Source organism: Amblyraja radiata, chromosome 19, assembly GCF_010909765.2.
Source record: "Amblyraja radiata isolate CabotCenter1 chromosome 19, sAmbRad1.1.pri, whole genome shotgun sequence".
Lineage (NCBI taxonomy): Eukaryota > Metazoa > Chordata > Chondrichthyes > Rajiformes > Rajidae > Amblyraja > Amblyraja radiata.
Window position 1 is genome coordinate 17221957 of NC_045974.1, and position 121896 is coordinate 17343852.

A 121896-nucleotide genomic window follows, 5' to 3' on the forward strand; every position below is an offset into this window, starting at 1 on the left:
CCTGACACCATCAGGCCTCCTTTTCGAGACCAGGATTGAGTCACCGGGATAAGCCCAAGATAGCCGGTGCCTCCTTCAAGGCCACGGCTAAGCTGTCAGGGGCAAGCCCGAGACCACCAGGTCCTCCTCATCGAGGTCAAGACTAAGCTGCCGGGATATGCCCAAGATCTCCAGTGCCCATCATGTCCACACTGCCGACAAGAGAGGGCGCACCAATGCCGACCCGGACCTTCTCATCACTCATGTCATTCATTATCAATAAACCATATCATCGAGTTCACCCCACTGCTAGTGTCAGTGCGGTCATTGTCAGCCCGACATCATTCCCCGATGCCACACCATCTATTGCTTGTCAGGCTTGCCCTGACCCGAAGTGTCATTTGTCAATTCACTCCTCAGATGCTGCCAGACCTGCTGAGTTCCTTCAGTGCGTTGTCAAGTTAAAGGTGTAGTCATGGGCAATTGCACAACCTCCCGCTATGCCTGCCTTTTCATTGGTTACATTGAGCAATTCTTGTTCACCGGCAGCATCCCCCAACTCTTTGTCCACTACATCGGGGCTGCCTCCTGCACCCTTGCAGAACTCGTGGATTTCATCAACTTCCTCACTAACTTCCACCCTGCCCTCAAATTTACTTAGATTATCTATAACACCTCTCTCTCCTTTCTCGATCTCTCTCCATCACAGAGGATAAACTATTGACTAACGCCTACCATAAACCCACTGACTTCCACAGTTATCTTGACAACACCTCCTTAATAATAATAATAATAATGGATGGGATTTATATAGCGCCTTTCTAATACTCAAGGCGCTTTACATCGCATTATTCATTCACTCCTCAGTCACAGTCGGTGGTGGTAAGCTACTTCTGTAGCCACAGCTGCCCTGGGGCAGACTGACGGAAGCGTGGCTGCCAATCTGCGCCTACGGCCCCTCCGACCACCACCAATCACTCACACACATTCACACACAGGCAATGGTACTTTATTGTTACATGTACCAAGGTCCAGTGACATTCCTTTTCTGCATTTAGTTCAGTAAAAGAGACAAGGAGCCAATTGGGTGTTGATCAGGCGAGGAGGTTTGAAAGATAAGTGAAATGCAAAACCAGGAGGAGGGATGTAAATGGAAGGGGATGGGAGCGGGGAAAGGGGGATGGGATAATGGGAGATACACTGGGTCAGGAAAGGGGGGCACGTTCTGTAGAGACCACTCCCTCTGCAACTCCTTTGTCCGCTCATCCCTTCTCAACCAAACCACCTCCTTCCCAGATAATTTCTCCAGCAACTGCAGGAAATGTAACACCTGCCGCAACATTCACCTCCTCTGATCTTATCTACTGCATTTGGTGCTCCTGATGTGGCCTCCTTTACATCAGTGAGACCAAGTGTAGACAAGCTGACCATTTTAGCAAACACCTACGCTCGCTCCGCCTTGGTCTGCTGGATTTCCTAGTCACTAACTGTTTTAACTCCCCTTTCCATTCCCATACTGACTTATCTGTCCTGCATTGCCACTGCGAGGCTACTCAGGAACTAGAGCAAAAGCACCTCATATTTCACTTGCATTGCTTAAAACATAATGGTATGAACATTAACCTTTTAGGTAACCAATTTTAGGTAACAACCTGCACCATTGTTTTTCTTCTTTCCCACACCCCTTGCCTGATGCCAGTGCACATAATCTCCCATTATCCCACCCTCTCCATCCCTTCCCCTACTTCTGTCCCCTTCCATCTATATTCCTCCTCCTGCTTTTGCATTTCACTTCTCTTTCAAACCTCCTCACCTTATCAACACCCAATTACATAGATACATTGACAATAGGTGCAGGAGTAGGCCATTCAGCCCTTCAAGCTAGCACCACCATTCAATGTGATCATGGCTGATCATCCACAATCAGAACTCCGTCCCTGCCTCCCCCCCATACCCCTTGATTCCGCAAGTCCTAAGAGCTCTATCTAACTCTCTTTTGAAAGCATCCAGTGAATCGGCCTCCACTGCCTTCTGAGGCTGAGAATTCCACAAATTCACAATTCTGTGTGAAAAGGTTTTTCCTCATCTCAGTTCTAAATGGCCTACCACTTATTCTTAAACTGTGGCCCCTGGTTCTGGACTCCCCGAACAGTAGGAACATGTTTCCTGCATCTGGCGTATCCAATCCCTTAATAATTGTATATGTTTCTATAAGATACCCTCTCATCCTTCTAAATTCCAATGAATACAAGCCCAGTCTCTCCATTCTTTCATCATATGACAGTCCCACCATCCCAGGAATTAACCTCCTGAACCTATGCTGCATTCCCTCAATAGCAAGAATGTCTCCTTGTCTCTTTTTTGTCTCTATCACTACCTTTTTGTCACCTTTTTGTATCCTTCTCATTTTTAGCCTACATCCACCCATATGCCAATAACCCCCTTCTCCCCCTCACCAGTATCCTACTATCACTTGCCAGGTTTTGTCCTGCCCCCACCTCTTTTCCAGCTTTTTCTCCCTTCTACAATCAGACTGAAAAAAGGATCCCAACCTGAAACGTTGCCTATCCATGTTCTCCAGAGATGCTGCCTGACCCGTTGAGTTACACCAGCACTTTGTGTCTTTGTTTGTAGCCCTCCAGGAATTCAGTAATGGAGTTGTCATTGAATGTCAAGGGGTGATAGTTGGATATTGTCTTGCTGTATTATATTGTAATTAATTTATTAGCCTAGTGTGTAAAAACATACAAGGATTTTGATTTGCCATACAGTCATACCAAAAAACCACCAAGACACACAACTACATATAAGTTAACATAAACATCCACCACAGCCCTTGCATGACTATTAATATTTGCAGTCTACCCATTGTGAAGGATAAATATTACATTTTCATCTCATTCAACCATTTAAGAGTTTTTTGTCCAGACCTTTGTGCAGGTTGAAGCAATCTTTCCCTGATATTATTGTGCTGACTCAATCGCCACACTCTCTGGTGGTTAAACATCAAGGTCATTGAAGTTTCTTTATTTGCAGAGTGTTAATGTTTTATTTCCAGTCCTATTTCTGAAGGTTGTTAGATTGTTAATAATACCTGTAGGCTTCCAGACAATGTAGAAGATCCTGCTGAAATGAAGAAGGGAACTTGCTGGGGGGAAAAAAATTGAAGCACAACTGTCAATCCTTGATTCCTGCAGTATTCCTCACTTTGCAAAATCTCTGCAACGTTCTAATGCTGCTGTCTATGTTATTGCACAATTACAATGTTTAAAAGACAAATGAATAGATTCATTCTAAGGAAAGGTTTAGAGGCAAATGATACTAGCTCAGGAAGGCACCTTGGTCAACATGAACAAGTTGTGCCAAAGGCCCATTTTCTGTTTTGTTTCACTCTGTGACAAATTGCTTTCCTCTTCTCTGCATTCCTCTTCTCGATATTATTCGTCTCCATACTGTCCAATCCCTTCTTAATCCTCTATTTGCTCTGTAAATCTGTGTTATTTGGCTATATCTATATTAATAAAAGTCTGATCTTGACCACTTCCTGTTGTTCTGTATATTGATTTTAGAAAAAAATGCTGCCACTACTTACTCCCGGTCATTACCCCTTCTCCCGATGGCCAGAAGATACAGAAGCATGAAAGCACGGACCACCAGATTCAGTAACAACTTCTTCCCCACTGTTAGTTACTCTTGAACAGACCTCTCACATGCTGCGGATGAATTCCTGATGAATTTATTGCATTGCAGCCCTTGCACTTTAAAAAAAATAATCTGCACAATCTCTGCAGTTGTAAGACTATATTCTGCTCTTTGTTTATCTTCTCATTTTCACTCCCTCATATACTCACTCGTGGAATTTGCCTGGATCGCAGACAAAGAAAAGGTTTTCATTAAATCTCGATAAACATGATACCAGGGCTGTCAACATAGGGTGAGATTTGAGAGTGAGAAATTAGTGTGTGTGTCTGTCTCTCCCACCTCCCCCCCCCCCCCCCCCCCCCCCCCCACCACAGTAGGGAGTTTTCGCATTTTGAATGCAACATTTATGCTTTAAATTGGATTAGGTATGAATAAGGTTAGGCTAAATTCCTTCCTACTTGCATTCCACAGCAGAGCCAGGCTCTGATCAACAGGTGCATCACATGAATGACTAAATTCATGTATGGAATTCAGATTATAATTTATGCTGTTATGCATATATATTTAAAAAAAACAGAGAAACAAGGCAAGAGTCGGACTTCCATCACTGTTCTGCACAAATAAATCAATCAACATTACCCTTTGACTGTAGAAACAAGATGAAAATAATGCCACATATTCAATCGTTTATGGTTCAATGAAATTAAGATATACAGGTGCACAACCTTTTATCCGAAAGCCTTGGGACCAGACACTTCTCGGATTTCGGAATTTTTCGGATTTCCGAATGGAAGATTTTTAGCGTAGATGAGGTAGGTAGCGCGGGCGGCTTGAAAAGTCTGGAGCGGCTGCCTCCTCCCCGGAGACCGGGGAATCATTGCTTAAATGTTAGTCAGTTAGTTTGGAGGGATTTTATGTGGGGGGGGGGGGTGAAGGGGGAAACTTTAATTCTTAGTCCCCTACCTGGTCGGAGAGGCGGGGAGCGGGCAATGCCTTACCGGGTCGCCGTGCAGTAAGCTCCGGAGCGCTGTGGCTCCGGAGCGCTGTGGTTGTAGCTCCGACCCCGGCAACACTACACCTGGCTGCGCGGCGCTCCAAATCCAGCGCGGCCCGCGGCCGGATGCCCGCAGCCCCAGCTCCACGATGTTGGGAGTCGGCGGCGTCGCAGCGCTGGGATACCAGCGGGGAGCGGGCAATGCCTTACCGGGTCGCCGTGTGGAGCGCTGGATGCTCCGGAGCGCTGTGGCCGCCGACTCCCAACATCGGGCCGCGCTGGATTTGGAGCGCCGCGCAGCCACGGGTAGAGTTACCGGGGTCGGAGCTACAACGCTCCGGAGCTTACTGCACGGCGACCCGGTAAGGCATTGCCCGCTCCCCGCCTCTCCGACCAGAAATCCGAAAAATTCCGAAATCCGAGAAGTGTCTGGTCCCAAGGCTTTCTGGTCCCAATGATTCCCCAGTCATTGTGTTTTATGGCTGGTTTTCAACCCCTTTCAGTCTGCGTTTTTCTAGTTTTTAGTGTCTATCTTCAGTTTAAACCACCATCCGCAGTTCCTTCCAACACTCTTTGTTAAGCGAAACAGGTCCTATTCTCATAATATTATTCACCTCAACTAAGTATTTTCTTCACCTCAGTTGCTGCAGAGAATACAATCCCAGTTATCAAATCTTTCTTCAAAGTGAAAAAAATATTCCAGCCCTGGCAACATCTTCATAAAACATACCTGGATGCTCTCCAGAGCAGATGCTCTACTGTGTGTCATATTCTTACATCACGGATCCCAACTTGTCCATGCAGATCAAGATGCCCCCATCTAAACGAGTCCCATTTATCCGCATTTGGCCCATATCCCTTTAAACCTTGGGTGTGCCAGTGTGTGTTCTCACGGTGCGACCTGAAGCAAGATGTCACCCGAGTGAAGTGGTCGTGGTCCAGCACGAGTTCCGCACGATATAACAGGGGGTAGATAGAGTTCCCACGGTACTCGGCATTTCTGTTATTTGTGCGAGTGACTTGTCCGTCTCCCGATCTTTCCCGTTAATCTTGAATGAACACCGTGGACTGTAGTGTTGTTAATCACGTGGTACAAATGATGTTACTTTTTTTCACACACTATATTGGTTTTTTTCACCCGAGCTCTTTAATGAGCTGAAGAATAACCTGTTTTTTTTTAGACAAATGTTGTTTGGTGTGATGCACCTTCTCTCAATATGTGCAAGAAGTCGTCTTTTTATTTTGTCAAATAGGAATAAAGACTGTGTCTCACATTGACCGTGATGATTGTCTTATTTTATTATCTACTGAGAGGTGAAACTTTCAGTCTGAAGAAGGCTCTCGACCCGAAACGCCACCCGTTCCTTCTCTCCAGAGATGCTGCCTGTCCCGCTGAGTTGCTCCAAGCAACTGGTGTCTATCTTCAAAGGACTGACCACCGGGCTGGATGTCGGGGCTGGCGTGTTGCGTTTCACAGACCGAACTGTCCAATTAATAGTAACAGATGGGCACTCCCTCTCAACCACATTCTCTTGCCTTCTCCCCATAACCTCCTGACAGCCGCACTAATCAGGAATGTATCTATCTCTGCCCCTATTCTTCACCCTTTTGACAGCAGTTTTGTTTTATTGGAGACGCGGGAGACAGCGGATGCTGGAATACTGAGCAAAACACGAAGTGCTGGAGGAACTCGGTGCATTTGTGTTTAAGAAGGAACTGCAGATGCTGGAAAATCTAAGGTACACAATAATGCTGGAGAAACTCAGCGGGTGCAGCAGCATCTATGGAACGAAGGAAATAGGCAACGTTTCGGGCCGAAACGTTGCCTATTTCCTTCGTTCCATAGATGCTGCTGCACCCGCTGAGTTTCTACAGCATTCGTGTGTGGGGGTGGGAGTTGGGGGGAGGGGGGGGGGGGAGAGAGAGATAAGGCAGCCTAAAGAAAGGGTCGCCTGTCCATTTCCCTCCGTAGATGCTGCCTGGCCCGCGGAGTTCCTCCAGTCATGTCTGTGTGAGAGGGAGGGATAGAGAGAGAGAGAGAGAGAGAGAGAGAGAGAGAGAGAGAGAGAGAGGGAGAGAGAGAGAGAGAGAGAGAGAGAGAGAGAGAGAGAGAGAGAGAGAGAGAGAGAGAGAGAGAGAGAGAGAGAGAGAGAGAGAGAGATGAGAGAGAGAGAGAGAGGAGAGAGAGAGAGAGAGAGAGAGAGAGAGAGAGAGAGGAGAGAGAGAGAGAGAGAGAGAGAGAGAGAGGCACACACAAGGTGGATGTGAAATCTCACCTGCCTGTTTCAGTGACAGACACCCACCGCCAGTAAATGAAGACACCCCCATCTGTCTCCCCCTCCTCTCCCTCGACTCCCCCACCTTTCCCTCCCAACTCCAGTCCCGTCCCGACCCCCTGGGAAACTGAAGGGAGTTGCCTGCCCGCTGTAATTAAAGAGTTCCCACGGTAGACTGTAAAACTGGGACCCTGGTTCTGGACTCCCCCAACATCGGGAACATTCTTCCTGCATCTAGCCTGTCCAATCCCGTAGATACGGATTAGACCGGTATCTAGTTATTTACTTTATTAATGATTTCAATTAAATATTGATAACATCAGGCCGCAAACATTATTTCTTGAGTGTTAGTGCTGGACTTTGACTCGACCTTCCTAGTTAGCCGGCGCCTGAGACTGAGCCAAGCAATGTCCAGACCTGACTTCAACACAAAGTGATGGAGGAACTCAAAGGGTCAGGCTCGTCCAACGCTCTGTGTTTTGCTCGTGATTCCTCCATCTGCATTTCCTCGTGTCTACAGACCAGAGTTGCCACTTGACTCCGAGATGACCATCACAGAGCATACGGAAGATAGACACTTAATGCTGGAGTAACACAGCGGGACGGGCAGCATCTCTGGAGAGAAGGAATGTGTAACGTTTCGGTTAGAGACCCTTCTTCAGAGTCTCGTCCCGAAACGTCACCCATTCCTTTTATCCAGATGCTGCCCGTCCATGATGTTATGTCTGTCTCCAGTATTACTGTGTCTATCATCGGCGCAAACCAACATCTACAGTTCTTTCCGACATATTATGATTAGAGGATACCGTCTCGCTATCACTCGGATTACCCGCTACATTTCCAAAACGTTGCCACCTCTCTTTACTTTGCTTACTGAAGCCTGATCCTTGTCAGACCCAGTGCTCTATCGCCCAGCCTCTCATCTTTCAATCGGGTTCGGCCAGGAAGGAACTGCAGATGCTGGATTAAAACGAAGATAGACACAACATGTAGCTCAGCGGGACAAGCAGCATATCAGAAGGGTCTCGACCCGAAATGTCACCCATTCCTTCTCCCCAGAGATGCTGTCTGCCGTCGATTTACTCCAGCATTCTCTTTAAACCGGCATCTGCTGTTCCTTCCGACACATGCACAAGAAATAGGCAACTTTTCGGGCCGAAACGTTGCCTATTTCCTTCGTTCCATAGATGCTGCTGCACCCGCTGAGTTTCTCCAGCATTTGTGTGTGGGGGTGGGAGTTGGGGGGAGGGGGGGGGGGGGGGGGGGAGAGAGATAAGGCAGCCTGAAGAAAGGGTCGCATGTCCATTTCCCTCCGTAGATGCTGCCTGGCCCGCGAAGTTCCTCCAGTCTTAGAAACTGCTTTAGACAAAAAGAGACACAAACTGCTGGAGTAAAATAGCTCAGCAAGTGAGGTACCTGAACACTCAAAAATGAAAAAGAATGAAAATGTGATTATTTCACCTCCCTTCAACTATTTTGTGTTTCAGCATGAGAGGGATTATAACATTAGAGACATTCATCTTGTAGTGATGTGTTAATGAAGAATTGCAGACATCAATCTGATAGTAAAAAATATATTTATTTAACAATGAGGTAAAACAAGCACTGACAATCAAGCTGCTCAGTTACTCACCGTTCGCAGGAGTTCCCACGGTACCCGCAAGAGTTATTACGGATATCGCACTGGCCACTATGTTCATACAATGTTGCAATGCTGCTCAAGTCACTCTTGGAGAAATTCAAAAATGTTTGAATTTTCTCCCGACCTTACCAAGTCACACGACTACCTGCCGTTAGCGCCACGGAGGTCCTCGGTGGTCCACGAATGCCGTACTGCTATCGCAGAAGGTTCCCACGATGTTAAAATCTTGTTAAGTCTTGCTTCAGGTCGCACAGTGAGAAAGCCCTTTTAGGTTGTGTGTGAGAGTGTGTGTCAGTGAAGCAGCGACAACACCCGGAGTGAGCAGAGACTTGGCGATGGCCGGGGAGCATTTCCCTCTCCCCCCGTCTCTTCCACCCCCGGGCCGGGGTTAAAACCAAAAATCATAGAAGTATCTTTGGTTAAAACTCCATGGGGTGTGGACAGAGCAGCTGACGGACACAGAGCCGCCGGAAGTGAGGGGTCCTAGGAATCAAAGATCTTGCTAGGAATAATGAAAAAAACAAGGCCACTGGCATTTCCGCATTGCCAGAACTGGCAGCCTTTTATTGTTGCAAACAATGCAGAAAATACGTGATAAGTTTCAAGCAAAGACTTGCTGCTGTTGCGAAAAGCACCAAATAAAAATCAGAGGCTTGCCTATCTTTGGTGCGGATTGGACAACAGAGCGACAGCCGTGTTGAGGAGTGGTCTCTCCACGTCTCGTCTCGTCACGTCCCCATCCCCACCCCCACCCACCGACCCTCCCCACACCGTCGTCAGCCCGGCTCCCTCAAACTGCTCGCCCGGTATTTAAGGCAGGTCCCGAGCCACGGTTTCCTGCAGCCGGCGACACCATGAGCTCGATTCGAGATCAGCACAGTGTGCCGCTCAACGATGGCAACTGCATCCCGATCCTGGGCTTGGGAACATGCGCCCTGGACAAGGTAAGGTTGGGCCTAGCCTGCGAAGGGGGAGGAGGAGGAGGGGGATATATACAGGGAGGAATGGGACATTGAGGGAAGAAAAGGGAGAATGGGAACATAGAGGAGAAGAAGGAATAGACGAGGGAGGGGAGAATCAAGGGACGGATGAGGGAAAAGGAGGAGAGAGGAGGTCTAAGAGTTAAAAGGTCAACAAAGGGACGACGACGGGAGATTGTCAAGATGAGGTTTCCTGAAGATGTATGAGGGGAAAGTATAAACACCCCTTGCTCCAGTGCTGTTTCTTGGTTGCTCTTTACTGAACTGGCGCCTGCATCTTTGTAAAGCAATTGAAAAATCAAATGGCTTCATCTCTCTGTAGATGGTGTTAGTTTGAACCAAGTACTTCATTCTATTTCCCCACTCTGCCATAAAGGAACTTCTTCTTCTTTCGTATGGCGTGCACAGCCTAAAGTTGTTGGATAACTTGTTCTATTTGATCTTCCGTTTGTGCACGTCGAGTTTATTGCATTAGTTGAAACAGGGCGGACCACGTGAAGTTTGCTTTCTTCCACCCCATAAAGGAGCTGATAGTCCCTTTGTTCTTTCCATCGCTCCACCAGCACTAACTTAAAACATCTTTCATTTATAATGTTTTCAGTTGTGAAGAAAGGTTATTGACCAAATCGGTCTCTGCCTGACCTGCTAAGCATTTTTGGCATTCTACTTATTTTTTTTTCTCCTGTTCAACATTTGAACCAATTTTGATTGTGGGGTCATGTCACTGATAATATATTTCCCTTGACTGATGTCACAAATAATCGATTATTTGTTCATGCTGCTGTTTGGGAGAGTGTTGTATGTAGATTGACATGCCTCAATTCCCACACCATAGCAAAGACGATACAATTAACTACTCTATTAATTGTAAAATACATTGTGAAAATTGTGAAAGGTTGCTCTTTTGTCTTTGTCACGAGGTTAATTCCCGGGACTGTCATATGTTGATAAAATGGAGCGACTCTGCTTGTATACACTGGAATTTGGAAAGGATGAGAGGGAATCATATTGAAACATATAAGATTATTAAAGGATTGGACACACTTGAGGCAGGAAACATGTTCCCAATGATGGAGGAGTTCAGAACTAGGGGTGACAGTTTAAGAATAAGGGGTAGGCCATTTCGAACGGAGATGAGGAAAAACGTTTTCACCCAGAGAGTTGTGAATCTGGAATTCTCTGGATGCTTTCAAGAGAGATATGAGGAGGAGGCAGAAACGGGGAACTGATTGTGGATGATCACAGTGAACGGCGTTGCTGGCTTGAAGGGCCGAATGGCCTTACTCCTGCACCTATTGTCTATTGAGTGGTCCTACACTTTCTGGATCTGGTAGAGCATCACTCAGCCCTATGATGACAGGGCTGCAAACTCGCGCATTGAGCATGAAACTCGCTCATTTGACAAAATTCTCACGCTCTCTGATGACAGAAGTTCTCACGCTCAAAACACGCAAAAACTCGCTAGCCATTTCACATTTCACTGGCCATTTCACTTTTACATTCACTCATCCACTCCTACGCCTGGTCCGCGGGGTCACTCGCCATCACGCCCTCCCGCCTGCCCACTCACCCCCCCCCCCCCCCCCCGTACTCGGAGTCTGAAGCACGTTCGGGGACCAGGCCCAACGGGTCTGCACTTGGTCTAGTATATCTATTAAACCACACTCACCAATGAGAATAGTTTTCTGTCGGCGAGTTTCCCGTAAAGAACGAGCAATTTAATTGGCTTAAGTCCATCGCACCCTATATAAAATGGCAATGTAGACAAAAATGCTGGAGAAACGTAGCGGGTGAGGCAACATCCATGTCTGAGTTTGACTCTTGTTCAGTCTCAAGCATTTCTCCTGCATTTTTGTCTACCGCTCTTTAGATGCTGCCTCACCCGCATTCACATTCTTGTGCAGATGGTGTGATAGGTGAGACACGGCGGTGGTCCTAGCATGATTGTTGTAGGGAAGAAGCTGTTCTTGAAACTGAACCCTACCTTCTTCCTGGTGGCAGTAGAAATGAGAGCATGGCCAGGATGGTGTGGGTCACTGGTGATGCTGGCTGCCTTTTTGAGGCAGTGACTCTTATCGATCCCTTTGATAGTAATGAGGTCAGTATCTGTGATGGACTGGGCAGTATTCATCACTTTTTGCCATTTTCTCCCTGGCGGGAGAATGACAGCCAGAGCAGTGTACTGTTCTGGATGTCAGATGTGGGAGGTCATGGTGTCGGATGGCCCTCCAGACGTCCACATCTGCACCAGGTGCAGCGAGATGGGGCTCCTAAGGGACCGTATTAGGATCCTGGAGCAGCAGCTCGATGACCTCTGTCTGGTCAGGGAGAGTGAGGAGGTCATAGAGGGGAGTTATAGGGAGGTGGTCACTCCAAAACCACGGGAGAGAGACATGTGGGTCACGCTAAGGAAGGGCAAGGGGCAGAGGCAGGGACGAGTGAGTACTCCAATGTCGGTACACCTTGGAAATAAGTGCTCCTGTTTGAGTACGGATGGGGGTGACAGCCTGCCCGGGGGTAGCGAGAGCGGACGGGCCTCCAGCACAGAGACCGGCCCTGTTGCTCCTGAAGGTAGGGGCAAAAAGAAGAGGGCAATAGTAATTGGGGACTCTATTGTTAGGGGGTCGGATAGGCGATTCTGTGGATGCAGTCGGGAGACCAGGATGGTGGTCTGCCTCCCTGGTGCCAAGGTCTCGGACGTGTCTCAACGCGTCCAAGATATCCTGAAATCAGAGGGAGAGGAGCCTGAGGTCGTGGTACATATAGGTACCAATGACATAGGTAAAAAAAGGGAAGAGGTCCTGAAGGGAGGATTTAGGGAGTTGGGAGGAGAGTTAAGGAAAAGGACCAAAAAGGTAACAATCTCAGGATTACTGCCTGTACCACGCGACAGTGAGAGTAGGAATGGAGCCAGGTGGAGGATAAATGCGTGGCTGAAAGACTGGTGCAGAGGGCAGGGATTCAAGTTTCTGGATCATTGGGACTTCTTTTGGGGAAGGTGGGACCTGTACAGAAAGGATGGGTTGCACTTGAACCCGAGGGGGACCAATATCCTGGCGGGGAAATTTGCAAAGGCTACTGGGGAGATTTTAAACTAGAATGGTTGGGGCGAGGGACTCAAATAGAGAAAGCTAGTAGACAGAATGGGAGGCAGGAAGCAGAAAAGGGAAGCACTCGGGTACAAGAGGAGAAAGAAAAAAAAGGAAATAAACAGAGAATAAGAGGCGGGGGGTTTCTTAAATGTGCATATTTTAATGCTAGGAGCATTGTAAGAAAGGTGGATGAGCTTAGAGTCTGGATAGACACCTGGAAGTATGATGTTGTGGCGATCAGTGAAACATGGTTGCAGGAGGGCTGTGATTGGAAACTAAATATTCCAGGATTTCGTTGCTTCAGGTGTGATAGAATTGGAGGGGCAAGAGGTGGAGGTGTTGCATTACTAGTCAGGGAAGATATTACAGCAGTGCTTTGGCAGGATAGATTGGAGGGCTCATCTAGGGAGGCTATTTGGGTGGAACTGAGAAGTGGGAAAGGGGTAGCAACACTTATAGGGGTGTATTATAGACCGCCAAATGGGGATCGAGAATTGGAAGAGCAAATATGTAAGGAGATAGCAGATATTAGTAGTAAGCACAAAGTAGTGATTGTGGGAGATTTCAACTTTCCACACATAGACTGGGAAACACATTCGGTAAATGGGCTGGATGGTTTGGAGTTTGTAAAATGTGTGCAGGATAGTTTTTTGCAGCAATACATAAAGGTACCTACTAGAGGAGGGGCAGTATTGGACCTCCTGTTAGGAAATGAGACGGGACAGGTGGCGGAGGTATGCGTTGGGGAGCACTTCGGGTCCAGTGATCACAATACCATTAGTTTCAATATAATTATGGAGAGGGTCAGAACTGGACCTAGGGTTGAGATTTTTGATTGGAGAAAGGCTAACTTTGATGCGATGCGAAATGATTTAAAAGGAGTGAACTGGGACATTTTGTTTTATGGGAAGGATGTAGAAGAGAAATGGAGGACATTTAAAGGGGAAATTTTAAGAGTACAGAATCTTTGTTCCTGTTCGGTTGAAAGGAAACAGTAAAAATTGGAAAGAGCCCTGGTTTTCAAGGGAAATTGGACATCTTGTTCGGAAAAAGAGGGAGATCTACAATAATTATAGGCAGCATGAAGTAAATGAGGTGCTTGAGGAGTATAAGGAATGTAAAAAGAATCTTAAGAAAGAAATTAGAAAAGCTAAAAGAAGACATGAGGTTGCTTTGGCAAGTAAGGTGAAAGTAAATCCAAAGGGTTTCTACAGCTATATTAATAGCAAAAGGATAACGAGGGATAAAATTGGTCCATTGGAGAGACAGTGGACAGCTATCTGCAGAGCCAAAAGAGATGGGGGAGATATTGAACAATTTCTTTTCTTCGGTATTCACCAAGGAGAAGGATATTGAATTATGTGAGGTAAGGGAAACTAGTAGAGTAGCTATGGATACTATGAGTTTCAAAGTAAAAGAAGTACTGACACTTTTGAAAAATATAAAAGTGGATAAGTCTCCAGGTCCTGACAGGATATTCCCTAGGACATTGAGGGAAGTTAGTGTAGAAATAGCCGGGGCTATGACAGAAATATTTCAAATGTCATTAGAAACGGGAATAGTCCCCGAGGATTGGCGTACTGCGCATGTTGTTCCATTGTTTAAAAAGGGTCTAATAGTAAACCTAGCAATTATAGGCCTGTTAGTTTGACTTCAGTGGTGGGCAAATTAATGGAAAAGATACTTCGAGATAATATATATAAGCATCTGGATAAACAGGGTCTGATTAGGAACAGTCAGCATGGATTTGTGCCTGGAAGGTCATGTTTGACTAATCTTCTTGAATTTTTTGAAGAGGTTACTAGGGAAATTGACGAGGGTAAAGCAGTGGATGTTGTCTATATGGACTTTAGTAAGGCCTTTGACAAGGTTCCTCATGGAAGGTTGGTTAAGAAGGTTCAACTGTTGGGTATAAATGCAGGAGTAGCAAGATGGATTTAACAGTGGCTGAATGGGAGAAGCCAGAGGGTAATGGTGGATGGTTGGAGGCAGGTGACTAGTGGGTTGCCTCAGGGATCGGTGTTGGGTCCTTTGTTGTTTGTCATGTACATCAATGATCTGGATGAAGGTGTGGTAAATTGGATTAGTAAGTATGCAGATGATACCAAGATAGGGGGTGTTGTGGATAATGAAGAGGATTTCCAAAGTCTACAGAGTGATTTAGGCCATTTGGAAGAATGGGCTGAAAGATGGCAGATGGAGTTTAATGCTGATAAATGTGAGGTGCTACACCTTGGTACATGGTAAATGGTAGGGAATTGAAGAATACAGTTGAACAGAGGGATCTGGGAATAACCGTGCATAGTTCCTTGAAGGTGGAATCTCATATAGATAGGGTGGTAAAGAAAGCTTTTGGTATGCTAGCCTTTATAAATCAGAGCATTGAGTATAGAAGCTGGGATGTAATGTTAAAATTGTACAAGGCATTGGTGAGACCAAATCTGGAGTATGGTGTACAATTTTGGTCGCCCAAATATAGGAAGGATGTCAACAAAATAGAGAGAGTACAGAGGAGATTTACTAGAATGTTGCCTGGGTTTCAACAACTAAGTTACAGAGAAAGGTTGAATAAGTTAGGTCTTTATTCTCTGGAGCACAGAAGGTTAAGGGGGGACTTGATAGAGGTCTTTAAAATGATGAGAGGGATAGACAGAGTTGATGTGGATCAGCTTTTCCCTTTGAGAATAGGGAAGATTCAAACAAGAGGACATGACTTCAGAATTAAGGGACAGAAGTTTAGGGGTAACATGAGGGGGAACTTCATTACTCAGAGAGTGGTAGTGGTGTGGAATGAGCTTACAGTGGAAGTGGTGGAGGCAGGTTCGTTGGTATCATTTAAAAATAAATTGGATAGGCATATGGATGAGAAGGGAATGGAGGGTTATGGTATGAGTGCAGGCAGGTGGGACTAAGGGAAAAAAGTTGTTCGGCACGGACTTGTAGGGCCGAGATGGCCTGTTTCCGTGCTGTAATTGTTATATGGTTATATATGTTGACATACTGATTCTCCTCCATCTTCTAAGGAATTGATGGGGTTTCTTTATTCATTGTGCTTGGTGCAGGACAGATCATCAGAGATATGACCGCCTAGGAATTTGATGCTTTTAACTCTCTCCACCACTGTCCTGTCGATGAAGACAGGATTGTCAGCCTTTGGTCTTCCTCTTCTAAAGTACACAATCTCTTCCTTGGTCTGGCTGATGTCAAGAGGAGGGTTGTTGTTCTGGCACCATTTAGTCAGTCGATTGATCTCCCTCCTATACTCTGATTCATTGGCATTTGTAATTTGTCCAACAACATAGAAACATAGAAAATAGGTGCAGGAGTAGGCCATTCAGCCCTTTGAGCCTGCACTGCCATTCAATATGATCATGGCTGATCATCCAACTCCGTATCCTGTACCTGCCTTCTCTCCATACCCCCTGATCCCTTTAGCCACAAGGGCCACATCTAACTCCCTCTTAAATATAGCCAATGAACTGGCCTCAACTACCTTCTGTGGCAGAGAATTCCAGAGATTCACCACTCTCTGTGTGAAAAATGTTTTTTTCATCTCGGTCCTAAAAGATTTCCCCCTTATCCTTAAACTGTGACCCCTTGTTCTGGACACGGTGGTGTCGGCTTCAAACTTGAAGATGGACGTCGCACTTTATCCGGATGCACAGTCGTGAGTATAGCGTGAGTCGAGCAGGGAGCTGAGCAGGCAGTCATGAGGTGCTCCCTTGCTGATAGTTATTGAGAAGGAAGTATTGTTGCCAATTCGTACAGATTATGGTCTGTTGATGACAAAGTCGAGGATTTATTCGCAGAGGGATGTGTAGATGCCCAGTTCCGTGAGCTTGGCAACCAGCTTGGTGGGGATGATGGTGGTAAACGGCGAGCTGTAGTCCATGAACAACCACCTGACTATAACAGTATTTAAAAGAACTCTGGCACTAAAGGAGAAATACAGATTGCTGGAAAAGCTCAGCACATCAGGCAGTATCTGTGGAGGGAATGGACAGATGCTGTTTGGGATTCTAACCTTATTCAGACTGGGTGCAGTGGGGAACATTATGTGGTGGGCTCTGCCGTGAGGAGCAAAATTGTGGTGGGGCTCGAAGGGGGGTACATTATGGTGAGAGAGGGGATGAGGCCAGATATGCTGACACTTTCTGAGTAAAATGCTGTTCTGTGGCTTATTTTGACAGCCTGTCAAAGGTGAGACTACAGAGGCTGTGAAGACTGCAATTGAAGTTGGGTACCGCCATTTTGATGGAGCTTTCGCGTATGGCAATGAAGATGAAGTTGGTGAAGCTATTCGTGCAAAGATAGCTGATGGAACAGTAAAACGGGAAGATATATTTTACACCAGCAAGGTATGTACATTTCTTTATAAGCATAATTATACTCTGATTACTAATATCTCCATTTCTTTCTGCAAGTATAGAATAATTGCTGTCGACCTGCAAGACCAGTTTTATCAGAGAGATGCAAGAGATTGCAAATGCTGGAGCCTTGAGCAAAAAACAAAGTGCTGGAGGTATTGGATGAGAATGAACAAGGCATGAGTAGTAAGTTTGCAGATGACACTAAAGTGGGTGGTGTGAGATTCAAAAATCACAAATGCTCTTGAGACAAATTTAGACAAAGAAGTGTTTTTAATTCATCTACCCCGACCGCCTCCTGTCTCTTTATTCCCTTTTCTTTCCCACTCCTGGGGTCCGGTAGGTCACTATCGGTATCATTACTGTCAGTAACATCATCATTAAATTCTTGTTTTACCCTGACCTTTCTCTTTACCACCAGAGCGGACTCGGGTGTCACCTCTTCCACTCCCATCGCCACGAGTGGGGGCGGGGGTTGAATTGACGGCGCTACTTCGGGTAATTGATGTACATAGGGAGGAGCTAGGTTCTCCAGTAAATTCCATGAGGGTGCAGAGGGATTTAACTGTTCAACCTCTTCTTTTAATTTCAACAAATTACATCCTGTTTCCCATACCGCGGCATACATGGTTTCTTCTATCATTGGATTGGGTTTATTTTTCACATATACATTCAATGCCTGCTGTACCCAATCCTCATCTGACCCATCCTCTGGCCACCAGACCGAAGCTCCTTTTATCGGGTGTTTTGGCCATTCAATATAACAATACCTTATCATTGTTGTCTTTTCCAACCCCTGGGTATTTCCTTCCCCCCCCCAGCGGTTCAGCATTCGCCCCAATGGACTATTGGGCAGAATGCGGGGATTTGGCTTACGGCCTTTCCCCTCCCTTTCAGGTTTTTCATTTACATTTCCCATTCTCTCGATCGGAATTCCTCTCCGATCTCTTATCAAATTGCCCAGGTAATACTATAATAGTAAAAGTTTCTTACCGGGGTCTATGCACAGAATCACTCGATTTTCGCAATCTCCTATCACTCTCACTTCTTTGCCGAGTCTCTGTTTCGTCCGGATACTACTGCTTAAACAGCTGACAGCAAGCAAGGAGTCTGAGACCGCTGAACTCAACAGGGTGCACCTTCCCTTCATCCGTCTACTCCCGTCAGCTGTCTAGAGTATCGGATCTCGGAAATGAGCCCCCAAGTTGTGAGATTCAAAAATCACAAATGCTCTTGAGACAAATTCAGACAAAGAAGTGTTTTTATTAATTTCATATTCTGCAGAATAGGTGCCTCTCCACTGATGTCCCCTAGAGGCACACCGAGGATCGGGATGTCTTCTATCTTTATACATTTCTTTTCATTATTATCACATTCTCATCTCTCCCCATTGAGCTTCTTCCAATCATAACATAAAGCCCAGATTCCCACGAGAATGTCGTGGAACGCCCACCCAACGTCAAAGGCACCTCCCCTATCATGCATCGCATGTGCATTTAAATTAGGCATCTTGTCATAGTGGGTGTGAGTACATTTTCAAGCAAGTGCAGTACAGAGTAGTTCATGCCCCTTCCCCCAGTTCCCGTTATGTTCTTGTCTGACTGTGGTTATCTTCTGACTCTCATCCTTGAAATGTCACCATCTGTACTTGCTGCTATTATCTAGAATTCTCTCTGTTCTTTATATTGGTACTTTCTATTCTACCAGCAGTCTGGCTTCTGCTGACATCTTATTTCTTTCTAAGTTATATTTCTATCCCTAGTCTAAATCAACCATGTCTGTTAACTCTTTCCTCACAATCCATTCTTTTCTTTTTGCTACGCACCCTTGATTTATACTATCTCCTCCTTTTCTAATGCTAGCAGAAGATTCTTCACCTCCCTATCCTCCTCTCGTTGGTCATACTGTGTTCTGAAGGCCATTATGGTGGCAGCACTGTTCTTCGTCAGGGCTGTTTCTATCAATCGCTGAGCCAATCCCCGTATGCAAGGAATGATACAACATCCGAACAAACACAATAACCCTGCCATGACTATTACCGATGTTAGGGCTGATGTAAAGATGTGCTTCCATTTCCCAAACCAGGAGTCTAGAAACCCGGTCCAGGAGGTGTCTACTCCAGAGTTCTCAGCCAATTCGATAGACAGAGAGGTGAGACCTGCTAGGGCTCTTGACACTGACCCATCCGGAGCAGTGTTGTTGGGGATGTATGTGCAACATTGTTCGCCAAACATTACACACACCCCTCCCTTCTCAGCCAGTAGCATGTCCAAGGCCATGCGATTTTGCCAGGCCATTTGGCTGGTAGCTGTCAGTTGTTCCGCTAATCCTTCAACTGCATCTCGAGTGTAATTTATAAAGCGTTGTTGATTGTAGTATAAGTAGTTGATCCAGTCCACATTTTTATTAATTGTGGACCACCCGAAGAGTATGGACTCAAAGCCCGCAGCTATCTGATTTCTGGCTTTAAATTCATCGGGTACCCCTCTTGGCACCCCTATCGCATCTATATAGATGTGTGTGTCGAATGATCCTCTCACCTTTCTCTTTTGTCGTTGGCTTCCTTTATCGAGTTCTACAGCATGTTCTACTGCTATGGTGAAGGGCATCATCAGTTGTATGAGGGTACAGGTTCCCGTCCATGACCCTGGTAACCGGGGCCACAGGGTATTCTCCCCGCACCACCACCAGACATCGGCTCTACTGACTATCTGCTTTTTCAGCCAGGAGCTATTGAACAGCGGCCCCTGTTCCTCAGCCGTTATATTATACGTCTTATTGCAGTTGAGCACCTCCCCCATGTCCTGTCCCTCTGGGTTATTTCTTGTATAGCACTCAAACCCCTCCTCCCCAAAAGGAATGGTAAATGGAGGAGGTCAAGGGTCTTCCCATCGGCCCTTTGTATTGTTGTTGCTGGCCGGAAATAGGTAATGATAACTCTGGCATATCACATTCTTTGGTAAGAGGGGATTCGTGAATAGCTGTAGTATACATGTCATAGCCCTAGGTGTTCTATCCCAATTCAGGGGAAATGGTACTGGGACCAGCTGAGGCCTAGCTCCAGCGCAGGCGTAACAATTGGTTTGTTGCATACTTCTGGCTGTGTACATCATCCAGGCAAGCCAGGTGTTGGCTCCTTTTCCCCCTGTTGGTATTCCTTTCTTATATAACTGCCTTAATCCTGTTTCTCCTGCTACTATCATTATCTTCAGATCCTTAGACTCATCTTCCCTGGTGACATTGCTGACTACTGGTGGTGCTGGTGTTGCCCCGGGATCCCTATTCTGACTGTCATCTATCTTGAACACCTCTCCCCTATCCTCGTATCTTCCCATCTTCCCATCTCACTTTACTTCTATCTCAAACTTCAGACATGCGTCTTTCCCTGTTTTATCTGCACATATCCAATACCTACCACTTTCCTGTATTTGGACACTCTGTATGCTCACATATACGCGTCCTGGCAATTTCTCGTTCGGGTTTTGATATACTCTCCACCTATCAGTTTGATAGGTGATCCGATGCCACCCATATTTTGATGAAGTAAACACCGCGTGCCAATCTTTACAGGGATGGGTGCATAAATACATTCTATAGCCGCACCACCATTTCCCTTTACATACATTAAATGGGATGGTGGTGGACCTTCTATTCTGTGGTATTGTGATTTTTATGCATGTTACATTACTTACAAGTTGGGTAACCACCCAACACACGACCCACCAACACGAAATCTTCATTTTTCCTGCGGGTTCTTGGTAAATATTAAAGTCAATGGTTCTTTTCCTTTGCGCACAGTCCACGGGCTGATATCGTCTGGTGGGGCCTCCACAGGACCCTTAACTCGACTTGCGTGTGTCCACCCTTTCTCTTTTGTTCGTACTGCTGTCTCCGTGATTAGTAACACCAGGTAGGGTCCAGTCCACTTAGGTTGCAGCTTTTCTTCTTTCCACGTTTTTATTAATACCCAGTCTCCAGCCTTGATTGAGTGAATCGGAAAGTCCAGTGGTGGGCTCTGGGCCAGCAATCCTTTAATTTTTAGTTCTGCAAGAGATTGGGACACTGCCAGTAAATAGTTCCTCAGGAACACATCGTTCCCTTGTATTGTTGGGACTCCTTCTATCTTCCCTAAGTATGGGAGCCCGAATAACATTTCATATGGTGATATCCCTATGTCTTTTCGAGGTGCTGTTCGGATTCTCAACAGGGCTATCGGGAGGCACTTAGTCCAGGGGAGTCCCGTTTCCTATATCAACTTGGTGATTTGGGTCTTTAAGGTGCCATTCATTCTTTCCACCTTTCCTGAGCTCTGGGGATGCCATGGTGTATGCAATTTCCATTCTATTCCCAGTGCTTCACATATCATTCCATGTGTTTTGGAGGCAAAATGAGTCCCTCTATCTGAGTCTATTGTTTCCACAATCCCATATCTGGGTATAATTTGTTCTAATAATATCTTGGCTACCGCCTGTGAGGTGGCAGTTGCCGTGGGGAATGCCTCTACCCATCTGGTGAAATGGTCCACTACCACTAACAGGTACTTCCATGTTTGTACCCGGGGCAGCTCGGTAAAATCTATCTGTATTCTTTGGAAGGGCCTAACTGCTAATGGTTGTCCTCCTCCTGGGACTGCTCTCATGATTTTCTTATTAATTCGCTGACATATTACACAGCCCTATTTCCTCTGGCCTCCAGGGTGTTACCCTTCTGATGCCCTGCCACATATGCTATGGCTATTCGTTCTGGTTTTTTTGCAAGGCTTCCAGTGTCTGTCCTACCAATTGCTCATGCGCTAATTCTTTACCTCGAGTTGTTATCATTCCTCGCTCTCTCCAGATCTTCCCAAAGGTGTGTACTACTCCAAAAGCGTATTTTGAATCGGTATATACTGTCCCTTCCTTCCCCTCCAATAATTCTAAAGCTCTCATTAATGCATATAATTCACAAGATTGAGCTGACCAACTACCAGGCAGCCTGCCGCTTTCAATTTCCTCCATAGTTTCCCCGTTCACTATACCGTACCCACTATGTCTTTTTCCATCTATGCACCTGGAGGATCCATCTATCCACAGTCGACAGTATCCTATCAATCCCAGGAATTTTCGGTTCTCTTTCTTATTCTTTGGTAGTGGTACTCCCGTGATCCCAGCTATCCTTTCAGGGTTGATTCGTCTCTTTCCTCCACTTATCAGATGTCCCAGATATTTTACCTTTTGTTTCACAAATTGAAGCTTGTTACGGGACACTCTTAACCCCTTCCTTCCCAAGAAGTTTAACAGGCTTATTGTGGGGTCCCTTACTTCATCTTCTCTCTCTCCTGACAAAAGGAGGTCATCCACATACTGTAATAGTTGCGTTTCCCCGTGTCCTGGGAAATCCTCCAATACCTGCTCTAAAATTTGGCCGAATAAATTTGGTGATTCTGTAAAACCTTGAGGGAGCACCGCCCACCGGAATTGTTGCTTTCGCCCGGTTTTTAGGTTTTCCCACTCAAAGGCGAATAAGTCTCTACTCTCTGTTGCCAGCAGACAGCTCCAGAAGGCATCCTTTAAATCTACCACACTAAACCATTTGTGGCTTGAGGGTATCCGTCCCATGATGGTGTAAGGGTTAGGCACTACCGGGTGTCGGGCTTGGACCACCTTGTTCAGTTCCCTCAAGTCATGTACGAGTCTAAACGTCCTGTCGGTCTTTCTGACTGGTAGGATCGGAGTATTGTAGGTGGACATACATGGTTCCAATAACCCGTCCTCTAATAAATTCTCAATGATTGATTGTAAGCCTTTTCGTTACTCGGTTGAAATGGGGTACTGTCTTATTCGTACTGTGTCTGTGTCTCTCTCTCGCTCTCTGTCTGTGTTTCTTAACTTGTATGTCTACCATAAAACAGCATAAAAGCTGGTCATGTTTCATCAATTAACTTATTTCCAGTTAACTTTACGGACAAGAAATCTAAAAGAACATCAAGAAACGATTTTTACAACTTCTCTTTTTCAGGTTACCAGGATACAAAGAGTTAATTTTTGCAGCTTGTTCGCAATCCCCCATGGCCCAAACACAGTGGGAATTCCCACCTCCGCCATGGGGGCGTCTGTGTTCAATTTTACAACTTGCTCATTTCAACCATTTGTTCCAAACCGGTTTTCAAACAAATCACTTCGTTTCATTCTTACTTCAAATAGATTATTCAATTTATATTTTCTCCCTGCCTGCACTGTTGTCCCCGGCCTTTGCCGTCTTCTATCACATCCCCCTTTCGCGGCCTCTGCCATCTTCTTATCTGCTACTTTCGGGTTAACTCCCTTATCATCCTGTCACAGGAACTTTCCTGTCTCTATCTGTTCCTTATTTCTTCCTTACATCAGGCCAGGATTTGGTCACAAAATTGGCCCTAAGCAATTGTTGTCCTGCCCCTGAGTCCGGGTCTATTCCGGAATACTGTTGCATGTTCTTCCTGAGTCTCTGAAGGAACACTGTCGGGGCCTCATCTTTCTGCTGTCCATTCTCAAATGCTCGTTCGAAATTCTGTCCTTTGGGCACTGCCTCTCTTATCCCTTTTATAATTATATCCCGCAGGTCCTTCATATTCCTTCGTCCTGCTTCTGTTCCCTTGTCCCAATCTGGCTCTTGTACTGGGAATTTATCTGCTGCCGCTGCATTCTGCTGCCCTGGAGTGTTCTCCTGTTCCCACTTTTTCATTGCTGCTGCCCTAATCATTTGCCTCTCCTCTGGTGTGAAGAGATTCCCCATAATGGCCATCAACTCCTCCCATGTATAAGTGTTTGGCCCAAGGAATTGATCTAACTGCTCTGCCAGACCTAAAGGATCATCTAGTAGGCTTTTCATTTCTCTCTTGAAATTCCTCACTTCAGTACTAGTTAAGGGGACATTAACAAACCCCATTCCCCCTTGGGGTCCTCCCATGGGTACCTCTCTTAGAGGTCTAATTTTTACCGATCTTTTTACTCTGTCTGACCTTCTGACTCCCTCTCCTGGTGACGGGGGATTTAATTCATCTACCCCGACCGCCTCCTGTCTCTTTATTCCCTTTTCTTTCCCACTCCTGGGGTCCGGTAGGTCACTATCGGTATCATTACTGTCAGTAACATCATCATTAAATTCTTGTTTTACCCTGACCTTTCTCTTTACCACCAGAGCGGACTCGGGTGTCACCTCTTCCACTCCCATCGCCACGAGTGGGGGCGGGGGTTGAATTGACGGCGCTACTTCGGGTAATTGATGTACATAGGGAGGAGCTAGGTTCTCAAGTAAATTCCATGAGGGTGCAGAGGGATTTAACTGTTCAACCTCTTCTTTTAATTTCAACAAATTACATCCTGTTTCCCATACCGCGGCATACATGGTTTCTTCTATCATTTGATTAGGTTTATTTTTCACATATACATTCAATGCCTGCTGTACCCAATCCTCATCTGACCCATCCTCTGGCCACCAGACCGAAGCTCCTTTTATCGGGTGTTTTGGCCATTCAATATAACAATACCTTATCATTGTTGTCTTCTCCAACCCCTGGGTATTTCCTTCCCCCCCAGCCGTTCAGCATTCGCCCCAATGGACTATTGGGCAGAATGCGGGGATTTGGCTTATGGCCTTTCCCCTCCCTTTCAGGTTTTTCATTTACATTTCCCATTCTCTCGATCGGAATTCCTCTCCGATCTCTTATCAAATTGCCCAGGTAATACTATAATAGTAAAAGTTTCTTACCGGGGTCTATGCACAGAATCACTCGATTTTCGCGATCTCCTATCACTCTCACTTCTTTGCCGAGTCTCTGTTTCGTCCGGATACTACTGCTTAAACAGCTGACAGCAAGCAAGGAGTCTGAGACCGCAGAACTCAACAGGGTGCAGCTTCCCTTCGTCCGTCTACTCCCGTCAGCTGTCTAGAGTATTGGATCTCGGAAACGAGCCCCCAAGTTGTGAGATTCAAAAATCACAAATGCTCTTGAGACAAATTCAGACAAAGAAGTGTTTTTATTAATTTCATATTCTGCAGAATAGGTGCCTCTCCACTGATGTCCCCTAGAGGCACACCGAGGATCGAGATGTCTTCTATCTTTATACATTTCTTTTCATTATTATCACATTCTCATCTCTCCCCATTGAGCTTCTTCCAATCATAACATAAAGCCCAGATTCCCACGAGAATGTCGTGGAACGCCCACCCAACGTCAAAGGCACCTCCCCTATCATGCATCGCATGTGCATTTAAATTAGGCATCTTGTCATAGTGGGTGTGAGTACATTTTCAAGCAAGTGCAGTACAGAGTAGTTCATGCCCCTTCCCCCAGTTCCCGTTATGTTCTTGTCTGACTGTGGTTATCTTCTGACTCTCATCCTTGAAATGTCACCATCTGTACTTGCTGCTATTATCTAGAATTTCTCTCTGTTCTTTATATTGGCACTTTCTATTCTACCAGCAGTCTGGCTTCTGCTGACATCTTATTTCTTTCTAAGTTATATTTCTATCCCTAGTCTAAATCAACCATGTCTGTTAACTCTTTCCTCACAGTGGTATTGTAGATAGTGTGATGGTTGTCAAAAATTGCAGCAGGATCTTGGTCGGGTGGGCTGAGGATTGGTTGATTGAGTTTTATTCAGAGAAGTATGAAGTGTTGCATTTTGGGAAGTCTAACCAGGGCAGGACCGGCACAAGTGCAGGTACCTAGTTCCTTAAGTGGCATCACGGGTGGATAACGTGTCGAAAAGGCTTTTGGCACATTAGCCTTCATCAGTCAGTTCATTGAGTACAGAAGTGGGTAGGTCATGGTGTAGTTATACAAGCCAATGGTAAGGCCAATCTTACAGTGGTAATGTGAGGAATAGATCGGATTTAGGCATCAGTTTATGATTGATGAAAGAAGACGTGCCAAAATACTTACCATTTTATCTACCTGTGATTCCACTTTCAGGGAACTATGTACTTGTATTCATTCCCCAGGGCCATACCATTCACTATAAAGGTCTTGTCCCGGTTTGACTTTGGCGGCAAAAACAAGGGGGCAGATTATTATCTCAATGGGGTTAGGTTAGGCAAGGGGGAGGTGCAGCGAAACCTGGGTGTCCTTGTACACCAGTCACTGAAAGTTGGCGTGCAGGTACAGCAGGTAGTGAAGAAAACTAATGGAATGTGGCCTTCATAACAAGAGGATTTCAGTATAGGAGTAAAGAGGTTCTTCTGCAGTTGTATGGTGAGACCACATCTGGAGTATTGTGTCCAATTTTGGTTTCCTAATTTGAGGAAGGACATCCTTGTGATTGAGGCAGTGCAGTGTAGGTTCGCGAGATTGATCCCTGGGATGGCGGGACTGTCATATGAGGAAAGATTGAAAAGACTAGGCTTGTATTCACTGGAGTTTAGAAGGATGAGGGGGTATCTTATAGAAACATATAAAATTATAAAAGGACTGGACAAGCTAGATGCAGGAAGAATGTTCTCAATGTTGGACGAGACAAGAACCAGGGGCACAGTCTTAGAACAAAGGGGAAACCATTTAAGACTGAGGTGAGAAAAACCTTTTTCACCCAGAGAGTTGTGAATTTGTGGAATTCCCTGCCACAGAGGGCAGTGGAGGCCAAGTCACTGGATGGATTTAAGAGAGAGTTAGATAGAGCTCTAGGGGCTAGTGGAATCGAGGGATATGGGGAGAAGGCAGGCACAGGTTATTGATTGGGGCTGATCAGCCGTGATCACAATGAATGGCGGTGCTGGCTCGAAGGGCCGAATGGCCTCCCCTGCACCTATTTTCTATGTTTCTATGACTTCCCAACATGCAATACCTTACACTTATCTAGATTAAACCCCATTCGTCCTTCCTAGCCTCATTTGCCTAGCTGATCAAAATTTCACTGTAATTCTTAATAATAAATAATAATAATAAATTTTATTTAATGGGCGCCTTTCAGACATCTCAAGGACACCTTACATAGTAATCGGAATAACATATAATCGGAATATAACAAGTAATAAAGACATCACAGAGACACAAATTAAAAACAGAATTCAATCCAAAAACAGAAAATCAAAAACACAGTGTGAAGAGGGAGCAGCGGCAGCCAAAGCGCGCCAACGTCCACTCTCTCTTCACGGCAGCCATCTTGGACACAGACCTACAGGACTACAATTAGACAAAAAAATCATCCCCCCACAGTGGATAGCACTGTGGAGGAAGGCACAATGTCCAGTCCCCACCCCATGTTCACCCCAAAGTCAGGCCTATTGAGGCCACCGCAATTGCCTCTACGGAGGCCCGATGTCCCTGGCCGTTCTCACCGGGTGGTCTTGCCCCGGCGTCGGGAGAGTCCTTTCGGCGGCTGGGCCACCTGGAACGGCCGCTTCCTGGTTGGAGCCCGCGGCTGCCGAAGCCGACAAGGCCGCGCCGGTTTGGAGCTCCCAGGCTCCCGATGAAAAAGTCGGCGGCGCCTCTCCGCACTGCTGCCTCTCCGCACTGCCGCCTCTCCGCTCCGCAGACCCGCAGCCCAGAGATGTTGCTCTCGGCGGTCCAGCTCGCCAGAGCTCCAGCGCGTCGCTCCAGCGCGGCGACCCAGGCAAGGCGTCGCCCGCTCCACTCCGCTCCGCTCCAGCGCTCCAATGCTGTGCCGCCGCCGAGGCGGAGGTGCTGGGCGGTCCCCGCCAGGAAACGGCACTCCAAGCCCGCAGGTAGGCCACGAGGACAGGTCGACGGGCAGCCCGGAGAAAAGGTTGCCACACCGACCAGGTAGGGACCTAGAAATAAAGTTTACACCTACCCCCCACATTAAAAAGACCATATCCCCTACAAACAAAAAACAGGACTCACTTAAAACTATTAAAAAAACGGATTTAAAACGGACGGCTGCTGGCTAGCAGCCGTTCACCAAGATGGCTCCTCCTCCTCTTGATAACTATATGCACTGTCTACAATACCACATATTTTAGTGGGTATCTTTAGTGTACAGGTAGTCATCTAGGAACACGCTAGCATCAGCATGAAATCAGTACGAAGCTGTAAAATACTGGGCCTCATTTTATGACCAAGTGGAACCGTTGGGTCCCTGTCACATGTGAGGCCTGGTTCCCCAACACAACCCATTCCCCAACGCAATATTCCACCACTCACCCATAACCCCCAAGGGAGGCCTCATCCCCCAACGCAACCCGTCCCCCTTTCTCCAACACAACCCGTTCCCCCAACACAATATTCCAGCACTCACCCATAGCCGACAACTGCACAGGAACTGCTCATTTCGCCTTATTTAACCTCCCTCATTTTTAAACTTAAAAATAATACATTTCCACTTGCTAGCTAGCAGAACTCGGTGTACTTGGATAGCAACAATGTTGCGAGCAGGGCTCAGCACAGGGAATAAGCGAAAGACAGTTGTTTTTTTCCAGGTTTTTAGAGATTTTTGAACATTTTCATCAATAACCCGAGAAATATTGCATGAAATTTTTACATAAGATGATTTTTGACTTCACGACGTAAATCTCCATTGTAATACGCACATTTTTTACCATTATCGCATCGTGTTTTCTAGGAGATGTGAAACGCACACGAACATCACACACACAAATACATACACATCCAAGATCAGAGTAAGTGGGACCCGTTGGGCCCCGTCCCTGGAGGAGGGGGGGGGGAGTCCTGCGGCATCACACACAAACTAACCACCCCCCACACACAGGTGGGGGGGAGAGAGGGAGAGGTGAAAGGGGAAGGGAGGGGGAGGGTGGAGGCGGGTTAGGGGGGAGAGAGGTGAGGGGGAGGTGAGGGGGAGAGAGAATGTAGGGGGGGAGGGGGAGAGAGTAGAGGGGAGAGAGGTAGGGGGAGAGAGGAGGGGCGGATGGAGGGGGAGAGGTAGAAGGAGGGGGGGAGAGGAGGAGGGGGACAGATGGGGGAGAGAAGGGAGGGGGGTAGAGGGTGGGAGGGGGAGAGAGTGGAGGGGGAGGGAGGTGGAACGGAGAGGGGAACGGGAGACAGAGGGGGGAGGGGGATAGAGTAAAGGAGAGAGGAGGGGGTAGAAAGGGTGATGGGGGGGGGGGAACGAGGAGGAGGGAAGCCGAGCGGGCTGCGGGGCCCACAGCGAGCAAGCTGCGAGGCCCACGGCTTTGGTCGCCGCCCGCCTGCAGCCGGCTGCGACCAAATGGCTGCGAGTCGGGAGGGTGACGCAACTCGCAGCACGTGCAAAACAGTGAGCAGCAGGTTGTGCGTGGAAAACAGCGCGCACATGCCGCGCGAGCAGACCCTTTGTGACGTCATCATCTTGTTTATTTTCGAAGTTATTTGACATTTTTGAACATTTTCATAAATAACTCAAGAAATAAAGTTCGAAATTTTCAGATACGGAGATTTTTGACTTCTCAACGTAAATCTCTATCGAATATGTAAAAATGTCTCCGTTAGCGCATCGTGTTTTCGAGGAGATGTGAAACACACACGAACATCACACACACAAATAAATGCACATCCAAGATCAGGCAGACAGACAGACTAGCAGCCCATTAGCAAGCAAGGCCTGTTTCTTGATCGATCCCTGCATTTTAACCTTTCTGTTGAAAATGCATTTCATTTCTGTGCAGATTGTTCAATTAAATCGTTTATAATTGCATGCTTTTTGTAACTATGCAAAGTGTAATCATTGTGAGCAATGATTAAATCTGCATCCACTGTCTTGCTTCTTTTTTGTCTCCAAAGAGACTTGCCTCTAGACCAAGCGGAGGTTGGGCGATCGCTTCGCAGAACTCCTCCGCTCGGTCCGCAATAACCAACCTGACCTCCCGGTGGCTCAGCACTTCAACTCCCCCTCCCATACCCCATCCGACCTCTCTGTCCTGGGTCTCCTCCATGGCCAGAGCGAGCAACACCGGAATTTGGAGGAACAGCACCTCATATTCCGCTTGGAGTCTGCATCCTGCGGGCATGAACATTGAATTCTCCCAATTTTGTTAGCCCTTGCTGTCTCCTCCCCTTCCTCAGCCCTCGGGCTGTCTCCTCTCAGCCCTCGGGCTCCTCCTCCTTTTTCCTTTCTTCTCCCCGCCACCCCCCATCAGTCTGAAGAAGGGTTTCGGCCCGAAACGTTGCCTATTTCCTTCACTGCATAGATGCTGCTGCACCCGCTGAGTTTCTCCAGCATTTTTGTGTACCTGCCTCTAAATAATGTTGGTTTCCAATATTCACCGACAAAAATTGAGTATAGAACATGTGAAAGCATGTCTTCTCATGTTGGACTCGTGTATCCAGCAAGATCTATGGCTGTCTTGTTTATTGGTGTATCAAAATAATGTTTTATCTGTATGGGAAGTTATGCCCCTGTCCCACTTGGGAAACCTGAATGGAAACCTCTGGAGACTATGCGCCCCGCCGAAGGTTTCCGTGCGGTTCCCGGAGGTTTTTGTCAGTCTCCCTACCTGCTTCCACTACCTGCAACCTTTGGCAACTACCTGCAGCCTCCGGGAACCGCACGGAAACCTTGGGTGGGGCACAAAGTCTCCAGAGGTTTCTGTTCAGGTTTCCTAAGTGGGACAGGGGCTTTAGGTCTTCCAAATCGCTCTGAGTAGTTCTCCAGATTCCAAGGCACTGAGCTGCAAGTATTTTATAATTTGAATTAACAAAAAAAAATCACCAGAACCTCAATCTGTGAACATGCTAAGATCATGAGACTTGGACCAAGTGTGTCGGGTCAAATGGACGACTTCCGATTGGAACTGAATTTTCTCCAGAGGTGGTACTTGTGACATTCTCATTTAAAATGGAAGTTTAGCTCTGAATGAGGAAATGACTTCTGTGTTTTACCTCTAGGTCTGGATGACTTATCTTTCTCCCCCCTTGGTCCAGAAAGCCCTGGCGAAGACTCTGAAGAGCCTACAGCTGGACTATGTTGATTTATACATTGTGCACTGGCCAATGGCTTTGAAGGTAAGCTATAGTACGAGATGAACCTGTAAGGTGATCTCGAGCGATCCCTGCACATTAGCACTATCAAACACACACTAGGGACAATTTACAATTATACCAAGCCAACTAACCTACAAAGCTCTACGTGTGGGAGGAAACCAGAGATCCCAGTGTGAGATTCAAAATCAATCACAAACTCTTCAGAGACAAAATCAAAGAAACAAGTTTTCCTTTATTACATTTCTGCGCAGAAAAGGGTGTCCCTCCTCTATCATCCTCTAGAGACACACAAAAATGGAGGTTGTATCTATCTTTTTATACCTTTCTTCACTATGGTCACTACCTCATGTCTCCCCATCGAGCTTCGTCCAATCATAACATAAAGCCCACATTCCCACGAGAACGTCCAGAAACGTCAACGAACATCTCCTGACGTCAAAGGCTTCTGCTGGAGTTTTTATCTGTTACTTCTTTATCTAGAAGTTCCCTCTGTCCTGCATATTGTTACTTTCTTCGACCAGCAGTCTGGCTTCTGCTGACACCTTATTTCTTTCTGTTATAATTTTCAGAGTTCTAGTATAAATCAACCATCCCTATTAACCCTTCTCTCACAATCCACCATTTTTCTTTTTGCTACGCAACTCTTGATTTATACTATATCTTCCTTTTCTAGTGCTAGCAGCAGATTCTTCGCCTCCCTATCCTCCTCTCGCTAGTCATACTGTGTTCTGAAGGCCATCATGACGGTGCTGTTCTTTGTCAGGGCTGTCTCTATAAATCGCTGAGCCAGACCCCGTGCGCAGGGAATGATACAACATCCGAATAGGCACAAAGTCAATGGTTCCTTCCCTTCACGCACAGTCCATGGGCTGATATTGTCCGGTGGGGCCTCCACAGGACCCTTAAATCGGCTTGCGTGTGTCCACCCTTTTTCTTTTTGTTCGTACTGCTGTCTCGGTGATTAATAACACAAGGTAGGGTCCAGTCCACCTAGGTTACAGCTTTTCTTCCTTCCATGGTTTTACAAGATCCCAGTTCTCTGCTTTCACAGAATGGAGTGGCAAGTCGAGATCGGGACTCTGTGCCAGCAGCCCCTTGGTTTTTAATTCTGTAATAGAACGAAATACTGCCAGTAAATAGTTCCTTAAGAAAACATCACTACCCTCTATGGTGGGTATTCCTTCTCTCTTTCGCCAAATATCTAACTCGTTCAATTTCTCTTATAAATATGCCTACCAAAATTATACACCATACTCCACAATTGACCTCACCAATACCTTGTACAATTTAACATTACAACCCAACTTCTATAAACAATGCTCTGATTTCAACTTCATTCCTCAATTCACAATCTTTTACCATGTACGTCTAATTTGAATTGTCCTGCCAAGATGTATCACACTTATCAACATTAAATCCATCTGTCATGTTTCAACCCACTCTTCCAAATGACCTAAATCTCTCTGTACACTTTTAAAATCTACTTCATTATTCACAACACCACCTCTTAGTATCATCTACATACTTCTTAATCTATCTTACCACACCAACATCCATATTATTGATTCACATGACAAACAACAGTGGACCCAGCACACATCCCCGAGGTACCGCTCTAGTCATTGACCTCCAACCTGACAAACATCCATCCACCATTACTCTCCCTCATTTCCCATACAGCCACTTTTTAATCCATCTTGCTATTCCTTACTAACCTCTTCTTAACCAACCTTATTTCCTTATTGAACCTTGTCAAAGGCCTTACTGAAGTTCACCACTTTAACCTCATCAATTTCCCTAATAACCTCTTTTTTTAAGGTAAAAAAAAGAAGATTAGTCAAATATCACAATCACAAATCCATGCTAATTCTTCCTAATCCTACCCTATTTATCCAAATCCCTATAATATTGCCTTTAGTATCCTTTCCATTATTTCCCACCACTGATATCAAACAACGTTCTTGTTAAAACTCTACTCTTCTTTGTCCTCTTGTTCACTTACCTCAGGGCTATTATCTATTCGTACCTGCAGGACAGCCCTCATGTAATTATTGAAATTGTACTAGGTATCTCAACCTTCTAAACGAACATCGGTCGGTGATTTAGAAAACTCATACATACACCTTGACTTCAGGTTTAAAGGGTCCTTCCTCCTGGTCCATTTCCGACAGCTTTTACTTTACCTGTTCATAAATAGACTTGTATATCATTATTAACTGTTTCATATACTTTTTTTTTTTTATTATTCGATCTGTAACTGTTCCAAACTCGGTCCCCTGCAGGGACTTCTCTATTGTGCCACCCACGGCTGGTTAGTTTGCATGCAACATTTCTTCAGTGCCAATGGAAGAGCATTACACAAATGTTCCATTTATTCTTTTCATCAAATGAAAACAATCCGTTGTCAAAGCTGATTTCTGTAGGTTTACCAAACCTCTTAATTACCTTATTCATCATAAACGACATTCTAGTGTTTATACCTAAATTGATTCAGACTTACCCTGGACATCTCTTCCAGATGCTGTTTCAGCTGCTTTGTCTTCATTTTAATTTAACTTCTTTGACATGTACTTTTTCCGTTTCACCATACAATTTCAACATATTTTCCGACCTAGTCTGAACTATATCCTGCCTTTCCCAAGGTCATCATCTGCTGTCTTTTATTCTGAAGTATTTCTCTCTCTCTCTCTCTTTCTCGACGCTGAATAGATTCAGGACGACATGGCCCCTGCTTGGCCAGCCTTCACAAATGGGGCAGCAGCCCAACCCCACGGTGTGGTTGTGGCACTCCCTTACAACACATCATTGAAGCATGCCTGCAACAAAGACTCAAAGGAGGACTTGTCACCCTTCACACAGCAGATCAAGAGGCAACTGCTTGGCTAAAGGATTTTGCATTCGCTAAATAAATAAAATCTCTCTCTGTCTGGCTGTCTCTCTGTCTGTGTTTCTCAACTTGAATGTCTACCATAAAACAACATAAAAGCTGGTCATGTTTCATCAATTAACTTATTTCCAGTTAACTTTACTGACAAGAAATCTAAAAGAACATCAAGAAACGATTTTTACAACTTCTCTTTTTCAGGTTACCAGGATACAAAGAGTTAATTTTTGCAGCTTGTTCGCAATCCCCCACGGCCCAAACACAGTGGGAATTCCCACCTCCGCCACGGGGCGTCTGTGTTCAATTTTACAACTTGCTCATTTTAACCATTTGTTCCAAACCGGTTTTCAAACAAATCACTTTGTTTCATTCTTACTTCAAATAGATTATTCAATTTATATTTTCTCCCTGCCTGCACTGTTGTCCCCAGCCTTTGCCGTCTTCTATCACATCCCCCTTTCGCGGCCTCTGCCGTCTTCTTATCTGCTACTTTCGGGAGTAACTCCCTTATCATCCTGTCTCAGGAATTTTCCTGTCTCTCAGGAATTGATCTAACTGTTCTCGTCAGACCTAATGAATCTTCAAGGAGGCAAACTCCCTATTGATCTAACTGTTCTCGTCAGACCTAATGAATCTTCAAGGAGGCAAACTCCCTTCCCCCTCAGGGTCCTCTCCTAGGTACCTCCCTCGGGTCTAATTTCTACCGAACTTCTTATCTTCCCCTTCTGCCCTTTGACTCCCCGTCTTGTTGGCCGGGTGATTTTCGTCCACCCCGGCCCCTGTCTTCTCTTTCCCTTGGGTATTTTGGCCCCCTCCGGCTCTGCATTTTCCGTGGACATCTCCTGCCCATATGCAGCTCTGCATTTTCCGTGGACATCTCCTGCCCATATGCAGCTCTGCATTTTCCCCAACTGACTATACCTTATCATTGTTGGCTTCTCCAACCCCTGGGTATTTCCTGCCCTCCAGGGTCCAGCATTTGCCCCAACGGACTATTGGGCAGAATGCGGGGATTTGGCCCACAGCCTTTTCCCCTCCCTTCTGGGTTTGCCTTGCAGCCCCCTGAATCCTTCAGGGCGTCAACCACAAGGTCTTTACAATCGTCCAGGAAGTACTTTATTAGTCATTGTTCCTACCTGGGTTCTGTGCACAGAAATTGCTCGATTGACTTTTCGCGATTTCCAACCACTCTCACACTATCACTTGTTTCTCGTGTCTCTCTGTGTGGTCCTGGATACTACTGCTCAAACAGCTGGCGGCAAGCAAGGAGTCTGAGACTGCTGAACTCAGCAGGGTGCACCTTCCCTTCGTCCGTCTACTCCCGTCAGCTGGCTGGAGTAATTGATCCCGGAACCGAGCCCCCATCTGTGAGATTCAAAATCAATCACAAACTCTTCAGAGACAAAATCAAAGAAACAAGTTTTCCTTTATTACATTTCTGCGCAGAAAAGGGTGTCCCTCCTCTATCATACTCTAGAGACACACAAAAATGGAGGTTGTATCTATCTTTTTATACCTTTCTTCACTATGGTCACTACCTCATGTCTCGCCATCGAGCTTCGTCCAATCATAACATAAAGCCCACATTCCCACGAGAACGTCCAGAAACGTCTCGGAACATCTCCTGACGTCAAAGGCTTCTGCTGGAGTTTTTATCTGTTACTTCTTTATCTAGAAGTTTCCTCTGTCCTGTATATTGTTACTTTCTTCGACCAGCAGTCTGGCTTCTGCTGACACCTTATTTCTTTCTAAGTTATAATTTTCAGAGTTCTAGTATAAATCAACCATCCCTATTAACCCTTCTCTCACACCAGTGAAAACTCAAGCAGGTCATTGGGCGAACGTACAAACTCCATATAGATTGCATCCATAGTCATGATCGATCCCGACTCTCTGGCGCTATAAGGCAGCAACTCTACAGCTGCGCCACTCCCGCCCTGTGATTTACAATAGCTCCAGTTTCTTATTGATTTTGATATTTTCATTTACTTATTTGTTATCACAGCAGAAGGCACAATAAACACTGAAGAAATGCAGAGAAAACAAATGAGTACATCAGAATAGGAAGTGTAAAAAAAATAATTGAGTAAATTCTCTGGACCAAACAGCTTGCGTCCCATGATCTAAACGGACACATGTAGTGTTTAGCTTGCAATGGGCCTTTATAAAAACTTCCTGAACCTCAGAACTGTGCCGGTAGATTGAGAGGGAGAAAATGTAATATGATTACTTTAGTTGAGGGGTGAGAGACCTGTTGTCAGCAAAATGGTGGAATCTATCTTAAGATTCCAGGGAACCTAAAAATCATTCATATTATTCAGCAGAGTTTGGCATAGTTTAATGAAAAGAAAATAGTGTTTGAAAAATCTAATAATTTTTTTAAGAATTTGAATAGCAGAATATTTAAGTAGAAACTAGTGGATGTTGTACAATGCCCTCCATAATGTTTGGGATAGAGACCCATCATTTATTCTGTACTCCACAATTTGAGATTGTAATTGAAAAAAATAACATGTGGTTAAAGTGTCAGATTTTAATAAAGGCCATTTTTATACATTTTGGTTTCACCATGTAGAAATTACAGCTGTGTTTATACATAGTCCCCCCCCCCCCCCCATTACACGGTAGTGGAAGCACAGAGTGTTCCTGTATTGTAACTTTGTATCATAGTTTGTTGGAAGCTGGTTGGAAGAATGGCCTACTCCTGTCTATTGAAAGTAATCAGCACAGTTTTGGCACAAGGGTCCCAACACAAAATGTCATCTGACCATTCCCTTAACAGATGCTGCCTGACATGCCGACACGTTGTCTTTTACTACATTTGAGTATAAATGTAACTTGCACCATGTAATCAGTGCTTCCACACCTCAAAAAAAAAAAATCCTGAAATAGAATTCCAAATTACCTGGAATTTGATGGTATTTCCCAGCCCAGTAAGCCTTCCGCAACTGCACATGTGCAATTGACGCCCCAACTGCGCATGCGCGGGGAGATGGCGTCCCGACCACGTCACTGGCGCCATTTTTAATTGTGATGCGGATGACGGGCCTCCCCCAACTGAGCAGGCGCGGATGATTGTAAATATACAGGTACATTCTTTATTCCGCAAATCATCCCTCGGGCCTGATTGGACCCCTTCGCGTCTCCCCGCGTGTGCGCAGTGAGCCTGGTATCCGCACGTGCGTAGTTGGGAAAGGCTTACCGGGCTGGGAAATTTCCTGAAATTATTTTATTTCCCTAAAATTACCCGAAGACAACCAGAATTTCCCGAATTTCGGGTAATTTCCTTCAAAGTGGAAACACTGCATGTAATAGGCCTTAACTGATGACAATTCCCAGGCTGCCTGGACTGTTCTCATAAACTCGTGTATTATCTCATTTCCATAACTATGCAAATTGAAGTCCTTTTGGTTGTATTAATAGTGACTTGATTTTCGTGCAATTGTATTCCTTCAGTTCTATATGTGATTCACCTCCACATCCCTGAACTGGTCAAATGAACATCTTGTCTTATCTGAGCATTTCCTACCTTCTCAGTAGCAGTCGCGCCAGTGGTACCATGTGTCACAACATTTGCCAGATAATGAAAATGAGGATTTGCTGGTCCTTGGGCCTAAATGGCAGTGTGTTGCATCATCCATGAGGGACAAAGGGAGCCTAGGATAATTGGAAAATTTCTCACAGAATCTCTTTATTGCAGCCCAGTGATGAGGAGCTGGTCCCCAAGGACGCAGATGGAAAGGTTCTTAAAGATGACGTGGATCTCCGTGAAACGTGGTTGGTGGGTACTTGATATGGTTATTTTCAATGTGAAATAATTTGAGTGAAATTGAAACTGGAATTCTGATAATTATTGATTTCTATTTGTTAGTTCAGAGATACAGTGCGGAAACTGGCCCTTCGGCCCACCTCCTGCACAGATCAGCGATTGCCCCATACGCTAACACTATCCTACACACATTAGGGATGTTTACAATTTTACCAAACTAATTAACCTACAAACTTGTACATCTTTAGAGTGTGGGAGGAAAATAGAGCTCCCGGAGAAAACCCACGCAGGTCATGGGGAGAATGTTTAAACTCCATACAGACAGCACCCGAAGTCAGGATCGAATCTAGGTCTCTGGCGCTGTGAAGCGGCGACTCTACCCATGGCCATAGGAGATGTATCTTTCAAGAAATTGCTTCGAACATCTATACTTTCACTCCTTGATAGAGCAAAATGGAGAGGGAGAAATCTTCTTCCTCGTGTCCGGCCATCTTCCATATCACGTCTTTCCGGTCGGTCAGTGACGATTGACGACTGGTGGTTGCAGAATTGGCTAATTCAGTCAGTCACTGTGGGACAGTTTCTGTCGACACGTGGAGGCTTCTGCTTGCATCCCGAGGGAGAAATAGAACTAAACTAAAGTTAAAATGCCCTGTAGAGGAGCTTGCATGGAACTCTTGTGGTTAAACTACTAGACAAGCAACCTAGTAGCAAGGAGCAATAACTCCCCACCATGCTAACCATTCAATATTGGGAGTTGGATGCACACTGTAGCAGCTGGATGATGCGTTTGTGTTGTGCAGAAGCGGTGTTGTACTACTGGTTATGTTAGGCGGTCTAAAGGTTAAATCTAGATGTGTTTGCCTTTTCAGGTAAATGTGTGCTATTCCATGAAACGTGGATTGCTCCTGTTCAGGGCTATGCTCCCTTGATCAACTTGCGCAAACAAAATACTAAACTACCAAGCACTTTGATCGCTACTGAACCCAGTTATTAAAAGGGAATGGAAATGGACTTCTGTTCTTTAAATCCAACTTTCTGCCTGACCCAGACATTGAACTGGAAGAAGGTTTTCGGCCTGAAACGTTGCCTACTTTCTTCGTGCCATAGATGCTTCACCCGCTGAGTTTCTCCAGCATTTTTGTCTACCTTAAAGTAGTGTGCATTTGTTCGAGAAATCTCATAAAGGCATGCAAACTTTGTTAGATAGGAAGTAATGAACCACATCACTTTCCCCAGGTGCCTCAGATGAAGTCCACTGATCATGCAGATTCGATTTTTCACCCAGTGGTAAATATTTAGTTTCAATTTCCCTGGTTTAAGGAAAAATAATAGGAGTGGCTGGCCTAATCCTTTTGCTGGGCTGTTGTTGAGAAATGCATCTAGATTGGTCTTCTGAGTGGATACAATCTGTTGCCCAGTTTAGATGAAGAACATGCCAGCATGCACAATCACTGTTAATAAAGCTGAGAAAGATATTGGAGAAATTACTGGGAATTGGAAAGGGAGGGGAATGTAAATGATGTGAAATTAAGTTGCTTTTTTATTGAATATAGGCCATGGAATGCTGCAAGGATGCTGGCCTAGTGCATTCTATCGGAGTGTCTAACTTCAACCGCAGACAGCTGGAGATGATTGTAAAGATGCCCAATCTGAAATACAAGCCGGTGTGTAATCAGGTAAGAATCGACGAACAATCCAATATACAATTGATGAACCAGACCCAGTATTTCACTTTCTCCTCCAAGGAGTGATGAATGGTCAGCATGAACTCAGTGGACCAAAGGGCCTGTTTCCATGCTGTATCTCTAAACCCTAAATTAAACAAAGTTGTTTTCCCTGGTGATGAGGGAATTTGCTTCAACTGCGGAAGAGATCTTTTGAGTTACTCGAGTTGCTGGAAATGCCTACAGAATTTCAAATTTTCAGCCCCCTGCTGCCTTGTGCAAGTGCCCCTGTGACACAGAGAAGGTAGGGAGAGCGTGGTACAAATTGATCAACCTTGGAGGCTCCCAATAAGACGTGTTCTGATGCAAGCGCAACAAGGGTCAGTCAGCAGCAGGACCTCTTGTATATTAGTAATACTGAGATCTCCAAGTCTGCACCAACAATACTGTCATAGGACGTAAATTTATTCACCTTTTCGAAGGAGCTAGTTTTCTAGGCAACTGACGTTATCAGAGGTTGTGACCCTGATATTTGCTGAAGTGCGATCTTCCCAGAGTTTTATCTCTAGTGCCCCTATGATGTAGTCGAGGGGCAGGTTGACCTGGCTATGGTGGTGGAAGAAGAGGGATTTATGCAGACTTATTTACAAGGTTGTGTAGATACAAGGAACTGCTCTTGGGCCTGGAGAAATTGACCTGGTTCCTTTGCTCATGGACATGTAGAACATAGAACAGTAAAGTACTGTTGGCCCACAACAACTGTGCCGAACATGATGCCAAGACCAACTTTCAAACGCCTGCATATTATCCATATCCCTGCATATGCCTGCATATCTATGTGTTTCTCCAGAAGCCTTTTAAATGCCACTAACGTCTCTCCCTCTACCACAACCCCCAGCAGAGCGTTGTGGGCACTCACCCCTGTTTTAAAAAAAAAAAAAAAAAAAAAAAAAAAATCTTGCATTGCACATTTTCTTTAAACGTTATCCATTACACTTTAAAGTTATGCCCTGTATGTAATGTTTTGGGTCGAGACCCTTCTTCAGACAATGAAAGCTGCTGCTTTTAGCATACTGCTGCTGTGCTTTGCAAAGGTACCAATTTATTTTTTGTGCGAGACATTTCCACCGAATGTGTGGATAGCCTAGAATATTTGTTTTTTTGCAGGTGGAGTGCCATCCTTATTTAACCCAGAATAAACTACTGAAATACTGTCAGTGCAACAATATTGTTCTAGTGGGCTACAGTCCCTTGGGAACATCACAACATCCTGAGTGGTAAGTATTTCAGAACCACCAAGCTGAATTCAGAGCATACTGTATTTTGATAGTCCTCTAAGTATTAACTATACTGTTGAATGCCTTCTGTAAACATTAAAGTTTGATTATAAAATTCTCAGGTTCACCCATATAATGTATATAGATGTTGTTGTATATGGTATAGGCATCTGGTTCACCATGAGTAAGGTGAATGGGGAATGACATTTATTTGGGTGCTCAGAGAATTAATGGCATGGGGAAGGTTGTCCAGTACCCAAAAAAGACATAAAGTGCCAGAGTAACTCAACCGGTCAGCAGCATACTTGGAGAACATGAATAGGTGACACTTCGTACTGATTAGTCTGAAGAAGGGTCCAGACCCGAAATGTCATCTCATCATGTTCTCCAGGGATGCTGCCTAACGTACTGAGTTACTTCAGTACTTTATCTTTTTTTTTTTTTTTTTTGAAAAGCAGCATCTGCAGTTCCTTGTTTTTTTCCCAGTACCATCTTTGATCAACTGTGGAAAGGGCTCTTTGAAGATTAATAGCGCTTTCTCACGGGGCGACTTGACGCAAGATGTAACCAGAGTGAAGTGGTCGTGGTCTAGCACGATATCACACGATATAACGGGGGGTAGATAAAGAGTTCCCACGGTACTCGGCATTTCTGTTATTTGTGCGAGTGACTTGTCCGTCTCCCGAGCTTTCCCGTTAAATCTTGAATGAACATTGTGAACTCTGAAGTGTAGTTAAATCATCACGTGGCACAAATGATGTCACTTTTTTTTCACACACTATAAATATCCTCCCTTGGTTGAATGAGGGGAGACGTGTATACACACACAAAGCAGAGTTTTACTGTGTATGTGGGAGACACAGATGGACTGAGCACAGTACCTCGGTCTTACTGTGTGTGGGAGAGGGGGAGAAAGAGACGTACACTCACAGAGGCAGAGTCTCTCAGCCTGTGTGAGAGGGAGGGAGGGAGAGAGAGAGAGAGGCACACACAAGGTGGATGTGAAATCTCACCTGCCTGTTTCAGTGACAGACACCCGCCGCCAGTAAATGAAGACACCCCCATCTGTCTCCCCCTCCTCACCCTCGACTCCCCCACCTTTCCCTCCCAACTCCAGTCCTGTCCCGACCCCCTGCGAAACTGAAGGGAGCAACAATCAACTGCTGCCTGCCCGCTGAGTTAAAGAGTTCCCACGGTAGTAAGACGATGTTAGTTGCGCCCAAGTTTAAATTTCCAACGTGTGTTTCAGAGTAAAGAGTCAGCGCAGAATCCTTGATAATCAAAAACTGTCTGAATCAGCAAGTTAGACACAAAATGCTGGAGTAACTCAGCGGGCCAAGCATCATCTCTGGAGAACAGGAATAGATTCCATTTTTGGTCGGGACACTTCTTCGGGATGATTGTAGGGGGGAACTGGAAGCAAGAAAAGACCGGGACAAATCAGGGCCAACAACAGATGACCTCAGCAGGGTATTTTGAAGAGGGGTCCCGACCCGAAATGTCGCCTAACCCTTTCCTCCAGAGATGCTGCCTGACCCACTGAGTCACTCCAGCACTTTATGTCTATATTTGGTTCCCTGATAGGCCAGTTGTTGACTAGGGATAGTGTGATCCCAAGAGGGAACCATCATTGCAAACCTTGGACTGGTTAACCAACATTTACTGCATGGGGGAGGGGTGGGGGGTGGGGGGGGGGGGGGGGGGGGGGGGGGGGGAGAGAGAGAGAGTGAAGTTACCTAAAATTAAATAATTCAATGTTCATAGTGAACACAGACACAAAATGTTGGAGTAACTCAATGGGTCAGGCAACATATCTGGAGAAAATGAACAGGTGGCATTTGTGTCTATCTTCGGTAAAAACCAGCATCCGCAGTTCCTTCCTGCACAATGGGTCTCAGTGTCAAGTCTCCGACTCCTGTTGGCAGGCCATTCGGCCCACAGCCCGCCCAACGATGACTAACCCATGTCACAGGGGGATGGTGTGAAGGCGGAGTTAGACAGCTTGATTAATGTTACGGTTGGGGAATGGGCCATAATATGGCCAGGGAAACGCTGTTATTCGTGACGCCCCCTCCGCCCTTTCCCAGCTGTTCTCAATCGCACCCCTGGCCACACAAAAATTTATACTTTAAGAAGGAATACACGGAACATTTAAACTCAGAACGCTTCTAACAGAGTGAGCCATGTGAGCACTTTGATCATTCTCCCTGTATTTGCATTTGACAAAATAGTCGGAAAAAAATGTTTAAAAGTGTTCATACCTTTTGCAATGCCTAATTGGCCCTTACCTCTGCGAAAATAGTCTGATATTCGTAGGTGAAATGTCACCAACAATAATTGATTCTATTGTTAATTGACTAATAATTGACTATTAGCGGAAAGATGCAATTCTGATCTAATATTATTAATGCCTCTGTCTTTGGAAGCAACACCAGCAATTTATTAAATCTGACTACATGCGGCACAGTGGTAGAGTTGCTGCCTCACAGCCCCAGAGACCGGGGTTCGATCCTGACCATGGGTGCAGTCTGTATGGAGTTTATATGTTCTCCCTGTGACCGCGTGGGTTTTCTCCGAGTGCACCGGTTTCCTCTCACACTCCAGAGTTTACAGGTTTGTAAGTTAATCGGCTTCGGTAACATTGTAAAATTGTCCCTGGAGTGTATAAGAATAGGTGGTCGGCGCGGACTCGGTGGGCCGAAGGGCCTGTTTCCGCTCTATATCTCTAAAATCTGAAGTTAGGTAATGTCTAAAGGAACTGCAGATGCTGGTTAATACGCACAAAAGGACACAAAATGTTGGTGTAACTCAGCAGGTAAGTCAGATCTGGGAATAAAAACATAAAAAGCTGGAGTAAGTCAGCGGGTCAGGCAGCATCTCTGGAGAAAAAGAATAGGTGGCGATTCGAATCTGAACCCTTCTTCAGACATCCTAATCGGAATTGAGTCTGAAGATGTGTCTCGTCCCGAAACATCACCTATTTTTCTCCAGAGATGCTGCTTGACTCGCTGAGTTACTCCAGCTTTTTGTGTCTGTCTTCGGTTTAAACCAGCATGTGCAGTTCACTCCTTTACACGGGTCTCTGGAGAACATTGATTGGTAGCGTTCCGGACCCTGCTTCGGAAAGGCATCGATCGCTAGTCGGCGAGGACTCCGAGCTGTATCTCTCAAAGAAGTACATGTGAAAAATTTCTCACGGACCATAAAAATGCGGGACCTTTCAGTAAAGTCCCTTTTAAAGATTATAGCTATTTTCTTGAATCTCATTAACATAACTCATGAATAAGTTGATGTCCATATGCGGATGCAAATCTTTATTTTTTAAATTCAATCCCACAGAAGACAATTTTTACTCACCTTCTGTCCCCTCTGTCCAGCTTCCGGGTTCACCGTTCGCAGGAGTTCCCACGGTAACCGCAAGAGTTATTACGGATATCGCACTGTCCACTACGTCCATATAATGTTGCAATGTTCAACCACAAGTGTACAAGTCACTCTTGGAGAAATTCAAGCTTGCTTGAATTTTCTCCCGAGTCACCAAGTTACACGAGTACCTGCCGTTAGCGCCACGGTGGTCCACGAATGCCGTACGGTTATCGCAAGCGGTTCCCACGATGTTCAACTCTGGTTAACTCTTGCGTCAAGTCGCCCCGTGAGAAAGCGCTTTAAGACTTCAGACCTGGCACAAACTCATATCAAGCAGACAGCAATGAATCCTGCTCTCTCACATATATCTGAGACCGGGTTTACCTGCAGAGACACTTTGATGATTGAAGGTATACAATAATCTCTAACTCCACCGAATCCTATGAATCCAGGTGAAGGGTAAGGGAACAAGCGGCAGAATTGTCCACTCTCATGCCGAACACCACACTCCTAAACAGACTGTCTATTTCTCGTGTTTGTCATGGGAAATGATTTCTGGATGGACTGAGCAACAATATTCACGGATGTGCTCAAAGTTTCTTTGAAGAAATGCGACCACTATCGATCCCTCTGGATCTTTGGCCCGTGACAGCACAAAAGGGAGAAGGAGCATTGGAGGATTAATGAGAAGGTTGAGATCCTATGTGGAAAATATACTGAAGTCCAGTGTATTTGCAATGCAAGCATTACATAAAGTGAAAACACTTTGGCTTGATGTTACCAGTGCCATAAGTGGTTGTGGCAGGATTTACTTACTTTGTACTCTATCCGCTAGTCTGTTGTAGAGTCCAACATTCTGCTTGCTTTCCTAATTATAGTGAATCTCAGATAATCTGCTGTACAACCATTTGGAAATCTGGAAGATTCCTCTTTGGTCCTGTCCAATCCTTGCATTCTCCCTGTGTATTGAAACAAAGGTATTCTCTGTGTTCACAAATGCCTCTTGACCAGTGCCATTTATGCAGCAATCCCTGTTTTGTTGAATTAAAGGAGGAATCTGTAGTCCTTAGCTTAATTTCCCTTTAATGCTTGCCTGCAGCATGCCAACCCGTAGCACTCTTGGTCAGTTCCATTTGGTCAGCTCCATTTTCTTCAGGGCCTTTTATTAATCAAACTTATTTCCACATTCAAGTATGTAACATACATTATTTCCACACTGTCATTTACAGCGTGCTGGAGGGAGAATGGGTGAAATGTTGACAAACTCGGTGATCTTTCTAATCTCAATTCCTAATACAGGTCCAGTAAAAAAAACCCCGTCCTTCTAAATGATCCAGTGCTGATAATGATTGGTGAGAAACATAGTAAAACAGCAGCTCAAGTAATCCTACGTTACCAAGTGCAACGTGGCGTGGTTGTTATTCCAAAGAGCTTCAATCCTGGTCGCATGAAGCAGAACAAAGAGGTAATCTTCTTTTCATAGTTGTCGGCCATTAGCCTTTAGCAGGCCTGACCATTCACCAAGGAAGACTTATAACCATATAACCATATAACAATTACAGCACGGAAACAGGCCATCTCGACCCTTCTAGTCCGTGCCGAACACATAATCTCCCCTAGTCCCATATACCTGCGCTCAGACCATAACCCTCCATTCCTTTCCCATCCATATAACTATCCAATTTATTTTTAAATGATAAAAACGAACCTGCCTCCACCACCTTCACTGGAAGCTCATTCGACACAGCTACCACTCTCTGAGTAAAGAAGTTCCCCCTCATGTTACCCCTAAACTTCAGTCCCTTAATTCTCAAGTCATGTCCCCTTGTTTGAATCTTCCCTACTCTCAGTGGGAAAAGCTTTTCCACGTCAACTCTGTCTATCCCTCTCATCATTTTAAAAACCTCTATCAAGTCCCCCCTTAACCTTCTGCGCTCCAAAGAATAAAGCCCTAACTTGTTCAACCTTTCTCTGTAACTTAGTTGCTGAAACCCAGGCAACATTCTAGTAAATCTCCTCTGTACTCTCTCTATTTTGTTGACATCCTTCCTATAATTAGGCGACCAAAATTGTACACCATACTCCAGAATTGGCCTCACCAATGCCTTGTACAATTTTAACATTACATCCCAACTTCTATACTCAATGCTCTGATTTATAAAGGCCAGCACACCAAAAGCTTTCTTTACCACCCTATCTACATGAGATTCCACTTTCAGGGAACTGTGCACAGTTATTCCCAGATCCCTCTGTTCACCTACGTTCTTCAATTCCCTACCATTTACCATGTACGTCCTATTTTGATTTGTCCTGCCAAGATGTAGCACCTCACACTTATCAGCATTAAACTCCATCTGCCATCTTTCAGCCCACTCTTCCAACTGGCATAAATCTCTCTGTAGACTTTGAAACTCTACTTCATTACCCGCAACCCCACCTATCTTAGTATCATCTGCATACTTACTAATCCAATTTACCACACCATCGTCCCGATCATTGATGTACATGACAAACAACAGTGGACCCAACACAGATCCCTGTGGCACCCCACTCGTCACTGGCCTCCAACTTGACAAACAACCATCCACCATTACTCTCTGGCATCTCCCATTCAGCCACTGTTGAATCCATCTTGCTACTCCACCATTAATACCCAACCATTGAACCTTCTTAACCAACCTTCCATGAGGAACCTTGTCAAAGGCCTTACTGAAGTCCATATACACAACATCCACTGCTTTACCCTCATCAATTTCCCGAGTAACATCTTCAAAAAATTCAAGAAGATTAGTTAAACATGACCTTCCAGGCACAAATCCATGTTGACTGTTCCTAATCAGACCCTGTTTATCCAGATGCATATATATATTATCTCTAAGTATTCTTTCCATTAATTTGCCCACCACTGACGTCAAACTAACAGGTCTATAATTGCTAGGTTTACTCTTAGACCCCTTTTTAAACAATGGAACAACATGCGCAGTACGCCAATCCTCCGGCACAATCCAAATGCAAAATACTGCAACTGCTCGAGATTTAAAACTAAAATGGATTGCTAGAAACACTCGATAGATCAGGTAGTACCTTTGGTGAAAGAAACAAAGTTAACAATTCACATCTGATGAAGGGCCTTTCTCTTGCTAGGTTAACTTAGTTTCTCTTTTCATTAATACACTTTGCCTGTCTCCAACATGTTATTTTTATTTCAGATTTCTAGCACTTGCAATAATTTTTGATAGCATTTCTCATCAATGGTCTTCCGTCAGAACTTGTATTGATATATTTCAGAGTTCAGCTGCTGGTAAAATCTTGCTATACCCCAGCACGATCATTTTTTGATGGTCACTCAATGTACTTTCTTTTTGTACTATGTACTTGACTTTATGTACTTTGGCTTTTAGTCTATCACAGTCTCGTTTATGTTTTACTCGTTGATTTACTGTATTTATTGTTGTTGCATCTAATATGACTAACACTGCAAAGGATAAGAATTTAATTGAGCAAGACACAACATGCTGGAGGAACTCAGCATCTTTGGAAGGAATGGGTAGATGCCATTTTGGGAGTCAGATGGGAGTACAGAGAAGGTTCACCAGTGATTCCTGGGATGTCAGGACTTTCATATGAAGAAAGACTGGATAGACTCGGCTTGTACTCACTAGAATTTAGAAGATTGAGGGGGGAATCTTATAGAAACTTACAAAATTCTTAAAGGGTTGGACAGGCTAGATGCAAGAAGACTGTTCCCGATATTGGGGAAGTCCAGAACAAGGGATCACAGTTTAAGGATAAGGGGGAAATCTTTTAGGACCGAGATAAGGAAAGCATTTTTCACACAGAGTGGTGAATCTCTGGAATTCTCTGCCACAGAAGGTAGTTGAGGCCAGTTCATTGGCTATATTTAAGAGGGAGTTAGATGTGGCCCTTGTGGCTAAAGGGATCAGGGGGTATGGAGAGAAGGCAGGTACAGGATACTGAGTTGGATGATCAGCCATGATCATATCGAATGGCAGTGCAGGCTCGAAGGGCCGAATGGCCTACTCCTGCACCTATTTTCTATGTTTCTTTTTTGGGGCAGGACTCTTCATGTTCCAGTTCATATCCAATGCATATGACAAATACACATTCTTGACTATGTAGCCCCTTCAGCAAAGATATGTAATGAATGATGAGCAAAGTGACCATCTCTACTGCATAAGTTACCAAAAGAATTCTGAGAGAGGTGATGTATTATGAGTGAAGATAATTCTATCATCAAACTCCTTGTGTGTAAACTTATGATGTATCCGACATTTGGTGTGTTTAGTAAAGGAAATGTAGCATTTCACAAATCTGGCTGTGACAGGATGTTCCTATATTGTTATAGATTTTTGACTTCCAGCTGACTGATGAAGAGATGGGAAGTATCAATGGATTAAACAAGGATGGCCGATACATAATTCTTGAAGAGTGAGTAAATATATAATTGACATGATTTATTCTGTCAGTTAAAAGAAATCTAAACACGGTGTGTGATTTATTTCATCACCAGTGGTAATCATAATATTGAAAATACATCACTGCGTATTTTTTTGCACATATAGATTTCCCCATTACGCAATCTCTGAATATTTGTCATTTGTTCCATTTCTTAACATTGGCACGTTTGAACCATTCTAATGCTGTCATGTGCCACTGCTGAAGTCTCAGTAGTTTCTTCCAATGCCCTGGATGCTAAATTCTATATTCAAATTGTTGGTGATCCATAGTGTTGGCTGTTCAAATTGTTTGAATATATTCAAATTGTTGGCTGTCTTACAAGATTGGGAGCTTTGCCTGGCAAGTAAAATTCAAGTTCAAGTGAGTTTATTGTCATGTGTCCCTGTATAGGACAATGAAATTCTTGCTTTGCTTAAGCACACAGAAAATAGTAGGCATTTACTACAAAACAGATAAATGTGTCCATATACCATGATATAAATATATACACACATGAATAAATAAACTGGTAAAGTGCAAATAACAGAAAGTGGTTATTAATAATCAGAGTTTTGTCCGAGCCAGGTTTAATAGCCTGATGGCTGAGGGGAAGTAGCTATTCCTGAACCTGGTTGTTGCAGTCTTCAGGCAATTAACCTGAAGGTAGCAGGGAGATGAGTGTGTGGCCAGGATGGTGTGGGTCTTTGATGATACTGCCAGCCTTTTTGGGGCAGCGACTGCGATAAATCCTCTCGATGGAAGGAAGGTCAGAGCCGATGATGGACTGGGCAGTGTTTACTACTTTTTGTAGTCTTTTCCTCTCCAGGGCGCTCAAATTGCCAAACCAAGCCACGATGCAACCGGTCAGTATGCTCTCGACTGTGCACCTGTAGAAGTTAGAGAGAGTCTTCCTTGACAAACCGACTCTCCGTAATATTCTCAGGAAGTAGAGGCACTGATGAGCTTTTTTGATAATTGCGTTAGTGTTCTCGGACCAGGAAAGATCTTCAGAGATGTGCACACCCAGGAATTTGAAGTTCTTGACCCTTTCAATCATCGACCCGTTGATATAAATGGGGCTGTGGGTCCCCCTCCTACGCCTTCCAAAGTCCACAATCAGTTCCTTGGTTTTGCTGGTGTTGAGGGCCAGGTTATTGCGCTGGCACCATATGGACAGTTGCTCGATCTCTCTTCTATATTCTGACATCCCCATCAGTGATACGCCCCACAATAGTGGTGTCGTCAGCGAACTTGATGGAGTTCGCACTGTGGTTCGCTACGCAGTCATGGGTATAGAGTGAGTACAGCAGGGGGCTGAGGTTTTTTTGAGGTTAACTCTATTCCGAACACAAAAGACACACTGACCAATTTTGCCCTAAGCCTTGTTGCTCTTGAAAAACTATGACGAGGCACTCTGTCCTGTATCCAAGTGTACCCATTCCTCAAACTATGCGACGTTACTTCAGTATTCATTTGAAAATACTCAGATGCTAATATTCTCAACCTGAGCACACCTTGTTCTTTGTTCCGATATTTGACATATTAAGGGCTTAAATGGGAGAGCATTGAGCTGAGGGTAAGCCTTATTGGATACTATCCAGTGTTTGTTGTTTGTATGACCTGGAGCTTTTACTAATTATTAATTCAGCTTGATGAAAATCTCAAGATTTGTGGGTTGAAGGCTATTGCTCTGATAGTATAGCAGGTTGTCCCTGGTGCTCCCTTAGTTTCTGAACTCTGCTGGGACAAAACAGAAATAGTGATGCCCTAAATTTGTTTACTCCTATTTGGGAACTCCTGCACGCTAAAGAAACTATGGGAGCCTTTGCTTAGTTTTGGACTCTGGGTGACAGATTTACAAGCATTTCAGGACACAACACAACTTGTGATTTGAAGACTTTATTGTCCATAGCTCTTGTCCCACCCACGCTCTGCTAAACATGCACTTAAGATGCTTTGCTCTACTAGATTCTTCCCTTTCTGATTGGACTGAGTTGAACATGCAGTAGGTCAGGGCGATGGGATTGCTTTTAGCGCTGGAGAAAGAAAGGCTTTTCCTTGCAGCCTCTGAGTGCCGAATAAACATTTAGTATTATGTCCCACCTCTTGTGAACAAAACTAAATTCAGTACTAAATAATGAATGTTTAATAATTGCATCAAGCAACAACTTGTAGCTTTTCTTGCCGGGGGACATGATACCAAATCCTCAGTCAACATTGAATAAGTTTATTGGCCTAGGGGTCAAGGGGTATCCCCTGTCTTAAGGGGTTGGACAGGCTAGATGCAGGAAGATTATTCCCGATGTTGGGGAAGTCCAGAACCAGGGGTCACAGTTTAAGGATAAGAGGGAAGTCTTTTAGGACCGAGATGAAAAAATCTTTTGATGAATCTGTGGAATTCTCTGCCACAGAAGGTAGTTGAGGCCAGTTCATTGGCTATATTTAAGAGGGAGTTAGATGTGGCCCTTGTGGCTAAAGGGATCGGGGGGTATGCAGAGAAGGCAGGTATGGGATACTGAGTTGGATGATCAGCCATGATCATATTGAATGGCGGTGCAGGCTCGAAAGGCCAAATGGCCTACTCCTGCACCTATTTTCTATGTTTCTATGTACACATACAAGGAATTTGCCTTGGTTCTCCGCTCGCAAGTAACAGCACGACATACAGTAAACAATTAAGAATAAAACATTATAGTTTAAGCATGTGAATGAAATAAAATACCAGAGCTTGAGAGTAGAAGGGGAAACATTGTTCAGTCCTGGAGATTTCCGGCTTTTCTGTCTTCTGAATATCCTCTCCACCTCCTCAATTTATATTGTTGGTAATGGAGAAGTGGCCAGACTGATGTTGGGCATCAAGGAGGGGGTGGGTATTGGACGAGGGCCCAGTCTTTGCAGACTGGAGTCAGGCTGTGAGTAGGTTTAGAGTTTAAAGATACAGTGCAGAAACAGGCCCTTCGGCCCACCGGGTCCGCGCCGACCTGCGATCCCCGCACATTAACACTATCCTACACCCACTAGAGACAATTTTTACAAATACCAAGCCAATTAACTTACAAACCTGTATCTCTTTGGAATGTGGGAGGAAACCGAAGATCTCGGAGAAAACCCATGCAGATCACGGGGAGAATGTACAAACTCCGTACAGACAGCACCCATAGTCGGGATCAAACCCGGGTCTCTGGCGCTGCATTCACTGTAAGGTAGCTACTCTACCGCTGCGCCACTGTAACCGTATGAAGTGGTGACTGGGGAGGGGGGGTACCAGGGTTATGTTTCTGAATGTTAACTATTCCTCAACTACATTTAATTTAATTTCCACTATCATTTGCTATTTCCTTCTGCTTTTTATTTGTAATTTTACCAAAATGCCAGCTCAAGGCTCTGGCCCTGTTGGAATTGCAGTAAAGTTAAAATATGAGAGTTACACACTGAAATAAAGGTTGCCACACCGTATTTACCAGTTCCTTTTTTAAGAATAAATTTTTTGTAGATTTCCTGCCCTTCTGCCTGACCACCCCCCCTCCCCCCAATTCCACCTGCAAAGTCTACCACACTGTAGGTATGTTGCAAAGCCTACCTGAAGCGTCGCTGAAAATCTGTCGCTGCGGGTGTGCGCGATTTTGGCGCCGTTTAGAGGGGGGCGGGTTTAAAACGCGATTTTCTCTAGGCTGTTCAAATCGAAGATGTTCAGCCTTGTTAATTATTAACGAAAAATCGCTGGAAGACCCCGTCGCAAAAGCTATTATTAGTTTTAAAGGCCTTGGATAATAGTTATAGTAGTTTAAAAATCAATCTCTAAACCCGCGACCACCGACAGCCGTCAGGGTCTCATAGAGCAAACCACAGAAGGTATGTAGCTTATTTTTACATTAAAAAGGGCTTCTTAAGATCCCTTTATACAAAGTTTAATATTGCGAGTAGCTCATTTTGGCTCCATTATATCCCGCAGTATTTTTCTGGGCATTTGAGGGCACAAATCTACCGCAATGTGAACGTTCTAAACCAGCGCGTTCACAGGATCCCACTAGAAAGCTGATTTAAAATGGACTTTAATTTACAGCAATTGAACACTAAATTCCTTCCATTTGGCCTATAAATTAATGTAAATGAGATTTAAAAATCATGTTTTATTGTGAATTATTTATGAATATTATCCTCCCACACTTAGGCTATTTAAAAATGTTAATAATTTATTAAGAAATGGATAGATGTTTAAATCTAGTAATTGAAGTTTGAAATTAGCTACACTTGGGTAACTAACTAATTATATGCTTTAATTTCAGGTCATCCAAGTAAGATTATTTTATATTTGTTTCAGAATGGTTCAATCTATGATAACTGAAAATTTCATTCAGTTCTCTTAATTTTTAAGAAAGTTATGGGCTTTTGACTGTCCACGATCACAGCTATTTTGTTACGTCCATAGAAAATCAATAGGGAACAAGATGCTAATTTCCGAGTATGAAAATGGCCATAACTTTTTAAATACATGAGATATGAAAGTGTATTAGGTGTCAAATTAAATTTCTTTTTATGCTTTATCTGATGGGATAAATTACAGATTTGATTTTTTACATCTCAAAATTTTGTAACATTGCTACACACTGCTCTTACCATTTTGGTCACCTATTTAAAATAAAACTGTACAGCTGTTAGAACACTTACCTATTGCTAACTTGTAACCCTCCTGCAATAAAAGCCAAGACACCATCTTAACTACTTACTGTAACAACCTGCCAACTATTTGTGTCTCGTGCACAAGAACACACTAGATCCCTCATTCATAAACCTACATTGTTCACAGAATGACTCTTGCTATAAACAAGTGTGACTATCAAGTGTGATCGGTGGTGGTGTGGGGTCGGGGAAGAAATCTCAACCTTCATCTTATTTTTAATTTAAATTTTTACTTTTCTATTTCATTTAAGGTTAATAGACCATCCCATGTATCCATTCCATGATGAATATTAATAAGATCTGCATGTGATGGAGTGTCTCAGTAATTATGCAACTGTATGAACAACATCACAGGCCAGCAAGGAATCCAAGATCCCTTGGAGAAGATGGTTTTCTTAGACAAAAATAAATAAAATCTGAGCAGCATTTGGCATTTCACGCACAGTGTAATTTGTTTTACTGAACAGACTATTTTTCGCCACCCTGTCCCCTGCCACCCGTCAGACTTGCTCCACCATTCTGCTCCATCATCGTGACTATTGATTGTAAACTCAGCTCTGCCAGGGACCTTTCACCCCTGGCCGTTCTACCTCTGCAATAAAAATGCTCAAAGACATCGCTGCCGCCACATTGTGAAGAAGGGAGTTCTAGACATTTGCAGCCTGCTAATAAATTTGCCCTCATCTGTGTTATCTGCTGACTTCCTCCAGCATGTCCCCATGTTATCTAGCCCTGCTGACTCTCTTTGGCACTGACATGTTTTTGACTTGCTGACTTCCTCCAGCACCTTGATTTTTTTTGCAGTTAAACAGACAATCCCTTGTTATTAAACAGTGATCCCATCCCAACCAAATTTGAGATAGAAAATGCGGAGGAGATTCACCAGGATGTTGCTGGGACTAGAGGACTTAGTTATGAGAAAATATTGGATAGAGTGAGCTTATTATACCTGGAGTAAAGAAAACTGAGGAGTGACTTGATATAATTAAATACAATTATTGGAAGCATAAGCAGGCCATATCATCAAAATCTTTTTCCCATTATATGGTATCAAAACACTGGGCGCATAGATTTTAAGGTGAGAGGAAGGAGTTTTAAAGGGTATCTAAGGCTTAAGCTGTTTTACACAGAGAGTGGTTGATATCCGGAATGAATGGGGGAGGTGGTGACATTATAAACAATCACTGTTTAAAAGGCATTACGAGAGGCAGCTAAATAGCAAGGTGGGTAGGATCCGGACCTAATACAGGCAAATGGGATTGATGTAGATATGTGGGTGGGGGGCGGGGCGGGGAAAGGTCAGCAAGGAAGTGTGGGCTGAAGGGCCTATTTCTATGGTAGGATTCTGACATTCTCCCACGAGGAAACATTTACAGAAGCCGGTTACCTGCACGTCTTTTGGATGTGAGAGGAAATTCCCACGAGGAAGTGGCTGCCTCGCCAACATTCTGTCTGTCCTTTCTACTGTTTTTGTTATTTTAGTATGTGTTAAAGAGTATGTTTATGTGTTCCTTGGTTTGTTTTATGTGGGGGTGCTGGGGGAAACTTTTCAATCTCTTACCTCGACGGAGGATTTTTTTTTTTTTGGTATCGCATCTCCGTCCCCACTGCGGCCGAACATCGTGGAGTGGTGCGGCCTTTCCTGGAGACCAACCCGGTGGTTCAACCTTGGGCGTGGCGCGGACTCACCATCGTGGAGCTTGCGATCCCTTTGCCGGGGATCGACTGTGGAGAGCTCCAACCGCAGGCCTGTGGACTTTAACATCGTGGAGCTCGCGGTCCCTGGTTGGAGACCGATTCGGGAGCTCCAAGCCGCGGAGCGTTTCAACCGTCCCGAAAAGGGAGTTTCGATCACCCCGACATGAGGGCTTCGGATCGCAGGCTGCCGGAGCCTTGATGTCCCGATTGCGGATGGTTCGACAGGCCCGACTGCGGGAGAATAAAGATTGGACTTTATTACCTCTCATCACAGTGAGGAATGTGGGGAGCCACTGTGGTGGATGTTTATGTTAACTTTTATTTTATGTGGCTATGTGTCTTGTTGATTATCACTTGGTATGAGTGTATGGTAACACAAATTGTACCTTAATTGGTACACGTGACAATAAACTGACCTTGAAATTGGAACAGCCGGGGAAAACACACGTTCACAGGGACAACGTGCAAACTCCACACTCAAGGTCAGGATCAAACCCAGGTCACTAGCCGTGCCACTAATACTGTAGCAATGAGGCCATTCGATGATCTGGCCAAGTTCCTCCCTCTGTTAGAAATGCACTTACAATTTCTATGCCTGGAATTACAGTCAAACAGTTGTCACACAAAAATGGCAAGATGTCAACAACAAATCCACAGGGCAGCTGATACTATTAGGACAGATCTTGCACTGCTATGCTCTTTTGTTGTGATCATGCTGTCTGTACAAGGTTCTGCTGAAAGTCTGACCTTCGGCACTTCACCCTGGCCCAGTGCAGCATGGGGACTGTCTCCTTGACAACAGCCAGCTCCCTCCATAGCTTTGTCAAGCCCTGGTGTCCAAGGTCACAGACTGTCAAAGTTGTCAGTTCCCGGGCCATTGACTGTACCTTCTTTGGCATCTGCAAACATTCGGTCATGTTAGGGACATAAAAAAATCAAGGTTTTTATAATGCCAAAATACATCCATTAATTAAAAATCAATACAAACAAAATGACGTAAATATTTTTTAAAAAACAGTTTACATAAGTAAAGAGGATCAGAAGTAGGTCTTTAGATATCGTAAATAGTCCGGCCATTCAATCTGATCGTGGCTGATTTACCCCAGGCTTCATCTGTGCCAGGTCTCCCAAGCCCTCAATTTCTTGATCTTTCAAAAATATAACTACTACCACTCTAAATACCCCCAATGTTCTTATCTCCGCAATCCACCAGGAATAGAGAATACTAGAGATACCACAACCTCTGGAGAAGAAATATCTTTACACCTCAGTTTTAAATGACTGGCCCCTAATCATATTATAAGTTTCCTCATTCAAGATCCCCCCACTCGTGGAAACATCTCCGCGTCTATCCTTCCATGACCCCTAAGGATCATATACGTTTCCATAAAATCATCCCTCATTAATGTAGATCCAATTTCATTAGCCACTCATAGTGGGACAACCCTCTCATCCCAGGAATTAGTCAAGTGATTCTCTTCTTCCAAAGTCAGTAAATTATTTAAACAAATACACCAAAACTGTGTGTGGTACTCCAGCCATGGTCTCATTAGTACCCTGTACAATTGTAACCATACTTCACTGTTTCTAAACTGCGACACTCTTGCAATGAAGGCCACTCACCATCCTGACTATTGCTGCAGATGCCTGCTAACTTCCTGCAATTTGTGCAAAAGGACACCTTGGTCCCTCTGAACATGTCTTATCTGCAACCCTTCTCTAAGCATAATCGTAATAGTGCTTTATTGGTCAAGTATGTTTTGCAGCATACGAGGAATTTGAGTTGCCATACAGTCATACCAATGGAGAGCAACAAGACACCCAAATAATGTTTAACATGAACATCCACCATAGCAACTCCCCCACATTTCTCACAGTGATGTACGGCAAAAAAAGTTAAATCTTCTTCCCTTCTTTGTTCTCCCGCGGTTGGGGCATTCGAACCCTCCGTTGTCGGGGCGATCTTGGCTCCAGCAGCCGTTGGTCGAGCCCTCCGCATCGGGGCGATCAAGCTCCCGCATCGAGGAGATCTCAGTTCCCCGTGCCTTTTGTTCCTTAGATGTTGCGATAATACCTGCATCAACTACCTCCTCCGGCATTTCATTCCATGCACACACCACCCTTTGTGTTATCATTCAAGTTCCTATTAAATCTTTCCCTCCTCACCTTAGACCTATGTCCTCCGGTATCGATTCTTCTACTCTGGGCAACAGATTCTCTGCATCTACCAAGAAATAGAATCCTAGGCTGCTCAAGCTCTCCCTATAGCTCAGGGCATTCAAGTCCTGCCAACATTCTCGTAAATCTTCTCTGCACCCTTTACAGTTTGTCAACATTCTTTCTGTAACATGGTGCCCCGAACTGAACACAAAACTCTAAATGAGGCCTCACCAATGTCTTGTATAACTGCAACATGACCTCCCAATGTTTATACTAAATACTCCTCTGACTGAGGAAGGCTAATTTGGCTTTTGACCACCCTATCTACCTTTGACACCACTTTCAACAAACTCTGTACCTGTACTTCTAGATCCCTCTACTGTACAACACTCCCTTGACCCCTCCCATTCCCTGTGTAGGTCCTGCCCATATTAGACTTTCCAAAATGCAACACCTCACATTTCTCTGTATTAATTTCCATCAACCCACCTGTTCCTCAGCCCACCTGCCCAAACTGATCAAGGTCCTGCTGCAATTTTTGTCCTGTGGTGCATGCTTCATAGTCTGTCAAGCAGAAGGCAGCAGTGGAGGCAGGTTCGATTTTATCATTTAAAAATAAATTGGATAGGTATATGGACGGGAAAGGAATGGAGGGTTATGGTCTGAGTGCAGGTAGATGGGACTAGGGAGAATAAGTGTTCGGCATGGACTTGAAGGGCCGAGATGGCCTGTTTCCGTGCTGTAATTGTTATATGGTTATATGGAATAGCAGAACGATACCCAGCATCTAAGAGGCATGAGGTTGAGTCTGAAGAGCAGCAGGAACAAGAATGCTAGGAGAATGAACAATGTTGCCAGGTGGATATCTTTGCTCAACATCAACAGATTAACTGTTCATTGAGCTAAGGAAGTACATATTGTCAATACATCGAAAGGAAGTCCTTGGGAAAGCTTCTCTGAAGGAGCCAGCAACATGGTAACAAGGCATGCCAACTGACCGTTTTCACACTCAAATTATTGCGGCCAACTTAGCGTCTCAACAACAAGACAGGAGCGTATAACTCTCACGTTCTACTTTGCAATCTGCTGAGGAAAATGAATAAATACTTGATCCAATAGCTTAAGTCGTCTTTTGCAACCTAACAGTGTTTCCTGAGTGCACCATCACCTTGGAACAATGGACACGGGGAGCAGTTTATTACTCCACTGAGCCATTTGGACGTGGGCTGTAATTTCTCCACAGAGAAACCAGGACATGGGAGTCATTTCTCCACTGAAACACGTAGACATGGACCATACTCTGAGACTATGGTCCATGTCCCCATTGTATCTCCATTGAAATACATGTACATGGAGGACTCACTCTCACCAACACATGGACATGAAGTGCATACTTTGTCCATTGGATGCTCATTGTTGTTCTTCTCCACTAGAACACTTGATGATGGATTATCTTCTCTCTCGTTTGCAAAACACAGATATGAGTTGCATTCTCATTACATTAGCAGACATCAAAATGGGGATTACTCTTCACTGTGATAAATTCTCACCTCCACTTAGATAAATAGTTGGTGTTGTATTTGATTTCCATTGGCTCACATGGACACAGCATGCACATTCTCAGCATGAACATATATGGCCATGAACTGGACATCTGGAACTGGGTTAAGTTCTCCCTGCTTTGATATATATACAGTATAGGGTTATTTTATGTTCTCACTCAACTGGAATGCATGCATGAGGTTTCTCTGGAAACATATACACATCAATTGCATTCTTTCTTGATGCTCTTTATGGACTCAGCCATAAGTGGGAAACACTGTCCAATTTGAAATGATTTATGCATACAAGCCCTTCAGCCACAAACATAGCCTATCTTACGCTACACTCTCTGCCAAGCAGGGTGCGGCCTTGTGTTCCTAGCATGTCCTTCTTCAGTCCTCAATGATAAAAATTCAGCCTCCTGATAATTGGTCATTATTGTAGAGAGTTTGATTTGCATACGCCATCAAAGTTATAAGACGAAAAGCTGTGACTGGAAGGCAGGGGGTTAACAGTTGCATGTTTGAATAGTTCTCGTCATTTGGTAACTCCCAGTTTTGTATTGACAATTATTGTGAATCATGAACAAACTTCAGTTTCAGAAATGTCATTTGAGCGGAGCCCAACAGCAGAAAACCATCGAATCCCTTTAAATGATGGAAACAACATTCCTCTTATGGGACTGGGAACATTCTCCATGCCCAAAATAGTAAGTATACCTTTACTATTCAACTTTTCTCCCACTTTTAACCACCTTTAGCTCAGCAGTGCCATATCCCTACCTTGTGGCTTGGGGCTTCAGTACTGCGCCTCTTCCAATGTAAAAAGAGGATAAACCATGGCATGTTGCAGAAATAGCGGATATAGGAATGAGTCCTTTTGGCCCATTAAATTTGCTCTATATGGTTGATATCAGTCTAAGATTTTTCAGTCACCCCCATTATTCCTTGATGGCTTCTGCATCTAGAGATCTCTCGACTGCTGTTAATATATTTAGTGACGATCGCTGTGGCTCTCTGTGGTAACCAATTCCATGGGTTCATCCCTTCCCGAGAGAAACACCTCATCTGAATCCTAAACCTCTTGTCCCTCTAACCTGGACTGACCACCCGCTCGACGCGCTCAGTCATAGGAAACATCCTTCCCATCTCCAGTCTGTCTAACCCAGTCAGAATTTAGCGAGCTTCAATTAGTTCTCCCCACATTCTTCTGCACTCTAGTGAAAACACAAGCTGGTGGACTTCATCTTTCCTCATTCAGTAGTCTTGTCATTACCCGGACTCACTTTGATGAAACTTTGCTGTGCACTCTCTCTGCAAGTATATCCTTTCTTACCTCCCATCTAGTTTTGTATCACCAGCAAGCCTGCACCTTCGGCACTAAATCACTCGTTGGGACTGTAAATAATAATAATAATAATACATTTTATTTATGGGCGCCTTTCAAGAGTCTCAAGGACACCTTACAAAAATTGAGCATGCATAGGAAAAACATGTAAGGGGAATGAAATAAATAGTAGAGACATGACTAGTACACAAAGTAAAGACAGAATTCAATACAAAACACAGCATGAGGCAATTAATGCACAGATGAAAAGGGACGGGGACGTGGGGCTAAGGATAGGCAGAGGTGAAGAGATGGGTCTTGAGGCGGGACTGGAAGATGGGGAGGGACACGGAATTGCGGATCAGTTGGGGGAGGGAGTTCCAGAACCTGGGAGCTGCCCTGGAGAAGGCTCTGTCCCCAAAACTGCGGAGGTTGGACTTGTGGATGGAGAGGAGACCGGCTGATGTGGATCTGAGGGACCGTGAGGGTTGGTAGGGGGAGAGGAGGTCAATGAGATATGTGGGGGCCAGATGGTGGAGGGCTTTGTAGGTGAGGACCAGGATTTTGTAGGTGATCCGGTGGGAGATGGGAAGCCAGTGAAGTTTTTTGAGGACTGGAGTGATGTGATGCCAGGATTTGGTGTGGGTGATGAGTCGGGCGGCTGCGTTCTGGACCAGTTGGAGTCGGTTGATGTAGGTGGAGCTGATGCCAAGGAGAAGTGAGTTGCAATAGTCCAGTCGGGAGGAGATGAAGGCATGGATGAGTCTTTCAGCAGCAGGCGGAGTGAGAGAGGGTCTGAGTTTGGCGATGTTGCGGAGATGAAAGAAGGAGGTTTTAATGACATGGCGGATGTGAGGCTCAAGGGAGAGGGTGGAATCAAAGATCACGCCAAGGTTGCGGGCCTGGGGAGATGGGGAGACAGTGGTGCCGTCGATGGTGAGAGTGGGGTTATTGATTTTGCTGAGTGTGGCTTTGGAGCCTATGAGGAGGAATTCTGTCTTATCGCTGTTGAGTTTGAGGAAATTATGTTGCATCCAGGTTTTTATAGCTGACAAACAGGAGTTGATATGGGAGAGGGGGGGGTTGTGGGGGGATTTGGTGCCAAGGTAAATCTGGGTGTCATCAGCGTAACAGTGGAAGTCCAGATTGAAGTGGCGGAGTATCTGACCAAGGGGGAGGATGTAGATGATGAAGAGGAGGGGGCCGAGTACGGAGCCTTGGGGAACGCCTTGAGTGACTGCGGCTGTAGCAGAGGTGTGGTTGTGGAGAGAGATGAAGTGGGATCTGTTGGAAAGGTAGGAACGGAGCCAGCTGAGTGCAGAGCCTTCAATGCCGAGGTCCTTGAGTCTGGTGAGCAGGATGTTATGGTTCACTGTATCGAAGGCTGCGCTCAGGTCGAGGAGGATGAGGATGTTGAGGGAACCAGTGTCAGCAGAGGTGAGGAGGTCGTTGAGGACTTTGAGGAGAGCAGTTTCTGTGCTATGGAGGGGGCGAAAGCCAGATTGGAGGGGTTCAAGTAGGTTATACGCAAGGAGGTGGGAATGAAGTTGCGACGCAACGATACGCTCCAGGGTTTTTGAAAGGAAGGGGAGGTTTGAGATTGGGCGGTAGTTAATGAGAGATATAGATATGGTCTAGTATCCTTGAGGTTCCCACTAGGAATAGCACTGAAAGCCGAGACCTCAGTCATTGTAGATACATTAGTCAATGTTGAAACAGAGCTAGTCATCAAGCTGGAATGGAATGGAATCTAGGAACCTCATTCTAGCTTTTGGACGGGGCCGCATTGTTCTAGGCAGCTTTTTGGTAAATCCATCGGTCTTCTTCTGAGGCATCTGTCGAATGTCCCAATAGAAGTGGAGTTGTATTTGTGTGTAGCCATAATGTCCAGGGAAGTTTGCCCTTTGCCGGTAGTTGCAGGCCACTCAAGTCCTCCAGAAACTGCACATGTTATGCCCCTGTCCCACTTAGGAAACCTGAAAGGAAACCTCTGGAGACTTTGCGCCCCACCCAAGGCTTCCGTGCGGTTCCCGGAGGTTTTTGTCAGTCCCTACCTGCTTCCACTACCTGCAACCTCCGGCAACCACCTGCAACCTCCGGGAACCGCACGGAAACCTTGGGCGGGGCGCAAAGTCCCCAGAAATTTCCGTTCAGGTTTCCCAAGTGGGACAGGGGCATTACTCTCTCTATTGTGCTGAGTGCTAGCATCTGACCACTTGGAAGCTCTTAATTGGGGTCATGGAGAGAGTTGGTAGGGTCAAGTCTGAAGTATACACTACCACAGTTTGCAGCTTGTAAATGAGTAGAGTTTGTGGGATGATGGAGAATTATGATCTGAGAAAGACACATAAGACTCGTGTAGACACCAAGGAACTGCAGTGGCTGGTTTGCAAAAAAATGACACAAAGTGCTGGAGTAACTCAGTGGGTTAGGCGGCATCTCTGAAAAACATAGACGTGATATTTCCGGTCGGGACCCTTCTTCAAACTGATTGAAGAAGGGTCCCATCCGTAAAGCTACATGGCCATGTTCTCCGGAGATGCTGCCTGACCAGCTGAGTTAATCCAGTACTTTGTGCCTGCTTCTCCATATAAGACTCCTGTTATTTTCAATGATCTGTGCTTCACCACTGACTATGGACTTGTGGGTGGCCACTCCAATAATGGCCAGCCTTCTCTCCCATTAAATGATGGAAAAGGCATTCCTCTCCCGGGAATGGGAAAATTCACCACACCCAGAACAGTAAGTATACCTTTACTATATCACATTTAACCACTTTTACCTAAGCAGGGCCATACCTCCCCCTTGTGACTGCAAGCTGCTGTTCAGTGCCACACCTCTAATAATGGAGAGAGACGATACACCAAGAGACATTGGGCAGTGGAGCAAGAGTAGGCCATTCAGCCCCTTAAATCTGCTCCACCATTTTCAACAATCTCATTGTAAATTGTAAAGGTTGAGCCAATGGCCAAGAGTTTGTATCAAGGGCTGTCTGCTATTACTGATGCCAATTATAAAACCAGCTTCGAGCATAGAACGGTACAGCACAAGAACAGGCCCTTTGGCCCACAATGTCTGTGCCGTTAATCATCTGAAAGAGGAGGAAAATGTGTTAGTGTTTGTGGAAAAACGTGGATTGTTTTCTTTGGAGCATTTGAGATTGCGAGGTGACCTGGTAGAAGTTTATTAAACGATGAGGGGCCTAGATAGGGTAGCTGAGAGTGGAGAAAGTTTAAAGGGGATGTACGGGGATAATTTTTTTACACAGAGTGGTGGGCGCCTGGAATATGCTGGCTGAGGTGATGCTGGAAGCAGATAAGATAGTGGTGTCCGCCTTCTCACTGTAACATGCCATTTCTGAACTTAAATGAACTGTTCTTTAAACATTCCCACGTCAGATGTTGACATACCCGATAACAATTGCTCCCTGTGTACCCTCCTGAGCTCCTGACTAGCAATGTTGTAGTTTACCTTACTCTAGTTTTGTACTTTCCCTGCAAGGTCCAGTCTTCTCCCTGTTCAAAACAAACTTAAAACCTACGGAGTTATGATCACTATTTGCAAAACGCTCTTCCACTGAAACACCAGTAACTTGGCCAGGCTCATTCCACAACATAGTGTCCCTTCTTCCCTTCTTGGGTAGGACTATCCACATGCAGCTTCAAGGAACCCTTTTGGTTAGACTTCGCAAATTCTGCACCGTCTAAGCCTTTGGCACCAAGCAAGTCTCAGTCAATATTGGGGAAGTTAGTCGCCCACTAAAACAACCCTGTTGCTTTGGCATCTTTCGGAAATCAGTCTACATATCTGTTCCTCTATCTCCCATTTGCTATTGGGGGGCTTATAGTATAATCGGATTAGAGTGCTTGCACATTTCTTATTTCTAAGCACTAACCAAACCGCCTCAGCGGCCGAACCCTCCAGTATGTCCTCTCTGAGTGTCGCCATGACAGACTCCATGATTAGCAATGCAACTCCTCCACCTCTTTAGCCTCACTCGCTATCCTTTCTGAAACATCAAAACCGTGCATCATTCACGAGCCAGCCATGTCCCGCTCACAACCATTTGCTTGCATGCCAATACTTGCATTGAAATAAATACACCTCAGTCCATCAGCACTATAATCGAAGATAGACACAAGATGCTGGTGTAACTCAGGGGGCTGGCAGCTTCTCTGGAGAGAAGGAATGGGTGATGTTTTGGGTCGAAACCCTTCTTCAGAGTCAGAAGAAAGTTGACTATTTTAGCGGAGTCAAGACGGTAGGTTGATTTTCTACAAACTTTATTGTGAAAGTTAAACAAAAACACCGAGAGTCTATAGACGGCTAAATAACAATGACGCTACCACAAGGGTGGTGATCAGAATGAATGGGCTTGCCAAAAGCACGCAAAAAAACCCTCCCCGCGCCCACGTGACTGAGGTAGTCAATCTGAGGGTTCAACTACCCCAAGACACCAGCAGGTGCCGCTACACTATAATCCTTCACCTCTCCCTGCATGTCCTTCCTTTGAGTCTGCCTTCCTTCTTTCCTTCCGTTATCCCTTCCTCTATGTCTATAAAGCCCTCAATGGGCTTGCCCCTTCCTACATTAAAAGTCTTCTCACCCACCACTCCACCTCTAGGTCCCTCAGATCGGCCGACTTGGGGCTGCTGAATATCCCGCGGTCTAGGCATAAGCTTACGGGCGACCGCGCCTTTGCGGTTGCAGCTCCTAGACTGTTGAACAGCATCCCCCTTCCCATCAGAACTGCCCCCTCCATCGACTCCTTTAAGTCACGACTGAAAACTTATCTATTCTCCCAAACCTTTCATGACGTCCACTGAGCGAGGGCTATATGTATATATGTATGTAGTTTGTTTGTTTATACTATTCTTATAACAAATGTAAAGCACTTTGGCCAACGAGAGTTGTTTTTTAAATGTGCTATATAAATAAATGTGACTTGACTTGACGACTCACAATTCATGCCTCTTTTCTCATTATCACACAGCCTTTTGTTTCCTTTTCTTTGCTTGCCTTTGTTCATCCATCTGCTAAACAAACCCCCACTAGTATCCACTTATCACTTGCCCAACATGTTGGCATCTCGCTGCCAGCTTTCTCCCCCCCCCCCAACCCCACCACAATTGTCAGCAAAAGGGTCCCACACAGAACCATCAACATGTGTTCCAGAAATGCTGTCTGACACACTGATTTACTTCAACACTTTGTCTCCCTTTATGACATTACATCCGCCACCAAAAGTTGCATGAAAGAGTGAGGGACTGCAGAAGTAATTCTGATCCAAAAATCTGACAAGTGCCAACGGTCAGATTCCAACGATCAGAAAGGGAGATGGAGCAAACTAGTGACAGAATATGTACTAAACTCCTTGATAATATGAAGTCACAAAACATCATGAAGGCAAGTATAGTGAACACACAGGAAGTTTATGAAAAGTAGGTCATGTTGAAGCTGCCTTCATAACTTTGAGGAAGAAAATAAAACAGAGAAGGGTTTTAAATCAGATAAAATTTATGTGGATTATCAAACCCTTTGATAAGGTATCAGACAAGAGACAGGTCAAAATTCAGTTTATATCACGTCAGATACAATAATAGAAAAGTGTTGACATTAAATTGTTAAAAAGACAATTGGTGACATTCTTAACAGGTCAGGTAGCATCTGTGTGAGAGAAAAGAGAGTTTATGTTTTAGTCAATGTCTATGTGCAGTATTTCCATCTGTACAAATGGAATCTGTGGGAGAGGGAGAGGGGCAAGGGTACAAGAGCAAGTACTAGCATGGATTGCAAGTTTGTTACAAAACCTGAAAATGATTTAGGAGTTAAAGCAACAGGGTTCGATCCTGGTATAACTTTACCCATCATACGTGGAACTGTTGTGTACCCGGGAAACGGAGGTATCCTCAATATTTTCATATGATTCTAAGGTGGGAGGCTGTGATTATCTAGGCGGAGAACTGGACCAAAATACAGGAAGATTTATAAACAGAGGCTTTGGATGATTTGTGTGGAGAGTGAGTGGGAATTACATGTCTTGAAAGATAAAACTAAACTAAATGTTTAATGTGGAGAGAGGGGTCAGAGGGAAGTCCAAAATTACCTGGGCTGGGACAACTGAAGGCCCGGCTGTTAAGGAGCAAAGAGATCTTGGAACATAGATAGCTAAATCATTAATAAATTGCTGTTATGGTCACAAATGCTGCAAAGTGCTGTGGTTGAACGTGTTATTGCTCACTGCACTCTGAGAAGAAAGAATGGAATGTCTAATCACTGAACTCTGTAAGTCTGAATCAGTTTCTTAATTCTGTTCTCTTTGCTAATATATTGCCTATTTAACAGACTCCCAAAAATGCCTGTTACAATGCAGTTAAAATAGCCATCGATGTGGGTTACCGGCACTTTGATGGTGCGTGGGTCTATGGTAATGAAGACGAGGTGGGAAGAGCCTTTCAGGAAAAGATCGCTGATGGGACTGTGAGTCGTGACGACATCTATTACTGTGGCAAGGTACCTGCATTTCAGGAATTTCTCCCTATCCCAGAACAGCTGACTCCCAATTAGCTTGTTTTATGCATGTATACAAAGCTTGCTCCCTCTCCAAATCCATATGCAACGATATGATGAATACAATCACGTGTTCAACTGTACTGTCACCCTGACCCCAAGCGGTGGCTGCATACACATGAAAACATATGCAAAGACATTCATACCACAGACATGCACACGTATTTACAGACAAACCCACATGCTCTTGCAAAATGTGCATGCTGACATGGGCACATATGCACAAAAGCACAGCCTCAAACAATATACATGTACACACATGCATACATATATATGCACGACTGTTTAAGAAAGAACTGCAGATGCTGGTAAAATCGAAGGTAGACACAAAATGCCGGAGAAACGCAGTGGGTGAGGCAGCATCTATGGAGAGAAGGAATTGGTGACGTTTTGGGTCGAGACCTTTCTTCAGAAGAAGGCTCGACCCGAAACGTTGCCAATTCCTTCTCTCCATAGATGCTGCCTCACCCGCTGAATATATATATGCACTGTCGCTTGCACATATAACTGCACATGTGTAACAGACACACATCTGTGAAAAATAATATTGCCAACCCACAAATATGCCATAGGTTTAGAGTAAGACACTAATTTGCAGCCTGGCCTTCGGTTGTCCCAGCGCAGGTAATTTTGGACTTTCCTCTGACCCTTGCCTCCACATTAAATCCCACCTCTTTGACCGTAGTTGGTCGCCTGTGACTCGGTGCCAGTTTTGCCTGGTACACGAGCAGGCTCTTCGACCCACAATGTCTGTGCTGATCATCATCACATCACTAACCCTTTCTGCTTTCTATAGAGACCACCCTCTCCACAACTGCTTGATTTGGTCAATCCTTCCCACACAACCTGCCTCCACTTGCAGGCACTGTCCCTTGCATCCGCAGGAGATGTGTCACTTATCTCTACACCTCCTCTCTCACTTCCACCCTGGAGACCGCAGCAGCCCCTCCTGATGAGACAGAGGTTCACGTGCACCAGTTTCAACTTTGCCCACTACATTCAGAGCTCCTAATTTGGCCATCTTGGAGCTCCCATTTGGTGACCATTTCAACTGCCTTTCCTTTTCCATTACTGACTTTTCTGTCCTTGGCCTCTTTCACTAAAAAGAGTGAGTCCACACACAAACTGGAGAAGCAGCACCACATACTCAGCCGGGGCAGCGCTCAACCCAATAGTATGTCTTTGAATTCTCCAATTTCAAGTAATACTTACCCACCTCTCTTCCCCTTGCCTTTCCCACCATCTCATGTGCGCATATTTTTCACACGATCTCCCACACCCTAGTCACCCTGCTCCTTTCCCCCCTCCCTCATGCTCATCTCCATTGCACTTTTATCCCCTCTCTTTCCCCTCTCACTGTCCTTTTCCACCCATATCCCTTCCTCCAGATTTACATTTCACTTACTCTTCTTTCCTTATCTGACACCCACTTGTCTCTTGTTCACCTATAGCTTTTGCCGCCTACTCCATCCAATCCCCAATCACCCCCCCCCCACACACACACACCTCACCTCTATCCACCTTGAAAGGCTTTGCCCTATCACCACCTCTCTGTCCCAGTTTTCTTCCCTACTCCAAAGAGGGGTTCTGACCCAAAATGTCCCATTCCCTCCACAGATGCCTTCTGATTTTTCACACAGAGAGTGGTGAGTCTCTGGAACTCTCTGCCACAGAAGGTAGTTGAGGCCAGTTGATTGGCTATATTTAAGAGGTAGTTAGATGTGGCCCTTGTGGCTAAAGGTATCAGGGGGTATGGAGAGAAGGCAGGTACGGGATACTGAGTTGGATAATCAGCCATGATCATATTGAATGGCGGTGCAGGCTCGAAGGGCCGAATGGCCTACTCCTGCACCTATTTTCTATGTTTCTATGATCCACTCTCTAGCACTTCAGACATTGTGCAATAACACCTGGCATGTTTTCCCTTGCATCTCAGGCCATCATGAAGTCTGCATTTTGAGATTAAACCCTGAGCAGAACTGCAGTGTACACACATAGCACTGATTAGTAAAGACTGAGCGTTGTGATATTGTGCCAGCTTGCTATTTTCATGTTAAATCTGTCTAACCTTCAGCTTTGGAACACATACCACCCCCCGGAGATGGTGCGCCCCACCCTGGAGAAATCTCTGAAACTCATGAAGTTTGATTACATTGATCTGTACATCATTGAACTGCCGATGGCCTTTAAGGTGAAGTACAATATATAAGAGACTCCCTCTTCATCTCCTCTTCTCGTGTCGCTGCTGTTTTTTTAATCAACTTCACGCAACTCTCCATCCTTCAAGGTAAAAGTGCATGTCATGCACATCACAGTTGAACCAAACCTCACCTGAAATCTCCATCTGACTTTGCAGTGCTGCCCTCTGGTGCTTGCACCTGGTCATTCCTGGTCTACAGGTCTGCACGTGCTGTCTAGGGGTTCAGGCTTTTTTAAATAATGAACGGCATATTCAATATTCCATATCTGATTTTGTCACTAATCCTACACGATTCATGTCAATGAGTGCTTGGTGCTCAGCACTCACAACTATGTTTTGAACTGAGGAATAACCTTAAGGAATAACCCTATCCTATTTATGTGGGGCAAGCAGCTCTGGCCCTCATTCCATATTAATACCATGTGAGTGTACTACTAACTGATTACATGCCTCTTGTTTTCCTGCCTACCATCTTTCCTAAATAGGTGATTTGATGTCTGAAGAGCGAGCAAGTTAAGACCTTCCCAATTCATGCCCTCACCTGGGGATTCCTTCCACCAGGCTGGGCACAGCCCTCAAACCTCTCCTTGGCCATTGGCCTCTGTGGGGAACTCCCATTGGCTTCATGAAAGTGGCACCATGGGATCTTTGCATTCTCCCAGGAAAGTTCAAGAGTTCTTGTTTTACCGTCTTGACCAAATGACACTGTGAGCACCCGTTCCCTCATTCATATTCCAATGAAACACAATTCTCTCTCTCTTTCCACCAATGCTGATTGATCTGCGGAGTGTTTCCAATATTAGTTGTTCTTATTCCAGAGTTACAGCATATGTACTTTTTTTTGCTTTAGGCATCGTCTGTCCCCCTGCATCAATCACCACTTCCAATGAGCGTGACCGTCTCTTAAAAAGATTCAAGTAGCTTAGCGGGAGGGTTAGCAAAGTACATTGACATTACTCTGTTTATTACTTGGAACTTTTCCTTTCATCATACAGGAGGCTACAATGCTTTTCTTCATTGTCAGGCATGAAGGTTCCTGATTTCCGCTGATCACTGCACGGGAAATGAGCCTGGCCAGGTTCCACAAATTCACAACTCTGGGTGTAAAGGATTTTCCTCAACTTATTCTAAATGGCCTACCCCTTATTCTTAAACTGTGGCCTCCCCTAACATCGGGAACATGTTACCTGCATCTAGCGTGTCCAATCCCAATTTTATGTGTTTCTGTAAGATCGCCTCTCATCCTTCTAAATTCCAATGAATACAAGCCCAGTCTCTCCATTCTGTCATCATATGACAGTCCCGCCATCTGAGGAATTAACCTTGTGAAACTCTGCATTTCCTCAAAACGCTGCACTCCCTCAATAGCAAGAATGTCCTTCCTCAAATAGTCAGCTGTGTGTTGTGAAATTCATGTTAGAAACATAGAAACATAGAAAATAGGTGCAGGAGTAGGCCATTCGGCCCTTCGAGCCTGCACCGCCATTCAATATGATCATGGCTGATCATTCAACTCAGTATCCTGTACCTGCCTTCTCTCCATACCCCCTGATCCCTTTAGCCACGGGCCACATCTAACTCCCTCTTAAATATAGCCAATGAACTGGCCTCAACTACCTTCTGCGGCAGAGAATTCCAGAGATTCACCACTTTCTGTGTGAAAAAAGTTTTCCTCATCTCGGTCCTAAAAGATTTCCCCCTTATCCTTAAACTGTGACCTCCCCTAACATCGGGAACATGTTTTCTGCATCTAGTGTGTCCAATCCCAATTTTATGTGTTTCTGTAAGATCGCCTCTCATCCTTCTAAATTCCAATGTTCCAGTCAAATACTTCTGTTTTTTTAATCTGTCTGTAGTCAACATTGGGGAGTAGAACGTAATTCCAAATTCCAAACAGTTTCAGACTGTAAAATATATCAATAACCTTAAATTATATTTTAATAATCTTAACTACAGAGACTTTTAAAGACTTCTAAAGACGCTCCTGTCACATCTCTGTTGGTTTGAATGAACTTATTTAAATTATTGGAGCCACAAGAGACTGCGGATGCTGGTTTCTTGAGCAAAAAAACAAAGTTCACACCAAAGTTCTATAGCTTGTAAATCTTCACATTTATCTCTTTCAGCCAGGTGATGTGATTTATCCAAAAGATGAAAATGGGAAGTTTGTGTACCACCTGACTGATCTGTGTGCCACCTGGGAGGTAAGGTCAGAGAGCGCTGGAGAATGCACAGGACAGGCAATCGGAAGTGCCAGTGTGATCGAATGGAAGTGTTCAACAAAGCACTCATCCAATCTGCTTCTGATGTCTCGAGTGTGGACGGGGCATAAAATTGGAAGAAGTGCAGGCGAATCACTGATTTTGCCTGGAAGGAGAGTTTGGGTCCTTAGATGGAGGGAAGCGAAGTTAATTAAGAGGTGTTGCAGTCCCCGTGGTTCATGGGAAGGTGTCATGAGCATGAGGAGAGGGTGCTGGTGGATTAGGAAGAGTAAACCAGAGGCTTGTGCAAGGTGTGGTCCCTTCATAGTGCTGAAAAGGGAGGGGTGGACGGAGTCCCATGTGGTATGGTTTATTATCGCGAGATGCAAAGGACAGGAAACTTGAATGTCTAGCACCTAATGTAATAAATTACTTAAAGGGCACCATCAATTGGAGGCGCTCTGAAATAGCTTCACACAGAGATAGGATTTAATCTTTCCAGTGATATTAATGCTAAAATGGACGTGAACAAGATTCTTATTGACCATAATAGCAGGTCAGGAATTTTCAGAAGTGTCAACATTTAAGTTCCGATTTCAGATATGGAACATCCACAGTGCTTTTGCTTTTGTGCAAGGATTTTTATTTGGAGACACAAGAGACTGCAGATGCTGGAATGTTAATTGTTTATTCACTAGGCTCTGGAAGCGTGCAAAGATGCCGGCCTGGTCAAGTCAATAGGTGTGTCAAACTTCAATCGCAGACAGCTGGAGCAAATCCTGAACAAACCAGGGTTGAAATATAAACCAGCAGTTAATCAGGTAACTTATTGCAGAACTGTCACAGCATGCATGGTCTTGCAATCACACCTTGTCCCCCCAAATGATGAAAGCGTTATAATATAACAGTCGTACCATTGAACCTTTCACAGTCTGTATTGACCAAACCTCTGTATTGACCAAAAAGGCGCCGACCTGTAGGGGGTATGGCTGCCTAGCCTGCAGCTGTCTGTTTTTCATTTCTTTTTTCTTATTTTTAGTTACTTTAGTGTTTTGTTTTTAAGGAGTTCTAGATTTTTTATGTGTGGGGAGGGGGGGGGAAGGGGGAAACTAATTTTCAGGGTCCCTACCTGGTCAGAGATGCAGCTTTTCTCCGGGCTGCACTTTCGACCCGTCCTCGCGGCCTACCAGCGGGCCTGGAGCGGTATTTCCTGAGGGGACCGCCCGGAGCATCGGCGGCGGCGGCGGCTGCGGAGCTGCGGGTCCGAGGAGCGAGGGGACCGCCCGGAGCCTCGGCATCGGCATCGGCGGCACCGGCATCGGCGGCGGCGGCACCGGCATCGGTGGCGGCGGCGCCGGGTGAGGACGGCGGTGCAGCGCTGGAGCGCCATTGCGGGTCGGGCGGTGCCTTGCCTGGGTCGCCGCGCTGGAACTCCGGTGAGCTGGGACCGGCGTTAAAAACATCGCGGAGCTGCGGGCGGCGACGCCGAACTTTACATCGGGAGCCTGGGATCTCGCGACGAGATCGCCAGTTGAGCTCCATTCGGCGCGGCCTTGTCGGCTCCGGAAGCCACGGTCTCGAGTAGGGAGGCGGCCGTTCCAGGGTTCCCATGCCGCTGAGAGGACTCTCCCGACGCCGGAACATCATCACCCGGCGAGGACCTGGAACATCGGGCCTCCGTAGAGGCAACTGGGGAGGCTTCAATAGGCCCGACTATGGGTGGACATTGGGGATGGGACTGGACTTTGTGCCTTCCCCCATAATGGGAACCATTGTGGGGGGATGTTTTTATGTTAATGCTATTTATTATTGTTATGTTTGTATTCTTTTTTATGTGCTGCATTGGCAAAAGGAATTTCACTTCATCTAGGTGTATGTGACAATAAATCAACCTTTGAACCTTTGAACCTTTGAGATGATGGTCATCATAGAAACATAGAAATTAGGTGCAGGAGTAGGCCATTTGGCCCTTCGAGCCTGCACCGCCATTCAATATGATCATGGCTGATCATCCAACTCAGTATCCCGTACCTGCCTTCTCTCCATACCCTCTGATCCCCTTAGCCACAAGGGCCACATCTAACTCCCTCTTAAATATAGCCAATGAACTGGCCTCGACTACCCTCTGTGGCAGAGAGTTCCAGAGATGCACCACTCTCTGTGTGAAAAAAGTTCTTCTCATCTCGGTTTTAAAGGATTTCCCCCTTATTCTTAAGCTGTGACCCCTTGTCCTGGACTTCCCCAACATCGGGAGCAATCTTCCTGCATCTAGCCTGTCCAACCCCTTAAGAATTTTGTAAGTTTCTATAAGATCCCCTCTCAATCTCCTAAATTCTAGAGAGTATAAACCAAGTCTATCCAGTCTTTCTTCATAAGACAGTCCTGACATCCCAGGAATCAGTTTGGTGAACCTTCTCTGCACTCCCTCTATGGCAATAATGTCCTTCCTCAGATTTGGAGACCAAAACTGTACGCAATACTCCAGGTGTGGTCTCACCAAGACCCTGTACAACTGCAGTAGAACCTCCCTGCTCCTATATTCAAATCCTTTTGCTTATTCTTGCAATTAGGAGGTGTTCTAATGAATTAGAGGAGGTGTTCTAATGAATGAATTAGGAGGTCATCTGGTCATCCAGTCACAGGTTGTTCTGTCACTTTTTGCACTGGCATTTTTCCTTTCAATGAGCAGTACATTGTTCCACTTTTCTCAGATCTCATACAATGCCCTTAAGTTTTATCACTTATTCAAGCATTACAGAATTTTTTCCTGGACATTTTTCCTGGACATTTCCTGCGCTGCACTTCTCTCATTCAACAACTTCACTACCTTGGTGATACCAATCTCCACTTCGATACATAATGCTTTTGTTCCTGAATTTCCTGCTTCTTCAATTATTCTTCAATGTTGCTTTAGTGTCATAAAGTCCCATTAGTGTCATTAGTACCTAAGTACAGTGAAATTCTATTTTTGCATGCACTTCAATGACAAACCTACAGTACAATCAAACAAAGTACAAGAACATAAGACAGGAGACCACACTGAGTTAGTACACAAGAGTTGCAACATTTTAGGCATCATCTTGTTCCCTTCAAGTTCAAAATTAGAAAAAAATATTAAAGTCTTAACTTGACCATAAAGGCCCGTTGTCCTGGGTGGTGGCATTGGGTCCGAGTTGCAGTTGCCATCGTGACCATGCGACGTGGCGATGTCCTCCACCGCTGCTCCGCCACTTCAGTCTGCGTCTGTTCCATGTACTCGGCTATGGGGCAGCTCTTGATCAAATCAAGCCCCAGGCTGCTTCAGGGCCTCCAGCACCCACTCTATTGACTAGACCACTCCAACGCTTCCTCCACGCCAGCTTGTGAACAGGCCATCCCTCGCCTCCGACAACCATTGCTTAGCCTCCATGCTTTGAGGCCCCTCTCACATCGACCCAGAGCGCCTCCAAGGGCATGGGAGGTTACCCCCAGCCTGCTCACTGACTTCGATCTTTCCCTCCATCCGCCATCACTGCCACCATCTTGAAGATCAGCTTATCCATCTTTGTATCTCTTGATCCATATTAAATCTCAGACCAATAATCAAGGAATCCTCTGCTCTTAATTTCTACGTCTCTGCTGCATCACCTCCTGAGATGAGGCTTTCCACTCAGACCTCTTTCTTTTATAAATGTGGCTTCCCTCTGCTGTTGGAGATGGATCCCTCGTCTGTGTTTCCTATGTCCCGTGGTTCTGCTCTCACTCCCCCTCCCCACAGACAGAACGGTAGAGTTTCTTTGGTCCTTACTTTCACCCCTCAAGTTTCCATATCCAACACATCATTCTCCAACATTTCCATCGCTTCCAACATGATCCCACCACCAATCACATCTTCCCATTCCTACCTCTTTCCGCTTTCTGTGGAGTCCACTCCCTTCACTACTTCAGGTTCACTCATCCCTTCCCACCCAAACCACTGCCTCCCCAGGTTTTTTTCCCCTGCAACTGCAGAAGATGTAACAGCTGTCCCAACACCTCCTCCCTCACCTCCATTCAGAGCCCCCAGCAGGTGAGACAGAACTTCAAGTGCACTTCATCTAATCTAATTTGGTGATCCTGCTGTGGCCTCCTTTGCATTGGCATGAACCAGCATAGATTAGATGATGTTCTGCTGATCATTTGCGATCGGTCCACTAAGGATTACTGGATCTCTTGGTAACTAAACATTTAACACCCTTCCCATACTAACCTTTCTGCCCTGGGTCTCCTCCATTGCCAGACTGAGGCCACATGTAAACTGGAGGAACAGCACTTCATATTCCACTTGCGTAGCTTACAACCTAATGATATGAACATTGAATTCTCCAACTAACAACCCCCTTGCTACTTTTACTCCATCCTCTCTTCCTTTTCACACCTGGATGCACACCCGTTTCTCCCATTATTTTGACTCTCAATCCCTCCCCCCCCCCCCCCCCCCCCCCCATCCCCTTCCACCTACATCCTTCCATCTGCCTCCATAATTCACGCATCTTCTCTTTACCGTGCACCATTTTGCCTCCTATTCAACCCTGGCTCTTGTCCACCCATCTGATTATCAATCCCCTCTCACTTGTATCCACCTATCACTTGCCTGGATGTATTCCACCTTCACCTCTCTTCCAGCTTTCTTCCTCCCCCTCATTACAATCCGTCTGAAGAAGGGTTCTGTCCCAATTATCAACCGTGCATGTTCTACGGAGATGCTGCCTGATCTGCTGAGTTACTCAGCACTTTGTGTTTTTAAATCAAGACTATCCTTGTCATTCACACCTAGCCTTGCAATCCATCTATTTATAATATACATCAATGATTTAGATTGAGGGGAGTCAAAGTAACATTAGCAAATTTGCAGATGCACAAAGCTGGGTGGCAGCGTGAACTGTGAGGAGGATGCTATGAGAATGCAGGATGACTTGGACAGGTTGGGTGAGTGGGCAGATGCATGGCAGATGCAGTTTAATGTGGATAAATGTGAGGTTATCCACTTTGGTAGCAAAAACAGGAATTATCTAAATTGTGTCAAGTTGGGAAAATAGGAAGTACAAAAATGTTTGGGGATCCTTGTTCATCAGTCAATGAAAGTAAGCATGCAGCTACAGCAGGCAGTGAAGAAAGCGAATGGCATGTTGGCCTTCATAACAAGAGAAGTTTAGTATAGGAGCAAAGAGGCCCTTCTGCAGTTGTATAGGGCCCCTGTGAGACCACCTGGAGTATTGTGTGCAGTTTTGGTCCCCTAATTTGAGGAAGGACATTCTTGCTATTGAGGGATTCCAGCATAGGCTTACAAGGTTAATTCCCGGGATGGCGGGACTGTCATTTGCTGAGAGAATGGAGTGGCTGGGCTTGTATACTATGGAGCTGAGAAGAATGAGAGGGGATCTTATTGAAACATATAAGTTTATTATGGGTTTATACACGCTAGAGGCAAGAAATATGTACCCGATATTGGGGGAGTCCAGAACCAGGAGCCACAGTTTAAGAATAAGGGGTAAGCCAATTAGAATGGAGACGAGGAAACACTTTTTCACACAGAGAGTTGTGAGTGTGGAATTATCTGCCTCAGAGGGCGGTGGAGGCCAGTTCTCTGGATACTTTCAAGAGAGAGCTAGATAGGGCTCTTAAAGATAGTGGAGTCGGGGGATATGGGGAGAAGGCAGGAACGGGGTGCTGATTGGGGATGATCAGCCATGATCACATTGAATGGCAGTGCTGGCTCGAAGGGCCGAATGGCCTACTCCTGCACCTATTGTCTATTGTCACCTGTCCCACCAACCTAATTATAAATAATGTTGTCTATAATCTCAGCAGTCTCTCAGGATCAAGGAGGACTTGTTTCCACTCTGGTCTTGTGGGTTGAGAAATGGCTAATGCTGCTAGTGTGGGATCTGTTGACTGTTCCACAGATAAGGCCAATGCTGACGGGTAGCCAGGTGGGTGGTTTGTTTCCTGGGTATTCACTGATTCCCAGTTCTCAGTATCACCTGGAGTATTGTGTGCAATTCTGTTCTCCTAATTTGAGGAAGAACATTATTGCTATTGAGGGAGTGCAGTGTAGGTTCACCAGGTTAATTCCTGGGATGGCAGGACTGACATATGATGAAAGAATGGGTCGGTTGGGCTTGTATTCACTGGAATTTAGAAGGATGAGAGGGAATCTTACAGAAACATATAACATTCTTATGGGATTGGACAGGGTGATGCATTAAATTTTTTCCCGATGTTGGGGGAGTCCAGAATCAGAGGTCACAGTTTAAGAATAAGGACTAGGCCATTTAATAATAATAATAATAATGGATGGGATTTATATAGCGCCTTTCTAATACTCAAGGCGCTTTACATCGCATTATTCATTCACTCCTCAGTCACACTCGGTGGTGGTAAGCTACTTCTGTAGCCACAGCTGCCCTGGGGCAGACTGACAGAAGCGTGGCTGCCAATCTGCGCCTACGGCCCCTCCGACCACCACCAATCACTCACACACATTCACACACAGGCAAAGGTGATGTGATGAGGACTGTGATGAGGAAATTTAGGACTGTGATGAGGAAAAACTCACCCAAAGAGTTGTAAATCTGTGGAATTCTCTGCCACAGAAGGCAGTGGAGCCCAATTCATTGTTTTTTTTCAAGAGAGAGTTAGATTTATCTCTTAGGGATAAGGGAATCAAGGGATATGGGGAAAAAGCTGGAACGGGGTACTGATTTTGGATGATCAGCCATGATCATATTGAATGGCGGTGCTGGCTCGAAGGGCCGAATGGCCTACTCCTTCACCTATTGTCTGTTTCTATGAGTGTTCTTCTTCTAAACTACCATTCAGGAACAGCTTCTTCCCCGCTGAGTGGTAAGTGCTAAAGGTGCAGGCGTTTTCATGTTCACAGTGATGATGTTATCAAACTACTGAACGCTCCTCCCATAAACCAGGGTGTAGTCACAATCTTCAAACCACCTCATTGTGGACCTGCACTGTTGTCATGTGTACTGAGGTTCAGTAGAAACCTTTGTTTTGCATGCTATCCAATCAAATCTGATAACACTACAATTAAGCCTAATGCAAACCCTGATAAATCCAGAATTAGCTCAAACTGGTGATTCTGGAAGAAGAGTGTTATGTAGTAAATCAGATTATGAGGCCTTTTATTAATTCCAGCTGCTTCAGATTAAGTAAACCAGCCACGTTACAACTTTTTCATTTTTGTCTCTTTCTGCTCAGATCGAATGCCACCCATACTTTACTCAGATCAAGTTAAAGGAATTTTGTGACCTCCATGGCATAGTCATTGTGGGATACAGCCCCCTGGGAACCTGCCGTGACTCTACCTGGTAAGCAGAAGCATTGACTCTCTTCTCAACTTCTGTTGGAGCTACTGACACCTTATCGAGGCAGTTCCATTGTACTTAACCCAGATTGTGTATGAAGCAGGACACAGAGTGTGCAGTCTGCCATTAGCTGCAATCTTGGTTAAGTTTGGATATCTTTACACAGTTCTGTATCCTACGATAGTTTGCTGTGATTCTGTGCTGTGATAGTCAGGTTATTGGTCCTTCCCCATACGGTTGAACAGCAGCCAGTGGTGTTCAACCATAAGCCTCTCTCCAACCCAACCACTTTACTGATCTCAGTGGCTAGGTGACTTTTCAGATCAGGACTCTTCTTCAGACTGATCATAGGGTGGGTGGAGGAAGGAGGAAGGACCAGTCTGTCAGTCTGTCTACAATCAGTCTGAAGGGTCACAAATCGAAACATCACCAATCCATTTTCTCCAGAGATGCTGCCTGTCCCACTAAGTTACTTTGTCCGTCTTTGGTATAAACCAGCATCTGCAGTTTATTTTTCTTACAGTCAGAAATACCCAGGTCCAGTTCCTGACCTGTGCTGAGTAGACCACAATCAAAGGTCTCTCACAAACATCCACAGGAGTTGAGGATACTTTCAAGAGAGAGCTAGATAGGACTTAAAGATAGCGGAGTCAGGGGATACGGGGAGAAGGCAGGAATGGGATACTGATTGGGGATGATCAGCCATGATCACATTGAATGGCAGTGCTGGCTCGAAGGGCCGAATGGCCTACTGCTGCATCTATTGTCTTTCGTCCATTGAAAGCAAGAGGAGTAGACAACAATGGGTGATCACAGTCCTTTTTCCATTGTAGGGGAGTTTAAAACGGAAAGGAATAGATTTAAGGTGTGAGGGGAAAGATTTAAAAGGAACCTCAGGTCAAATTTTCACACAGAGGTTGGTGGATGGATAGAACGAGCTGACAGAGGAAACTTGGAGGGGCACAATTATGATGTTAGAAGACATTCCCAGCTCCCAATCTACATTTACACTTTCTCTGTGGCTGTAACACTGTAGTCTGTGCTCTGTTTCCTTTCTCCTTTTGCACAACCTATTATACTAATGCATGTTTAGATTCTACTCATGTATAGTATTTGCCTGGATAGTAGGCAAAACAAAGTTTTTCATTTATCTTCATACACATGACGATAATAAACCAATAGCAATAGATATTTAATCTTCTACTTGTATAGTGAAGGTTTAGACAAATATGGGCCAAACAGGCATGTGAGATGTCGAGTCAAGAGTTCTTAATTGTCACACAATGGGACGAGAACAATGACATTTTTACTTACTACAGCTTAACAAGCACAAGAACACAACAAATAAATATACAATAAAAAATAATTCAATAAATTATCAGTTACACTAGGCACCCAGACCAAAATAATTAAAGCTGAAGAATTTATGAAAAGTCCATAGTAGTATTTGCTGAGATGGGGCAGTGATCAGGGCTGGGCAGTGTGGTTCAAGAGCCTGAAGGTTGATAGGAAAAAAGATGTTCTTGAACCTGGGGATAACAGGTTCTACCGGAAGCAGCGCTGGGAACGGCTGCGGCTCGCCAACAGTCCGTTTGTCTTCTACTTTTTTGTGTTGTTTTTTTTCGTTTTGTCTAGTTACGTTTTTGGTTTTTAGGTTGTGTTTATGTGTGGGGGGTGAAACGGGGTTTGCTGTCTCTCCCTTCGGGGGAATACGACCTTTTTGTCATATCCCCCTTCTCTGCCTCCGTCTACGCTGAGGCCTAATGGTGGAGCCGGCGACCTCGGGACTCTGGAGGCAGCTGACAGGACTTGCCCTGGGCTCGCTCCCGTGAGGGTGGCCCAGCCCGGGGCTGGAACTGCGCTCTCGTGAGAGCGGCCTGGCGAGGGGCTGAGAGACTCTCCCGTGAGGGGCTGTGGCACTCCCGTCGGAGCGGCCCAGCCCGAGGGAGGAACGGAGCTCCCGTCGGAGTGGCTCAGCCCGAGGGAGGAACGGCACTCACATGAGGGCGATCCGGCTCGGGGCAGTAACGGTGCTCCGGTGGCTGGGACGGCGTTCTGGCGGTGGTGACCTGAGTCCGGGGTTGAGCCGCGGGCCAGCGGCTGCGTACACTGGACTGGAGGGCGGCAGCTTCGACCACCCCGGGCCGCGGTGTTTGAGCCGGCCCGTTTGCGGGGTTCGGTGAGCCGTGGGACTGTTGTGCCATCGCCCGGTGGGGAATCGCCTCAGCGCAGAGGGAGAAGAGGAGGGAAGAGACAGTAACCCTAAGATTTTTGCCTCCACCAGTGAGGAGGTGCTTGGAGGATACACTGTGGTGGATGTTAATTTGTGTTTATTGTTGTTTTTTATGTATGATTGTATGTATGACTGCAGGCACGAAATTTCGTTCAGACAGTAAGGTCTGAATGACAATAAAGGTATTCAATTCAACAGTTCTCCAGACTGTACCTTCTTCCTGATGGTAGCATCCCCAATGACAACTTGGTTGGCATGGACGAGTTGGGCCATGAGATAACGCGATGACTCATCGAGCCCTATCATTCCTCCCAGCACCAAGTCCCTGCTATTTTGGCTGTATCTACCTTTGTTCCCCTACTGCCCACTCACTGTTCAATGATCCCTCTTGGCAATTGCAAAAGTGGGTGTTCTCAGAATGGGGACCAGTTGGCTTGGTCAGCTGTTCAGTAGGTGTCCAGTCATTGCTCACTGAAACTGAATGGCAGTGAACTGAGATTGTAGACTCCGTCAAGTGCCCAGGAAAAGGGGTATCTTTTGGGAAGGACTTAATAACATGATGCTTTTCTGTGTCGGCAGGGTGAACGTTAAGATTCCCTCTTTGTTGGATGATCCAATCATAAACACCATGGCAGCAAAGTACAAGAAAACAAGTGCTCAGGTGGCCCTGCGTTACCAGATTCAACGCAATATTGTTGTCATTCCAAAAAGTTTTAATCCTGGGCGCATCAAAGAGAATTTTGAGGTGAAGCTTTAATATTGAGATACAAATTAGTTTCAACAAGTTTCCTTGTCCACCCAATCTTCTATTCCTATCTCCCTCCCCCACCTCGTGCCTTCTTAAAGTCTTTATTCTCCCTAACTACTCCATGTTGCAATAAGCTTCATATTCTTGGTGTATAAGAACTTTGTCCAAAATGCCGAGTTGAATTAATTTCTGGCCCCTAGTTTTGGTCTGGATAGATACAAATGCTTCTGGCAGAACTATCTCCATGTTCACACTATCATTTGAGATTCAGGATCGTTTATTTGTCAAATCCACTGGATACGAACAGGAACAATGAAATTCTAATTTGCTGCAGCTTCATAGGGACATTTACATAGTTGTGCTGCAGCAAGCACAAATTTCATTGTTCTATCTGGGACATATGACAATAAAACACTCTTGACTAGATGCAACAGCAACAATAAATATATGATAAATTACTCGTTATTCAAAGTAAACTCTACCATGATAGTCCAAAAAACAAAGTGTGTAGAACAACTATTGTAGTGCAAAATCTGTAATGGTTCGGTGCTGAGGGCATGTTGAAGAGCCTGATAATTGATGGGAAGGAGGTATTCCTAAATATGGAGGTTTCTTTTCCTTCTTCCTGAAGGTAACAAAAAGATAATGTAGATCCCTTTTAAGGTGGGGAGGTCGGTATCTGTGAAGGGCCAGGCAACATCAACCACTTTCTTCAATCTCCTTCAATTCTGAGTCTTCAAGTTACCACTCTACGCCATGACTGAACCAGCGGGCATGCTCTCCTCTGTACACTATAGTTCTATTCATTAAGTGAGACTGGGCTTTAAATGGACGAGAAGCGAGATCCACAGAAAAGTCGGCGTGAATACTATTCAGGCGAGAAATAATTTAACCTTAAATTAAAAAAAGTAAATTCATTTAATTTTCATCTTACTACTTTAAATTCTCTGCTCATATTTTAGATTTTTGACTTTTGCTTGACGGATGAAGAAATGAAAAGAATTTATGCACTCAACAAAAATGAACGATATGTGGAACTTTTAATGTAAGCCTCCTGTCTATTTTCAGCTTGAAACATCCAGCAGTTTGAGACTGGATAGGCTTTGTTTGTTTCTACTGGACCCCAATGGACTTGGGGGCTAACTTAATAGAGGCAGGTAAAATTACAAGACGACATTGGCATTTAAAATCTTTTGCTCATGGAGGGGGATGAGTAGCAAAAGAGGGTAAAGGTTTAAGGTGAGTGGCCAGAGGTTTAAGGGAAGCTGAGAAGTATTCACTTAGAGTGGTTGGAGTCTACAATGCACTGCCCGAGTGGTGGTGAAGACAGAGACTCTCACAACATTTAAGAAACATTGAGACAGGTACCTGATTGCCAAGGCATCAAAGGCCTAATGCAGTAAACAGAATGAATGTACAATGGACATGATGGGCTGCAGGGCTTGTTTCTGTGCAGTACTGAGTAACTGAATATGACTGAATAACTATTAATTATTTCACTGATATGGCCCTTGTGCATACAGACCTCTCTGGTCTCATTTGATCCCAGTTCACGACTCATTCCTAACAATGTTTTCTGCTGACACAAGAGACTGTGATGCTGGAATATTGAGCAAAACACAACTCAATGGGTCAGGCACCATCTGCGGAGGGAATAGAGATAGTATTTTGTGTGGAGACCATTCTTCAGAAAAGAGAGAGGGAGAGGGAGAGGCAGAGGCAGAGGGAGAGGAAATTTGAGATATGAATGTTGACTTCTCTAATTTCTAATTCCCTGGCCCTAAACGCCTTATCCTCACCATGGATGTCCAGTCTTTAGACACCTCCATCCCCCACTGGGAATGTTTTGGGGTCCTCTGCTTCTTTAGGGAACAATTTCCCTCCAAAAATATTCTGGCAAAACCTGCTCTGACCCTCAACAATTTCTCTTTCAATTCCTCTGAAAATTAAAGATGCAGCCATTGGAACTTGCATGGGCCACAGCTTTGCCTGGTCTTTACAATGGCTAAGTGGCACAATCCTTGTTTCAATCCTACTTTCCCCAATTCTTTCTCTGCAACATCAATATCTGTACTCGTGTGGATCTCAATTCTATCACCTTTCTTATCAACTTTCATCCTGCCCTCAAATTTACAGACCATTTATTTCCCATTTCTTCACCTATTTGTCTCAATCTGAAGGGACAAACCATCTAATATGTACAGTACGATTAACTCTCTAACTCCCATAGCTATCTCCACTACACCTCCTTCCACCGTGTCTCCTGCAAGGACCATCCCATTTCTCTCAGTCCATCTCCAGTGTACATGTAATTTAGATGAGGCCCTTTCATTCCAGGACATCTGAAATGTCTTCCTTTTTCAGGAACTGTGGTCGCCCCTCTACTGTAGTTAATGACGCCATCACTCAAATTTTCTCCACATCTGCTCTCACCCTTCACCCTCTCCCCTCCTCAGACGGAGTAGAGAAGGAGTTCCCCTGGTCCTCACCTTTGACCTGACTAGTCCAGTTCCATCACACCATCCTTTGCCATTTCCACCAGAAACAACAAGATCCCCCCACATGTCACATCTTCCCCTCTCCCCTGCTTTCTGTTATCTGTAGGGAACTATCTTCCGCGGCTCCCTTATCTACTCATTCCTTCCTACCTAACCTTCTCTATCTACTTACATTTCCCCCTGCAACCGTAGGACGTGCAACACTTGTCCCTGCACCTCATCCCTCACTTCCATCCAGAAATCTAAACAACCCTTTTACATGTAGCAGATTCACCCACATCACCATCAAATTGGTCTATTGCATTTGGTGATGGCGATATGACCTCCTCAAATGGCGAGGCTAAGTGTAGGCCGATTGACTGCAGAGATTCTGTGCTTTGTTTACAATAACTATCTCAAGCATGAGGTTGCACATAATTTCAATTCTCCTTCCCATTCTCACACCAATTTGTCTGGCATTGGCCTTCCCCACTGCCACAGTAAAGTCAAAAGCAAACGGAAGAATAGTGCCTCATATTCCACACGGGTAGCCTGTAGCCCAATAGAATGAACATTGAATTTCCCGTTTCAGATAACCCATTGCCCCTATGTTCTTTTGGCCACTTCCACCAATCCATCCAGTCTATCCCTCTCTCTTTGATCACATCTATCCCAACACCTCAGCCCCCCCCCCCCCCCCCAGATCACTCTCTCCCACCTGGTTCCAACTGCCCATCATCCGGACACCTGTCTATCTGGGCTCATTCTCCCATGATACAGCTTTCCTACCCCTTTACCCCACTTGATTCTATCTACCCATTGTGGAACCAGATAAGGTAGGGATATGACCTTTTCCCTCTCTCCCCCACATGGTTCCATCTGCCCACCATTCCTCTCCTCATCTGAATCCATCCATCACCAGCAGCTCTCACTCTCTTTGTACCGGCCATCATCATCCCTCTGCCCTCTTGGTCCTGAAGCAGTCTCGACCCAAAACGTCGACCACCCTTTTGCTTCCAATTTTGCCCAACTAGCTGAATTGATACAGCAACTTATTTCTCGATCCAGATTCCAGTGTTTGTTGTCTCTTGTGCCACCAACTGAAACAGAAAATGTGGAAATAATCACCAGCATCTGTAGAGAGAAACCAGTTGGTCAGCATTTTGTTGCCTTGCCTTATGCTTCTACCCTTTGCTCTCTTGTAGGTGGAGAGACCACCCAGAATATCCCTTCGATGATGAATACTAGACCAGAGTCCAGTGTCCAGCGAGGGAGGTGCATGAATGCACAATTAAAGCTGGTCCTGAATGGAGGAATGTGGACTTAATCTGTCTATGCAAACCGAAACATACTTTCAAGTCCAATACATGCAAATAAAAAAGGAAATGTTACACGTTTGTCGTGCTTGATCACATCTCCCAGAGTGCTTGACAGACTCAGAAATAATTTGAGGCCACAATCATTTAGTCCTTTCACATCAGAATTAACTGAATTAAAACTTAATAATAAGTGTTAGCTGGTGCCAAAAGATGCAAATTATTATTTTTTTTAATGCAGTTTTTTTAACTAAATTTGCAGATGATTTCAAGATAAACTCCGTCAGAAGTTTCTTCCAATTTGCAATGCATCAAAAAACTGGACTCTTTCTGCAGTTTAGTGACCACAGTTTAGGGCTGCTCACTACCTTACCATTTGTAAACTCACTGATACTAGAGGAAGGGAACGGTTCTTATGTTACCACTGCTCAACATCCTTGTCAAAGCAACTTGAGACAAAACCTCAGCATTTCCACCTCAGACACAAGACTGTAGCTAAGCTCTTTTTAAATCTTCCCTTCAAGCTCTTTTTAAATACAAATCCTAAAGTCAAGAGTAAGCAGGAGGCGATGATGGAAATCTGAAATTGCTGTAAGATGAGAGAGAAAATTAAGTGCTAGAAATGGGAGATATTAAATATGAGCAGGAATGATTCTGATATCCAACTCGGATCACAAGAATATCAGAACTCTAAATCGTCCCAATGTATTATTAGCTATGCAACACAGCAATATATTTAAATACAACACCTTTACAAAAGTATTGCCATTGCACTTGAGAGTACATCACAGGCAGATGCAAAATTCATATTATTCATAAGCAGCAGAGCCTGAACCAAGTCCTGAGTGTTCCAAGTGTTTACTGAAGCATAAGAATACAAAACAATTGTTTAGAAACGAAAGGTCTGACCTGAGGCTTAGTAAAATTGAAGAAGTTGCTCTGCTGTATCAAACCTCTACATTTTTCTCAGGCATTCAGTTCTCCACCTTGAGTCAACTGCAATAGAGCATTTTTTTGGCTGATGGACACCACAGTTTAAATCTCCCCAATCAATGGCAATTAACACAAAGACTTGTTTGAACATTCTTGGGCTGGACAGTCTACAATGTACTAAACCCTTGCATTTTGGAACATTTCAAACCCATCTACCCATGTGAAGCTATGGAGTAAGTGCAGGCAGATGTGGCCGCAGCCATCGCTGCCTCTCCAGGCTACTCTCAACCACCACTCACAAAAGCTTGAGCTATCAATCTGTCAATCCTTTTCGTGTGTGGGCCGGGTGAGAATTCCCGTGTTAAGTCAAATTAGGCCAGCAATTGGCACTGGACAGCAAAGGAGCGAGCTATGTTTAACTTTTACCCTTCCAGGGGCAAGGCAAATAACCGCAACACCTAACATTTATAATGGTCGTTCAATGGCCATAATTTGGGATTCTGGATGGCTCATTGATCACACCCCCCACACCCACTTCAGAGCTGCTGCAGAATTTTCAGGCAGAAGTTTTGTTTTAAGTTCCAAATGTGAGCAAAGTCTCAAATGTAGAATACTGTTTAGGCATTTGGCATTTTACATTGCTCAAACAAGGCAAAATGCTCTTTATTGTTAGGATACCAGTTTCTACTATGATTTTTAAAGTGAGTTTAAGGACAATATATTGATCGTGAGACATGAAGCAATAGCAGGAATGACTTTTCATAAAAATTAGTTGTTAAAACACAGCACAATCAATATAATTAGAGAGAGTTCAACAACACACTTGGAACTATTTGGTTAGTGGAACCTTCAAATATAAATACAGATGGAAGGTCAGAATTGTAACTTCCACAGGTTTTGAATCAAACACTCTTGGGGACCCATGCCAGCGTTTCAGTTCTGATGGGCCATAGTTTTACGGTTTGTGTGCCAGTAGCGTAGTCAACTTTATTCTTCCGTCCATTGATGCTGTCAGGCATGTTCCACAATCCATTGCAGTACACCAGTCAACAGTGACTACAGGAGCTCGATGACCTCCCAGCGATAGGCAGGGCTCCATGGCTCGTTCTGTGTTGGTCAGCTGGAAGGTAGAAAGTTCATCGGAATCAATAAGTACAAACCAGAATGGCACCTGCTCTTCACTTCTTCTGCCCCTTTACTCTATGCCTTTTTTTTTTTTTTTAATATCCTCAGGTCCAGCATGCTTTCACAAACCCACTTAGTCAAACTGCCCTGCTGGTTTCAGTGAACCTTGTGTACAAAGAGAATGGTGAAGTAGATTGGGTTGAATTCCTACAGGATGTGCAGGAACAACCACCATTTTGGCTTTGGTCCTAAATATTTGTTGTTTTGGACAGTGATATAATTGTAAATTAAAATCCGACTCCCTGCCTCTCAAGCTATTTGGAGACACAAAAAGCTGGAGTAACTCAACGGGACAGGTTGCATCTCTGGAGAAAAGGAATAGATGACGTTTCGGGTCGAGACGCTTCTTTAGACTGAGTGTCAGGGAAGAGGGAAACTAGCGGTATGGAAAGGTACAGAACTTTTGTACCTTTCTGGTCTGTACTTTTTCATACGCCGAGTTGAACTGTCTAATAAGTTGAACTGATTTCTGAGAGTGCCACTTCTTTTTGAAGAGTTCTAACTTCCACTCTTTATCTGAGGAACCACTTCGCCCTGAAGAGTCAAGCTCCGATTTTAAGGCACAACCTGCTTGTTCCGGCCTCACTTACTGGAAGAAATACTTCCTTTTAACATGCTCTATCAAATTATCCTGGCACTTTAGCTGCCCAAATTGATCTGCCACTGATGAGAATATAGTTTCCACATTCATAATTCCCATACTTTAACCCTTTCAGATTTACAGCAATTCGGGCGAATCTGCACCTCCCAAATCTTCCCGAGGCCAGCTGCTCAGAAATAAACGCACAGCTCTGAAGTGTTCACCAAACATGTTAATTTAAACATTTAATTAGGGATGATAATGAAATAAATTTGAATTAAAGTCCAGAGTAGCCAAACTCACTAGTAACAACCATGGCAGAGGGATGCCAGAATTTGAGTTTGTGTGCCCAAGAATTCTTTGCTGAAATTGTGCATGTAAGTAGAATGTACTGGGCAATGCTCAGACGGTAACGCTCCACTGGTGAATAGTCCGTGACTCTCATCACCTGATGTACACAAGGTGAAGTGCCAGTGGTACTTTATTTTAGGATAAACAATTTTAATCACGAGGAAGGAAATAGAAGGTGAGAGAAAACAAAGGTCTCATTATTAATAAGCAAGGTACACGTCTTACCTTGTGAATGATTCCACCAGTGGATGAGCAAGTGAGCACACAGTGTCCCTCAGAGTCAAAGGCAAACAGTCTTCCATGTGGCACCTGTACTTGCTTGTATCCACTGTATCCAGACAGCACAAATGGACCGATTGCATCCGACTGCACCGCACACTCAGAAACCTTCACTCCGCTCTTATGAATATTCCACTGAATGAACTGTGTTGGCCAGAGAATCAACATAAAATAAATCAGACAGAACCATTAAATAATTGCAAACATCCTTTACTTGTTCTAGTGGAGATGAGGAGTCACACAAACATGTTGGCACACAGACTCACTAAGACAGGTGTCCGGATGATGGAAGAACATTAACATAGAATGGCACACTATTACTGTTTTAGAAGCCACCAGGCTGGTTGAAATGCCCTCAATGCATCTATCATTAAAAAAGCACATTGGAAAGCACGGATGAGCTGTGCATGGTTAATAAACTTAAGTATGTGCTACTTAAATATCTTATAGCCATAGTGTATCGCAGCAAACTCAGAAGCTGTTCAGCAAGGCACCAGGGTTGTATTATTGTTTAAAGAAACAATCACAAATGTTGAAGAGATGATATAATGGATGGGCATCATTTGCATAGACCAAAGTAAAGAATCAAAACGGGGGCAATAACACATTTGGGTGTATGAAAGACCAATGGAGGAGGAAAAATGAGGGCAGTGACAGGTAATTTATTTTATCCAAATATATATTTAATACAAAGGCACACATCCAAAATTCCTTTCAGGAAAAATATTTTAAGTGCATGTGTAGCACGCCCAACAAGTGGGGTTGCAAGACTCGATTGAGCTTTTGGCAATGAAACTGATTATCAGTGGAACACTACTTTTATAGTAGTGATCATAATTTAGTTAAATTTAGGAATGTTATGGAAAAGGACAAGATTAAAAATTAATTGTTCTAAATTGGGATAGTCTACTTTACTAGTTTCAGGAATAATTTTAATAAATTAGCCTCAAAGCAATTGAAGCATTTAATATATTCCCATAGAGCCACTGTAAAAATGTCAATCTACAGCTCCTTGATAACTGTGTACAGCAAGATAAGATAAGGCAAATAGGAGAGCTTATGTTAAACGCTAATAGCTTAATATAGCAGGCAGCCGAGAAGAGTACAGACTGTGCAGAACAGAAATTAAAAGCGCAATTAGGAGAGGAAAAAGACAACATATAAAAACAGGCACGTAAAATCTAAAGATATATTATGCACACTAATCGTCCGACTTATTATTCACGGATACACATAACAGCCATGTAATGCTCGGATCATTGGTAAAAACAGCACGTTCCCCGAGAGTCCACTCCTTTGGCATCTGGGGGTGAATCACGTTTACCATGACAAGGATCACATTTATCACCTTGTGTGGGTAAGCAGTCAAGTTAGAAGAGTCCCAACCTGAAATGTTGCCTATCCATGTTCTCCAGAGATGCCGCCTGACACACTGAGTTACTCAAGCACTTTGTGACTGTATTCTTGGAGGCTGACCGCCTCATTTCTGTCTTTATATCATTGCCCGCAGTTGGTTGGATTGTTTAAAAAGTAAAGATTAACTGCATAACTGAAGACCAGGTTAACTTCAATGGTAGACATATCAATGAAACTAATTATATGTGGACACCATAAACCTTCACTTAAAAAGGGACAAATTAATCAGACAGTTATTATGAATTTGTAAAGGGAGAGTGATGTTGCATCACCGTGACTGAATTTTTAGAAGAGATTACAAAGAAGAGAGCAATGAGAGAAGTGTGTTTAATGTAGTACATGTTGATTTTTAGCAAGGGTTTTGGCAAGGTCCCATATCACAGAATAGTTAAAACAGTAAAATTCAAGGGATCAAATGATAAGGGAGAGTAAACAATTGGTTCCGTGGCAAGAAGCAAAGTGCAAGTATTTTTGCAACTATAAGGCTATTACCAGTGGAACTCCACAAGGCTAAATACTCAGCATTAAACTAAATGAGAAGGCATATAATATTGCACGGTTTAGCGAAAAGATAGAGGATTGGGTAGGCAACTAAAAAAGCAATAAGGGAAGAAAAGATGACCAATAATATAAAAGAGGATACCAACATTTTCTTCAGATATATAAAGAGTAAAAGAAAGGCAAGAGTGGACATTGTATTGCTGGAAAATGATATTGGAGAAGTAGTAATGGGGAAGAAAGAAATGGCGGAAAATTGAACACTTTTTTGCGTCAGTCCTTACTGCGAAAGACATCAGCAACATGCCAGAAATTCAAGAGAGTTGGGGCAGAAGTTAGTGGAGTTGCCATTACTAAGGAGAAGGTGCTTGGGAAGCTGAAAGGTCTGAAGGTGGATAAGTCACCCGGACCAGACAGACTGCACCCCAGGGTTCTGAAAGAGGTAGCTTTAGAGATTGAGGAGGCATTAGTAGTGATCTTTCTAAAATCACGTCAGAAGTAGTCCCCGAGGACTGGAAATTTTCAAATATTACTCCACTGTTCAAAAAGGGAGCGAGGTAAAGGAGGAGAAACTATAGCCTGACTCCAGTGGTTGGTAAGATTTTAGATACCATTATTAAGGATAAGGTTTCTGAGTGCTTAGAAGCACATGATAAAATAGGCTGAAGTTTGCATGGTTTTGTGAGCGGGAGATCTTGCCTGACAAATTAGTTGGAATTCTTTGAGCAGGTAAATAGCAGTAAATAGAGTCAGTGGATGTTGTTTACTTGGATTTTCAGAATGCCTTTGATAAAGTGCTGCACATGAGGCTGCCAGATAAGATGAAAGCCCATGGTATCAGAGGGAAGATACTAGCATGGATAGAAGATTATTGCCATTGGTTGAATGGCAGAAGGCAAAGAGGGGGAATAAAGAGGACTTTCTCTGGTTGGCTGCCAGTGACTAGTGGTGTTCCACAGGGGTCGGTGTTAGTTACGCTTCTTTTCATATTGTATATTAATAATTTGGATAATGGAATTGATGGCTGGTGGCTAAGTCTTCCCTTGATACGAAGATAAGTAGAGTGGAAGGTAGTGTAGAGGAATCAGAAAGTCTGCAGAAGGACTTGAACAGGTATGGAGAGTGGGCAAAGAAGTGGATGATGAAATACAACTTAGCAAGCAGGTTCAGAAATTGTAGGTGCAAAGGGATTTGGGAGTGCTGGTGTAGGATTTGATTAATTTGCAGATCCAATTGGTAGTAAGGAAGGCAAAATAATGTTAGCATTCATTTTGCGAAGACTAGAATATAAAAGCAGGGATGTAATAAGGCACAAGGTCAGACTGCATTTGGAGTACTGTGAGCAGTTTTGAGCCCCATATCTGAGCAGGGATGGGTTGACATTGGAAGGGATCCAGAGGAGGTTTTTGACAATGATTCCAGGAATGATTGGGTTAACATATTATGAGCGTTTAACAACTCTGGGTCTCTACTCACTGGAATTTAGAAGGGTGAGGAAGATCTCATTGAAACATTCCGAATAACAAAGGGCCTGCATAGAGTGGATGTAGAGGATGTTTCCACTAGTGGGAGTGTCAAAGACAACAAGGCACAGCCTCAGAATAAAAGAACGTACCTTTAGAAAGGAGATGAGGTAGAATTTTTGTAGCCAGAGGGTGGTGAATCTGTGGAATTCTGCCGCAGACAGATGTGGAGGCAGTCTTTGGATATTTTTAAAGCAGAGATTGTCAGGTTGGTAAGGGTATTAAAGATTTCGGGGAGAAGGCAGGAAAATTGGGTTGAGAAAGATAGATCTGCCGTGATTGAATGACAGAGTAGATTTGATGGGCCAAATGGCCTAATTCTGTTATGACTCATGACCAACAAGTTAAATTCCTCTCATGTCTCCTATGATGCATTGTCTGAGGGCCTTCATTATGGGGAGTCCATAATGCCAACATAACTTTATGCTCAGCCAGCCTCATCCACAGAGCTGAAGGAAAAACAGATGAGTATTCTCTCCACCTCAGAGGTTAGACAATCTCCACAACACAGTAAAGAGGTACAAGATGCGATACTGGTCAGATGCAGCTGCATGGTTATTAGGAACTTAAGATAGCTGTTGACTTTAACTTCAGCTGAGACTACAATCCATGCAGAGCCTGCATTTGATTACAGATCTAAATAAGCACCATCATGGTGAAGCACACCCTGAAAATATCAAGTGTTTAACATCCTGGCTGTTGAGCATCTTCGTAGCATTGCTGTAAATTAATCTCACTGGCTACCTGTGACTTCTCTGACACCCATTTTCTATTTCCCACTTACCTGTAAGGGGAATGTTAGATATCGTGAAATACCCATCGGAACTTTCAGTCCAGAAAAAGTAGATGAAGGTGCAAGGACAATATTTATGAGAATGCCTGGTTGAGATTGTGCAGAATTATGTGGCAATATGGGAAATATCAATGATAGTGCAATTTTCCCTTTAAATAGTGAGATGCCAGGAAAACAGCATGAGTTAGAGATGGTTACTTTCTGAATAAACAACTACAGTGCCCTCTATAATGTTCGGGACAACATTTTTGGCTCTGTACTCCACAATTTGAGGTTTGTAATAGCAAAAAGTCACATGTGGTTAAAGTGCAGATTGTCAGATTTTAATAAATGCCATTTTATATACATTTTGGGTTCACCATGTAGAAATTACAGTAGTGTTTATACATAGTCCCCCTATTTCAGGGCACCATAATGTTTGGGACACAGCCATGTCATGTAAATGAAAGTAGTCATGTTTAGTATTTTGTTGCATATCCTTTGCATGCAATGACTGCTTGAAGTCTGCGATTCATGGACATCACCAGTTGCTGGGTGTCTTCTCTGGTGATGCTCTGACAGGCCTGTATTGCAGCCATCTTTAGCTTATGCTTGTTTTGGGGGCTAGTCCCCTTCAGTTTTTTCTTCAGCATATAAAAGGCATGCTCAATTGGGTTCAGATCAGGTGATTGACTGGGCCACTCAAGAATTTACCATTTTTTAGCTTTGAAAAACTCCTTTGTTGCTTTAGCAGTATGCTTGGGATCATTGGCTTGCTGTAGAATGAACCGCCGGCCAATTAGTTTTGACGCATTTGTTTGAACTTGAGCAGATAGGACGTGTCTATACACATCAGAATTTATTATGCTATTACCATCAGGAGTTGTCTCATTAATAAAGATAAGTGAGCAGTACCTTCAGCAGCCATACATGCCCAGGCCATAACACCCCCACCACCGTGTTTCACAGATAAAGTGGTAAGCTTTGGATCTTGGGCAGTTACTTCTCTCCTCCATCCTTTGCTCTTGCCGTCACTGTGATATCCTCGTCTCAGCTGTCCACAAGACCTTTTTCCTGAACTGTGGTTGCTCTTTTACGTACTTCTAGGCAAACTGTAACCTGGTCATCATATTTTTGCAGCTAACCAGTGCTTTGCATCTTGCAGTGTAGCCTCTATATTTCTGTTCATGAAGTCTTCTGCGGACAGTGGTCATTGACAAATCCACGCCTGACTCCTGAAGAGTATTTCTGATCTGTCGGGCAGGTGTTTGAGGATTTTTTTAAATTATAGAGAGAATTCTTCTGTGGAAGTCTTGGCCTGCCAGTCCCTTTGCGATTAGTAAGCTCACCTGTGCTCTTTCTTCTTAATGATGTTTCAAACAGTTAAGTATGGTACGCCTAAGGTTTGGCTGATGTCTCTAACAGTTTTATTCTTGTTTCTCAGTCTCATAATGGCTTTCTTGACTTTCATTGGCACAACTTTGGTCCTCATGTTGATTAACAGCTATAAAAGTTTCCAAAGGTGATGGAAAGACTGGAGGAAAGACTAGCTGCTGAGAGCCCCCTTATACCTGCATCAAGGAGGCAATTAAACACACCTGAGCAATTACAAATACCTGTGAGGCCATATGTCCCAAACATTACAGTGCCATGAAATGGGGGGAGGGGGGCTATGTATAAACACAACTGTAATTTCTACATGGTGAAACCAGAATGTATAAAAAGTACCCTTTAATAAAATCTGACAATGTGCACGTTAACCACATGTGATTTTTTTCTATTACAAATCTCAAATTGTGGAGTACAGAGGAATAAATAAATGATGGGTTCATTCTCTGAAACATTATGGAGGGCACTGTATTTCCATGTGCAAAAATCAAATTGCTTGAGGAACTCTGCACGCCAGGCAGCATTTGTGGAGGGGAATGGACAAACAACATTACGGGTCGGGATCAATCTTCAAACTCATGTATCTGTGTTGAGTTTGAAGACGTGAAACATAATTTGTCCATTTTCTTCCAAAGATGCAGCCTGACCCACGGAGGTTTGTCGCTCAAGAATCCAGCATCTACAGTCTCTGTTGATGCTGAGGAATGTTCAATTCCTTCAGACCAATCACATTTTTCATCAAGCACTGTCTAAGGCAAGAGCAATGGAGAACAGCAGTTTAACAGGTTTTCTGTGTCACAGCACTTTTTGAGAAAACATATTTCCAGACCATACTTTCAACTACCTCTGAAAGTAAGTTACTTGCACTACCATCTCTCCAACAGAACCATTTGTTCAAATGGCCTAAGTTCTGTGTTTAACAATAGTTCCATTACCTTCCCATCTTCACCAATGCTGTAAACAGAGTTTTCATCATAGCTGAATTCCACGGAATAAACCTCACCAGAATGTGCTTGCCAGCTCATAGCACAGTCGTACCGCTGCATGTCTGAAACATACAAACAGACACATTCACAATTCTCATGAGCAGCCATTTACTGGAAACGGTGAATCCAATTCTCTCTTCATAAATGCTGCTTAACCCAATTTTCTATTTAGATCAGATGGAGGCAACACAAAATTTAAAACATGTCAGTTTTTCAAAAGCCTGACTCCCTCCCCTAAACTTCAGGAATGAGAAGCTTTTGAATTACAAAGCCCAGTTTGATTCTGGTCTGCACTGAATGAATTCCAGGTTGTGTTGCTGCAACTGGTTTTAGGAGAAATGCATCTGGTGCAAGCAGGCTCTGTACTGAATTGAATTGAATTTCCTTTATTGTCATTCAGACCTTTCAGTCTGAACAAAATTTCATGCCTGCAGTCATACATACAATAATACAATAATAGACAACAGAACAGACAGTAAACACAAATTAACATCCACCACAGTGAGTCCACCAAGCACCTCCTCACAGTGATGGAGGCAAAAATCTTAGGGCTGCAGTCTCTTCCCTCCTCTTCTCCCTCTGCGCTGAGGCGATACCCCACCGGGCGATGGTAAATCAGTCCCGCGGCTCACCGAGCTCCGCGAACGGGCCGGTTCAAACACCGCGGCCCGGGGTGGTCGAAGCTGCCGCCCTCCAGTCCAGCGGACGCAGCTGTTGACGACACCGTTCCAGGCCCGAGCCGGGTCGCCCTCACGGGAGCGTCTCAGCCCCGCGCCAGGCCGCCCTCACGGGAGCGCCGTTACCCTCGAGCTGGGCCACCCCGACGGGAGCGCCGTTACCCTCGAGCTGGGCCGCCCTCACGGGAGCGCCGTTCCACCCTCGAGCTGGGCCGCCCCGATGGGAGCGCCGTTCCACCCTCGGGCTGGGCCGCCCACACGGGAGCGTCTCAGCCCCTCACCAGGCCGCCCTCACGGGAGCGTCACAGCCCCTCACGGGATCGCCGTTCCAGCCCCGAGCTGGTCCGCCCTCACGGGAGCGAGCCCAGGGCGAGCCCTGACAGGCTGCCTCCGGATGTCGCCAGCTCCGCCATTAGGCCTCAGCGCAGACGGAGGCAGAGAAGGGGGATACGACAAAAAAGTCGCATTCCCCCGAAGGGAGAGACAGCAAGCCCTGTTTCAACCCCCCACCCCCCCACATAAACACAACCTAAAAAACCAAAAACTTAGCTAGACAAAACGAAAAAAACACAAAAAAGTAAAAACAAACGGACTGCAGGCGAGCCGCAGCCGTTCACCAGCGCCGCCACTTCCGGACTGATCATCATCATTTAGTGCTGACTGAAACACAGATCGGTAACCAGTTCACAAGAGGTCAAACAATGTTCACAAAACTGAACCCTGGCAGCCCATCATATAGTGAAGGGCAGAGGGCTAGGTATGCAGATATTTTATCTTCCGTAGTATTATCAAATCTAACCAACAGTAGAATCAAGTAACAGAAACAAAACATATGCAAAGCAAAACATAACGAAGCATTCAAACAACCTCTGTTGTTTGTGATAAAAAAGACTCGGAAATGTAGATGGGTTGGTGAGTCAGTTTGCAGACAACAGCAAAATTGGTGAAGTTGCAGACAGCAAGGAAGGCTGTCAAATGATACAGCAGAATTTGATAATTATAGATATGGGCAGTAGAAATGGCAGATGGTAAGAGCAAAGTGTTGGTAAGTGGTAAGTATGCAGTTAATGGCAAAACCCTTGACAGTATTGATGTACAACGCGATCTTGGAATCCAAGTCCATTGAAAGTGGCAACATAGGTAGATAGCGTGGTAAAGGAAGTGTATGGAATGCTTGCCCTCATCAATTAGGATATTGAGTGCAAGAGTCAGGAGGTCGTGTTGCAGCTTTATAAAACTTTGATTTGGCCACATTTGGAGTATTGGGTGGAGTTCTGGTCGTCCCATTGCAGGAAGGATGTTGAGGCTTTGGAGAGGATGCAAAAAGGTTTATCAGAATGCTGTTTGGATCTTACGATATTAACTAGAAGAGAGGTTGGGCAAACTGAGATTGTTTCGATTGGAAAACTTGGAAGCATCAGATGTTGAGGGGGGAACTGAGAGGTATATTAAATTATGAGGCATAGACGGGTTAGAGTCAGAACAATTATTGACTGGGTTGCATTATCAAAGATTAGAGTATAGCTTTAAGGTCAAAGGGGAAGGTTTAAAGGAAATGTGCAGGGCAAGTTTCTTTTTACTCAAAACGCGGTGAGTGCCTGGAACATACCACGAGGGATGATAGGAGAAACAGATATAACCATGGCATTTAAAACGCTTTTGGATAAGCACATGGAAATGCAGAGAATGGAGGGGTATGCAGACAGTAACTTGGCATTATATTTGGTATGACATTGTGGGCTGAAGCGCATGTCCCGATGCTGTACTGTTCTATGTTTTATGAAAGGAGCATTCAAAGTCTCATCCTGCAGCAAGGTCAACCTTACCAAAGAGTCGGATGATGCCATCAGCAGCTCCAGACACCAGCAGATTTCCGTTATGACTGAAAGCTGTACAGTTAATGGCAATTGGCTCAGGATCTAAGGAAAACTGGTGCTGCAGGAAACAAGATAATCTGTTTGAAACATTAAGTCCTCAGTTGTCTGAAGATACAAACTGGCATCTTTCATTATAAGACAGCAATACTACTGATCATAATTTAATTCCCAATACTACTCATACTTAAGCTGGACCCAAAAGTTATTCCTCTGATCAAGTGGAATAACTGACAACATAACCTCCCAATTAGGATAAGAGTTTCATGGAGGTTTTGGTTGCAAAGGGAAAGATGGAAAAGTGTGGAAATAAACCAAAGTATTCTGGGTGAGAAGGCTAATTTGAACAAGCATTATTCAGAACTAGAACCCATTCAATATCAGTCATATATTTGTACAAATACATCTATTTTCCAAACGTAGGCCAAGTTCAACCTGGCTATAAACAAAGTAACAGGATTAGGTTCTAAGTATTCCGGAATACAAGGTTTACAGGAAAAATGGGAAGGTGGGGAAATGGCAGCATTGCCAATATTGATTCACAGTAGTGCTGGAGAGAAGAGATATCCTGGAATGATCAAGGACAAAATCTGTTTCCAATTAAGAAACAATGCTTTCACACTCTAGGTTGCTGACTGGTGGAATGGATGGTTAAGAGCAGATTTACAGGGAAATTGCAGATGTGTAAGAATTGCAGATACATGCATTAAGTTATCCACGTTGATAGTAATGACATAAGAGGCAACGAAGAGGAGAGTTTCTGAAGTCTGCTCCTGATCTGTACATTTCTGTCCAAGGAAGGTGACTTTAATTCTGGGGAATAATCTAGGCCAGGCGGAGCTAGCATCAGAGGGAGAATGCTTAGGAAATATCAATCATAATATCACAAGGTTTAGAATAGCTATAAAAAGGCAGTAGATCACTGCAAGATGTAATGATATAAAGTGATGAGTGGGTTGATGACAGAAATAAAGCTGATATTGTATATTTGGACTTCCAAAAGGCATTTAAAGCCATAGATGTTATGGAGACCGAAAGGATATTTTACAGATTGGAAGAAATGATACCCTCAAGTTAACCTGATGCATGTACCGGTACCATTCCCTCCGTTAGTATATATTAATGATTTGGACTTGAATGTATTGGGCACAAATTTTCAGCGATTGTTTAGTTGCATGCTTACACTCAATCCGCCTTGGCCGACACGATCTCCCGGCTTCCAAACATTTTAACTCCCCTTCCCACTCCCATACTGACTTTTCTATCCTGGGCATCCTCCACTGCCAGAATGAGGCCACACACAAATTAGAGGAACAGCACCTCACATTTCCCTTGGGCAGCTTACAACCCAGCAGTATGAACGGCGATTTCTCTAATTTTAAATAACCCTTGCCGTCCTACTAGTTCCACTGTTCGCATCCTTGTATCCCTCTGTTATCACCTCTTCCCCAGCCAACAATGGGCCATTATGCGCTCATCTTTTCCTTGGTCGTCTGTTACCAGTCCTGCTTTGTTCTGGCCTTTTCCTGCCTCCAGTTCCCTCCCCCAACTTTCAGTCTGAAGTAGGGTCCTGACCCGAAACGTCACCCATCGTTTATCTCCAGAGACCAGCTGGGATACTCCAGCACTTTGCGTTTATCATCGCACTTAGTGCCGCCATCTCTGCTGGCAGATTACCTGTTGCTTCATGGTCTTTGTGTCCCACAGCAGAAGATTGCCTGGAACTAGGTTCACACCCTTCTCTCCAATATCAGGTACAGTTGATAGTTTGATGCTTGGAGCAGCAGAGGAACAAACAAATGAGGTGCCATCTGGACTGCAAGCTAGAGACAAGATTCTGTTGACAAAAACAATATTAAACAACATTAATAATATTCAAAGTTAAAGGTAGAACATCCCATACCAACTTTACACAGGTTGGAATACCATCTACTATAAATTCTGCTTTGCAGTAAGTATAGATTAACAACTGAACCATCAACTCCCTCTGCTCTTCCATGTGTCCTCAACTCTTGTTGGATACAGAACAACAAAGTTTGATTACTATCTTGTTCCTAATCTTGTGGTCAGACTATTGAACCTTGTGTTATTCTTGCCTCAGTAGTAGCACGCTTGGGCTCAGAAGGCCATTGATTCAAGCTACAAGAACTTAAGCAGAAATCCAGGCCCAGCACTGCAATGCTAAGCAAATGGTATTCTCAGGTGATGCTCCAGTACAGTGCTGAGAGAGTTGTACATTGTAGAAGGTAGAGCTCTTTGGAAAATACATTGATACCAGAGCCCAAGTGTATGTTCAGGCAGATGTAAATTATACCATGAATTCCTGGAGATATTTTCTGTGTAAATAGAGCAGGAGTGAGAAACTTCCCATTGGCAGAAGGGCCAGGAAGTAGACGAAATACAAAATGAAAGTGATTCTCAAAAAGGATAATTTAAAAAAGGGTTTTATTAAACATCAGAAGTGATCTGGGACATTGTTGACAGAAAATGAGCATTAATAGTAATTGAGGGTTTTGGTCAAGGGGAAGAAACACATAATTAAACAAGTTTATAACAAATGAACTTGAGATGCAACAAGTGGTGTGGAGGGGCTAGTTGTTGTGGTGAGATCTGATTTATATGAACAGGTAAAATATGTTTTTTTGCAGAGGAGACGAAATACAAACAAATTGAGCAATTTTTCTGTTTCTTTTCTGTACACAAGGACGTCTCATGCACACTGCCTCTCAAACTTACCGGGGGTAGGATTCATCAATTGTTAGCTCATACAGACTCTTCTTAGCATCAGTATCGTAAAGACGGACTGTCCCAACTCCGCTGCCAAGCAACAGCTGCAGGAAAAAAATGCTACTATTTACAATACATACTGTGTTACGTCTTGAGGAAGATAATTTGTTCCTTTACAGTGACCATTGTACACTTCATTCTTGAAATTATACTATGCATAGATTAAATGCAACAAATGATCATCAAAGCCCCTGGAAGTCCAATATAAAAAAACTGCCACTGCTCTTGTGGAAGTGGAGAGGATGGGGCCAAATGTTTAAGGCAGAGATGAGCTTTTTTTAAGTCTTTCAGAGGATCGCAAGTCATGAGAATGTATATCTTCCTTAAAGTGTGGTGAAAGCAGAGCTTTTTTTTTTTTTTTTTTTTTTTTTTTTTTTTAAGGCTGAGCTACCCAGATATTTGATAAGCAAGGCAGAGCTGGGTGGGAATGCGGAGTTGAAGTTATAATCAGATGGCTCGTGATCTTATTTTTTATTAGCTTTATTTCAGACACAGGTCCATATAACACATCATACAGTATAAGGAGATACAAAAATACATTAAAAATTGCATATTAGCCTATAAGATATACAAGCTATTGCACCAATTCTAAGCCTAGAAGTGAATCTATAGCTGCTTTTCAAAGGGCTGACTAGGGCTTCAATTATGTGGTTCTCTGACTTGTCCAGGCGACACATAAAACTAAACATCAGCTGTCTTAAGAGTGCCTCACAGGTTGGCACTCTAGTGGACACAAACAATTGACTGGCACTATGCCACCTAGGGACACGAAGCAGCAACCTCATTGCATCATTATATGCTACCTTGAGCCTCTGCATACTCTTTTTCTTAATAGTTAGACCACAATTGAGCAGTATATAGCGGTGTGATATAGGTTCTGAACAGGGAACACTTCAGAATCAGAGCACATAGAAAACTTCCTTATAAGCATGTTAGCTTGAAAATAAATTTTACAGCGCTGTCGGTAGAGGTCTTTGTCATCCGTCCAGTCATCGGATATGACATGACCTAGGTATTTAATTTCCTCACACACAGCAAGAGGACTGTCTGACAAATAAAAGGTCGGAAAAGTTGATTTCCTGTCCTCAGCGCTTCTAACTATCATTATGCGGCTTTTTTGAATGGCAAAGCATGTTCAAGTGGCAGAGTGGCCTACTTGTGTAACATAGATTCAGTCGGTCACAACCCAACAGTAAAGATGATCTAAAGTCAGATAACTAAACCAATTCTTCTGAAAGAGATTTTGGATTGCAATGAACTGGTGACTTATCTTCGGAGACAAGCCTCACCTTGAGGTACAACTGGTATAAAATATTTCAACGATAAATCATTAAACATTAATTTACAAAATTTTGACTAAAGGTCCTCATGGTCCTTCATTTTTGCAGAATGAGGAGACAGAAGGGGCCTGGGAACATCTGCAATCAGACCCATAATTTATTTATTTGCCTCTGTACTCCACAATTTGAGATTTGTGATAGAAAAAAATAACATGTGGTTAAAGTGCACATGCTCAGATTTTATTAATGGCAATTTGTATATATTTTGGTTTCACCATGTAGAAATTACAGCTGTGTTTATACATAGTCCCCCCATTTCAGGGCACAATGTTTGAGACACATGGCTTCACAAGCATTTGTAATTGCTCAGGTGTGTTTAATTGACTGCTTAATGCAGGTATAAGCTCTCAGCACCTAGTCTTTCCTCCAGTCTTTCCAACACCTTTGGAAACTTTCATTGCTGTTCATCAGCATGAGGACCAAAGTTGTGCCAATGAAAGTCAAATAAGCTTACTAATCGCAAAGGGACTGGCAGGCCAAGGAAGACCTCCACAGCTGATGACAGAAGAATTCTCTCTATAATAAAGAAAAATCCCCAAACACCTGACCGACAGATCAGAAACACTCTACGGGAGTCAGGTGTGGATTTGTCAATGACCACTGTCCGCAGAAGACCTCATGAACAGAAATACAGAGGCTACACTGCAAGATGCAAACCACTGGTTAGCCGCAAAAATAGGATGGCCAGGTTAGTTTGCCAAGAAGTACTTAAAAGTGCAACTACAGTTCTGGAAAAAGAACTTGTGGACAGATGAGACGAAGATTAACTTATATCTGAGTGAAGGCAAGAGCAAAGTATGGAGTAGAGAGGCAACTGCCCAAGATCCAAAGCTTACCACCTCATCTGTGAAACACGGTGGTGGGGGTGTTATAGCCTGGGCATGTATGGCTGCTGAAGGTTACTTATCTCCATTGATGATACAACTGCTGATGGTAGTAGCATAATGAATTCTGAAGTGTATAGACACATTCTAACTGCTCAAGTTCAAACAAATGCCTCAAAATTCATTGGCCAGTGGTTCATTCTACAGCAAGACAATGATCCCAAACATACTGCTAAAGCAACAAAGGAGTTTTTCAAAGCTAAAAAATTGTCATTCTTGAGTGGCCAAGTCAATCACCCGATTTGAGCATGCTTTTTATATGCTGAAGGGAAAACTGAAGGGGACTAGCCCCAAGAACAAGCATGGCTGCAATACAGGCCTAGCAGAGCATCACCAGAGAAGACACCCAGCAACTGGTGATGTCCATGAATCGAAGACTTCAAGCAGTCATTGCATGCAAAGAATATGCAACAAAATACTAAACATGACTGCTTTCATTTACATGACATTGCTGTGTCCCAAACATTATGGTGCCCTGATATGGGGGGACCATACATAAACAGGGCTGTAATTTCTACATGGTGAAACCAAAACCACATGTGATTTTCTTCTATTAAAAATCTCAAATTGTGGAGTACAGAGGCACATAAATAAATGATGGGTCTTTGTCCCAAACATTATGGAGGGCTGTATGTGTGCAAATTGTCTATCGCCACAGAGCTCAATATAGCTCTGTCAACTCTAGCTACTGATCACAAAAGCAGCTGGCAAAACGCAGTGACTTAAAATATTCCACATGAAAGAACCCAGAAGGGTTCACCTTGACCCTTAATGCTGGTGCTTCTCGGTATTGCATGCCCAGATTTCTGCTTTACTCCCTGTACACAAATGACTGATCAATTACAGCACCAACCCAATCATGAAGACCACCGATGATACCACTGTTGTCAGCCAGATCAACAATAATGAGATGAGTACAGGGGGAAAAAAAAGGCTCGAAGGGCCAAATGGCCTCCTCCTGCACCTATTTTCTATGTTTTCTAACCTCATGCCACGATGTCAGAACAACCACCGAGCTCTTAATGTCAGCAAGATGAATGAGTGGGTTGATGACCCAAGGAAATTGTACATGCGGATGAACAAAATCCTGACTTCATCCATTACTGACTTCTGCTGAATGTCCACAATTAGCACATCAATTGGTTTGCCCTCATCTATCTAGTTAAATCTCAAACAATTCCATCAATTTGTCAAACTTGATCCCCCTTTCATAAGTCCATGTTAACTCTGCCTAGGCCTATCAATATTTTCCTAGGGCTCTGATGCCACTTGCTTAATTAATTCTATTAATTCTAGCATTTTCTCTTCTACTAATGTCAGGTACAGACAGGATAACCAAAAACAGAGCACCCTGAAGACAAACAAGGCAGGTAATGGTAACATTTTAAAAAGTGGGTGAATAAATGTGGGTGGCAAAGTGGTAGAGTTGTTGCTTTATAGTGCCAGAGACCTGGGTTCGATCTGGACTACAAGTGCAGTCTGTACGGAGTTTGTACGTTCTCCTTCTGACTGTTTGGGCTTTTTCCAGGTGCTCCGGTTTCCTCCCACACTCCAAAGAAGTAGGCTTGTAGGTTAATTGGCTTTGATAAAATTGTAAATTGACCCTAGTGTTTGTGTAGGATTGTGTTAGTGTGCGGGGATCGCTGGTTGGTGCGGACTCAGTGGGCCGAAGGGTCTGTTTCCTTGCTATATCTCTAAACTAAACTAAAGCTTCAAGTGAGAACCAGACTAAGTATTGTAATCTGAGAGAGGAGATATAAATAAGCAATTACTTAGGTACAGAAAAAATGAAAAGAGTGTAAAGATTGACATGAAAGAGAATCCAAAGGTCTTTATCGCCGTAAATAGTAAGAGGATTGGGACCCATTAAGCTTCTGTGCATAGAGAAGGAAGACAAGGCCAAGACCAATCTTCTTCTTGCGTATGGCATGCACAGCCTAAAGTTGTAGGATAACTTGTTCTTTTTGATCTTATTTGGCCAAGAGCAATCTATACCAGGGACAAAGATGCTGCCAAAATGTTAGTGGAAGCAAAGGATGGAGCTAATGGATGGATTAAAAACTGATGTTGATAGTCTACGAAAGCAGGGCTATGCTTAAAATAAAATCACATCACCTGGATGCGATGTAGCTGAGGTAACAGAGAGAAATGCAGATGGAGATTGCAAGAAGGTTGGATGCAAGTATTCAAACTTCTCTGACTGTGTCTTTTTCCACCTTCCTTGATCTAGAGGAGATGCAAAAACACGAGAGTGGCGAAAGAGGGATGCAAGGACATCCCTGGGGAATGAATGAGGGAAAACCTATTTTATGTTGTGTGTTATTATGATCAGTCAAACTTACACAAGGGCCAGGCCCAACTCTATTAAGAGCAAATTATAGCATTTACAGGTACTTGCTCTTCCAGAACCCATCCCAATGACCCAATGAGCCTAAAGCCACCAACCTGCATTGTCTTTCCAACTGTACCTAATTTTCTCGCTTCCATTTCTACTCATTGGTTACCTGGACGTTGGTTTAAGCCAGGTTTTTTCCAGGAATAATGAACTCACTTTGTTTTAGTACAATCCCCAATGTAAGAAGCAAGTCCTCAAACATACCAGAAAGCAGACCTCATAAGAGAATCCAAGTGACTTGTCAAAGCACAAACAGCTCAAATACCAAAATCGTTCATCTATTACAAATATTGTGGCATAAATTTAGACTACTATCAATTATGCCTGATGGAGGAAGCAACTCGGCAGATATGTCTAGCACCTCGACATCCCAAAGATATCATCACCCAAAGTTCTGATCACTTGTCCTTTAACTGCACATCCAAACTTACTAGATGACTATTTCTGACATCTTCTGTTATCAGATTAGTTAATTTAAAAGGATAATAAAATAAATCACCAGGTTAGGTTAAACCAGAGCCTTGGAAACGTTCTTAAGTTCTGGGAGCAGAATTAGCCTTTCGGCCCATCACATCAATTCTGCCATTCAATCATGGCTGATCTACTGAAACAGACAAGGCCTTTCAATTAGGCTTTATCCACAAATTATGTGTCTGTGAGCTTCCTTTAATGTTTTAAATATTCTTCAAAAGATACTTTATATGCAATACTCCCATTTAAACGGTGACGACCCATCAATGGGAGGTTATGGTCAAAAAGGCACCTGTGCAGTTTTACAACCAGGGCACAAGTTCAGAATTAGGAGTAAATCTGATCCTGACCAGATGTCCAAGTTGCACCCTACAGAAGTCAACAAATTTACAGTCCACCATGTCAACATGGGAGAAGGATGAAGTGTGGAACATGGTTATTGTAGACACAGGGACAACCTAACCTTGAAAGGACGTCATCAAGGGTCAAAAGCAAGGTCCTCCTTGCATGATTTCCACCTAAACCCAACGATGAGTTGATAGATTAATTAAACATTGTAATTGCTCCCAGTGTGAGGATGTGGTAGAGAAAGTGTTGGGGGGGGGGGAGTTTAAAAATTGGGATTCATGTAAGGTGGTTGATGTCAGCATGGACTCAGTGGACTAAAGGGCCTGGTTCTATGCTGTAACTCTCTCTGACTTTGCCTTACCATCTTGGCTTATTGCTCCACCACTCTACAGTACTGTTTGCTACAACTCAGCAGTATATCACAAAAGGCTCTTCCCAATTTATCCCAGTGAATCTTCTGAAATAAAATGTACTTGTGAGAAACCCTAGATTAGTCCTCACCAATCGGTCTGGTTTTGTGGCCCACTCCAGGGAAATTAGCTGCGACTTGGACATTATGGTGGCTTTCGTCTGCATGGTAGGATTGAATGTCCACACTTTAACCACACCATCCACATCCAGACTGGCCACTCTCCTCCCAGAGCAATCCACCCTAAAAAAAATTACAAAATAAGTATTTTCAAAACTAGCAAGATATCTACAGACAGAAGCAGACCAATAATATATGCCACCCAATAAACCTAACTTCCACAAACATTTAAAGCCCTCTTTACCTCCAAGATCACTAACATCATTGATTCCTGGTACACAATTACAAACATTTAATTTTGAAGTAGAAGAATGTTAAATCAGTATCTGTAAAGTATACAATCTTTGTGACAAAGTTTAGATAAGTAACTGTTGAAACCAATTCTGAATGTTCTTCAAACTGAAACATTTACAGTTTCCACAGATGCTGATTGATCTGAAAATGTTCTCAGCCTTTTTTTTTTAGATTTCCAATTGCATCCTGTTGCTTTTGAATTTTAAAATCAAAATGAGTTGCTGTACTGGATGCCTTTAAAGTTGTGATCAGCAAGTTTTACTTGCAAACAAACAAGGTTTGACAATGCCTAGGACGATCAAAAACAGCCTGCAGATAACTAGTGAATGGTGGTCACAGTGCAGACAAACAAAAGCACTGGCCTGGGAGGGGATGTGAGCCCGAGGGGGAGAGGAGAGCACAAGGCGGGGTGAAGGAGGGTGGAAGAATATTTGCAACTCTAGAACACAGTTGATGAAGTCGCTTCAAATAACTTAATGCTAACATCTTACTGCAAATCGTTTTCACATTTACCACACATATAACATATCATTTGTGAGGGAATTAACTGCTAAGCTATTAAAAAGCATGATGCAGTGATAACTTTACACAATATACCCTAAGCTGCTCACCTGCAGTGCATGATTGAAGAATGATGCTCTGCATATTCCTCCTGGCTCAATACAATGAAAGGCTGCTCGCTCCCTCCATCCAGCCTGCACTTCTCCAGTTTTGATGGGGAATCCAGTTGATCTATTGGCAATTCAGGGCTGCTGGGAATGTCAATCTCAGCACTACTGCCCTCAGTTTTTTTCTCCACACCCTACATGTAGTACAAGTATATTATGCAACAAATTATATTTGGTATTTTATTCAGATAACCTCAATCTATCCAAAAACACCCGATGTAACCTTTCATAGTAACATAGAAAATAGGTGCAGGAGGAGGCCATTCGGCTCTTTGAGCCAGCACCGTCATTCATTGTGATCATGGCTGATCGTCCCCAATCAATAACCCGTGCCTGCCTTCTCCCCATATCCCTCGATTCCACTAGCCCCTAGAGCTCCATCTAACTCTCTCTTAAATCCATCCAGAGATTTGGCCTCCATTGCCCTCTGTGGCAGTGAATTCCACAAAGTTTTTTCTCAACTCAGTCTTAAATGGCCTCCCCTTTATTCTAAGACTGTGGCCCCTGGTTCTGGACTCGCCCAACATTGGGAACATTTTTCCTGCATCTAGCTTGTCCAGTCCTTTTATAATTTTATATGCTTCTATAAGATCCCCCTCATAAACTCCAGTGAATACAAGCCTAGTCTTTTCAATCTTTCCTCATACGACAGTCCCGCCTCCCTGGGATCAATCTCGTGAACCTACGCTGCACTGCCTCAATCACATGGATGTCCTTCCTCAAATTAGGAGACCAAAACTGTACACAATACTCCAATTGTGGTCTTACCAGAACCCTATAAAACTGCAGAAGAACCTCTTTACTCCTATATTGAAATCTTCTTGTTATGAAGGCCAACATCCCATTAGCTTTCTTCACTGCCTGCTGTACCTGCACGCCAACTTTCAGTGACTGGTGTACAAGGACACCCAGGTCTCGCTGTACCTCCCCCTTATCTAACCTAACCTCATTGAGATAATAATCTGCCCCTTTGCTTTTGCCGCCAAAGTGGATAACCTCACATTTATCTGTATTATACTGCATCTGCCACGCATCAACCCACTCACTAATTCCAGAAGATTAGTCAAGCATGATTTTCCTTTCATAAATCCATGCTGACTTGGACTTAAGCGGCCTTTTCACGGGGCGACTTGACGCAAGAGTTAACCGGAGTTTAACATCGTGGGAACCTCGTGCGATAACAGTACGGCATTCGTGGACCACCGTGGACCACCGTAGCGCTAACGGCAGGTAGTCGTGTAACTTGGTCACTCGGGAGAAAATTCAAGAAAGTTTGAATTTCTCCAAGAGTGACGTACACTTGTGGTTGAGTATTGCAACATTATATGAACGTAGTGGCCAGTGCGATATCCTAATAACTCTTGCGGGTACCGTGGGAACTCCTGCGAACGGTGAACCCGGAAGCTGGACAGAGGGGACAGAAGGTGAGTAAAAATTATCTTCTGTGGGATTGAATTTAAAAAATAAATAAAAATAAAGATTTGCATCCGCATATGGACATCAACTTATTCATGAGTTATGTTAATGAGATTCAAGAAAATAACTATAATCTTTAAAAGGGACTTTAAAAGGGACTTTACTGAAAGGTTACGCATTTTTATGGTCCGTGAGAAATTTTTCACATGTACTTCTTTGAGAGATACAGGTCGGAGTCCTCGGGTCCAGGGGTCCGGAACGCTACCAATCAATGTTGTACAGAGACCCGTGTAAGGAATGAACTGCACATGCTGGTTTAAACCGAAGACAGACACAAAAAGCTGGAGTAACTCAGCGAGTCAAGCAGCATCTCTGGAGAAAAAAAAGCTGATGTTTCGGGACGAGACACATCTTCAGACTCAATTCCGATTAGGCTGTCTGAAGAAGGGCTCCGATTCGAATCGTCACCTATTCTTTTTCTCCAGAGATGCTGCCTGACCTGCTGACTTACTCCAGCTTTTTATGTTTTTCTTCCCAGATCTGACTTACCTGCTGAGTTACACCAACATTTTGTGTCCTTCTGTGCGTATTAACCAGCATTAACCAGCGTCTGCAGTTCCTTTAGACATTACCTAACTTCAGATTTTAGAGATATAGCGCGTGGGAACTCCTGCGAACGGTAAACCCGGAAGCTGGACAGAGGGGACAGAAGGTGAGTAAAAATATCGACAAGGGAACATGTGTCCTTCGAGGACGTCCCACCTAATTGTCATTGTTGGATAATCTTTTTAACAGGAACACTTGCAGAGATGGCTCCCAGAAAATCTCAAAGAAAGGGGGTAAAGCGTGTCAGAGATGTTTTTGCCATGTTGCGCTATTCAGTTTCTATATTGTTTCAGTTTCTATATCTATATTGTTGCTCTATTCAGTTTCCCAGGGGGTCGGGACGGGACTGGAGTTGGGAGGGAAAGGTGGGGGAGTCGAGGGAGAGGAGGGGGAGACAGATGGGGGTGTCTTCATTTACTGGCGGCGGGTGTCTGTCACTGAAACAGGCAGGTGAGATTTCACATCCACCTTGTGTGTGCCTCTCTCTCTCCCTCCCTCTTACACAGGCTGAGAGACTCTGCCTCTGTGAGTGTACGTCTCTTTCTCCCCCTCTCCCACACACAGTAAGACCGAGGTACTGTGCTCAGTCCATCTGTGTCTCCCACATACACAGTAAAATATGTCTCCAAATGAGCCAATTCAACCAAGGGAGGATATATATAGCGTGTGAAAAAAAAAGTTACATCATTTGTGTCACGTGTAGTTCACGATGTTCATTCAAGATTTAACGCGAAAGCTCGGGAAACGGACAAGTCACTCGCACAAATAACAGAAATGAGGAGTACCGTGGGAACTCTTTATCTACCCCCGTTATATCGTGCGAGACTCGTGCTGGACCACGACCTCTTCACTCTGGTGACATCTTGCGTCAATCGCCCCGTGAAAAGGCCCCATAATCCTTTTACTGCTATCCAAATGCCCCATAATTACTTCTTTAATAATTGACTCCAGCATCTTTCCCACCACCGGTCAGGCTAACTGGTCTGTAATTCCCCATTTTCTCTCTCGCTCCTTTCTTGAAAAGTGGGATAACATTAGCTATCCTCCAGTCCACAGGAACTGATCCTGAATCTATTGAACATTGGAAAATGATCACCAATGCGTCCACTATTTCTAGAGGCACCTCCCTGAGGACCCCGGGATGCAGACCATCAGGCCCAGGGGATTTATCATCCTTCAGTCCCATTAGCTTATCCAATACCTATTATCTCGCCTATTAGGAACCATAATAACAGGCAAGCGCAGCAGATCCTCAACCTCATTTCTACTTTGAGTGATGAAGCCCATTTCAGCTGGAGCAGCAGAGTAAAGCAATGGGACTGCTCAGGCAAAGGGTGGAATCAGACTTTACTTTAGCACATTCTGCAATAAATAGCATTCAATTTCTTGTCTTACAAAAGGTAACAAAGGACTCCCACAGACGTTGATCTCAACAGTAGTCATTTACTATAGAATGTCAGAAGGAAACACACAATTGCATTATTTAAAATAACAGATTGATAGATTAATCACCTTAAATTATAATGAAAATGACATATAAATCAGAAGAAAGCTAACTCTTTGGATGATAGGATGCCCAGCAGAGGCTGAAGATTGAGTGGACCTATCTTTCTATTCAGGATGTATACAAAGCCAGTAAGAGAATGGTAATCTAACAACGATGTAACACAAACTACCAGAATTGCAACTACAAAAATTTAACTTGGACCACTCTTGTAGCTGGATACAATGTACAATGCAGTCTCCAAAGTTCTATTTAATGAGATAACTTACAACGACAATTATAGATCACAGTCAGTCATCCACAACAGTATTTTCTGATCAATCTGGTCATTACCTGGGCAGTCTGTTTGGACAAGAGTTCCTTTCGTTCTTTCCCGTAGTCCAGTACCTTTCTCTGTCGTTGCTGCACCATACCCGCATCTCTCTCAAGATCCTGCACCTTTTTCTGACGCTGCTGGCCAGTGCTGAGGTCTGCTGTTGTGCTTGATGATATTTTCCCATCTCTGACAGCTGTGCCATCTTTACCCTTGGCAGCCTGAACAAAAAAAAAAATTGTAGACACAAAAAGCTTGAATAACCCAGTGGGTAAGACAGCATCTCTGGAGAAAAGAAAAGAACGTTTCGGGACGAGACCCTTCTTCAGACAGAGTCAGGGGAGAGGGAACCAAGAAATATGAAAAGGTGCATAGGACAAATTATTAAAAGATATGCAAAAGGACAGATCAAAGCCAGCAACGATGATCAAGGAAAGGTGGAGACTACAATGGTCCATTGTTGGCTGTGGTACTAGTACGACGACTAGGGTGGGGAGAGACAGAGGGAGAGGGGATGCAAGAGTTACATCAAGCCAGAGAAATCAATATTCATACCTCTTGGTTGTAAGTTTCCCAAGCTAAATATGAGATGCTGTTCCTCCAATTTACGTTTGGCCTCATTCTGACAGTGAAGGAGGCCCAGGACAGAAAGATCAGTATGGGAATGAGAAGGGGAGGTAAAGTTGGCAACCAGGAGATCGTGCCAGCTTAGGCAGATAACCAGTTTCATAAAGCAATGCCAATAATTGGAAAGCAATACAAATAATTGGGACAATAACAAATTAATTCACTATAAAACATAAATACCTGGTTATTAATACTATCTTTTTTTCCAGAGGATGCAGGAGTCTGAGACTGTTGAAGAGGTGTGGAGTGCATTGAACCTTTCACAGGGAGTTTCTTGCTTTGTGGGAGTAACATTGACAAAAATGAGCCAGCTTTAGTCTGAGAGGGCATTGGAGAGGAGGTCCTTTGACTCGACATCAAATCTCTACAAATAAACAGCAAAATCAGAACCTATAGACCAGAGTTAACCTGAGTTAGCACACAGCAAGACACGAACATGACACCTAGAGACCATATTCTGTCAAATCTCAAAAGGTCATGAAATGTATTCTAAATGAAGATAAAGACATTACCAAACTGTCGTAGATTATCAGCAGAAAATATTGACACTGCAGGGCCAAGGCAATTTCTAGGTAAAGATGTAAAAGAGTGGGAATAAAAACACAGTCACAGGTCCATGGTTCAAATGAGCCCAGGTTTGCTTTCCAACCTATATCTGTGATGTTGCATTAAAGAGGAAAAGTGTCTGGGTGCTCCACTCGCTGATATCATCATTAAAAAGCTACCTGGAAAACTGGGGCAGCCAGTCTTGCATCTACTGCATTCAAAAAGCCTGTCAAAGCTTCCAACGTAAATTTCCATATTTCCTTATGACATAGAATGAGCAATTCGGACACCAAGTGTATGCCAGATCAAAAGCAATCCCACTCATCTAATTTTCCCTGCAACCCCTTTTTCCCAAATTCCGATTCCATCTATACTACTTTCCTGAAAACAAAGTACCTTTGAAGCATTGCCACTTTTGTAATGAAGCAATTACAACGGTCAATCTCCCGACAACAATTTTTTTGTTGGAACAATTTACAGCAGCTAATTAACTTATTAGCCTGCACCTCTTTGGGTTGGGGAAAGAAAACAGAACACCCACAGAAATCTCATGCGGTCACAAGAAGAACAAGCACACTTCACACAAATGGCACCAGAGGCAAGGATTCCAAACCGTGACTCTCGAGTAGTGAGCAGCATCACTACCAGCTATGCCCCAGTGCCACCCATTATGTTTAAATACACACAGGATGAAGCAAAATGTATGGCCAATATCACCGGAGTTTACAACCTCATTGAAGGAATTAAGACATTTTATTCCATTTAGATAAAAGTATTTTGCTTGATAAAATGATATCAAGCTTGTCTAACTAACAATACACAGCAAGCTGCACCCTCCCCCCCTTGGACTACAACAAATGTAATCCTTTATAATGATTGCTGTATAAGACTCACAGGTATAAGACTCACAGTTCAGAATCTCCCAACCGGTCCATGTTCTGTACATAGTAGGGTAACTTATGGTGAATCATCTCTTCCTCTTTCTTCGTCCTTGGTTCTGCTTGCATAGCAAACAACTAGGGCACAACATGAAACATAGAGTAAACTAATGAATTTTTTAAAATGTATACATTTCTCAGCGGGGTGAGCTTCACTGGCATTTACCGCCCATCTCTAATTGCCCTTGAAGTCCTGTGCTAAATGGCATTGAGTTATGTATCAACTACGAAAGCCAAAAACAATGCAGAAGGACACGTGTGATTTCTGCAATTGGACTTGCTTTTCCAGTCCTCAGCGACCCAGTTCCCATTCTCAATCTCCAGGCTCTCACATCCCCATCCCAACCCACCTGTCACCAGCCCTAGGATTGGCAACTGCTTTCTGCACACAATACACTTAGCATTGGTGGGACTGCCCATCAGCAGCTCCAGGTGTCTGCAGCTCTGACCCCAGAATCTAGCCATGCTGATTACAGCTACAGCTGTCCTTAGCCTCTCCACCCCCAGAAAAAAGGCTTCCCCATCCTCACCAGCTCCAGACCTCTGCAGAATAAAACATTACCTTCTGCCACAAAGCTTCATTTTCTTCCTGCAACTGGCAGCGTCTCTGGACCTCTTCATCAAAGCTCAGCAACACAGGAACAGGTGATGGAGTTAAAGTGAAAACTAACCAAGCATGTCAATTCTCAGTTTAAGATTAAAGGTGAAATTACACTCAGTTTTGGTAGGCATGTTTACATTTTCAAGAATTACCTCAGTCTCTGGCAGTGTCTCCATGGAATACCACTGCACTACGGTCATGCGCTGCTGCTCTGACCTCAATTTCCCAATTCTATTCAAGCTTAGAATAAACTTGGGGAACAGCATATCAATCACAAGGCACATCACAGCCTTCCAGATGCAACGCTAAGTTTCAACTGATGATTGCTATCTGCACTTTTACCTCCTCGATGCAAACTTTTGCCTTTACTTGTCCAATTACTGTTCGATGTTACTATTTTGTTTCCATGCACTCCTCTGTAAACCTTTTATTTTTGACCATTCCAGTTTGGATGAAATGTTAATCGCCTCTCTCCACAGATGCTGCTCAACATGTTTGGTATTTGCAGCGTTTATTTTATTTCTATCCTGTTGTGCTCCCGTTCTCTGGATGCAAATTTCAATAATTAATTATGTTTTTCCATTATTTTTTGTAATTTTCCATTACATTCTAATTATAAATATATATCGTTAAGGCTTGGGCGACTATATATATTTGCTGGAACATGTATTGGGACTACAACTATTTATCAGATATTATTAAGTTGAATGGAATGGAAAAAGTTAGTGCTGATATCTTAACTATATACTATAGACTGACAACAGCTAAGAAACTGTTACAGCTAACCCCCATTCTACAAGGGGCTGTTCAAGAAGTGGCTATATTGTGATTTTCCAAGTCAACTGCACATGCATCAAGAAACACATGCTGAAAACTAAAATGTCTCTAGATTTTTCACATAAATTCAGAGCTAATTTTATTGAGAATCTCAAATTTTTGGGGAATGATTCGTGAATTCTGTTATGTCGTATTTCCATTACCTGATCAGCCCTAATGCAGGGGTCACCTGCATTTTTAAGTTACTTGGACTTCAGTCTGCTGCTAGCTATTGTGGCACCCTGCCTGTGTGATTGACAAGAGGAAAAAAATGGTTTCCCAGTTACAATGTAAAAAGGATATGCATGCACTGAAAAAGCACACTCAGAAAGTTGTGCAGTGATACCAGGAATGTCTCTGCCCACTGCTTAGAGAAATAGGTGGCAAACACCTGGTTCTGGTCTGGATTTGGAATGTAGGGAAGAACAAACCATTCCTTCCATTCTGGCTGGTTCTGCAATTCCAAGGCAAGTTTCTGGAAGAATTCCTGAGTTTTTTCAATCCTATTGGACTGCAATAAAAAAAGAGGAAAACAATTACTTTGCTTCAGTCCCCTGCTCTCAAATGTATACTCCCACCATCGAAACACATCATTGAGATAGAGAGCCGCCTTTAAAATAGAAATGCAGAACTCAGAAATACCCTATACAATACAAAGACAGGAAAGTGTTCTTGTTTAAGGTTTAGGCAAAGTAACCAGTATTGATTGTCTAGCAAAATTGAGACCTGTGCTCCCATGCACAAGACCAAAGGGTGGTTCAGAGAATCAATTCCAGGTTATGGAGAAGCAGAACCTTCTCCCACCCCACCACCCCCCACCTTCACTTCCACCACCACCCCCCCCCCCCCCCCCTCCCTCTCTCCAACCCTATTCTAACTAGCACCAGGACTGGTAAGTCCTAGTTCTGAGATTGCTCTGCAATTGTAATTTCTGGAGCAAGCTCCGGAGTGAGTGTGGGATGACCCTTACTGCCAGCAGATGGGGAAACCACTTGGCTAGCTTCAGGACAATTAGGCAAGGTGGGACTTCATGTGTGATGATCATCAAAGCCATCTTTTGGGTGGGGGCAGGAGGCAACCCCTTGGCAGCATGTTACTGGCCAGCTATCAAACACCCAAAGCTCATGGATCATAAATCCAAAACCACTACTCTGCATATACCAGTGACAATAAAATAACATGGCACAGACCAGGTGCATTAATCAGATGTGTGAATTAACTGATCTCTGCCAGGGCAATACTCAAACCCTCTGCACTGAGGAGTACAACGATATGATAATGTTCCTGATCATAACTTGATGAGAGGGGTGAAGTATCCAAGGAAATAAGTCCAGCGCAGGAAGTGACCAGTAAGATGAGATTCAGTGGAGGGCAATGGGGTTGTCTGTATATTTTTCAGAAGAGGAAGTGCACGTTCCTCAACTCTGTAGGCAGAACAGTGAAAGCAGTGGCTCACCACCAACCTTCCTTTTCCTCCTTCCTTTTTCTTTCCCGAATGATTAAACTGTAACTCAACTTCACTTTCTTTCTTCTCAGGAAAAGGCACTTGCAAATCAAGAATACAGTGAGTGAATTTCCTTTTCACCTGTGTTATCAAACATTCCCAGGAGATATAAAGCAAGGGCCAAATAGCTGGACACTGGATTATACTTTAATGGTTGGAATTGCATACCTTGACAGCATGGATCAGAACTCTGGTAAAGACAAGAGATCAGTTACCTGAACAGTATGTACCAGATAGTAACGGTACAGGCTGGTTTTCAGCTTGTTAACAGTGTGTCGATACGTATCCTCCAGCCTTCGAAATAGGCGACGATCAAGGTAGCTCCAATATTCACGCAATCCATTGAGATCGAATGCCTGAACCAAATGCTGCAAATGCTCAACAATTTTATCTACCTGAAAAGAGGTATAAAGGTCATGTCACCTGTTTAAGTTTTATTTTATTTGCACTGATGTATTGACTTCTTAACACTTTGAATAACATCAGTCATTCAAAGCTTTTCACTGTACCTCAGTATACATGACAATAAACTAAACTGTCATTCACCTTGAGATAGACACAAAAAGCTGGAGTAACTCAGCGGGTCACACAGCATCTCTCAAGAAAAGGAATAGGTGATGCTTCAGGTCGAGTTCCCTTCTTCAGACTGATAAGTCAGGGGAAAGGGAAATTAGAGATATAAACAGCATAGAACAAAAGCAAAAAGCAATGATGATCAAGGTAAAGTGGAGCCTACAATGGTCCATTGTTGGTTGTGAGATAGGTGATAACAAGTTATACAGACATTGAAACTCCAACAGGACGACATTGAAACTAGTACGAGGATTAGGGTGAGGGAGGGACAGAGAGATAGGGGTTACTTGAAGTTGGAGAAATCAATATTCATGCCACTGGGTTGTAAGCTGCCCAAGAAAAATATGAGGTGCTGTTCCTCCAATTTGAGCTTGGCCTCACTCTGACAATGAAGGTGGCCCAGTATGGGAATGGGAAGGGGAGTTAAAGTGTTTGGCAAACGGGATATCATGTAGGCCAAGGCGGTCTAAGTGAAAGTGTTCAGTGAAATTATCGCCTTCACTTTGCAGGACTATACAGGCAAGTAGTAGTACCTTTCCAAACGTCTTTAAAAAAAAATTATAATTGATCCGCTTCAACCACCTCACTGAATGAATGAATGAATACGTTTATTGTCATTGCACAATACTGTGCAACGAAATTCCATTACATCTCCTCCGGTTAAAAAAAATACAAACACGACAACCATTGACACATATGTACACTTATTAGTAAAATAATAAATAAGTATTTAAAAAGAATTTGGCAGCATTTCTTGGAATTACATTTTGCATCCCCAGTGTTCTGTTGGAATTAAGCTCTTTTATCGCACATGGGTAGAAACTATTTTTTAGTCTACCGGTGTGAGCCTTCAGAGACCTGAATCGCCTCCTGGAGGGTAGCAGAGTGAAAAGGTGGTTGGCAGGGTGGGATGTGTCCTGCTTGATATTTGTGGCCCGGCACAAGCATCGGGCCCTATATATATCATCCAAGGAGGGCATTTGAGCGTTTGTAATGCTCTGTGCAGTTTTAATAATTCCCTGCAGCGCCCTCCTCTCAGCCACAGTATAGCTAGCAAACCACACCAGGATTCCATAGGAGAGGATACTTTCCACGGCGCAGCAGCAGCGGCTGTGAGACGTTTGCTCTCCGCAGAGACCTCAGGAAATACAGCCGCTGATGTGACTTCTTCACGAGTGACGGTGTTCATTTGCCATTTGAGGTCCTGGGAGATGTTTATTCCCAGGAACTTAAAGCCAGTGACTCTCTCCACCATGTCTCCTTTGATGTATAAGGGAGCAGGTTCCTCTCTCCTCTTCCTCCTGAAGTCAACGACCAGTTATTTTGTCTCACTGGCAGCTAATTCTAGATAACCACAACCGCCTGTGTTGAAAACTCGCCCTTTAAAGATTGTCTGAACCTTCTTTAAAGCTACTGTCCAACAGAAAAGTTTGTATTGGCACCCAAAGATGCATTATCCTTTCCTTGCAACACTAGTTTATGTCAGCTGTATCCTGGGTAACAATACCCAAGATCTTCAGTTTGAAGATTTCAGTAATCCAGGCTGATTTTCTTGTGCAGTAGTGAGTGTTACTGAGTGTACACCTCTCAGAGATACATGAAGGATACGATTACACTATCTGTAAACAAACTGACAACAATACAATTGCACTGGCCAACATTTATCACTTAATTAGACCAAAAGAGATTTGGTTGATATCATATTGTTGTCGGAAGACTGGCAGCTACATTTCCGATATTGCAAGAGTGACAATGCTTCTAAGTTACTTTGCTGACAGGAAAACAGTTTGAGATTTCCTGAGCAATAAAATGGCTTAAAAAAGGCAGTTAAAGATATAGCATTATATTATCCTTCAACAAAAAGATAAAAAATGCAAGATATGTGACCTGAATCATCATGACATTAATGCTCAGGTTCAGCAACTTCTAGGAACTGAGCTACTTTGCTAAGACTACACAACATCATGCCTGGGACTGATCCTGTGTACCCAGACCATACAACACACCTGGGACAAAGCAATTGGTTCAAGCAGGTTTTAAGGACACAGCCAAGTAGACCATCGGGTCCAGATGTTTTCCTAAGGATTCACCCTCATGAGGGATATTCTGACATTGTCCTTAAATAACTGAGATTACAATATCATCAGGGCTACAGGGACCCAAGAAGGCATATCTGTGTCCTCCCTTTTGAAACGAGTGTCAAAAGCATGAGCTTGTCCGGGATGTTGCCTCACTGTCGCTTGAGCCGTCACTGGTTTTGTCTTGTAGGAAGTAATGGCATGTAAGCCCTACCACAGCTGACAAACATCTATCGTTTATTTCCTCTGCTCTTGCACTGTAGATGTAACACAATACTGTACACTTCATTTCCCTTTTCGAACTACCTGTTGTACTTGGGAATGATTTGATTGTACTCATGTATGGTATGATTTATCTGGATAGCATACGAAAAAAAAGTTGTTCTTTATACCTCAGTACATGTGATAATAATAAACCGATACAGAGGCAATGAAGGAGACAACTAGTGATTATATCACATTAGAGATGGGAGTAATTTGCAGAGGAAGATTCACAGAATGTGCAGGTTGATGAGAGTAAGTGAAGACAAGGCAAATCCATCCCTGGTTCTGCGAGAGGGGAGAAAAGTGAGCGCAGAGATGATATGGCCACAATTAGAGTTCTTTTCTCTGTGGTAGAGCATAGCTCATAGTTCAGGAAAGACACATCGAGGTAGTGGTAACATATCAGATTAAAAATATGAGAGAACAGAATGGAGTACTTGCAAGAAGCAGTTTTGAGGTGTTAATCATGGTTAATAGGGAGTGAAGTAGCCTGCACCGGATGCTAGCCTAATTTGTGTAATACATCGATAAGTCAAGGAAGGGAAAGGCAGACCACATGAAGGGAAAAATAATCGAAACTTGCAGCAATACTGATGATTTTTTCTATGTGCAGGGAGATAGAATGAGGTAAGGGAATTGAGTATGCTCATAATGGAAACAAAAACAAAATAGTTACAGCTTGGAAACAGGTTCCAAAAGCAATTTATTTTATTCAGAGTGAAGACCGAGTGACTGTAATCAAAAGGAGTTGAATTTTAGTTTGACATAGCAATGAATAGTGCCTGGTTAGACCTCTGTTCAAGGAAGGGCCCTCAAACCTTAATGCATGTGCAGGAAGATTGGACATCCATGGTGAAAATTAGATGGTTTGGTCCACGAAGTTGCTAGTTGTAAGACATCAAAAGCAATGAGGATACGTGTGGGAAATGGCCAAACAAAGGCTAGGAAAAAAAATCAAAGTATAAAGAAATAAGTTCCACAAGATAAGAGTGAGCCTACTGGGATAAACTGTAGACGCAAAAAACTGAAATAACTCTGTGGGACAGGTAGCATCTCTGGAGAGAAGGAATGGGTGAGGGTTCCGGTCGAGAACCTTTTTCAGATTAGTCTGTAGAGAGGGAAACGAGAGATATAGACGATGAAGTAGAGAGATAAAGAACAATTAATGAAAGATATGCAAAAAAGAACAATGAATGAAAGATGTGCAAATATCTTTCCATTACATTATTGTCCATATCTATTGTTTCCCTTTCCCCTGACTAGTCTGAAGAAGGGTCTCGACCCGAAATGTCACCCATTCCTTCGCTCCAGAGATGTTCCCTGTCTCAATGAGTTACCCCAGCTTTTTGTGTCCATCGTGGTGATGGGCAAGGAGGCTGGGACAGTGTTGCGGGCTGTAGAAGGAAGAACTCCAAAGATCAGCACCTCTCCGTGAAGGGATGGTCCAGAGCAAAGATGCTAGAGGAGCGGCTCCTCTTGTATCTTTGGTCCAGAGTTTGTCAGTGGTCTGGGGAGAGAAGGTGTCAGAGAACCGGCGAACGGCCTTGACAAGGGAGGAGCCAGCTGAACAGCCAACTATTCTCCCATTCAACGTGCGTGGGTTCGCCGGTGAACAGGGAGCTGCCAGTTCAGAGGGGGGTGGCGGGGGTGGGGAGACAGAGCTGTCAGTGCCGTCCACTCACTCGGCATCCCTTCTCCTTGTCCGCCTTCATCTCCGTGTCCAGCGCCTTCAGCGTGCTGGTGAACTCCCGGTACAGGAGGTACTCGCGGACCAGCTCGTCAGTGCGCTCCACCGCCGCGGCCATGACTGATGACGGCGGGACAGGCCTGGGCCTGACACTGCCGGCGCAAGGACAGGGTATACGAGACCCGCGCTCTGGCCGCGATCACTCACTCAGCCCGCCTCCCCCCCCCCCCCGCGGCACGTGACGGGGATCCACCAATCGTTCTCCGCGAGACTCATTTCCCCCGTCAGCTGACCCAACGTGATCACCGGTGTCACGTGACCTGGAAAGACCTAGAACAAAAGACTCGGCGGGACTGGCAGCATCTCCAGAGGCAAAGCTACAGTGATCAGCAATTCGATGCCGCCTTCTCAACAGGCGCATGAAACAATCTGGAACATTTCTCTACACCCACAACAAAGATCCCCCTCTTTACCCCGTCAACAGTCATCACCAAAACAGAGACTCCTACTCAGCCCACAAGAGAATCCACACTCTCCCCATCTCCAGAGACTCCCATCACTAGAGATCCACTGCATCACCAGAACATGAGTAAATGCTGCACATTCAATCTATTGTCACATCATAGGTACACAAAATTGCTGGGGAAACTCAGCGGGTGCAGCAGCATCTATGAAGCGAAGGAAATAGGCGACGTTTCGGGCCGAAACCCTTCTTCAGATATTGTCACATCATGTCTGGAGGAGGAGCCATCTTGGTGAACGGCTGCTAGCCAGCAGCCGTCCGTTTTAATTCGTTTTTTTTATAGTTTTTAGTGAGTCCTGTTTTTCGCTTGTAGGGGATATGGACTTTTTAATGTGGGGGGTAGGTCTCAACTTTATTTCTAGGTCCCTACCTGGTCGGTGTGGCAGCTTTTTCTCCGGGCTGCCCGCTGACCCGTCCTCGTGGCCTACCAGCGGGCTTGGAGCGCCGTTTCCTGGCGGGCACCGCCCAGCAGCTTGGCCTCGGTGGCGGCACAGTGTTGGAGCGCTATCGCGGAGCGGGCGATGCCTTGCCTGGGTCGCCGCGCTGGAGCGACGCGCTGGAGCTCTGGTGAGCTGGACCGGCGAGAGCAACATCCCCGGGCTGCGGGTCTGCGGAGCGGAGAGGGCGGCGCCGGCTTTAACATCGGGAGCCTAGGAGCTCCAACTCGGTGCGTCCTTGTCGGCTCCGGAAGCCGCGGTCTCAAGCTAGGAAGCGGCCGTTCCAGGTGGCCCAACCGCCGAGAGGACTCTCCCGACGCCGGGGCAAGACCACCCGGTGAGAACGGCCAGGAACATCGGGCCTCCGTAGAGGCAATTGCGGTGGCCTCAATAGGCCTGACTTTGGGGTGAACATGGGGTGGGGACTGGACATTGTGCCTTCCTCCACAGTGCTACCCACTGTGGGGGGATGATTTTTTTGTCTAATGTAATCCTGTAAGTCTGTG

At 44.3% G+C, this 121896-nt stretch overlaps 3 protein-coding genes across 4 annotated transcripts; 2 read left to right on the top strand and 1 right to left on the bottom strand.

Moving 5' to 3' along the window:
* The first annotated feature begins 9305 nt into the window (after positions 1-9305).
* LOC116983885 (aldo-keto reductase family 1 member C23-like protein) lies at positions 9306-53405 on the top strand. Its single transcript, XM_033037776.1, has 9 exons — positions 9306-9477; positions 16796-16963; positions 30771-30887; positions 37451-37531; positions 39076-39198; positions 40354-40463; positions 45129-45294; positions 48196-48278; positions 53219-53405. Exons 1-9 carry the CDS (start codon positions 9388-9390, stop codon positions 53259-53261), a joined length of 981 nt encoding a protein of 326 aa, XP_032893667.1. The 5' UTR covers positions 9306-9387; the 3' UTR covers positions 53262-53405.
* Positions 53406-58913: 5508 nt separating this feature from the next.
* LOC116983884 (aldo-keto reductase family 1 member D1-like) lies at positions 58914-84853 on the top strand. The gene is made up of 9 exons (XM_033037775.1): positions 58914-59076; positions 66039-66206; positions 68338-68454; positions 70590-70667; positions 71363-71485; positions 77898-78007; positions 80817-80982; positions 81948-82030; positions 84668-84853. Exons 1-9 carry the CDS (start codon positions 58972-58974, stop codon positions 84708-84710), a joined length of 993 nt encoding a protein of 330 aa, XP_032893666.1. The 5' UTR covers positions 58914-58971; the 3' UTR covers positions 84711-84853.
* Positions 84854-86264: 1411 nt separating this feature from the next.
* On the bottom strand, positions 86265-120653 carry wdr91 (WD repeat domain 91). Of its 2 annotated transcripts, XM_033037772.1 has the most exons (15): positions 120426-120653; positions 116044-116223; positions 114628-114835; positions 113470-113552; positions 112879-112985; positions 111604-111787; positions 110817-111017; positions 106901-107091; positions 105968-106118; positions 99978-100072; positions 98919-99078; positions 97194-97302; positions 94640-94752; positions 88053-88250; positions 86265-86831 (listed from the first exon to the last, which is right to left on the bottom strand). In XM_033037772.1, exons 1-15 carry the CDS (start codon positions 120546-120548, stop codon positions 86667-86669), a joined length of 2268 nt encoding a protein of 755 aa, XP_032893663.1. In that variant the 5' UTR covers positions 120549-120653; the 3' UTR covers positions 86265-86666. The 2 variants fall into 2 exon arrangements, with proteins under 2 accessions (XP_032893663.1, XP_032893665.1); XM_033037774.1 differs by lacking the exons at positions 113470-113552; positions 114628-114835; positions 116044-116223.
* Between the last annotated feature and the right edge of the window lie 1243 nt (positions 120654-121896).

What these genes read in the sequence shown, in the direction of transcription:
- LOC116983885 (XM_033037776.1), top strand. Translation starts at nt 9,388, where the DNA reads ATGAGCTCGATTCGAGATCAGCACAGTGTGCCGCTCAACGATGGCAAC. An exon ending in ACAAGCCGGTGTGTAATCAG is followed by an intron (nt 39,199 to 40,353) that starts GTAAGAATCGAC and finishes GTTTTTTTGCAG; the next exon opens with GTGGAGTGCCATCCTTATTT. An exon ending in GCATGAAGCAGAACAAAGAG is followed by an intron (nt 45,295 to 48,195) that starts GTAATCTTCTTT and finishes ATATTGTTATAG; the next exon opens with ATTTTTGACTTCCAGCTGAC.
- LOC116983884 (XM_033037775.1), top strand. Translation starts at nt 58,972, where the DNA reads ATGTCATTTGAGCGGAGCCCAACAGCAGAAAACCATCGAATCCCTTTA. An exon ending in AACTGCCGATGGCCTTTAAG is followed by an intron (nt 68,455 to 70,589) that starts GTGAAGTACAAT and finishes TATCTCTTTCAG; the next exon opens with CCAGGTGATGTGATTTATCC. An exon ending in ACCTGCCGTGACTCTACCTG is followed by an intron (nt 78,008 to 80,816) that starts GTAAGCAGAAGC and finishes CTGTGTCGGCAG; the next exon opens with GGTGAACGTTAAGATTCCCT.
- wdr91 (XM_033037772.1), bottom strand. Translation starts at nt 120,548, where the DNA reads ATGGCCGCGGCGGTGGAGCGCACTGACGAGCTGGTCCGCGAGTACCTC. An exon ending in TGTCCAAACAGACTGCCCAG is followed by an intron (nt 107,092 to 110,816) that starts GTAATGACCAGA and finishes TACTACATGTAG; the next exon opens with GGTGTGGAGAAAAAAACTGA. An exon ending in GCATTGGTGAAGATGGGAAG is followed by an intron (nt 88,251 to 94,639) that starts GTAATGGAACTA and finishes TGGCCAACACAG; the next exon opens with TTCATTCAGTGGAATATTCA.